The following is a 144,179-nucleotide window of genomic DNA, read 5'->3' on the forward strand; positions in this document are numbered from 1 at the left end:
GAAATAATTATTTTTAGATAAAAAATAAACATTTACTTGTAATGAGAAATCACAAAAGTCATAGCTTCAAAAAAAATTGACAAATATCATCAACAACACAAAATCCAGACAAATAATATAATATTATAATTATGTTGAAGGCAGAGGTCACTTCTTAAAATCTAAAACGAAGAAGCTGGATTTCTTGCTTTGTAGGCGGGTCAGAGCGGTACTTTTAAAGCACAGTGTCTCTCAGCTGTGCAGAGTGTTGTTCCTGTGGAGGGTCTTGGAACACAGAGTTCAGGGATTGGTGGCTTTTCAAAAGTGAGAATGTTTAGGGATCTTTTTAAACTTTTAACTGTGAAAGCCAGTGACATCACTGGTGACTGGCTGACTTTCGGGGGCTTGTTCATTGAAAGGAGGCTATTTCTAGTCAGCTGGTTTTCAGGAGTGTGATTACTGATGGGAGGCTGTCATGGCTTGATTAGGATGCATTTAAAACTGGTTATAGTAGTTATTTGTTGTTGTTGTCAGATAACAATGATTTTTTTCTGGAAGGACAGAAAATCTTTCTCTCAGTCCCCCTTTTTAATCCTCCATCAGGCAGAGTTGCAGGAAATACTCTAGGAATGATCCAGAGTTCTATCACTGTTCCTGATTCTTCTTGAAGGTGAGGTTTCATTTCCAGAGGTCTGGTTTTCGGTTGAATATCAATCAACATTTTTCATCTTGGTTTTTCTTTGATCGATGTGCTTTTGTGACTCTGGACAACAGACACTAAACAACTATGACACAAACAAGAATAATTAAGAATATTTTAAGATGGCACTAGAAAGTGCTTAGAAACCATGACCCAAGATTTCCCAGGCTTGAGGACAAGTCCCAACAACTTCCTGAGTCTACGCTGGGTGGCCAGGTTGCCTTTCCCTTCGTTTGGATATAGATTATTTCACCTCACCTGTGGAACAAAATCCAGGTAAATAGGAAGTATTATCAACAGCGTGAACTCCAGGTTATTCTGCTATCCATAACTAACTACGTTGAGGCCTCAGGGCTGGACTCAATTATTTATGATGTCAGCCAAAGTGAGGTTCAAATTTTTGATGATCACCTCAAATTGGCCAAATCTTATAGGCAGAATCACAATCCTCAGGAGTCTTTTCATAAGGTATTATTATTTATACCTCTAGGAAAAATAATAAAGTTGCTAGTTTGAGAGTGCTACAACAAATGATAGTAATATGAGAAGGCAAAAGTTACAATATTTCATAATTCATTTACTAACTAGCAGAAAAATGATAGGTGTTCTCAGTAATATGAACTGCATGTGGTACCATCAGATTTAAAAGTTCTAGTGTGAGATCTGAAGATACTGCCACTAATTTAGCTGAGGCTGCGTTTGCTCCAAAGCAAATAGGATGCACCGTAACTACAGCGTCACAAGACAGGTTGATAATAGGCAAGGGATCTTTGATATGTGCCGTGTTGAATTAAAGGCTTTGGATAGTGACCTAACCTTTCCTTTCATTGCATACAAAAAGAAGGTTTTTGATAATCTGGGAGATCCAGTAGGTGATTGTAGAAGGGATGTCATGAGATCGCAGAAAGCCTTTTCCATTTCTGCCTTCCATGGGAGAGGTTCTAAGATGTTTGATTTAGTCACGTTGCATAGAGTCCTGGCTATTTCAGAGAAGTTTGATACCCGTTGTACATAATACCCAGTTAATCCAAAAAATCTTTCTGTCTTTTAGTGGTTGGTCTTGGGTAATTTTAATTAATTTGTAATCTCTCCTTAGATACTGTCCTTCCTTCAGCTGATATGTCTTGGCCGTGTCAGTGAGTAGATGTTTACAGTCATTCTTAGAATCATGCAGATGAGGGGAACCGAAGACAAGACCATTTACATACGGGATCAGAATGATCACCTCTGGGAACAGGATATCCTTAGAATCTTGATTTAAGACTTGGAAAAGTGTGATGAGGTTTCAATGAATTCCTGGGTCCATGTGAACTATTAATTTTCTCAGGTGAAAGAAAGTCATGTCGACTATCTTTATGAAATGGGACACTAAAGAAAGACATCATAAATATAATACAGTGAAGAGAGGACGGCATTCAGGTTAGGCACTACTGGGAAGCGAGGTGTAACTATTTTGCTAATTGAGCGCAGATCCCAAGCAAATCTATGTTCTTGACCATCAGGTATTTTAACAGTGAAGCAGATGTATTACGTGAACTGGGACCAGGTAGAATTATTTGGTTACTGTAATGCCCACCAGCAGAGGGTTTAGGCCTAACTAAACAATCACACTTGATGACTATACTAGGCCACATTTAGCATTGGGTTTGCTAAGAAGGATAGAGGTCAGGATGCAGTGTTCTGACCTGGCAGTGACAGGTGTCTTCCTTCAGCAGGAGCCTCATGGCAGTGCACAGAGCATTCCAAGTGGAAGCTTAAATGTGAGAGAATGATATCACAAAAGTGGGCACCAAGCTCGTGTCCCAAACAGGAACTGATATCCTGTGTAGAGTTCCATAGGCAGAGCTTCTAGGGCCACAAGTCGCCATACTCAGGGAAGCCCAGAGCCATGTTTTCCACCAGGCATTTATACTCCATTCATGGTCTGTGCAATCCAGATGCATTTTACCAATCAGGGCTCATTTTTACCATTAGCAGTGTAGACATTCCACTTCTATCAGGCTTCTGGGGAAAAGGGGCTAGAAAATTAACCCAAGGTGAGTTTTTCCTCTAGAGAAGGATTTTTGTTAACCTTTTGCTCACAGGTCCAGTTGGCCTAAGATCTTCCTTTGCTTCAGCTTTAAGAAGATAATAACATTGAACAGAATAAATTCCAGAAATAGACTCACATAAATGTGGTCAATTGATTTTTGACAAAGATGTGAGGGCAGTTCAGTTGGTATAGGATAGTCTTTAACAAATGCTGGAATAATTGGATGTCCTTGAGCATATTGTGAACCTTGACCCTCCACTCACACTGTATATAAAAAATAATTAAAAATGGGTCATACATGGAGAAAAAGGAACCCTCATACACTGCTGGTTGGAATGCAAACTGGTGCAGCCACTATGGAAAACAGTATGGAGATTTCTCAAAAAACTAAAAATAGAAGTACCTTATGACCCAGCCATCCCACTACTGGGTATCTATCCAAAGAGCATGAAGTCAGCAATTCCAAAAGTCCCATGCACCCCTATGTTCATCGCAGCATTATTCACAATAGCCAAGATGTGGAAGCAACCTAAGTGCCCATCAACTGATGATTGGATAAAGAAGATATGGTATATATACACAATGGAATACTACTCAGCCATAAAAGGGATAAAATCATCCCATTCACAACAACATGGATGGACCTTGAGGGTATTATGTTAAGTGAAATAAGCCAGATAGAGAAAGACAATCTCTGTATGACTCCACTCATATGTGGAAGTTAAAAATGTAGACAAAGAAAACAGATTAGTGGCTACCAGGGGAGAGAGGGGGTGGGGGTGGGCACAAAGGGTGCAGGGGTGCACCTACAACACGACTGACAAACATTAATGTACAACTGAAATTTCACAAGGTTGTAAACCATCATAATCTCAATAAAAAGTTAGAAAATGGTCATAGATCTAAATGTAAAGCATAAAGCTATAAACTTTTAGAAGAAAACGTAAGAAAAAATCTTCATGAACTTGGGTTAGGCAAGGAATTCTTATTATGATAAAAAGTACAATCGATAAATTGAACTTTATCAAAATTATACACCTTTGTTCTGCAAAAGACACTGTTAAGAAAATAAAAAGTCAAAGACCAGGAAAAATATTTGCAGATCACCCGTACGACAAAAATTGTATGCAGAATACATAGAAACCTCTTAAAAATTCAACACTAGAAAACAAATAGCCTGATAAAAATGGGGAAAGATTGTCACACTTGATATACAGAGAAGATATACAGAAGCTAGGCACATGAAAAAAGTTCAGTGTCATTAGGCGTTAAGGACAAGCAAATTAAAACCACAATGAGATACCACTACACACCTATTAGAACAGCTAAAACATTTTTCGAATGACAATACCAAGTATGCTGGCAAGGATTCTGAGAGATTGGAACTCTCACACGTTGCTAGTGGGAATGCCAAATGGCACAGTCACTCTGAAAAGTTTGTCAGGCTCTTATAAAGTTAAACATGCACTGACCAATTGATTCATCAATTCCGTTCCTAGATATTTGCCCCAGAGAAGTGAAAAGTTATGTTTACTCAAAAATCTGTACAGGAATGTTTATAGCAGCTTTATCCATAATAGCCAAAACTTGGAAAAGGCCCAAATGTCCTTTAATGGGTAAATGGATGATTAAACTATGGTACATCCAGACAATGTAACAACAAGGAATGCTCTCTACGCATGCAGCAACAAGGATGAATGTCTAAAGCATTTTGCTAACATGGAAGAAATCAGATTCCAAACTATGTGATTCTATTTATAGGACATTCTGGAAAGGCAAAACTGTAGGTCGGAGAACATAGCAGTGGCTGCTGAGGGTTACGGAAGCGGAAGGATCTGATACAAAATGGTAGCACAAAGGAATCTTTTAGGCTGATGGAACCGTTCTGTATCCCAATCGTGGTGATGGTTGCACATATCTATATGTGTGTTAAAACTTACAGAATTGTAAATCTTTTAAAACTTAATTTTACATGTTCACTTAAAAATAAAAACTAAAATGTAAACCCAACTGATTTGAAACTATGCCTACATAAATTCTGCACGCAAATGTTTATAGCAGCTTTATTCTAACTGCCAAAACCTGAAAGCAGCCAAGGTCTCCTTCAATAGGTGAAGGATAAACAAGCGGTGCTATATCCATACAATGGAATATTATTCAGCAATAAAAACACATGGGCTGTCAAGTCACAAAAGACATGGGTTAACCTTAAATGCGTATTGCTGAGTGAAAGAAGCTACTCTGAAAGTCTCCATACTGCATGATTCCAATTACATAGCGTTATGGAAAGAGACAATAAAAAGTCAATGGTTACCATGGGTTTGAGGGGAGGGGGAGGATTGAACACATAGAGTGCAGTGGAATTTTTAGGGTGATGAAACTATTCTGTATGATACAGTAGTGGTGGATACATGACATTATGCATTTGTCAAAACCCATAGAATTTTACAGCACCAAGATTGAACCGTAATGTATGAAATTTTTTATTGTGGTAAAGTATACATAACATTAAGTTTACCATTTTAATCAGTTTTGGGTGGCGTTGAGTATATTCACAATGTTGTGCAGCCATCACAACTATTTCCAGACCTTTTTCACCATCCCAAACAGAAACTCCATTCCTACTAATAGCTCCCCTGACTCACTTCTCTCCACCCTCTGGTAACCTCTGTTATACTTTCTGTCTCTATGAATTTACCTATTCTAGGTACCTCATATAAGTGGAATCATATGATATTTGTCCTTTGGTGTCTGGCTTATCTCATTTAACATAATGTTTTCAGGGTTTATCCATATTGTAGCATATATCAGGATTGCATTGCTTTTTCTGACAATAATATTCCACGGTATATTTTGTTTATTCATTCATCTATTGATAGACACTTGGGTTGTTTCCATCTTTTGGCTATTGTGAATAGTGCTACTATGAACATTAGTATGTAAATATCTGTTTGCTTGCCTGTCTTCATTTCTTTTGGGTTTATACGTATAAGTGGAATTGCTAAATTATATGATAATTCTATGTTTAACTTTTGAGGAAACTCCACTATGTTTTCCATAGAGATTGGCCCATTTTACATTCTCACCAGCAATGTACCAGGGTTCCAATTTCTCCACATACTTACCAAGACTTGTTATTTTCCTTTTTTTTTTTTTTAAATAATACCCATCCTAATAGGTGAAAAGTGGTATTTAATTGTGGTTTTGATTTACATTTCCCTAATGATTAGTGATGTTGAGCATCTTTTCATGTGCTAATTGGCCAACTGTATCTCTTCTTTGGAGAAATGTCTATTCAAGTTCTTTGTCCACTTTTGTGTTGGATTGTTTGTTTTGTTGTTGTTGAGTTTGGTAGCTCTTTATATATTTTGGATATTAATCCCTTATCAGAGATATGCTTTGAAAATATCCTCTCCCTTTCTGTGCATTGTCTTTTCACTATCTTGATAATGTCTTTTGATGCACAAAAGTTTTACATTTGATCAAGTCCAATTTACCTGTTTTTGTTGTTGCCTTTGCTTTTGGTGTCATATATAAGAAATAATTGCAAATCCAATGTCATGAAGATATTCTCCTATGTTTTCTTCCAAGAATTTTATAGTTTTGGCTCTTATGTTTAGCTCTTTGATCCATTTTGACTTCATTTTTATATATGGTATAAAGTAAGGGTCCAACTTCTTTCCTTTGCATGTGGATATCCAATTGTCCCAGGATCATCTGTTGAAAAGATACTCCCTTCCCCATTGAAGAGTCTTGGCATTCTGGCTGAAAATCAATTGACCATATAGGTAAGCATTTATTTCTAAACTCTCTATTCTATTCCATTGATCTGTGTGTCTGCCCTCATGCTAGTACCACACTGTTTGATTACTGTAGCTTTGTAGTAAGTTTAGAAATCAGGAAGTGTGAGTCCTTCGACTTCGGTATTTTCTAGTTTTTCTTTTATTGCAGACATCCTCCTGGGCAGGAAGTGGTATATCATTATGATTTTGACTTGCATTTTCCTGATGACGAGGGATGTTGAATATCTTTTCATGTATATCCTCTTCGGAGAAATGTCTTTTCCCTATTTTTAAAAAATCGGGTTGTTTTGCGCCCCTGTTGTTGTTATTTAAATTCTGTGTATATATTTAAGCCCCACACAACCATTATTGTTTTACACAGCCAATATTCATTAAGATTCACCCACATGTTTAACCTTTTCCTTGCTCTTCATACCTCCTTGTATCTCCTATGCTTCCATCTGGAATCATTTTCCTTCTGTCTAAAAACTCCATTTAGTATTTTATTTGGTGCAAATCTACTGCAAAAGAAATCTCTCAACTGTAATTTGCCTAAAATATCTTTATTTCACTTTTACTTTGGAAGGATAATTTTCAGGGCATAGAATTGTAGGGTGGTAGTTATTTTCTTTCAGTGGTTTGAAGATATCATTACCTTTTCTTCAAGCTTCCATTGCTTCTCTTGAGAAATCAGCCATCAGTTCTACTTTCGCATCTTTCATGGTAACATGGCTTTTTCTTTTTCTTCTGACTACTTTTAGGATTTTCTCTTTTCCTTTAATTTTTAGTAATTTTATATGCTATACCTAGGTGAGTTTTTATTTGTATTGATCCATCTTGGGTTCATAGAGCTTCTTGAATCTGTGACTTGACATGTTTTTATCAGTTTTGGAAAACTTTTGGCTGTTGTAATTTTAAATATTACTTTTGCCTGTTATTTTTCTTCTCTGCTTTTGAGATCCCAATATGTTAAACATTTTTACTGTGCTGTATATGTACCTTATGCTCATTTCAGACTTTTTGTCTCTTCATGCTTCAGTGTGGATATTTTATTCCAATCTGTCTTCTTTCACTGATTCCTCTTCAACTGTGTCTACTCTGTTGTGGAACCCCCTTGTCGACTCTTAAATTCAGTTATTTTATTTTAAAATTCTAGAATTTCCATGTGATTCCTTTTTATGATTTCTGGTTCTCAATCAGGATACTCCATCTTGTCATTTAATTTATTGTACATATTACTCATAATTATCTTAAAGTTTCTATTTAATAACTCCAAGTGTCTGTATTTTCTGTGGGTCCATTTTTATTATGTATTTCTATTTTTGTTTTCCATCAACTTTTGTCTTTCTGTGTGCCTAGTTACTTTACATGAACTGCTTGGCGATAAAAAATTCTTGATAATTTGAATTGGGTGATAATACCTTAATTCAGAGAGGATTTATATTGCTTCTGGTGCAAAACTTATTATTCTATTTTCCCTCCCTATTAGTTTATTAACTAAACATTCTTTTACTTTTGATATTGTCCTTAGAGATTACAGCATTCATCTTTGACTTATTAAAGACTAACGTAAATTAGGGATTGAATGAAATAGGGATTGATCGACATAGAAGGTAGGCTTCAGTTCTTGTGAAGGTGGATCTATTTCTGCGTCATCCTTACTTATAGGGTCTCACCCATTAGAGTTCCTCCTGAAAGCCTGGAGGTGATTAATGGGGCTCTTTATCTTTGGCAGGTCCTGAACTCAAGCTCTTGTTCCCCCAGCCCCGACAAACTGCCAGATCTCTGTTCAGCTTCCTAGCATCTCACCTGCTGCTCCTTGCTCAGTCTCTCAGTCTCCACTTGGCAAATGCCTCGAAGGGAGAAGCCGTGCCAAGTTTGAGCTCACTCTGGGTTCCTTCTCTCCAGGATGTTGGCCCCCTGCAGCTCCTTGCTGCCTCAGATCTTTTAAAAAATACGTTGTCAGGATTTTCCAGTTATTCTCAACAAGAAGTTTGGCTGAAACAAGCCATTGCCAGAAGCAAAGTGACATATTAAAATTGGACATATTAAAATCTAATTGTTGCACCACTCTTTCAGAGGGATTCATTAGAATTCAAATACCACCCTCCATCCCACCATCCATTTAAAAAATACATAAACAAACCCTTCTTTAATACTATATTTCCAGAATTTTATCCTATTTCAATATGTATTTTTATGCTTATAAGTAATTTGTTCATATGTATCCCATGTGTAATGGGAAAAAATATATATGTATACGTATACATGTTCACATGTTTAAAATTTTTTCTGGATATGGTATATACATATATACATGTATATACACACACACACACACACACACACACACACACACACACACACAATGGAATACTACTCAGCCATAAAAAAGGATAAAATTGTCCCATTCACAACAACATGGATGGAGCTTGAGGGTATTATGTTAAGTGAAATAAGCCAGAAAGAGAAAGACAATCTCTATATGACTGCACTCATATGTGGAAGTTGAACATGTAGACAAAGAGAACAGATTAGTGACTACCAAGGGAAAGGGGTGGTGGGGGGTGGGCACAAAGGGTGAAGGGGTGCACCTACAACATGACTGACAAATAATAATGTACAACTGAAATTTCACAAAGTTGTAAACTATCATAATCTCAATAAAAAGTTAAAAAGAAAATTTCTGGCTCAGAGTCTTAAAGTGACTTCTGGATTAAGTTATTATTGCAAATATTAGTAGAATACAATTAATATAAACATAAATATTGCAATTTTGATAAATATTAGACATGAAAAACTGTTATTGGAAGTACACAACTCATTGATATGGACCAGGCTGGTTTTTTTCTTTTAGTTCATATATCTATGAATGAATATTGCTTATTGCTAGCGTTCAGCAATAATTTTATCCTTCTTATAAAATAAAGTAGTCACAGAAGCTATTTTGCATAGAATCATGGGATTCTAGGGGAGAATTGGCAAATTCAATTAGGCAGAATTCTTTGGAGTTTCTTTATTTTCTCAACTGAAACTACGTAGTGACTATTTCTCTACTGAACAGAGTAGAGTGGAAATTTCCAGCCTCTGTGCCAGTTGGTCTGGGTTCACAATCCCAGTGCCACCACTTTCAAGCTGTGTGACGTGGGGTGGGTTGATTCTCCTCTCTGAGCCTCTGCCTCCTTAGCTCTAAAGTGAGGATGGTCATCAGTACCTGTTATGGGCTGAATTGTGTCCCCCTTCCCCAGATTCATATGTTGAAGCCCTAACCCCCCAGTACCTCAGAAAGTGACCCTATGTGGAGTTAGGATCTTTACAAAGGTAATGAAGTTAAGATGAGTTCATTAGGGTGGGCTCTAATCCAATATGACTAGTGTCCCTATAAGAAGTGGAAATTTGGACCGAGACTTGCATAGAGGGAAGACTATGTGATATTACAGTGAGAAGACAGCCCTCTACAAGCCAAGGAGCGAGGCCTCAGAAGTAACCAGCCCTGCCGACACCTTCATCTTGGACTTCGAGCCTCCAGGACTGTGAGAAAGCACATGTCTCTTGTTCAAGTCATCCTGTCTGGTTACTTTGTCATGGCCGCCCTAACAAACTGACACAGTGCCCCCAAAGGGTTGTTAGGGGGTGTGTATGCTGGTAACTGGCATCTAAAGGCTGTGCTTTCTAAATCAGATTCATTCTCACCCTGCAGAGGTGTGATCCCCCCGCCAGCAGTGATGCTGCCAGGAACAGGCATTCTCAGGTGCAATTACCAGCCTTTATTTTTTCCATTACAGGAAATACTTTTTCATTAAATAGACAAAATTGCTATTTAAATTCCACCCCCACCTCCCAGTTGATTTTACCATACACAAACACATAGAAGTAATATAGAAATATAGTTAACAATGAAACCTTAGAGAAAAGTGTAAAATAAAGGGAGAAATTCTGTCTCCCTCCATGCATCTCCCCCCTGCTGTGTGCTCAAAGGAAAGCACTGATTACAGTTTACTCCCATTTAATACCCTGCAGATCTTTTTATCAGCCATACAGATCTGCCTCAGTCTGTCTCCCAAGCTGTATAACACAGCTCATATAATTCTGAGTGCAAAGGTCAGATGGGTCCAGAGACGGAGGTTGCTGGAGAGACCTGGCTGCTTTCTCCTGTCTGCTCTGCTGTCCCCAGCATCATCTTCCCCCGAGGCTGGAGGCTGGCTGCAAGAAGGTTACCAGTAGCCGTTAGAAATACGTCTTTTTTAAATTTACATTCATAGGAGAAGGGGAGGGAAGAGAGAGAAAGACACCTCCACCTCTCCTCCTAAGCCCATAGCTTTTTTTTAGTCAGGCTGAGCTAATTTAGGTCCCATACTTCCCTTAGACGGGTAACTGTTGCCAGGAAAATGCCTTGTATAGTTCCGCCTAAACCAAGCGGGACTGTCCTCTTGCGACAGGCAGAGTCGAGGCCTGGCCTGAGTCTGGGATCCTGGGAGGGAGGGGTGTGGATAGTAGGTCAGGGGTCAGCAGTGTCTGCAGTGTAGGATGTAATCTCATTTGCACAGAACCGCATACATGCATCTTTAACTGTGTGTAGGTGACGGGAGATGTAGAACTTGGTATGAGTGGTTATCTTTGATCTGTTGTTTCAACTCTTTACAATTTACATTTTACCAGAGAGAAGCCATTTTAAAAAGACCCCACCGTAAGACAACCATTCCATAAGTCACAACTTGGGATAGAAAAAGAATAATTAGCTTTTCTCAAGAGCAGAGAGTTTTACAGTCATCCATACGATAAACAGTTATAAGAAGTAATTATTTCAGACATGAAGGTTTCCTGTCCCCTCCTCTGCCAGGTGCTTGTGGCCTAGGCGGGTAGGACAACATATACAAATAGAAGAACTGATGCACCATGCGGTTGTTTTCATGAAGAGCGCGGGACCATAGATAGGAAGCAATCTACTGTCTGGGAGAAGTTGAAGAAGGGCTCACAGGGGATGTGATGTTAGAATCGAGTGGGCAAAACCAGAAGAGGTGGGTGGTGGCAAACGCAGGGCCTGGCATGTCCACTAAGGAATTGGGGCCACATGCCATTCTCATTGCAGGCCAGCCTCAAAACTAGAACTCGATTCTAGGATTGAAATGCAGGCCAGTGTCCTGTGTTCATTTTCTCTTACTGTTTGTCACAAATTGCCACAAGCAATTTCTGGGGCTTCAAACAACATCCATTTATTATCTCACAATCTGTTGGTCAGAAGTCCAGCAAGGCGTGGCTGGATTCTGTGCTCTGAGTTCACGCCACTGAAATAGACGTGTTGACAGAGCTGTTTCTGGAAGCTCTGGGGAAGAATTCTCTTCCAGGCTCATTTAAGTTGTTGGCAGAATCCAGTTCCTTGCAGGTGCCCTTGATCTTCACGGCAGTAGCATCCTGGCCAGGCACATTAGGTCCTTCCTGGCCTTCCAATCTTCCACCTGCCCTCCTGCCTTCCCCTTCTGCTTTTAAGGTTTCTTGTGATTCCGTTGGGCCAACCTAGATAATCCAGGATAATCTCACTGTTTTGAAGTCAACTGATCAGTAACCTGAATTACATCCGGCAAAGTCTCTTTTAAGGAGTTAAGTAACAGACTCACAGTCCCAGGGATTAGGATGTGGAATCTTTAGGAGGGCCATAATTCTGCCTCCCACAGTACTGGACTCGACCTAGGCATACCCTAGCACAGAGTCCTGATGAACCCACAGGGACACCATGCCTCCTGCCAGGTGATCCGGCCAGTCCCAGCCTCACCAGGCCCCTTCTTCCTCTGGGAGGTGTCAGTGAAGTTGGTTAGTACCAGAGCCCAGGACCACTTGCCTTGCCAGCCAGGGCCCATCTAAGAATTGGCTTGCAGGGGCCCTCCGGGTGGCATAGCAGTTAAATTCGCACACACCGCTCAGCGGCCTGGGGTTCATTGGTCGGGATCCAGGGTGTGGCCCTACGCATGGCTTATCAAGCCAGGCTGTGGCAGGCATCCCACGTATAGAATAGAGGAAGAGGGGCATAGATGTTAGCTCGGGAACAATCTTCCTCAGCAAAAAGAGGAGGATTGGCAGTGCATGTTAGCTCAGAGCTAATCTTGCTCGGGGCAAAAAAAGAATTGGCCTGCAAGTGTTTATTATCAGCAGTAGTATTTTAAATTCATGACGGACATTTGAACAAATCAGGAACAGTCTCATGAAATCTAGATTTCTACTTTCTCTTCAAAATTCAGTAGTTCTGGCAACCCTGAGTTCCTGGCCAGCTGGAACTGGGGGCTGGGGGTGGGGGGGAGGGAAGAAGGCTCAAGCCTCACTCCCCAGAGGGATCTGCCCCCAGGGGCCCCACTCTGAGTCCACGCCCAGTGGTCCCAGGAGCTCCAACTAAGACGGGGAGGGAACCAGCGTTTACTGGGCACTCGTCAGTGGCAGCCAGTGAATATAACTGATTTAATTCTCAAAAATCCCTGGGAGGAAGGTCTTATTCCCGTTTCACTGACACAGAGAGCGAGGTCGTCACATGCCCAGGGCGCACGGTTAGGGCCATTGCCAGGGTGGCCTCTCAGCCACGCCGCAGCCAGCCGGAGCTCTTCCCCCGCGGGGCCCCTAGCGCGGCCGCCCCCGCCCCCGCCCCTGCCCCGGCCGGATCCGCGTCCCCGCCCCTGGCTCCGGAGCTCGGCCCCGAGGCCAGCCCGGGAAGGGGCCCGAGCCTGGGAACCCGCCGCGCCCGCCGCCAGCCCTCCGCCCTCGGGGCCGCAGCGGGCCGTCCTCGCCGCGGTCACGTGAAGGGCCGCTTGGAGCGCGCGGAGCCCCGGCCTCCCGCCGGCCCGAGGGCAGAGTCCGCGGCGGCCCCGACGCTCCCGCATCCCGGCCCGGCCGAGATGCCCGGGGCCCGCCGAGCCGCGGGGGTGCGCCGCCCGCACCCGCAGCCCCCAGAGGAGCCGCCTGCTCGGGAGGTAAGGGGATGACCGTCCGCGCCCGCAGGGAGCCCCGAAGGCTTGTGGCCGTGCACCGACGGCAGCGTCTCCTGGCCCCCCAGATTTCCCTCCAGGAAACCCCCAGGGCTCCTCGGTAGAAGGCGAACCCACGAAAAACCCGCGTCGGGTGCTGGGAATGAGGGTCCCGCGTGGGGAAGCTGGCGAGGAGCCCCTCCACCCTGGGGCTTCTTGCGTCCCCTGAGTCCTCTGTGTGCGGGAAGCGCACAGCTGGCTGGAGCGCGTGGGCTCCCCTCCCCGGGCCGCAGCCCCGCAAGTTGGAGTCGTTAGGGGAGCCGTCAGACCTGCACCCCGAGGCCTATCTGGAGCCACCTCCCCCAAGCAGGGGCCGAGCTGGGATCCGCGACCGGGGTCGGTGTTGGGGGTACAGTCCCAATGTGGCGCGCCCCGGTGCGCCCCCCGGTCCGGCTGGCCCGTGCACGCCGCACTGCGATCCATGGCGGCAGGAAAACGACCGAGGGTCCCATGGCAGGGTAACGCCCGGGAAGGAGGCTGCAGGATGTGGGTCTGGGAGTGCTGATGCAGCGCTGGCTCTTCCGATGCCTCCGGGACGGAGCAGATGGGCTGCACAGCTGCTCAGCTCTGTTTTCGCTCCGACAGCCTGAGCTCCTTTGGACGACTTGGAGCTTCCAAGCAGCCCTTCCCGGGCTGTTTCCTTTCGCTGGACAAGAGCTCGGAGAGTGGAGGCAGGGCTCCAAGGGTAGGAGCTCCGGCTCTGAGTCAGAAAATCTTAGCTGGGGAATGAGGAGATGCTGGGGCTCGTCTCCTCCTCCAGCCTCTGGTTTCCCCTCTGTAAGGTGGGGATGGTAAATCACACACCCTACTCAGAGGAGTCATGAAGACCAAGTCAGTCAGGCCCAGGGCACAGCGCCTGACACAGGGTATTGACAGCCAGGCTTTGAGCCTCTCCCGGTCCATTCATGTGTGCTGCATGTCCTTTTGGTTGTGCAGGTGTGTGGGAGGTGAAAGGTGAGCTGGCCCCTTCAGCTTGGGGCTGCTGCTGTGTAGCCCCTGACTCTTCTCACTGGGCTCCTGTAGCCTGCTCAAGAGGGTCCACAGGACAGGTTTCTGTATGGCATTTAAAAGCTCTGCCTGGTGCATCCCAGCCCCCCACCCCCCACCCGCCTGGCAACGACGGTCTCCGGGTCTCCCAAAGGGGCCTGATCACTTCCAACAGGTGGATTCTACCAGGTCCCTTATCCCTTAACAGGGAGAGGAGCAGGTCAAGGAGAAAGAGGAGGGGAAGGATTCTTCATCTCCAGCTCTGACTCAAGCCGGGTCTTGCTCCCCTCAATCTGCAAAGCGATGGGCGTGTGATTGCTGGAATCTTCAGTGCAAAGAAAATATTGTTAGCTTGAGACTGTCAATGTCCTCATTCTGTGTCCTTAATCCTTCTTTGTCTAAATAAGAGCAGAAATGCAAGAAGGACTGACAGCCCAGAGTCCTGGCCGAGTTTGTGAGTCCTTTGGCTTAATGCATGCCTGCGGGGGACCAGATATTTATGTCTCTGTGTCTTTCAAAGACCTCCCCCAGGGGAGCAGGCATAAAAGGTGAGGGGCCTGGTACCAACAGCCTGAGATGACAGTGATGGCTGAGTCATCAAACCAGAGTTGCTCCTGGACCTCCTTCCCTCCCAGGCTCTGACCTCGTGCTTGGTGGCCACTATGACCTGATTGACCTATTTGAAAGTTAGTTTTGGGTCACTTAACAAGAAACTGTCTAGTCACCTGAAATGTATTTCCACCCTCTCCTTTGAGGTAGTATTTTTAGAGCCCTTTTCTGCCTGGAGTTTGTTTTGGCAGCTGCTCAGATGGCCGTGCACGCCTCTGGTGCGTTTACCAGCTTCGAAATAGAAACAGCCCAGCGCTCGTGATTCTCCACTTTACTGTTGGTTGCAGTTACCTGGGGAGCTTTTAGAAGTATGTCTGGGCTCAAGCCCTTCCCCTGAGATTCTGATTTAATTGGTCTGGGTAACAGAAACTTTAAAGCTACCAAATGATTGGAAAGGGCAGCCAGGACTGAGAGCCTGTGACCTATGCTGTTTCTTTGTGACTTAATGTGATCACCTCTTGATTCATTGTGCTTCTTTTTGAATGTTCGTATTCTTTTTTTGTTTTTTTGAGGAAGATTAGCCCTAAGCTAACATCTGCTGCCAATCCTTCTCTTTTTGCTGAGGAAGACTGGCCCTGAGCTAACATCCGTGCCCATCTTCTTCTATTTTATGTGAGACATCTGCCACAGCATGGCTTGACAAGCAGGGTGTAGATCTGCACCCAGGATCCAAATCAGCGAACTCCAGGCCACCAAAGAGGAACATATGAATTTAAGCCCCACGCCACCAGGCCAGCCCCTGAATGTTCGTATTCATAAACCTGTTCATCAGGTCTTAGATTACCCTGTCCTCGGCTCTTGGTCCCCTAGTGTTCTCTTATAGCAATTTGCAGAGAAGTTCTTTGCAGGAGGAAAATAGCCGTGACCAGGAGGGCTTGGGAGAGCTGCAAGCTGAAATTATGTGATCACAAGCTGAAATGCCCACAGGAGCCAGGCAGCAACATTGGCCTAGGTGGGAATGACTCAGTTGGGGAAGGGAGTGGAGTTTGTGGTGACCTGGAGGGCATGTCCCCTGTCCAAAGAAGACCACAGCTATCCACCTCCAACTGGTTGTGGCCATGCAGGCTATCATAGATTGCAAAAATGTCCACAAATTCTTCCCATCCCTGGATGCTTTCTCCCTTTGCAATGTGCTCTTGCAACTCCTTACATCAGGAGGTGGAGTCGATTTCTCCAGCCCTTGACACCAGTGACCTTGAGACTTCCTTGGGCCAATGGGACATTAGCAGATGTGATGCAAGCAGAGGTATGAAAAATACTTGAGCATCGCTGCTTGCTCTCCTGATGCTCTTGGGAACCCATGGACCACCACCGTGTGAAAGCCCCCTGGCTAGCCTGCTGCGTGATGCATATGGCCAAGACGTGTGAGTGTGGCTGTCCTGGACCGTCCAGCCCCAGATGACCATAGAGATCAGCTAAGTTGGCCCAGACCAGAAGGACTGCCTGCGAGACCCACAGAATTTTGGAAAATAATAAGTATTTGTTCAGGTGACTGAGCATCAGGGTGGGCAGCAAAAGGTTACTGAAATACAGCCCAGCGTTGCCAGATGTTATGATCTTTTAAGGAGAAACCAGAAGTTCACATTTTTGTGTAAGTTCCAGTTTTTAAAAAATTTGAATTAGTAGCCAGCATCCATAAAGCACTCTCCGAGCCAAACAAAACACATCTTTAGGCTGCACTTGGCCTGTAGGTTTCTGGTCTTTCTGCATAGAGGGACATGGGTGTTTATACTAACACTGAATTGCCACCTAATCTTTCCCCCTTCTTGCCCCGTCTGCTGTGCCCCAGCTTACCCTTAGCAGCTGTTTCTTTGTATGAAATGCCCACAATATATTTCCCAACCCCGGCTTCTCATGGCAGTCTCTCCATATGGAAATGGAAGCTGTTGGTGTTGCCAGTCTTCATGGAGAAAGTGACATTTGAGCTGGGCCCCCAGTGAAGGAAAGTGGAAAGGACATTCCTGGTTTTGAGTGAGTGTGAGCTCAGACATGGAGTGGGGCTGGTGGTGGGACAGTGGACAATGAGTCCACCAGTTTTAGCCAAAGAAGAAAGTTCCTGTAAGGAAAGTGAGGGAGACAAAGTTGGAGAGAGAGGGGAGATTGGAGCCCCAAATGCTAAGCCAGGGGTTTTACATTAGATTCTGTGGGCACTCAAAGAGAAGTCGCTTGAAGCTTTTGAGTGGGGGTTGCGTGGGAAAGCAATGGTCTATTCTAAGCTGTGCGTCACTGTGCCCGTAACCTGTGGGAGGAAGGAAGGGAAGCAGAGAGAGACAGACAGAAGAGATAGTGCTTGTAGTGACAGAAGCATTTAACTTAAAATTTATGGTAATTTCTCTTTACCTTAAGTTAGGGTTAGTTATGTTAATTTTCATGTATATCTAAACAAGACATATCAGCTTTTTTCAAACCAGTTCTATCAAGAACTCTGTGTTTTGTCAGAGTTCTTGTTGACTGACTCAGAGGTGTCTGGAGTTTACGGTTGTTTATTCCTGCCTCGGGGGCTTAGGGACGAAATTCCTTGCTCTCCACTGAAAGCTTCTGGAATCAATCTTGCTCTCCCTCATGAACACTCCCCTCCCTCTCTCCCCAAGGGGTTCTGAGTTATTCACCTTCCGCAGAATGAAGGCTTACAAAGTCGGAAGGGTAGGAAGAGAAAACACAAAAATCTTAAGTACAATTTTAAATCTTGGGGAGAGGAAAGGAAACATCACCGCTATGAAAAAAGCAGAAAAAGAAAATCAAGAGCAGTCGATCATTGTCACAGTGCAAAGAGAACACAAAACATACAAGAAGCAGAAATGAAATGGCCGTAGTTAGACCAGTAATTTTCAGTCTTGGCTGCACGTTGGAATCACCTGGGAAGTTCGAAAATTTTGTCCTGGGTCCCACCTCCAGCAATTCTGGTGCAGTTGGTCCGGGGAATGGGATCTTTAAAGGCAAAAGCTCTGAAGGTGATTGAAATGTGCCCTGGGAGTTGAACACTACCCCCCTGGCCATCACCAGTGCCGCCCACAGGCTGGGCTGCTACTTTGAGGCAGGAAGCCACATGTAAGCTGCAGCTGGGGGAACATCTGCTGTTTGGTCTTTGCCCTTTTCATGGTAAATATGGGCAGTGGTTCCCACGTAACCTTGAAAAGTATGTGCAGTTTTGGAGCAGCATGTCTCACCTAAGCCACATTCATGGGATGGGTGGAAACACTTTGTTTTATGGGAAGATACAAGTGGTCGTAATACAAGTGAGAATGCTCGTGACAATAGGTCTGCGTGTTGAGAGTACTTCCTCCCAAGCAGAAATGGGCAGGAGACAGACATTGCACACAAATGGGATGGAGGGAAGGAAGACAAGTAGGACCAGGAAGTATAGCCGACAAAACTTGAAAAGGTGACAGAAATTGGAAATGTGATAGTTGGTAAGAATGGGAAAGCTTTGAAATGTTAATGTAGAGGTGAACTAGCTATTATGCAAGTGTCAGCGTATTTAAATATAACGGGCATGAGTTCAGATGGCAAGGGGCTGGGCAGGGGTGCCCTGGCGCTTATTTCATTCAGTGTCGGGAGTCTGGGTGATGGCTGATGGAGATAACCCCCAGGGCCTGCCTGGCTGAGGAATTGCTGCTGAGCATTTTTTTCCATTCTCCATCTAGAGCGTGTATGAATGACCTCAAATCCACCACTGCCAAACCACTCATGTTTGTGGACAAACTGTTTCTCTGGGACTGGAAGCATGTCATCTTTTTGGGGGGACTAGTAGTGGCTTTAAGAGATTTTGCTTTAAATATATATTTTAAAAACCTTAGTATCAGAATTATTTGCTGTCCCAGTATGATCTTTTTGAGGCTTAATGCAATTTTCTTCAAATTAGTGTGCATTCATTAAGAAAAATCAACTCATTGATGCTAGGCATTTCCTACCTAAAACAGATTTCTAAGCATATCCTGGGGAACTCTTGTGTTCCTCAAGGTTCCAGATGTTTAATGGGAAAATATTTGGTAGTAATAGATTTTTCTACTAAAATATTTTTTAAACAAAAGAAAAATGTGTGAAAAATGTTTAACACATTTATGTGGTGCTCCTTGGTTTTTAATAACTTGCCTTTAAGAATTGCCGTATCAGCCCTGAGAATGCGTGCAACTCAAAAGGTGATGGGTTCTTGCCGCAGTTAATTCATCTGTGAGATTATTATTTCACAGTGATTTTTAATCCAAACATTTTTTTTAAAAAATGTATTACTTTTATCATAATTAGTTTTATACACTTTTTTTTAAAGATTGGCACCTGAGCTAACAACTGTTGCCAATCTTCTTTTTTTAAAAAAATATATTGCTTTTATCATAATTAGCTTTATACACATTGTTTTCTTTTGCTTTTTCTCCCCAAACCCCCCCAGTAGATAGTTATATTTTAGTTGTGGGTCCTTCTAGTTGTGGTAAGTGTGACCCTGCCCCAGCATGGCCTGATGAGCAGCGTCGTGTCCGTGCCCAGGATCCGAACCCGAGAAACCCTGGGCCGCCCGCCGAAGTAGAGCGCGCAAACTTAACCACTCGGCCACGGCGGCCCCCTGGGCAATTTTTAACAGCTTTATTGAGCTATGGTTGATACACACTAAACTACACGTTTAAAGTGTACAGTCTGACGAGTCTTGGCCTATGAATACACTGTGACATTAACGCCACATTCAAGGGAGTGCACATATCCGTCGTCCCCAAAAGTCTCCTTGTGCCTGTTTGTCATCCATCCCTCTCTCCATCCCCTCCTCCTCCTGTCCCCAGGCAACCGATCCAGTTTCTGGCACTATAGATTAGTTTGCATTTTCTACCTTTCTATAGATGGAATCCCATAGTAAGTACTCTTTTTTGGGGGAAGAGTTGGCTTCTTTCACTCAGCATAATTATTTTGAAATTCAGCCATTTTGTTATGTTTGTCAGTAATTCATTCCTTTTCATTGCTGAATAGTATTCCATGGTATGGATGGAATCCATATTTTGTTTATCCATTCACCTGTTTGTAGACATTTTGGTTGTTTCTAGTTTTTGGCTATGAAGCTGCTGTGAATGTTTGTATACACGTGCAACTTTGGAATGGTGTGTCTAACATAAGCCACATTCTCGGGTTGAATGTGCGAGTCTTTCTGTGGACGTATGCTTTCTTTCTCTTTGGTAAATACTTGGAAGTGGAATGGCCAAGAAACTACCAAACTGTTTGCCAACATAAATGCACCATTTTCCATTCCTACCAACAATGTGTGAGAGTTCCAGTTGCTCCACATCCTTGTCAACACTTGGTATAGTCAGTCTCTAGTTTCAACCATTGTGGTGGATGTGTGGTGATATCTCACTGTGGTTTAAGTTTGCATTTCCCTAATGACTAATGATATTGAGCATCTTTTCATGTGCTTATTTGCCATCCATATATCTTCTTTGGTGAAATGCCTATTAAAAGACTTATCTTGATAACTAATGTTTGTGTTTTTAAGGCAATGTAACTTATTTTTTTTAAAGTGTTGTAATATGAAATAAATTTAGGAAACACAGTTCTACTGTGTCTACAAATATCTAGTATAAATATTAGGTATGAAAATTAGATATAAAGTTCAGAATGTTTTGACCTCTCTGAATACATCACGCATTTTCAAAATTGACTTACTTGCGCAGTGCAAGGTTTCCATTTCAATCCTGGCAGGAAGATGTCCTCTGTTTTAAAGAGCTAACTCAGGTAATCAGTTGGATCATCAGGTTGTTTTTCCTTCTGAAGTACACAGGAAGGTCTCTGTAGCTAGTCTGTGTGTATTCTTTATCTCATTTATACAGAATGAGAAATGTGAGTCATCTCAGATGGGGACCAGCCTTACTGGTCATGGGGAAATGTCAACTAAAATTTCAACATGCCCCTTTGGCTGATTGGACATTATCAACCACTTTAAATCATATTAAAGTTGGTGAGAAGCAGGAAAACGTGTATGCTTCTGTGCTATTTTGAGGCGTATAAATTGTGTAACTTTCCGGGAGGCAATTTGGTAGTACCTATCAAAATAGGGAATGCACATACCTTTCATCCAGAAGTTATGCTCTATCCTACAAGAACACTCATATGGCACCAAGATATGGATGCGTATATGTGTGTGTAATATTTATTAAAAAATATTCAGTGTAATTCTGTTCAAAATAGAAAAAGAGAAAAAGGAAACTACCTAAAGGAAGAGGTATTTATTAAAAAGAATGAGGTAGATCTATAAATACTGTTAGAAAAAATTTTTTCCAGAATATATTGAGTGAAAAAAGTAAGCTTTGTGTCACATGAAAACAATTTTATAATTTTTTTTTGAGGAATATTAGCCCTGAGCTAACATCTGCCACCAATCCTCATCTTTTTGCTGAGGATGACTGGCCCTGAGCTAACATCCGTGCCCATCTTCCTCTACTTTATATGTGGGACGCCTACCACAGCATGGCTTGTCAAACATTGTGTAGGTCCACACCTGGGATCCGAACTGGTGAACTCTGGGCTGCAGAAGCAAAACGTGTGAACTTAACCACTGTGCCACCAGGCCAGCGCCCAACTTTATAATTTTTAAATTCTGTGTTTGTATAGGGTGGAGTCATACCTCAAAAAGGAGTTAAGTTCAAAAGTCATCAAGAAAAGAAATAATTTACTTGCCAAAATGACCCTTGAAAAACCTCTAACCACCCATCAAGTAGCGTAAATATAATTTCATGTTTATATATTTGTGCACATATATGTAAATACACATTTATGTATATTTGTGTCTGTAACCCTATATATGTGTGTATAAATATACCACTAAAGTACATGTACATATACTATTCACTGCTTTCTTGTTTTTGTTTCCTCCTCTGAGAGCCTATATTTGAATTCAAGAAAGTTAGGTGTGCCTGTGTCTCGGCCCCTCTGTAGGGTTGTCAGTGCCCAGGAAAACGTCTGGCAGTGTACAGACGGTACTGCTGATGTTGGTTGCTCCCGCGGAGAGTGGCGCTGAGGGAGGAGCTGATGGGGAACTTCCTTTTATACTGATACATAATTATCAACAAAAAAGCAAAGTGTTCTTTCCTACTCTGACTATTGTGCTCTGTTACTTTCTCCCACTGAGGAACAGGACCTTCTCCTGGCAGCTGCCTATGTTTCTGATGCCCAGTACAACAGGAATATTCCATTTGAGACATCTCCTCAGGCCATCAGGTAATGAAAGTGTTACACTGTCACGTATGGAACCAACCATCCTTTAGCACTTAATATTCTTGAACTGAACCCAAGCTGAAGACACTGTTTCCACAAATGTCTTGAGAAGTGTAGAGGGCATGGCACATAGATTTGGATAAAACCCAGTGCTTTTTAAATTTTAAGTTTTAAGAGCATGGTGCCTCAGACATAGGGAAGCATTCAATAAATGTATTAAGGCCAGTTACATGAGTGAGTGGCTAACATCCCGGACAGGAGATATGGCACCCAAGCCAAAAACATGTCATCGTCTTTTCCTCCTAGACATACTTGTCCTCTTAGAGCTGCCTAAGTGGAAAGAAGACTTTTTCTTTTTCCTTTCTGTGGCCTTTGGATGTGATCTGTACATTTGTTCTTTTCATGAGAATTCAGCTTTTTCTCCCTCACTCCCTAAGAGTTGAACTAAGACCAAAGATTTGGCTCAGAATAAGGGGAAAACATGTTTTACTATCAGGGCTGAGCATCAGTGCCCCCAAGAGCAGTGAATGCTTCATCCCTGGGTGCTGTCGAGCAGGTTGGGGGCACTGTGCCCCCAACAGGAGGAGAACCGCGTAACAGCGAAATCTCTCCGAGTCCACCATGTCGAGATGAGATGACGCACAGTATAAGTCAGTCAAGCTGCCATGCCACAAAATAATAGGTCACTATAACTGAGGGTTTCCTCGGCGTCAGTCGCTGTTCGAAGTCCTCTAAAAGCACTCTCTTCTTATCGTTCTGAAGAGGAGAGCACTATTCCTAGTTTGAGACTGCTAAGAGAATGTGCTTTGAGATACGAAAATACTCTTGATTTTTTTCTGTTAGCATTTTGTAGTGTGTGCTCACTTCCATGCTGCCCCTCGCTCCCTAGAATTTAAAGGAAATGTGGAAGAGCCATCACTTAGTATTTCACCTGCCGACAGGCTTCTGGTGGGACGTTTGAGTGCTGTTGACCTCCTGCTCCTTGTGTATAACCGCCTTTGTGTTTTCCTCTTCAGACTTTACTATTTCTATAACCACTGGACAATGCAAGCAGCCACCTACTTCTTTATTTGCATAGACCTTTCTCTCGCCCTCTTCGAGGAACCTGCGTTGTTTCCACTGCCTTTCTTGGTGAGCATTCGAAACAAAACGGCCAACTGGACTCTGCCATAGATGGGCTGGGCCCTATGCCTCTTCTCCTTTTTGTTCCCTCAAATTTCAATAAATATGAATTTGCTTTTATTTATTTATTTTATTTATTATTTTTGAAGAAGATTAGCCCTGAGCTAATATCCGCTGCCAATCCTCCTCTTTTTGCTGAGGAAGATTGGCCCTGAGCTAACATCTGTGCCCATCTTCCTCCACTTTATATATGGGACGCCTACCACAGCACGGCTTCATAAACAGTGGGTAGGTCCTCGCCCGGGACCCGAACCGGTGAACCCTGGGCCGCCAAAGCCGAGCATGCGAACTTAACCACTGCACCATCTGGCTGGCCCAAGTTTGGTTTTATTTTTATTGCTGGGGGTTGGAAGAATTCTGCCTACTCCCTGAGCTGATGCTTTAATCATAAGGCATTTTTAATGGAGTGGAAGTTTTTGGTCTTCTGTGCATACCAGGATAAATCAGAAAGACAAACGATGTTTTAAAACCGTATTTAACTAGTACGAAGTACATGATGTCATGTTATAGTGTAATATGTGACTTGTACTTGCCACATTTCTGGCTTTTTTTGTAGTCATAAACCATTAGAGTATTTATCGGGGCTTAGTAGCTGATCACGTGTGATTTTAAGCAACCCCTCTGCCGTCCCGTCCCTGACGTCCCCTTTTCTGGGGAAATGCCTCCGGGTCCTCTGGTGCTGATGCAGCCCCTCCCAGGAAGCCCTGCCAGTTGGGTCATGGAATTCCTGGTTCAAGGGCAGGTTTCCTTTTAAGAGGAAGAAGCCATTCCAACCAGCAAAGAATTTTGCTGCCACTTTCAGTGAAATTAAGGGACATTGCTGATTCTCTCAGCGGGTGGCATCAAGGTGGCATCAGGGGGTATCAGAGAGCTAAAGCTGAGCCTCCGCGTGGCAGGTGCTGTGCTCAGGCTCTGTTTTCTGCGTGCAGGCCACCTCCATAGTGGAAGTCCTCTGCCTGACCGCGTTCTTGGGGAGACTTGTACATTTTGCGAAAGTCACTCCTCAGATGGTTTTCTGGAAGGACACAAAAAACATCTGCATCATGCTAACGATAGTGGTGAGTGCTCATTACAGTGCCTTTAAGGGTTTATGGGCAAAGGCAGAAACTATGAAGAGAGAGGACTTGATGCATTTGACTCGGTTAAAGCAACAGTGACAGACTTGGGCACGGCCATCACCATTAGCGCCTGCAGACCACATCTGGAGATCCAGTAGGGCACAGTGGGAGTATTCTAAGCTATAAGGAGCCCTTCCAAATTAAAGGGAAAAAAGAGAGAAACTCCAGCAGTGCTGAAGATAGGTGACGACATCTCACAAAAGAAGAAATAAATAATGGCAGATATGGTAAAATGTTTAACTTCACTAGTTAAGGATATATATTAAAACAACAATAAACTCTCATGCGTGCCTATAAAACAATGTTAGCAAGATGGAGAGAAAAGAGAACTCCCTACTCCCTGCTGGAGGGACGAGTAAGCTGTCTTTCTGGACGGCTGTTTGGCAGTTCCCATCAGAAGCCTTCAGTGTACACACTCCTGCATCCTGGACTTGCATTCCTGGGAATCCATCTTTAGGAAAGAAGCATGTGTTCAAAGATTTAGCCACAACGCTGGTCATGGCTGAGCTGTTCAAAATATTGAAAAATTGGAAACAACTCGATTTCCTAGCAATATATGTGTGTTGAATAAAATTTCGCACATCCACACAGCCCTATAAAATAGTGTTAAAGGAGCATATGTATCTCTTATCAGGGAGGGGCTCTTATCATCCATTAAGTCAAAAGAGCAAGTTACAGTACAGTTGGATCACATCTTTCGTTAAAAACAAAAAAGGAAAGAATGTTATACGTTCATGGAAAAATCTGGAAAGATGTATGCTAAGCAGTTATGCCGAGTGAGGCAGGGTAATGCGTTCTGAAATGCTGCTGTAACGAGCAGAGAGGCCACCTCCATCATTAGATAAGGGTAATTTATACTTCATCTATCAGCCCAGCAGCCAACACCCCTGAACCATGGATCTTTCCAGTTAGCCCAAGGCCCAGTCTCCTTGCCCCCGAGCCATCCATTCTCAGAGCTTCCACAAACACTTGGTGAGAGAGGGCCCCATGCCGTAGCTGATACTGGTTTCCCCTCTCAGTTTCTTTTCTTGTGGCCAACTGCTTGCTAATCCTTTCCACATGAGTGTTTCAACTCAAATACAATGGGACCAAACCCACCCTCTTCTTCCCCTCAGCTCCCCTAGCTGTTTTCCGTCGTCTGTGGTGCTTTGTCTCCCATCACCCTCCTAGTCAAGATGCTCTCGCTTCCCTCTCGCACCCGGCCTCCCCAAGCCCCCCTCACGATGCCACTTGCACTGTTTCCCATTCTCCCTGCTGGGACCATTACAGAGGCTTCTGATACGGCTCCTCATCGTCCCTTTGCTGCGCGCCGTTCTGTTCCCACGATGTAGTCCAGGTCCCTGTCACCCCTTTCGAGAACTGCCATGGTCACCTCAACCTCGGATCCCTGACACATGCATTTCAGATGCCGCTGCTGATTAACTTTCTGGGAGCACACCTCAGATCACTTCCCTCTCTTGCCCAACAATCTCTCCGAGCTCAGCAGACTGTTGAGCTAGAAGCCCCACCAGCCCTGCAAACGTCTTTCACACGGCGCCCTGCGCTCCAGCCGGCCCAGCTGCCTGCTGTCCGACACAAGCCGCTCGCTCTTCCTCTGCTTGCTTTATCTCTTTTACCTAGAGTGTCTGCTGTCTTTTCTCCCCTTTTCTCTAACTATTTGTGTTGGGCATTTGTTTTGGGCAAACTGTACAGAAAAGGAAGGAGGGAGGTTATTTTTTGAAGAAAGAGAAATCCAAACAGTACAGAATGTATAAAATAGAGAAGTCAGCCGGGCTCTTCTCCTCCCAGAGGTGTGTCCTTCTTTCAAGACCCTTTCTGCCGCATGGCCCCTACCAGGCCAGGGTCTATGTACCTCTTTATCTCCTAAAAAGTCAGGTCGTGGTGCTCCCCCACATGAGATTACCCAATGGCTTTCCGTCTCACGGCAGAGAAAAGCCAAAGTCCTGGTCACGGTGGGGCTCTGGCTCCCTCCCCCATTACCGTCCACCCTCACCTCCTCCCACCCTCGCCCTCTTCTGCTCTCTCTGTGGTGCTGCTTTGGCCTTTGTACCTTCCCCTCCCGCTTCTGCACCGCCTCCCCTACTGGCCCACGTCCTCAGAGCAGCCCCCCTTCCCGCACGCCCTCAGCCCTTTGCCTTGCCTGGGTTTTCTCCAGAGCACGCCCCGCCACCTGCTGCAGAGCATATTTATCAACGTTACTCTTCTTTCCTGCTGGAATATGCGCTCTGTGAGGGCACTTTCCATGTAGCCCTCCTGGTCTCTCTCCGGAGCTAGAACCACACTACACAGATGAGGCACTCCGTAAACACGTGTGGAGTGAAGTGAACGAAGACACACTCTTGCCCCGTCCAAGTCTGTCCAGCATCTGTTACCAGGAGGGTCTCACTCCTTTTTCCCCATTGCCCTGATTTGAAAGACTTCCTGGCTTCCGCAGGTCCTGGGAATAAGACTTTACCTTTTTAGCCTGGCCCTCAAAGCCGCCTGCCATCAGACTTTGTCACTTCCTGACCCCCTGTCTCCACCCCCAGGACCCTCTGCTTCCCAAATGTACCCCATAGTTCTTCCCTGAGACCCCCTTTACTGTGCCTTCCTGCCCTGGCTCTTGACCTTTCTGAGTTTTGTCCTTTTTTTCAGAGGAAGATTCACCCTAAGCTAACATCTGTTGCCAATCTTTCTCCCTTTTTTCTCTTTTCTTCCTCCCCCCACAAAAGCCCCAGTACATAGTTGTGTATAGCTGTAAGTTCTTCTGGTTCTTCTGTGTGAACCACAGCATGGCCTCTGACAGACCAGTGGTGTGGTTCTCTGCCCAGGAACCAAACCCAGGTCACTGAAGCAGAGCGAGCCAAACTTTAACTGCTATGCCATCAGGGCCGGCTCAGTTTTATCCTTTGAAAGCTCTGTCTTTGCTTTAAGATTACGTCACGGGGTGCCTCCTCCATGGACCCTCCTCAGAAGTCATGACCTTGGCGGTCTGCTCATCCCTGCTCTGCTGGGGCAGCCACGCCAGTTCCCTCCAAGGGGTGCCCAGTGCAGCAGCCAGCACCACCTCTTTCTGTCTGTCCCATCTCTCCTGCCGTGCTAGATCTCACTGGATCTTCTGTGCCTTGGCACCAAGGGGACCGAATTAACATTTCTGATGATGGTAGATTATTCTGTTTTACTTATATTTGTCTAAAATGCACTGGGTTCTTCTTTTGCCCTGTCCTCAGGTGATCACAAAACCTGACATTAAGAAGGATCAATAAGGATTTTCTATATTCTAGATATTCTCACCTCTCTTACTAGACTAGACAACCTCTTTTATATATCAATTCAAGAAAAGTTCAAGTTAAGTAGGATGTAGTGTGAGAGCATGTAGCCGTGTGGGTAACTGCAAGGACTCTGGTGTCAGACTGCCTGGGCTTCAGTCTCAGTCCTGCTCCTTATTAGCTGTGTGACAGGGCCACATGCTCACCCTGTCTGTGCCTCAAGCACCTCCATCCAGGAATGGTGCCCACCTTAGAGGGGTGGTGAGGATAGCAGAATAATTATGGAAGATGCTTTTTATACTCCATGGCACGTAGCAAACACACAAATCACAGTTGCTGTTAATGTCATATTACAAAACTGGAATTATGCTCTTTATCAAACTTGCTTTTTGACATGACGTATTGTGCCCCTCCCTCTGGCCAGTGAACAGGCATCCACACCATCACTTCGTCTGTCCCCAGCAGCGTGGTCCTGACATCCCTGTCCCGTGTCTCTCACAGCTGACCCTGATCGATCTGATTGTCTATGGGTCCCTGGAAGCTGTTAACATCCACAGCGTTCGATGGTCAAGGGCTTTAAGGCCAGTGTTCCTAATTAACTTCCCCGAAAGTCGTCAGGTAAGAATATACTCTGGCATACACAAGGGCGTGGCTTTTGTTTTCGCAGAAAATTGGCTGATTTCTTGTAAATGAAATTAAATTTTGTCTCCGCAGATCCGCAGGGCTTTCCGAAGCATCCGGAACACACTGCCTGATATCCTCTATGTCTTTCTCCTGTTTCTCTTCAGTGTGCTCATGTTCTCCCTCATGGCCTTGAAGCTTTTTGGGGATAGGTGAGCACGCTGCTTTGGAAGTTCCTGCCTGCGAATTCTCCCAGGTTTGGGTTCAGCCTTTTGGTGGCAGAATCTGTCACCGGATGCCATCGTCCTCATTCAGACACTCCAGGAGTGCTCTTGAAAGGGAAAAGTGTATTTGTGTGTGTGGGTTTTCACTTTGTGCTTTTGGTTCCTCCTTAGGGGTCTTAAAACAGTGGAAGGGTCGCCCTACTTCACGAACATCCTGGACATAGCGTTTGAGCTCTACGTGCTGGTCACGACGGCAAACAGCCCCGATGTCATGTACGTGCATCCCCAGTGCAGGTGCATGGACAGCTGTTCCCAAAACAGAGTTCACTTTCTTAAAAGCAACTGTTGCCTGACACTAGCAGGGCCTGCCTCTGGCAAACGTCAGCAAGGTGAAGTTCCTGGCCCTCCTTGTGTTCTCTGGGGTCTCTCCTTCAGACCCTGGGCTACCTGCTGTGCCAGCAGCCCCAACGTCCCCTCCTGTACGAAATCTAGTTTCTGTTATAGGTGCACTGAACATGCATCCTGATTTAGGCCTCTTGTCTGGTGCAGTTATTAATGGTGCCCTTTCCATTCTCATTGTCCCAAAGTGGAAAGAAAATTATCTGGCTCACCAGCAAGGCAGTCTGGGGTCCCTGCAGAGTCTTGGGTGTAGACTCAAGCCGTCCTTCAGATTCCCTCTGTAATTCTGTGCAAGTTGCTCTCCTTTCTTGGCCTCAATTTTCTCACTGTGAAGGGAGGGGGTGGTAATGGGGGATCTCCAAGGTCCTGCCTGCTTAGAAGGTGGGCACCCTGATAAGGCTCTAAGAACTTCTGAAGGCAAGTTTGGAGCGAGCCGTTGAGCATTAGGGATGGTGATGGCTTTGAGGCCCCATCACACCGTATGGGGGAGAGTTAGAGTGACAGAACGTTTTTCTGTGCCTGGTGCACATGGGTGGTCCACATGGGATGTCACCCAAGGTCAACTTTTTTGCACTGTGGACCTAGGGTATGAGAAACCATGAGAGAGAAATGATTTCCTTCTAGGATGCCTGCCTATGACTTCAACGGGTGGTATTCTCTGTACTTTATAACCTACATCATCATCAACACCTACGTCTTCCTGTCCGTCTTTCTGGCCGTGGTCTACAACAATTACAGGAAACACTTAAAGGTAACGTTCGTGAGCGGGGGTCTGGGGTGAAGGACAGGCTCCCGGACTGGGAGCAGTGGCAGGGAGGCTGGCAGATGCATGTGCTAAATATTCGGAAGCATCCTTTTTCTTTTCACTTTGGTGAATCTGAAGACTTCTTTCGCGTCTTACTGTCTTCTGCTGAGTGAGTGAGTTCTTTACCAGTCTCTGCGATGGTCTGACAGTGTGTCTGAACATCGTGGGCAATGGCAGGTCCTCGCGTCGCTCCTTGCTCTTAATGCATCAGGTTGCTTATGGCTCCTTGAAACGTTTTCTGTATGATTGGGGATCGGGCTTATTCTCCAAGCTTCCACCTCCTTTTCTCCCTCCAGCAAAAGCAGAAACTTCTTAAAGCCAACAGTGTCTGCCCTGGTACCTGCCTGTTTGATTTATGTCTGAGAATTCCTGGAGGTGTTGGGTGGGCAAAGGCTTCTGAGGACGTAGGGCGGAGGATGTTTTATTTACAGCCCCGAATCCACTGGGATACCTCCGCGAGCTCACCTGCCCGCCCTGCACTGCCACCCAGCGGCACGCATCTGCTTGGCTGTTTTCTTCTATTGTAAAACTAGTGCACAGAGAAGCCTTTCATCAAAGGATCATTTTCCTTTAAGGGAAGACATGGCCTTTTGTTTTTTGATCCTCTTGGTTCTGTTTTGAATTTTTCATTGCCCACCAGGGGGCAAGTAGAAAGTAGAGAAGAACTTAAATGTTTGCTGCTGAGGAGAAGCGGGTGGCGGGGCTGAGTGTGAGATTTGGCCAAACTGGCCTTTGAAGGTGGCTGACCTGTCCAGGTCCTGAGGAGTCTATGCACCACGGGCACCTCAGCTGCCCTGACCCCAAGGCCGGGCCTCCCAGAGACCCTCCTCCTTCTGACCTGCTCCCTCTGGGCGGAAAGAGGCTGTCTCAGAGAGACTGCTGTGCCTCTCTTCTCCTTCACTGCAGGACAGAGCTGTTGTCATGCCTCTCCTCCCCCAAGGAAGTGTTTCTTTTAGTAACACTCCTCAGAAATTAATCTTCTGGAACATGGATCAGTCAGCAAACACATCTGACGCATGCCTTATGTGCCCAGCGCCATACAGAGTTCTGAGGCGTCAAAGATGATTAAGACACAGCCCACGCCCTTTGAGAATTTATAGTCTAGCCATGGTGGCGATGATATCGGGTAACAGGCTTACAGGGAGCAGTAGAGGTGGGCGCTGGGTGGCAGATTATAACCTGAGAGGGCTCCCCTCTTCTGGAAGATTCCCTGTGGTCAGGCCAGATGGCAGCTCCTGGCAGGCCCCAGCTGTCCTTTCTGCCCCAGACCTCTTTCCGGACCTTTTCCAGCCAAGTTTCACTTCCCCAACACTCCTCCTCGTCCTCTTCTCTTTCTTGGTTGACTTAATGGTGGACCTCTCCTCTCCTTCTCCTGGTCTCCCTCTCTCTCAGGAGCATACCTGATTTCCTTCCTTTCTGGAATCTTCTCTCCTCCTGGGCAGAGTGGGGTTGGCACCTGTTTGCCTCCTGCTGCTGTGTTGCTCACCACACAGATTATCCCTCACGGGCTCTTGGTAAGATGCGTTCTTTTATGCAGACGGGTTAGCTACGCGTACCTGGAGCCTGGAGGGGTTATACCTTGCTTGGTACTGGAATCATCAGTGCCTTCTCTTGGGCTCTCTGATGACCTTGAAATGTGTAGAGTCAAGAAATGAGGGTTTCTTGAATCTTTCTCTTAAAAAACACAATTCTGTTTTTTAAAGAATGAGATTCGCAAACTGGCGTACCTGAAACGTCACAAAATGATAGAGGCTTTCAACCTTCTGAAAGTCCAGGTGGGCACAGAGTTTGTGGTGAAGGAGGCCCAGTGGAGGCGGCTGGCCAAGGTCGTGGCGCCGGACATCAGCAGTTCCCACCTGGAGCTCCTCTTGAGGGTCTCCGACGAGGGACAGAAGGGGCACGTGGGTAAGAAGCCTTGGCCTCGACTGTTCTTCCCTGGGTGTTCAGTAGCAGGGGTCTTCTAAAGGGATGGGTGAAGCGGCACTATTGTTCTTTATTTTTTTTAATTTGCAAATAAAAATGCATATGGACACTCCCTGCTGGCCAGAATACAGTGGAATTAGGGTCCTCACGCTGTGCTCTGACAGGGCTGTCCCTGTGTGTGTTTGTCAGCGTGTAATGAGCCATCCAAAAGCCCTTACCTTGTAACACGGTCATTCACTCCGGGACTCTGTTGAGCTAACATCTGTTGCCAATCTTCCTCTTTTTTTGCTTGAGGAAGATTGGCCCTGAGCTAACATCTGTGCCAGTCATCCTCCACTTTATATATGGGTCACCGCCACAGTGTGGCTGATGAGTGGTGTAAGTCTGCACCCAGGATCCAAACCCATGAACCCAGGCCACCAAAGTGGAGTGTGCCAAACTTAACCACTGTGCCACAGGGCTGGCCTCTGGGATTTTGTTTCATGGAGGTCATCTAAAGTATGGAAAAGAGCTATATAAATAAATGTCTAAATTGCATTCAGCATTTGAAAGTAAAAAGTTAAAAGTAACTTAAAATGTATGTGTTAGTGGTTGATAGTTGTTATTAACAACGCTTAATACGTGTGGCAGGCTCTTCACGTGTGAGGCCTTGCTGTGATTGCTTTCCATGCACTGTGTCTATGTGGTCCTTCCCCAGACTCACTGAAGTGGGGGGGGGATTTGTTAGCCACATTTGTCACTATGGAAACTGAGACTCAGAGAGGTTGAGTAGTTTGTGAAGGCCTCTCAGCTGCAAAGTATTGGTACAAGCCATCTGACTCCAGGGCTCGTGCTTTCTATCATTGTGTTAAACTGCCCCAAATTCTGATAGTCACTTAATGGGAAATTTTGGTGACATTAAAAATGACTGTAGGGGCTGGTCCAGTGGTGTAGTGGTTAAGTTCACATGCACTGCTTCAGCGGCCTGGGTTTTGTGAGCTCAGATCCTGGGTATGGACCTACATACCACTCATCAAGCCATGCTGTGGTGGCATCCCACATACAAAATAGAGGAAGATTGGCACAGGTGCTAGTTCAGGGACAATCTTCCTCAAGCAAAAAGAGGCAGATTGGTAACAGATGTTAGCTCAGGGCCAATCGTCCTCAAGCAAAAAGAGGAAGATTGGCAATAGGTGTTAGCTCAGGGCCAATCGTCCTCAAGCAAAAAGAGGAAGATTGGCAATAGGTGTTAGCTCAGGCCCAATCTTCCTCACCAAAAAAAAAAGAAAGAAAGAAAAAGAAAAAGAAAGAAAATGACTGTGAAGATGAGGTAGCAATGTAGAAAGATGTGAGGTGACTGAAATATGTCCCAAACACCCTCATTTTACCAGTTGCAAGAAAAGTCTAGATGGAGACACACCAAAGTGGAATGGTAGGTGTGATAGGATGTAAACTTACATGAGGCAAAGACTCTCAAACTCATCCAGCAGAGCCAGAGGTTTTGTTAGGACTCCATGCACGTGTGAGAAGAAAGGAACGACAGTGATTCATCCTCCGGAACTTACGTGAGAAGTCAATCCAGTGTCCAGGGGGAAAAGAGAAATGTATAGCAAGACCCTGTGAGTGGGTGGTACCCGCGTCTTCCAAGGAGAGTTTTGGATCCAGGTGGGCGAAGGCTTTGCCTGCCTAAGTCAGCAGGATTTGACAGGTGCCCTCCAGGGGGCCCTGAGCGCATCCCTTCAGCCACAGGCTTGATGTCATGGCTCCCGGTGTCTGATCGGGAGCCAGGCTTCTCAGGCCCTGGACAGGTTGCTTTGGTGCCCTGTGGCGGATGCACAGGGAGTCGCTGTGCCAGCCAGCATGTCAGGGGGAGGGCTCTGCTCATGGTGGGGGCAGGGCGCCTGGCGGCTGGCAGGTAGCCCTTGAGCACGGTGCTTCACCAGCTGTGACAGTGAAGCCATTTAGTACCCAGCCTGTTATGGACCGATACTTTGGTAAAATACAGCAACAGTGAATAAGCAGAAAAAGGAAATAAAAAGATGCATAAACTCCAAGTCCCGATTTTTCATTATGAGAGTCAGTGGACATGAAATGATCCTGTCAATTGTCCTGCAAGTTTCTAAATTTTCAGACTTATCTCATGGAGGGAGGGGAACACAGGACAGGCCACAGTGGCCCGGGAACTGCCCTTTGAGGAGCCCTGCGCTAGTACTTAGAGGGGGCCGGGGGGCCTGGCCCCCGGATCTCCCACTCCAAGAACTGGCCCAACTTCAGGCCCTCTGTCTTTGAGAATGCCCCTTTGATGAGTCAGCTCGCACCTCTGCTGCTTCCGGGTGGTTGGGACTCCGAAGATACTGATGAAGCTTTAGGGCTTTATGAACTTTCTTTGCAAGTCCTTCTGTAAAGTGAATTCCTGGATGGCTATTGAAAGGTGAGGTTTTCCAAACCCAGGGATAGGAGCTCTTAGGAGTCCTGGTCTGTGAGGCGTGGTGAGGCAGGCCTTCACACGGGTCTCTCCTGGTCCTCCAGAGAAGATGCACTTGGTCACCAGGACATACTCACATGAACAGCGTTTCTCCGTTTGTAAGGTCAGTCTAACTGTTGACACTTGTTTCCCAAGTGGGAGGATGAACTGCTTTCGTTGTCTCAACAGCCTCTCCCATGTTCTGGGCTGACAAACAGGGCGGCTCTCACCACATTGGTCAGCTGTGTAGGATAATTATGAAGCACACCGAACGCAGCTGAGTTCTTCCGGCCCCCTGTGTACCATTCGGGTGTACCATTCCGTGGTCCCTCTGGAGAGTGCCCACAAAGATCTGGGTACAAAAGACACCTGCCTGTCTGCACAGGTTCTTCTCTGAGTGTGGGCTGCGGCCCTGGACAGGGTGACATCTGCACGAGTTACCAGAGGAGGCTGGTCAGTGACAAACGGAGCCTAGACTGCGGCCTGGCTGAAGCCCTGGCTGTGCCATAGAACGTGGTCATGCTGGTCAGAATGGCCACAGCTCAGGGGAAGCGTGGAGCGGTCGACATTTTACTTCCTGCAGTTGGGGGAGACCTCATGTCTTTACAGTGGTCCACGATCATCCAAGAGAGAATGAAAATCGGTGTAAGTGTTGCACACTTATGAGAAATGTGGGCATCTTCTTGGGTGAGGCTGCAATTGCAGCTCCCTGGGCAGAATGCAGAGATGCCAAAGACCAACCTTCCGTCCCTCCCGTGAAGCCCACGATGGGCCTGTTCTGAGCTTTTCTCTATTAACGTTAGTGTACTTCGTTATAGACACATACGAGTTTAGTCATGCCAATCGGTATGCTGCAATGGCAATATGGTTTATAGCTTGAAAACTCTACTTTTTAACATAATTGATTTTATAGTGTGATATAAGACAATTGTTATATAATATTTTAATTTTGGTATCATGAAGGACAAAAATATTTATACATGGGGCATAGCATTTTAATTTCTTGGCAAGTCTTTAGGTAAACGCAGATTATTGACTATTTATCTCAATATTCATTTGTGCAGTGCCCCGATCTCAATTAGTACTTCGAGAAAATACATTTGAGGAACCATAGGTAGTTGACTCATTCTTGGCACTAAGGACTTGTGAGAGAAGTATAAAACTCTAAACGCTGTATCCACATAATTTAAGGGGGTAAGTCTGTAAGGCCTTGTAATTTACAATATCATTTGGGATTTACAAAAGCCAATTGATAAATACACAAGCTTTTAAATCACAGCACCGTTTAAATCACGTCACATGGTTCTAATCCATGTTTAGTTTGTGGACACCTAAATGTTCGCTGAGATCATGATGCCGAATGACCCGTCAGATAAGGGGGAGGAATATGAGGAGTTCCAGCCATTTTAGCCTCTTTGGAGAAAAAAAAATTTGCATGCACTAACATGCCGTATTTGCACTTGTATTTACACTGGATAAAGTCAGGAAAAAGACATGAAGCCATGTTTTAAACCTTAAATCACAAAACAATTTATTGCTTTTCCTAAATAAATTCGGATTAAAATTTTAAATTATTTTAATTTGATTTATCAAGTCATTTTACCACATTTTAATTTTTTTGTCAAAAGTCTTCAGATTGTAAATTTGTAACCAAATCTTTAAAATGTATGTTTTTACTGAAAAAAATAATGAAGGCTTGTTTTTTCCCCTAATAGCCTTTTTGCAACTAATAATTGCTGGCCTGTTAATTTGCATATCTTTTCTTTATTTTTTTTAACTCGGTAGAGACACTAAGAACATTAACCAAAGTTAGAATTCCCTGGTTTCCATTTGATTTTAAGAAATTATAGAAATACTATTTAAATTAGTATTTCGTTGTTTTACATATTTTATACTTGTGGGGGCCAAGTGTATAAACCAACTTGTTAATTCAAGGTTTTATCTGGAGAAAATCATTCTAAGACCTAGTTCACATAATACTTAATTTGTTTAGCATTTTTTTTTAAAAGATTTTATTATTTCCTTTTTCTCCCCAAAGCCCCCCGGTACATAGTTGTATATTCTTCGTTGTGCGTTCTTCTAGTTGTGGCATGTGGGACGCTGCCTCAGCGTGGTCTGATGAGCAGTGCCATGTCCGCGCCCAGGATTCGAACCAACGAAACACTGGGCCGCCTGCAGCGGAGCGCGCGAACTTAACCACTCGGCCACAGGGCCAGCCCCTTGTTTAGCATTTTTAATACATTTGTGCAAGCTAAGAGTTTGTTACAGATTTTTTTTAAAGAAAAAATGGTGATCACTGAGCTTGACCTTCCTTATTTTCTTCACCCTGGTGAGTGTTTTTGGTTGTCTGGTTTATTTTTTGAGGGGCAGCACATTTGAAGCGTAAAGAATTTTTCCTTGATTTCTTACTTTGGGGAGAATCTGCAAGTCACTACTCGGAATGTAAGGTAATGGATAGTATTCACCTTAAAATGATTAAATTAACAATTCCTTAAGAAATTGTTCCCTGTTATATTAGTGCTCCAGGGCAGCCACGGCAGGGTACCACACACTAGGGTCTTCAACAGCAGAAGTGTATTCTGCCTCCGTTCTGCAGGCTAGAAGTCTGGGATCAAGGTGTTGGCAGGGTCGGCCTCTCTCCTTGGCTTGTAGATGCTTGTCTTCTCTTGTGTCGTCATCACGTCTTCCCTCTGTATGTGGCTGTGCCCTCACCTCCTCCTCTTATAAAGACACCAGGCACATTGGATTGGAGCCCGCCCTCATGGCCTCACTGTAACTTGATCTCTTCTTTAGAGGCCCCGTCTCCAAATACAGTCACACTCGGAGGTCCTGGGGGTTGGGACTTCAACATGTGAATTTTGAGGGGCCCCAGTTGAGCCCTCAACTCCTGTTTTGCTGGTTCTGCCCATAGGTTGTTGCCCTTCTCAAGAGCTCTCTTCTGTGCCAAGTTGACCTTCCCCCATCTGCCACACAACTAACCTGTGAAACGCGAGTCGTGTTAATCTTCTCAGTTTATCAAAATCTCAAACTTATGCATTGACTCTGGGAAGATAGAGCTGCCGTGGTTCTAGTTCATCGGCTGCAGACTTTCCCACTCATACAGATGTGAGTCCAGCAGGCCTAAGGCTCCAAAGCCGCAAGATGACAACACTGACAAAACTCACACGTGTGTACAGTCAGCCACCGCATAACGATGTTTCAGTCAACGATGAACCGCATGCACGATGGCGGTCCCATAACATCAGGACCATAGAGCCTAGCCGTGTAGTAAGCCATACCATCTAGGGTTGTGTAAGTGCACTCTATGATGTTCACACAATGATGAAATCGCCTAACGGCACATTTCTCAGAACGTATCCCCCTCCTTAAGCAATGCATGACTCTTATTCTCTTACTTTCTAACGGCTCTGTAGCCATTCAGCAAAAGGGGCTCAGGACCTTCTGGGCAGGTTAGAGGGGGTGAAAGAGGTGGGCAGATGCCCCTGAGACGCACCCACAGGACCCTGACCTCTATTTCCTGGCTCATGACTGGAGTCAGGAGGGAGTCCAGCTCTTTGGCCTGTGTCCTGCTCTGTTTTGTCACCTGAGTTGTAATCCTATTTGTAAATTAAATGAGACCAAGTCTCATCTAGTTTGAAGAAAGGAATCCGTGAGAGTGTTAGACTTTTTTTTTTTTAAAGATTGGCACCTGAGCTAACATCTGTTGCAATCTTTTTTTTTTTCTTCTTCTTCTTCTTCTCCCCAAAGCCCCCCAGTACATAGTTGTGTATTCTAGTTGTGAGTCCTTCTGGCTCTGCTAGGTGGGACGCCACCTCAGCATGGCTTGATGAGTGGTGCCATGTCCGCGCCCAGGATCCGAACCAGTGAAACCCTGGGCCGGCGAGGTGGAGCGCTTGAACTTAACCACTCGGCCAGGGGGTCAGCCCCGAGAGTCGTAGATTTTATTAGAGCTCCGTAGATGTGGCAAGAAGAAAGTGCCAGTGAGCTTATGACCTCACAGACTTCTCAGTATTTTACCTTTTACCAGACAGCGGTGTCGATTTAAATATTGTTACCAGGGCAAGCACACCTTTAGGGAAGGCAGCCAATCAGATTTGTTGGTTTTTAGGGACCATTGATTCTATTTTACAGGACACAGCAGTGATTTCTGATGCCTGGGTCTCCAGAAGACTCCTTTGTTCAGCTGACACTTTCAAAGACAGTTTTAATAACAGGAAGTCAAACAGAATTACATGTTTCCCAATGGTCTCCACGCTGCACAGGCAAGAGATGGCAATACTTCTGTGAACATCGGCACTTTTCCCCTTGATCAGCAGTTATCAGCATTTGGGGTTTCCAAGGCTGAACACTGGCATTCTGTTAGTGCCAAAAGTGTTAAAACTGAAATCTACCGTAAAACTGAGAAACATAAAACTTACAAATATGGAAAGAAAGGGGCTGAATAGAATTAATCACAAAGAGAATATGGAACAAGTAAAGTATCTACAAAGAGGTTTGGGAGACTGGTCCACAGGCTAAATGGGGCCCACGGCCTGTTTTCCTAAATGAAGTTTGCCTGGAACACAGCTGTCTTCCTTCATTTATGTGTCGGTTATGGCTGCTTTCATGCTGTAACAGCTGCAGTGGGTAGTTGAAGTGGAGACCATGTGGCCTAGCAAACCTAATGTGCTCATTCTCTGGCCCTTTACAGAAAAAGGTGGTGGACCCTGATCTCCAACATAAAATATCAGACGGGTACAAATCCCTTCTTAACACAAAATTCCTATGGTTTTGATTCTCTTTGTCCTTTCTTGTTCTGTCGACTCTTCTGGAGTAAGAGATTGACATCTCAACCCAGTGAGACTGATGGGTTCTCTGTTGGCCGAGGTTATTTAATGACCAAGGTTTTGGCTGGATTCCTGTCAGTAGATCACTCTGAACACTATTTATGGTTGTCACATCAGTGTCTCCCTAACCTCCAATGGTGGGGCTTGCGTAACCCGGGTCCCTGGGTCCAAGTTATCATGTCACCTAATTCTCCGTGGCTGCACTTCCGCCTGAGTGGTTTTACATGTCTTTAGCTATTGAGCCATGTCTGTGTATTTTCCTTCTAACTCCAAAGCCCAGGAACTTAGATATCCTAAGATAGCTAAGTGTCTTTTTCATACAACTTGATGGACTCATGTTCTTTCATGCTCTAGAACCATACAACTCTTAGGGAAAATAGCAACATGGATGTTTAATATCACTAAGGCTCTGTCTGGTTCAGGCTCCTCACTCGGATGAGGCCACACTTCTGACAGGGCTGAGGCCTCTTCTCTGCCTGGGTGTCAGTGGATGGCAGTTCCATGACATCCTTCTTGCATAAAACACACTGTGGTGGCACCTGTAGAACCGTTGTTCTTCGTCATTTACTTCTGAAAACTGCAGTGGAGACCTGGGCATCCGCCAGGTCCACTAAATGGGAAGCTTCTAGGACTTAACTCCCTGCCCCAGTCTTTGACAGCTGTCTCAAGTGTACCTGATGTGCACCTGCCATTTATTGCAGCAACTTTCTTTAGGTTTTCCAAAGCACCCAACTTAGTTTTCAAAGAAGCAGCAACACTTTGCATCTTCTGATTTCATCCATTGATGTGATATTTTTTGTGACCAGTTGACTCGTGGTCAGCTTCCAACCAGCCTGGTTGGGGAGAGGTGTGTGAGGTGATGGAGAATAGCCTGCTGGCCCTGGGCATTCAGTGGGTCTGGAGAGCACTGACTTAGCTGTTGAGTGGGTCCAAGCTGGTCAAGAAAGCCTCCACTGTATTTGGCCTGGGGAGCTGGGCCAACTTGTGGAAGCTGTGGGTTTGAGTGAGTCTTGTGAAGAGGCAGAGGGGGAGGGTGGGCAGAAGAGAGGCAGGGGCTCAAGGGGAAGGGTATGGGTTACACCTACCTTGTGGAGAGGAAGGGGAAGTGGGAAAAGTAGGTCAGGCAGACACTGAAAGCAGGGATGGCCCGATGAGGAGGACAGCAGCGTAGAAGGCTGGGAATGAGATAGTGGCAGTTGTGAACTAGCAAAATCACGCACTTAGCTTGGCTGCCTTGGGTTGGCTGCCTTGGGTTGGCTGCCTTGGGTTGGGGGCCTTGGGTTGGCTGAGGGTCTGAGTGAGGACAGGTGGGAAGCTTTGCCGCTCTCTGGCTCTTTGGCCTTGGGCCTCCATCCTTTGAGGCTTCCGATCTTCACCATGAAATGCAGATCCAAAAGTCTGTGCGGACTTGCCTTCATCCTTTGGACCTTAGTTTCACCAGTGGCCATGTGTTTTGGGGTCGTTTTTTCATTGCAGACAAAATGAACTTTCTACGCTTGGCCGACCTCCTCAACATCCAGGTAGTCACCATCAACATCAAGAGACACCCATTGGAAGCTTGGATGCCTCGGGTATACCAGTCGTCTGCAAGCCTCTTGGTCCAGAGGATGGTTCGGCACAGGCAAGTGAGATGGGGCCAGTTTTCTCTGAAGTTGCTTTAAAAATTGAGGGATCTGTTCATGCTGTCTGGACTGAAGATGTTTCATCAGTGAAGCTGTAAATCATCCCTCTGCTTGGTGCTTTGGGTTCCGGGGGAGGCAGGGAGAGGATTCTGTACATGCGGTGTTTGGCCTTAGCCAAAGGGACAGGCTTCTAGGTATGCTTCCTTCTGCACTGTTTCCTAAGATGCTCAAGGGCCACGGAACAGATGTGCTGAGCCAGAAGCTGATCAGTCTCTGAATTCGGAAGGTTCCAGTCCCATCGGAGTCATTAGGAAGTTGATATCAAATATGGCACTTGGGCTCTGTGAAGTATATGTCAGAACTCACAAGTTAGAGTCACTGGAATGATTGTTAAGAAGGCCAATTACTCCTTTTAGTCTCAAGGCGATGGACTCCAGAAAGAGTCATTTATCCTGGTTGGAGATCTTTTTTTTTCTTTTTAAAGATTGGCACCTGAGCTAACATCTGTTGCCAATCTGTTTTTTCTCCTTCTCCCCAAAGCCCCCCAAAATGTAGTTGTATATACTAGTTGTAGGTCATGGAGATCTTATTTTTAATATGGATTTCCTGGAATACCCAATCATCAGAGGCTCATCCTCTTGCTTTCTTTGAACTTGATGTTTCATAAAAGTGAATGGTTCAGAAGTCCTTGAAAGTAGCTCGGCCTGTGATGTAGGTGAATGTCCTTTCTAGCTGCCCGTACTTTATATTTATCAGAGATCTTTATGCAGAGGCTCCTTTCTTAATCCCAACATTGAACTACTGGTGAGTGTCATGTGGTGGATGTTTGCGTGTCCATATGTGACTTCCAGGGCTGGACCCTAGAGTCTGTGCTTCGCGGAGAACCGTGAAGGAGGAGCGCCTCCTCTGTCTTCCCCTGGCCACGCCCAGGGTTTACCCAGGATTCCCTGCAGCACAGGGACGAGTGCCTGAGCAGGGCAGCCTGCTCTGTAATTGAAAAGTTGAGTCAGAGCCCAGCTACCATACATTTTCACGCATTTTTATCCCAAACTTGGTGAGGAAGATGGACATGCCAGCCCCCTGGAAGGCTTGTGTGCATTAGGGGTAAAGAGGTTTTCAGAAGCCTTCTTGGTTAAGGATGTTAATTTCCTAAGGAGTAGAGGTGTAATGATCTCATTACACCCTAAACCTCTCCTTAACCTGCGATTCTGCCTAAGCTTTCATCTGATCCAGGTAATATGCCCCCAGAGGGGAACCTGGGAAAACCACGCCTCTATCCGCCCCCTCTTCAATTTCTTTGAAATGTCTTCATTTTCTCCTTGGCGGGAAGGGCTGCGCCAATATCAGTGGGAAGCAGGTGAATTTTAGGGCCTGGTCGTGCTGGAACCTTACCTTAGATGAGGACTGTGTGTGTGTGTGTGTTTGGGGTGGGGGTGGGGGGGGTCTCATATTCGGTCCCCTTGCTGGGCAATGAAGCAGGCCTGGTAGAGCTCTGAACATGATCCTTTCACCGAAACGCATGACAACAGGATTTCTTCTTTTTTCCCTGATGCCAGGGTTTTTGTCTGGGTTTATGATGTCATCATTCTAGTCAATGCCATATTCATTGCCCTGGATGAGAGAAACCCCTTCATCTCCTATGCAGAATGGCTTTTCCTTTCTCTCTATATCATTGAGATTCTCCTGAAACTGTACACGTATGAGCCCAGATCCTACTTCGGAAGGAGGCAGTTCTGGAACTGGTAAGCATTCATGTTCTGGGGAGGGGGGATGAGGCCATGGGCAGAGAGAAGGGGGCTTCCTGTCACAATGTGGCTAATATGATTGTAATTTTCCAAGCTCCATCTGCCTTGTTTTGAGGCCTCTTGTAATGAAATCTCGGGGGCGGGGAACATCTGGTCCAGTGAAGGCTGTTATTCATGGTGTCAGTTTGAATGGACTCGCTAAAATTAGAATCGCAGATCGCGGCATCTCGGATTTGAAAGAGATCTTAGAACATGGTACCCAATGAGGCAATTCCTTCCAAAGCTGCCCCAGTCGCTCCCTGGTCTTGTTATCGGAACCCTTGGTTTGCTTGGCTGGACAATGAGGACTGTGAGCAAGCCTTTTCTGGGCTGGATGTATCTCCCTGTGGCCTTTTCTACTCCATGCTACGTACCCCCTAGTCTCAAATGTCGCTCTCATGCTGCAAACCAGCCCATCCATCTTGAGTGCCACTGTGTGCCAGGCCTTGTGGGACACAAAGATACAAGGCACAGGCCTGATTTAGGTAGTGCACAGCTTGGCAGGGTTGCATCTCTGTGATCACTGCTCTCAGTGCCAGGGGACTCGCTAGGATGTGTGTGTGGCCAAAAGGGGACTGGTGAGTGTTGTCCAATGTTTGTTTGTCCTTTTGCACCATTATCAGGAAGAAAAGTAACAGTGTGATGAATTTCCTCTTTAATTACAAAGTGACAATGCTTTTAGTAAAATTAATACCAAAAAAGATGAATACCAAGAAAGATGGTGTATTCTGAAAATGTGTCAAGGTATTCTTACAAGTATAGAGTTACTTTGGAAGACAGAGTGACATGAACGAGCTGATTCCTGCAAATTCCACTGGATGCTTTGTTGGGTCAGTCACTGAGGTATCATTGGATTGTTCAAACGTAGTGTTTCTTGCTTCATATCCACTACCCTAAAAATTATGGAAGTCAGTTTTATGGCTGGATCATTGCTTCGCATCAGATACTGGACACAGTTTTTTGTGTCCGGACCGTGACAGGCGTTTCCCTTGAGTCTTGACCCACTTTGCCTCTGTGTTGTTAGGTTTGATGTGCTGATCATCATCGCAGCCCTGGTGGCCACGGTGGCCAACACCACCATTCAGTCAGGTCAGTGTTGCCGGCTCTCAGCATCTCCACCTCCCGGGGTCGTGTATCCAGTCAGTAGTCTTTGCTCAACGTCCACTGTGCACCATTAAGGTGTTTGGGGTGAGGCAATGGGGGCACCAGAGAATTAGTAAAAGTGTTGCGTGCTTTGGAGAGGGATGGTAGCTTCGCTTGTGTTCAGCTGTCTACTAGAGATTTCATTTGTAGGCGTTCGTCACACTGACTACTCACCTGGTCACCCCTCTCCCAAACTGCCCTCGGCCTCAGGGCTAACCTCCACACCTTTGGCCCTCTGCCCGTCTTGGCCCCCACGGGGTCCAGCCACAGCAGAAAGTCTGCGTCGTCCCCCACCCAGCACCCTTTTCTCTTTTACCGTCCTCCAGCTCCACCGCATACACCACCCAACCACGCACACCCCTTCCTATAGACAGCAGGTGGATTATTTAGTCTACACCTCCACGCACACTCACGATGCCTTGCTCCAGGGGCGGGAGGACACGCTCAGGTCCACACTCGCCCGGCTTTGATGTGCTGGGGGAGTTAGCGACTCGAGGCAGCACTCGCTCCTTCATTGCTCAGAGCCATCGTTCTGTTCCTGACGTGAAGCTGCATCCTTCCCCACGACCCACAGGGTCCCCGGCCTCATGGAATAAAGGGGACAAGCCAGAGGCGCTCAGAAAGTGGAATGTTAGCTGAGTGTGTTCTTTTTGCAGCAAGAAAATACAGCAGTCAGCAGATACTGGATATCGTCTTGATATTGCGAATCCTCCGGCTCTTAAGGGTCATTGTCAGCATTGAGAGGTAAAGATGGAGCGACACTGGGGCCTGGTGGAAACCAGCCTGCCTGCGAACTAGAAACACGCCCCACTGTGAACCCAGAACGTAGCTCGTCTAGAGGACCTGGGTTCTCTGGGGGCAGTAGGGGAGGGAGGGAAGGCCGTGAAGATGGTGAAGAGCCTTGCGTGGCAGCTCCCTGAGGGCAGGAATTCTGTCCTCATTTTCATCCCTGTGACCTGGCCCCTTAACTACACGTGGGGCCTGGTGACTGAATACGGTGGTCATACTGGCAGCTAACACTTACTGAGAGTGCTAACCGCTGCCTTGTTAAATCCTCTACAACCCTTGATAGAGAGACTTTTATTATCCCTAGTTCACAGGTGATGATGGTGAAGCTCAGAGAGGTTAAGTGACTCTTCCAATGCTGCACAGCTAGAAAGCAGCAGAACCAGCGCGCAAACTCAGGAGTCTGACCCCAAAGCTCAGATAAACCCCACCCTGTTTTCTGTAGGCCGGGACTGAGCTATGCCCCCAGAAAGTGTTCCGTTGTCACCCTCAGCCTCCAGGGCAGACTTCAAACAGGATGGATCTGGGTAGAGGAAAAGGTGGGGGCTGGGCGGGCTAAGCAGATGAGGCTACATGGCTTTCTGGCCTCACCGCCCCACTGTATCTACCAGGGAGGTTCTCTGGGAGCACCTTGCTTGTGTTTGCAAACCTGCCTTGCTTTGCTCTGGGACAACTCCTCCTGCCTCAGCTGGGTAGGTGGACTGATTCCCACAAACTGTACAGGCAGATTCCTGAGAGCATTGAAAGCAGAGCCAGGCCGAGGGAAGGGTCTTAAAGGAAACAGGCTCGTGTGGTGTCAGCTTCACGTCTTCCCTTTGCCTAGTGTCGGAAACTGTTCCATCCTAGATTCCGGGTTATTGTGACCACCTTAATTAACATCGGCCCAGCGATGCTGACGTTTGGTGGACTTGTCTTGGTGAGTGGCTGTTCTCATTGCTGTTTAACCTGAAATTAGCAGTAAGAGGTTCATTCCTGGCAACTCTCAGGAAGCCTTATTTTACGTGAGGGAAAGAGAGGGAGGTAAGTGAAGGAGATGCATTGGTTTCTAGTAGCCATTTGTAGAAATGTCAAGCGTGTGGAAACATCGGGCGTGTATCCTTGAAGGTACACTGTCTGCTGTAACCAACACCAAAACTTCAGTGGGTTAACACCGTCATAGCTTCTTTCTCACCCACGGTCCAGGTGGGCATTTCTAGCTAGCAGAAGGTTCTGGGGAATGTAGGCTCCTTCCAGCTCGAGGCTCTGCCCCCCGCGGTTCAGATCCTTCTTTGTTCTGCTCACAGAGAAAGCCCTCCAGCTCCTTGAGGTCCCCAATGGTATGCATGTAGCCACACAAGGCTGCAAGGCGCTGGGGCCTCCCGCTCACAAGTGATTCTGCACTATGGATGAGGGAGCTCGAATCTTGGTGAACACTCGGCTATAGGGATCTTATTTATCTTTTCTGTTAGAACGGTAAAAAATTCAATTAGTACTGAAGAATGAAAGGTAGATTGCAGGTCACCCCACATGCCTGTTTCCCAGAGGCAAATGTTGTTAAGAGTTTCTTGTTACTCTTCCTGAATATTGCTATGCATACAACAAGTACATTATATCCAGGTGTGTACATATCCATTTTATTGTGGTGTCAAATGGGATAATCCGCACAAAATGCTGCACAACTTTCTTCTATCTAATATCTTTGTTCTGTGTCCTGGAGGACACGTGCATCCATGTAAGCTCTGCTATGATAAAGTGTCCTACCGAGGGAAGACTCCAAGACGCGTCTGCCCAGCCCCTCTACTGACGGACCACTGGGTGCTTCCACCTTTTCGTGTCACAAATGATGTGGTGACGACCATTCTTGCATATGTATCTTTGTGTGCTTCTGTGAGTGTATCTATGGGGTGTGTTCCTAGAAGTGGAACTGCCGGGTCCAAAGGTAAATGTGTTCAAAATTTGGATCGATGGCGGCAAGTTGCCTTCCAAAGATGTGCTCCCCATATATTCCAACGACACTGTGTGACAGCATCTGTTCCTCTTCACCCCTCACAACTGGGGTTTATTAAACATTTCCGTATTTTCCAATCTGATGAGTGAGAAAATGGCACTGTGTTGTTTTGACATGGATTTCCTTAGATATTCACGAGGCTGAGTGTCTTTTCTGTGTGTTTTGATTACTTGTGCTTATTTTTCCATGAACAGCCTGTTCATATTTGCGGTCCATCCTTCCATTCGTTTTATTTTTATATGACTCTCAGGAATGTTTTGTCTATTAAAGAAATAGGTCCTTGGTAAGTTGCATGCAGAGTAATTGCTTTTCCTTGTCTGTCACTTGTTTTGTTATACATGAAGGCCTTTTGCTGTATTTTTTTGGCTGTATGAAAGTTTAAATTAGTTATACAGTCATATTTGTCAATATTTTATTTTATTTTATAGTGTCTAGGTTTTATGTCATGCTTAGGAAGGCCTTTTTCTACTCATTTTTTTTCTAGTTCTTTTATGGTTTATTTTTTACATTTAACTCTTTGGTACCTTTGGAATTTATTTTAATATAAAAAACAAAGTAAGGATCCAATTTGATTATTTTTTGTCCCTAGAGGACTAACTATTATTTATTGAGTATTTAACACACTAACTTGTGAGCAGCTTCGTTTTTGCCTTTGTCCGTGGAGCCCAGGAGAGGTCAAGGTGTGGTCCCGCTGGCCATGGCCTCCATCCCTCCCCAGACAGCTCAGGCTTCTCCAGCAGACTGGCCAATCGGCCAACCCCTCCCGACCCTTTTCCTGATGCTGTGGAACTCTTGGTTGGGGAGGGCAGCCATCCTTCTTGGAGTAAGAGTAGCTGCCCTTTCTCCTGGGCCCTTGGCACAGGGCCGACCAGTGTGCCCAGTGCCCCCCTCTCCTGCGTGCTCCTTGCCCCTTGACTGCAGCTCCAAGTGCCCACTGATGACCAGTGCCATCCTAGGTGGTCTACTATGTGTTTGCTATCATCGGGATGGAAGCCTTCCACAGCAAAGTCCAGTTCTTTGACCCGAATTTCACTGCTCCCGATGCCCTGGTGTGTGGGAACCCAGCCTTGAAGGACTCGGCCTTTGCCCGGAACAGGTACTGTAAGAACAACTTCAACGACCTCGCCTCTGCCTTCATCTTGCTGATGGAGCTCACGGTGGTTAACCAGTGGCACGATATCCTTTCTGGGGAGGCATCTGACTCACGGAGGGGCTGCCTGCTTCCTGGGGCGGGTGGGGGGATGCCGAGAGCAACTGCTGGGAGAGGATTACGTCTTGGCGTCCCTGAGCTCAGGGCACCCACCCAGTTTCTTGAAGGTTTCATTCCTTAGCTTCGTACTCCTTGCAGGCGGCTTTGCCCTCGTGACTCACCAGGCGGCAAAGTTGTACTTCGTCGGGTTCCACATCGTGGTCGTCATCCTCATTGTCAAGTGAGTTCACTCCTGCATTGGCAGGTCCGGATCTCCTCTCTCAGACGTGTAACCACTCGCACCTTCCTTCTCCCTTGTTCCATCCCATGTGGGTGGATTGCGTCTCCCTGCTGGATGCTAAGGCCCTGGAAGGGAGGGCTCTTACTGTCATTCACATTTGTGTTCGTCACAGTGTCTGCCAGCGCTGTGCACATCTGTGTGTAATACACATCTCATAGCCTCACTATGATGTCATTAGCGCCAGAAGGACTCTGGGGCCCTGGCCAGTCTCCCTACCCTTCCCCACTGGCATGAGTCACCTTCAGAGCATCCCTGTGCACTGCTGTCCACCCTCTGCTTAAATCCTCCCAACGGCTAGGACTCATTCGAACCTGCGAGTCAGTGCCCTTGTTGTCCAGCTCTGGTGCTTCCCCGACCTTACGGGCAGAAGGGAAATGCGCTGCTGGGAAATTCTCCTCACTGGTTCTGGTTCCAGCCTGACCTGCGTCCAGGGGAGAACTCGGTCACTGTTTGAAAGCTGCTTTGACACCTCACCACTCAAAAAGCCTCTCCTTCCAGCTTCAGAATCTCTGATTCTAGCTCCCTGGGTCCTCATGGGACATGAATTTGAGTCCCTTTGACCCCTGGGGTTCTCTACCGGAGACATTTTCTGGATGTCATACTGCTCTTGCAGCCTGGGCCCACCATTCTTGGGGTGACATCTGTACCAGTGCCTTCCTTGTCACATCAGGGCGGCTTTGGCCACCCTACCATGCTGCTGCCTGTATGAAGAATGCCTCAAGAATGTCCCCGGAGAGGGATGGAGGGGGAGGAGCCCCTGCAGGTGGCTCTGATCAGGCCTGCTTGTCCCACACAGCCTGAACGGAACATGTAGGGAACAAGAGAGAAACGCCACCCCAGTGGCTCTTCTGGAGGTGGCCGGAGTGCTGGGAGAGGCTGAGGCAGCAACGTGACAGGCTGCAGGGCTTCCTCGGCCCCTCTCCTCTCGGAAGCCTCTGGCTGCTCTGCCAGCCCTGGGGGACCGTCCTCGGTTCGCTCTCATTGCCTTTCTCAGAGGACCCAGACTGTGCAGAAACCTGAGATGTGCATGGAGAATTGTCTACAACAACTATGTGGTCTAAGCTTCCCCTCCGACTGTATTTCCTTCTTCGTGTCCACTGTTGGCGTAGGCTGTCGGGAAGAATGATTTTCCACGGGAATGGAAGTCGCATCCAGTCCTCGAGAGGCGTTCTGTCTGTCGTCTCTCTCCTCTGGGCTGCATTTGCTTTGCTGCCTTTTTGTTTGGCTGGAACTCTCTTGGAGCCGGGATTCCCTGTCACCGAGACCACGGCTGACGTGACCTAACCCCCTCTACCCCTTCCTCTCTCAGTATTTTCATAGCGTTCATCTTGGAGGCGTTTTTTGTGGCGTATTCATTGGAAAAGAGTGAAGTAGAAACTGCTATTGAAAAGAAGATTCAAGAGCTCGGAGTGGGAATCCAAGAGTGAGTTGGGTGCTTCCCCTGAGGCCTCACAGGTGTTTGGAAGTGGAATATACGTGGAAGGTCTGGTCGTATTCGATCTCTGAGTGCCCCAGTCACCAGCCTGGTCCGGAGTGCCAGTCCTCGGGATCCTTGCTGGCTGGAGAGCCCTGGATGTGGCTGGACAGTGACACGGGGCCATGGCTGGGAGGACACGGGAGGGACTCTGCTGAGGGACCTGACCCTGTTCGTGTTGTCTCTTCCTCCTTGCAGGGAAGCAGTGCAGGATGGGAAACTCGTTGACAACATGGACACCAGGGACAGTGGCTTTAGTGAGGACGATGGAGACAACAAAAGGAAGGCCTTGAAAGGATTGTACTTCAGAATTGCATCAAAAAGTAAGTTTTAACCCAGTGCAAAACTTCCTCCAATCTAAGCGTCTCACTGGACCCAGTTGCCAGTGAGATGTTTCCACAGTGCAAACTGACCTTCAGTGGCTTCCCATTGCTTAAGGATAAAGACAAGGCCCCTGCCATGGCCTCCAAGGTCCACATGCCTGGTTTCTCTCAATATCTCAGCTTGTCTTGCTTCCCACCATGACCTGCCATGCCTGTTGCACATGAGGTGCACATTTATTGTTGAGCGACTATTGGATCACCATCTGTCTTTCTTGCAGATTCAGAGCTCCACATGTGCAGGGCCATGTTGTTTTTGTTTCCCATTGAATCCCCAGGGCCTCACAATGTGCCTACAAGATGGGGACCCTCAGCAACTATTTGTTTAATTACTTTATTAATTCTCAATGAATGGTTGGCTAAGTTAACCCAAACCAGCCTGGATGTCAGTTTGGGCTTCGGCTAGGACACATACAGTAAACTTTGAGGGCTACAACATAGATTGCAGGAACAGTGTATGAGCGTGCAGCCTCTGGAAGGCGGCTTTCCTCTTCCATCCTTCAAGAAGGACCTTCTCCTTGGTCTCCAGAGCCTTCAGTGGCTGAGGAGCTCACTGGGACCAGCACTGGGAGAGATGCGTGCTTCCTTCCTGACTTTTCCCTCCTTCCTTTCAAAGGGTGCTGGGCTGCCATGCTCAGAGCATTGTCTTTGACTTGCAGCCATCCTTCAGGAAAGCCTAACTCTGCCCAAGCTGGATGCTCCCCTCCAACGCCAACACAGGCAGGTGCCATGTGCCTCTTTCTCCTTCCTCCTAGAGTACAGGACCGTGGACGCCTTGCTGCAGCAGATGTTCGAGTCTGAAATTGCTCCAGAGGATGAAGGCCCTCCCTTGGATGAGATTCTGAACTTCTCACCCAGCGACATATGTCCCAAGAATCCCAGTTTTGAAAACAGTGCATGATGCTGGGCTTGCACGGACCCCACTGCTGGAAACCAAGACAAGCTGCCGTCACTTTTGCCTATGCTCTCTCGAGATTCTTTTTCTAGCCCAGGTTCCCTGCTGTGTCCCTGCTGTGTCCTGATAAGCCTGTGCCTCGGCCTCACCTGTCCTGAGTGGTCAGCTGGAGGTGTGGAAAGGCTGCCTCTGTGTGCCCACCTGGGCTCGTTCTGAGGCCTGATCGTGGAGATAAAGAGAGGTAAATTTAGGAAGACTGTGAGGAGCACTTCTCCTACACATGTATGACACGTGTAAAGTCCTTTCAGGGGAATTAAAGGTTTTCATTTATTTTTATATATTTTGCTATTCTGTTAAACGAATACTGTACTACAATGTTATATGAATGAATTTTGAATATTTAAATACGATAAAGGAATACGTTCTAGTACAGTAGCTTTTAGAGGCAATGTTTATTCGAAATGAAGAAAAATATGAATGTGAAAATAAAATTCTCTTACTACTGCTTCTTTTTTGAGGGGAAGCTCTCAAAGCTTAATTAAATTACAATTATAGCAAGATTTTGAGTAAGTCACCCCCTGAGGTCACTTTCCCCAGCTGGAAATCTCCCAGTTCAGTGACTGCAGATTTTATTTGATTTAAGGATTTTTAATTTGGGGTAAAATACACAACATAAGACTTACCATTGTAACCATTTCTAAGTGTGCAGTTCAGTAGTTTTCAGCACATTCACGTTGTGCAGCTGATCTCCAGGACTTTATGGTCATCCCAAATGCATCTCTGTCCCCATTCAACAGTAAGCCCCTCTTCCCCCTCCCCGAGCCCCTGGCAACCACGTTCTACTTCCTGTCTCTGTGAATTTGACTACTCTAGAGGCCAACTGCATTTTGAGTAAGTATAATCCTTTCTGGAGTCATCAGGGTTGTGACTTCTCATCCTGCACCTTGTTACAGGCTCACCATATGGCAGGGAAATTGGTGGGACACGCCTCCCTGACCTGAGGTCTCTGCGTGCGGTGAGGCCAGAGTCCGGTGTCATGTCCGTGTCAAGTGTCAGGGTGGCAAGTGAAGCCAGCTTGGGAGGGACTTCTTTTCCTCGGTTCTCAGGGTGGCCTCTGCTGTAGGAGCAAAGCTAAGGCTTCGGGCACAGACAGTGGGTGGACTGTCTGGCTTCATACCCTGCTCCCTGCCCACCAGGCCACTAACCTCTCTGCGCTCCGTTTCCTCCCCTGCAGACTCAGGATGAATGGTCCCTCCCTCCCAAGACTTGGGGGCTGGAGGAGGCTGAGGGCTGGCGGATGCCTACTCCACGGGATTTCAGCGTTTGCTCTCACGCAGATTGCTGTTCCTGGTTTCAACCACCCCTGGCGTTTGGCACTGGTGGGCGCTGGAGAATTCCATTACCACGACACTCCCGGGGGGCGGGGCCGTGCTGACCCAGCGGGTGGGATTTGTGGCTCCTGCTAGCCTCCCAGACCTCTCTTATTTCTTTGCATATCAAACGTTTATTATTATGTGAAGTATTAAACCAAATGTACTGAGACAACTTAATTTTTTAAGTTTGAAAATATGGGGGGGGCACTTACTTTTTAATTAGAAACTATACAGTCATTGTGAAAGATTCAATACAGAAATGTAGTAAAAAGTCAAAAGTTGCTCTTTATTCTTCCTTCTCCTCGCCGCCTCCCCCTTTCATTCTTCCACGTACGGGCCGGCATGCCATTTCCAGTGGGAAATGCTGAGTTTGTTGTTTATTCTTCTGGAACTAAATCTGCCCATTCACAGTCATGTATATTATGTGTATTAATACATGGTATAATTGCGTCTTTTATCCTAAGTGGGATGTCATGACATTTTTCATATATATTCGTGTATATTGTTCAAGAACCTTCTTTTTTCCCCGACCAGCAATTGTTTCATGGTGAGAGATATATACACACACACACAGAGAAAATGCTGCCTGGTGTTCCTTGCCATCAGTGTTTCATGCTTTATTGAAGGATTCATCTATTTGTGGATTGTTCCACGAGTTCAACATTAAACGATAATGGAGTAAATGTTGTTCTGTAATTTTTCCTGCCTGTGAGCCCTTCAGTAGGAAAGTCTCAGTCAGCCTTACTGGATCCAATGACTACTGACTTGCAGCAGCCCTGTGGCCACCAGGGGGCCCCACCGTCCCAGCCGCTACACTCAAGTCTGCGAGGAAGGGGGACAAGGCGGAGTTGTAGCAGCGATTGCCGCCTTTCACCAGGGCTTTCTTCTGCCTTTCAGTGAGCTAGTCCGCCCCCTGTTTTGGCACACGGGTTCCCAGCTGGGCACTTCATTCCTCAGTCCCCCTGCACGGGGAGGGGGCGGCATGATTGTGTCTGGCCTGTGGGCTGTGAGCCCAACTGGGGTGTGCACCTTGCAGGTCTTGCCCTTGGGAACAGTCACCCCTTCTGCCTTCCCTTCTTGCGGCTGGGAAATGGCAATAAGCAGAACACCTTGGAAGCCTTCTGCGGAGGATGGCAGAGTTGGTGCCAGCACGGGATCGCTCACCCTGACTGTAACTGGAGATCGAAATCACTCTGCTGCTCTAAGCTACGTGTGTGGGTTCTCCATGACAGCTCCTTAGCGTGCCTAGAGCCTGACCAATCCAGAAACATTCCGGAATGGCACCAGCGCGGCAGATGGATTGACCTGAGGGATGAAGGAATAGGAAGACCAAGCACGATGACTCTGAGGATCAGTGGCAGAGAAAGATGTAGAGTAAAACTTCTGCGGGTGTACTTATATATTGTGCCAAATGCCCAACTCTTGAGGAGCTCTTATTTCTGATAGGCACAGGCCACATTGTGGTTTCTTGGGTATGTCTTAGGGAACAATAAGTTTTAGAATCATTGCCTTAGACCGCAGATACGATCCAGGGGCAAAAGACACTGGTAACAGGAGTCTCTGAATCTCCTGAGTAACGAGTTTTCTTTTTAGGCTTTTTGGTAAGGAAGATTGGCAACAGATGTTAGCGCAGGGCCAATCTTCCTCCTTTTTTTTTCTTCCCCAAAGCCCAGTACATAGTTGTATATCCTAGTTGTAGCTCATTCTAGTTCTTCTACATGGGGTGCTGCCACAGCATGGCTTGGCAAGTGGTGTGGAGGTCCACACCCAGGATCTGAACCAGCGAACGGGGGTCCCGGAAGCAGAGCGTGCGAGCTTAACCACTCAGCCACGGGGTCAGCTCCCATGGGCCTTATTCTTAGCTAAAACTTAGAATGTGGAGCAGGAGTCCAAGAACAAGTGGGACATGCCTTGACCCGAGAAAGATACTAGATCTGAACCTGGGCTGGGTCTAGCCCATGTTTGAGCACTTAGGATGAGCTGGGCCCTGTTCATCTCAAGAGACAGGGGATGAATGAGACCCGGCTCTGTCCTCGGGGAAGCTTCAGCCTCATCAGTGGATGAGCTGGGAGGTTCGCTGCCCTCCGGATGCTGACTTCTGTTGTATCCACTTCAGTTGCCTTTTAGATGCAGAGCTTTTTTCCTTGTGCAGTAAATTCCGTGTGTGTGTGTGTGTGTGTGTGTGTGTGTAATCCAGACAACTAATTTATGATTAAATGAAGATCACTAAAGTTTGTACCAAGCAATGGACAAAAAAAAAAAAAAACGGATGATTTGGCCGAAGTGCTTAAAGTAACTTACTTTGTTCGGATGGAGCCTTCCTCCCTGGGGACAGGGTGTTGCTAGGGAATCAGACTGAGAAGTTTTATGTAAGTGGAGCCCTTGGCACAGATCGGACGCCAGATGGCGACAGCAGTGCTGAGAGGACACTGTGGCCAGGTTGAGGTTGTTGGTGTGAATAACGTGGAGGGCACTTTGGAGGGTGATATATAAGTTGAAGATCCTGTAACAGCAAATGGTGGGGACACAGCACACATCAACAGGAGCTGGAACCCAAAGCCAACTGTCTTTCCTGCCAAAACTGAAGGCACTCACAGCTGCCTTTCACAGATGGACACCCTTAGCTCTGTTTAGAGAAACAGCACCCTTATCTTTAGTCTTGGTTTCCTTTGAAAACATTTTCAAAAGGAAAAATACCCCACAAATCTGGCTTTATTAGTGTTTGGTTGTTTCCATACTTTAAGAGTAAATTTAATGTTGGTTTGTCTGATGAGGTCTGACCTTGGCTCATTTCCAGCTTCCTTCCAAGTTCAGCATGTGTGTAATCAATCTTGTAGATTACATTCTTTATTTTCAAAATAAGGACACATTTTGGAATCCCATTCTACTGATTTATCCCGCAGACACATTTGCACATACACTTTTTTGTAGCAATAAAGTTGTGAAACCAATTAAGTGTTTCTAAATAGAGGATTGCTTAAGTAAATTATATAGTTCATGCGTGTGGGGGAACGGCATAGAGCTGGACCAATATGGACGGAGAAATGGGCAAGAAAACTCTAAAATAGTGTTATAATTCACATTTGTAAAAAGAAATGGCTGGAGACTTCAACATGATTGAAAATGCCTCCGTCAGACTGGCCTCACCGAGCTTACGGGATAACCATCAGAAGAGCCCCCGCTAAAGCAGAGACAGGAGGCCCAGCACCGCCATGGCGCAGCCCTCTTCTCATGCTCCTGGGCGAGGGCAAGGCAAGAGGACTCCCCAGCAAAACACCGGGAAAGAAAAAAGAAGCACTATTTTCATGAGAAACTTCAAAAGAATCAAAAAAGCTTTTCATAGAAATCAACAGGCTTCATATATTCAAACTACCAGCTAGGAACAAGAGGAAAAAACTAGATCTGATTTAAAATAGTAACCAAAAGTTTAGTCCTAAGTATTTAAATTAGTACTAATCTAAAAAAATTAGAGGACTTTTTTATTTCTCAATTGAGGATGGCATTTTAAGATACAAAAGCCAAAAAGCCATTTAAAATTTTATGATGAGTACAAAACAAACTTTAAAAAGTTTCTTCATGGCAACAGAAATCTTAAGAATTCAAGAGACAGGGGCCAGCCCGGTGGCACAGCGGTTAAGTGAGCACGTTCCACTTTGGCGCCCCGGGGTTCGCTGGTTTGGATCCCGGGTGCGGACATGGCACCACATGGCAAGCCATGCTGTGGTAGGCGTCCCACATATAAAGTAGAGGAAGATGGGCACGGATCTTAGCTCAGGGCCAGTCTTCCTCAGCAAAAAGAGGAGGATTGGCAACAGTTAGCTCAGGGCTAATCTTCCTAAAAAAAAAAAAAAAGAATCCCAAGAGACAGATGACAAATTGGGACAAATATTTGTGCCTCATAAACAAAGGGCTCCTACAAGTTAACCTGAAAAGGAACAATCAAAATGAAAAGTGGACAAAAGATAGAGTTCACATAAAAGGCGAAAACACATAGCTCTTGAATATATTTGGCCTAATCCAGAAGAGGCTGCAAATAAAGACTGCAAGGAGCTGCCATTTTTCACCTGCAGAGTGGCAGGGGGCAGGCCTGACCTGTCCGGTGGGTGGAGCTGTGGGCAGCAGAGACGGTGGAGACGGTGGTACAGGCTGGCACAGCCCCGATGCGGGCTCTGTGCAAATATTGATACAGAATTTTAAGTGCACTCACCTTTGACTCAGCATTTCCACTTCTGGGAATTTACGCTACAGATACATCATCTAACCAAATATTACAGCCAGATACAAGAATGAGACCACTCTATGTGTAGTTACATTCTCCGCTATACGTTAAGTGAAAAAAAGCAGAATTATGCTAGTTGTATGAAAAATATAAAATATAGAAATATGCATGGAATCATTTTTGGAAAGATTTAGAAGGGTTTGGGTCATGGTTGCCTCTGGAATGGGGAACCTGGGGGCTGGGAATGAAGGTAGGAAGCAATTCACTCTGTATTCCTGAATCTCACATTTGTTTCCATCATAATGGAAGGAAAGGGGGGAGGCGCAGAGGCAGGAAGTTCAGTTCAGTTTATAGTTTTGAAGCTACAGGACACTTCTAGCTTTATAAGTCAATAAATGCTAAGTTGCTGCTATAATTTTAGAGATAATTAATGATTTATACAGTTTATAAGACTATTTGCAAAATCTGAGATATTCCTCTGAATGGTACTTTTAAAATAAAAGCAGCTTCAGATTTCTACCTGTAATATTTCCCATGGGTGGCAATGAAGGACAGGTGTAATAACGGGCCGGCAAATTTTATTCATAAAAACTTGCAGTCAGTCCCTTGGATATATTTGGGAAATTTTTATTTATTTCACACAAATGTAAACCCTCAAGCTCGGGAAAAAACCTGTCGTGAACTTTTTCGGCTTAAAGTGAACTGGTCAGTGTTTAAAAAGGGATTTTGGAGAATGTCCACATGCAAGTTCTTCTCACGAATGCCGCTGTCCCTGCAACAGCCCAGGTGCCCAGCCATGGCGGGGCCTCACCGAGTTGCATATTCCGTTGAAATATTTTTAACAACTAAGTCACATGGATATGTTTTGCAGATTTTATTTATATCAAACATTTACACAAACAATGAATGTGGAACCGTCAAGGTTCAAGGTCAGCAGGCCAACATTTGTAAAGTGATCTTTAGGGAGTGTCCATATTTTATTTTCGAGAACGCTTGCATTCCAAGAGCAGGACAATTAGCCTATTACGTAGAGTCTTAATCTTGTTCGTATAGTGTTCCTGAAATACATTCTTCAGCTTTTGCCTTAACAAATCCAAAGACGGAAGATGATGACAGTCTGGTATATTCAACATGATGTGAAAAAATTCATTCCACACATCCAAATGAGGGAGCCTGGAGAGACAAAGCGTAAACGGGAGAGAAAATGCAGCAGCCAGCATGCGGGCACCCACCCCGCGGCCGGCTTCCACAGGCCTGGGCAGCCGGATATGACAACTTTCACCTAAAGGCAGCTTAAGGCAGCAAGAATCGAAATGTGGAATCTATTATAAATAAGGGAAATTAAAGATCCAATTAAATGTCTATACAGACCTTGTTCTAAAAAAGTGATTTAGGTAGTCTTAATTTAATAACAGCTCTTCAGTGTAAAAACTTTCTCAATTTTTTTTAAAGATTTTATTTTTCCTTCTTCTCCCCAAAGGCCCCCAGTACATAGTTGTATATTTTAGTTGTGGGTCCTTCTAGTTGTGGCATGTGGGATGCTGCCTCAGCATGGCTTGATGAGCGGTGCCATGTCCGCGCCCAGGATTCGAACCGGTAAAACCATGGGCCGCTGAAGCAGAGCGCGTGAACTTAACCACTCGGCCACGGGGCCGGCCCCTTAATTTTTTTTTTTTTTTATAAAGAAAATTGATCTGCTTTTGGCTAGCGGTATATACCATACTCTGATAATCTGGCCTCATGGTTCTGACGAGCCCAAGTGTGTAAGTGCCAGGACCAGGTGGACAGGCTGGACGACCCAGAATAGAGCTGAGGTTCAGAGTTCCGACTATGGTAATTGTTAAAGTTAACTGCAAAAACTCCAGAACATGGAGATGAGGTGTTGGGAAAAAAGGCAGAACATAACTAAATTTGCGTTCCAGACAGAAAATGCAGCCTATTGCGATGAGGCTGCTGAGGGTCAGCGTGACACTCTTGTTCTACACCGGCGGCCAGAGATGGAGGCCCGAAGAACTCTCGTCCTTTGATGATGACAAGAGAAGGAACAAAGTATTGGCTAAATTTGATGACTCATTACGCAGAACAAACCACAGCTGGTGTAGGTTTTCTGCTAGGATCCGAATCTAACCTTATGCACAGACACTACATTTTATAAATTACTGCCAACTGTTCTTTTTTGTTGTGGGAGTGCATGGGTGTGTATGTGAGGGTGAGGGGAGTCCCAGCTTAAATGTTTTCAAGAAGGTAGAAACACGTAAAAACCCATTAAGCTGTACACTTAAGATGAGTGCTTTTCTGCATGTCTGTATACCTCAAGAAAAGAAAAGAAAGTCTAAGTGATAGCAGGGACATGCGCATACCACATGCTCAGCTTAAACATTCCCAATTGTTTATTCACACGACATTGTATCAAGAAAGCCATCTGTGTTGACAGCAAGAGTTCTAATCTCGTCATTAATTTTCACTATGATTTTATAGATGAGAAGACAGTCTTAGAAAATCCAAGGTTACACAGCGATGGGACTTCAAACCCTATCCTGCGATGGAGAGCTGCCGCCTCAAATCACTTCATCATTACCAAGCCCCTCACACACGTTGTTTCCTTTGCTTTTTATAAGAAGCATCTGAGGAAAGGAGAATCAGTATTACGGCCATTTACACAGGCAGGAGAACAAACCTGAGGCTCAAGGACGCCAGGTCCTTTGTCTAGAGGGTAAAGAGAAACCTCTGAGTGTGTACAGGCCGCCAGCCGCTCGGCCAGGAGCTGTCGCTGGTTCTAGGAGGGTGTGGCCGCCCCACTGTCCCATACGGGGACACACAGGTCGTGCAGCTCTGTGACTTGCTCTCTGCGCCCCGCGTCCAGGACTGTGCTATTCCACCATCCTTCCCAAGGCACGGCCTTCCACACAGCGGCACAGATCCATTTTCCACCAGACGGAACCAACATTTCACTATATTCTCTCTTCACCGTAGCACTAATGCTAATACTCACCTTCTAAAAAGACCTTCGGGCTTCCAGACTCCTCCTTCATTTTTCACTTTCATGTAAGTGCCGAAAAGCATGCAGTACACTGTTGCAGCAACTCCAAAGTAATCAATCTATAAAGAAAATATAGGTGTGCATAACTCAAATAGTAAGTTACACACGAGTGTATCGAAATGTCTAACTTACGCAGCAGGCTACATAATCGCAGGATTTTACTTTTTAAGAATTTTGGAAGCCGTCTGTTCAACGTCCCACTGATCTGCCACACTGAGTGCCCGTCTAGGCTTTGCTGGAGGCTTCCACGGACCGCAGGTCACCCCCGCCTCCTTGTCCTGAGACAGCCCCTTGGAAAGCTCTGTTCTCCTTGAGCTCCTGTGTCCTTCTCAAGTCCTTCGCTGTCACACAGGGGCAGACAGGACACTCTAATCCCTCCTGCACGTGGAGAGCCTGGAAGTCCCCCGACTCCTCCCCTGGGACCCTGCCTGCTGTTCCCTAACCGTACGCTGAAGCCCCTTGCTGTGCGACGTGCTCGTCACTGAAGACGACACGCGAGCAGGGTCTGAATCCACAGACAGAAGCCCAGACCACTCAAACGAACTAGGTCCCCAAATTCACTCTGAAGATGCAGTAAGTGTAAGAGAGGAAAATATTTCCAAATTCTCCCTCTAGTTCCATACCTGGTAGTTCCACGGTCTGTTGCTCAGCATCTCAGTACACTGAAAACCAGATGTTTCGCACTTTCCTGTAAATACAGTTCCTTTTGGAAAAAGTTTCATATCTATACTCTGACCCAGGTCAATCAGTGTCAAGCCAGCGAATAAATCATCATCTTCGCTGTCCTGTTCCAGAAATCTAAACACAAACAAGGGCCAGGCTGCATGAGCACAGATAAGACAAGGCGGCTGGGGAAATGGGAAGAAAAGAGCCCCACTGAAAGCGCAACACTTGCCTGCTTCCAAGTATGAAGTTGTCTGGTTTGATGTCTCCGTGAACGATTTCACAGCTGTGGACTTGCTCGATCATGTGGAGCATGGTGATGGCAAAAGAGAGGACGAGCGCTGGAGGCATCACTTTCTCAGGGGTATTTTTATAGAGATTAATGGCATTCTAGAAACAACAGAAAACGGACTCCTGAGGTGGCTGCACAGGATGAATGAAATTTCAAGTCAAGAGCTTTGCCCCCGCCGACCACTCCAATAAAAGCTCCGACTATAAAAGGCCTGTGCGAGGCACAAGCCAAAACAAACTTCAGACTCATGTTCACAACGTCAAAGTGAATACACTTACTAATAATGTTCCATAGCTGTAGAGATCTCCCACCAATACACTGCCATTCTGGAAAAAGTGGGCAGAATAGAATTTGATGAACATATGTTGAACACTCGGCTCTAGTCTCTCCATCAGCTGGGTCCCGATGTAGAACTCCCAGGGGTTGGCGGGCTTCTGGACCTGGAATCATATGTGACATTCATATCCAGTCTCACAGTCTGGAAAATGACAGCAAGAGAGAAGCTTCCATCCCAATAAAGGACGTGGGGCAGAAAGCGATGACAAGCCGTGAGCTGTTGCTGAAGTATGGGATTGGCAAGGTAATTTCAGTGGCAAGGCAATCCTGAACCCTTGCAGGATAGTTTTGTTTCTCAAATGCTGACTATAATAATAAATGAAACCACCACTGTCTTGAAAAAGAAAAAAAGAGGCCGACAAATTCAAGTTCTTAACATTCATTTCCATATTATACAAAAACTTGCTTAGATCATTTACCTTTAAAACAAATTTCTGTTTCTTTTTGGTATCATTCACATCTCCGTGAGTAACTTCATAGACTTGGGCAAAAGCCCCTTCTCCAAGAAGGTGATCAACGTAGACCAGCAAAGAACCTTAGAAGAGAGAGACGTCAAAGTGAAAAAAAGGCTCAAAACATTATACACTTTATCAAAATGAAATGAAGGATCTGTCAAATTGTCTTGGTGCTTGAATTGCTTTAATAAATAAAAATGGACATAGCTCCCTTAGGAAATGGTTTCCAGTCTTAGACATAAAAGTTAAACACCTGGGGCTGGCCCCGTGGCCGAGTGGTTAAGTTTGCGCGCTCCGCTGCAGGCGGCCCAGTGTTTCGTTGGTTCGAATCCTGGGCGCGGACATGGCACTGCTCATCGGACCACGCTGAGGCGGCGTTCCACATGCCACAGCTAGAAGAACCCACAACGAAGAATACACAACTATGTACCGGGGGGGCTTTGGGGAGAAAAAGGAAAAAATAAAATCTTTAAAAAAAAAAAAAAATAAAAGTTAAACACCTGCCATAAAATAGCTTCCTTTTAAATGATGTGATGGAGGAGCAAAAGCCACCCTGCTGGGCGCCACCTGGTGGCAGGACCTTGGGCAGTGGTCCCCTTCTCACCAGTGTCCTCATATTTGAAGGGGTAATACCTGTGCTGCCTACTTGGCGAGACTGTTCTGATGTTAGAAAGAACACGTAAAACTCCTCTGTACAGGGCTACACAAAGCTCAAACATGCATTTGAAAAATACAAGTGTTGGAGGCTGGCCAGTGGCATGGTGGTTAAGTTCACACACTCTGCTTTGGTGGCCTGCGGTTCACAGGTTCGGATCCTGGGCGTGGACCTAGCACCACTCACCAAGCCACACTGTGGTGGGACCCCACATAAAATAGAGGAAGACTGGCACAGATGTTAGCTCAGGGCCAATCTTCCTCACCAAAAAGAAAGAAAGAAAGAAAGAAAAATGCAAGTGTTTTACACCAGAATAAAAAGGGCAAGTATAATTGTACCAATATTTCTGATAAAAAATTTTTATTGAAGTAAATCTTTTATTTTAGAGTTTTCAATTTACAGAAAAGTTGCAAAGATAGTACAGTTTCTGTATGCTCTAAACCCAGTTTCCCCTATTGTTAACTTTTACATGACCTTGGTGCCCTTATCACAAGTACAGATCCAACATTGGCACGTTACTATTAACGCCACTTTTTCCCCCCCTTTTTCTCCCCAAAGCCCCCTGGTACATAGTTGTGTATTTTTAGTTGTAGGTCCTTCTAGCTGTGGCATGTGGGACGCCGCCTCAGCATGGTTTGATGAGCAGTGCCATGTCTGTGCCCAGGATCTGAACCAGAGAAACCCTGAGCCACTGCAGCAGAGCGCATGAACTTAACCACTCAGCCACGGGGCCGGGCCCTCAACCCCACATTTTATTCAGATTTCACTAGTTTCCCCCTACTGTTCCAGGACACACTCATCAAGTCTCATTAGCCTCCACTAGGCTGTGACAGTCTCTAACTTTTTGTTTTGGATGACCATGACAGTTCCAAGGAGAACTCGTCAGGTAAGTTTGAGAATGGCCCTCAAACAGAATTTGTTTTGATAGTTTTCAATAACACTGGGGTTATTGGTTTTGGGAGAAAGACCACGGAGGGGAAGTTGTAATAAATTTTTAAATTAATTTTTTAAAAAAGACTTCACATGTTCAAAATCAAATATAAAAAAGTAGACTTCTGGTTTCTAGTCTGGCATCTAAGGAGCTCCGAAGTCATCACTCTACCCTCTCAATAAGAAAAAGCTGAACAAACTGAAAACCAACAACTCTTCTTAGATCCATTAGAGAACTGAGGTCACAGGGCAAACTGCTGCCCCCAAAATTGCGGAGACAGACAGGTGGCTACAGAGATTAAGAGCCTGCCAGAGCAGAGGCCCAGGAGCAGAAACCACTGCTGGAGACAGTACTGGGCAGACTGCAACAGAATGAACTGACGTCTCAGACTTATTTAAGAACAAGTCTCTAGGGAAACCCAAAGACAACAGGGGAGACAGAAATAAGGACACAAAGGGAAATTTTAGCCTCTGATAACCACAGTGACAGTAAACAGTAAGCCTAATTTCCAGCCAGATAAGCATAAATCTTACACTAAAAGCCTATTCATCTCAGTTCCTTTTACCTGGTATATCGGGTCTGGCTTCTAACAAAAATTAGACAAAAACACAGTTAGAAGAGACAGAGCAAGCATCAGAACCAGACACAGATAGGGCAAAGACTTTGGGATTATGAAACCAGGAATTTTAAAAAAGTATAATTAATATGCTAAGGGCTCTAATGGAAAAAACAGACAACATGCAAGAATAGAGCAGTGATGTAAGCAGACAAATGGAAACTCTGAGAAACAATCAGAAGGAAATGCTAGGAATAAAAGGTGCTATGACAGAAACGAGGAGCGTCTCTGATGGCCTCATCAACAGGTCGCATGTGGCCAGGAAAGCAGTCAGTGAGTTTGAAGACAAGCCAATAGAAACTTCCAAAACTGAAATGCAAAGAGAAAAAGAAAATGAAAAAGGACAGAATATTCAAGAACTTGGGACAATTACAAATGGTGTAACATATGTGTAATGGGAATAATAGAAGGAATAAGAAAGAGAAAGGACCAGAAAAAATATTTGGAGTAATAATGGCTGAGAATTTTCCAAAATTAATTACAGACACTAAATCATAGATCCAGCTCAGAGAGCACCAAGCAAGATAAATACCAAAACATCTACACCTACGTATGCATATTCAAACTGCAGAAAATCAGACAAGAAGAAAATATTGAAAGAAGCCAGAGGAATAAAACCACCACACTTATAGAGAAGCAAGGACAAGAATTACATTGACTTCTTTTCAGAAATGGTACAAGAAGAGAGTAGAGTATAACAAAGTGTTGAAAGAAAAAACTACCAGCCAAAAATTCTCTATCTGGCAAAATTACCCCTTCAAAAGTGAAGGAGAAAGAAACTATCTTAGACAAACAAGAATTAAGGGACTCTGTCAACAGAAGACCTGCCTTGCAAGAAATGCTAAAAGTTCTTCAGAGAGAAGGAAGATGATATAGGTCAGAACTCAGATCAGAAGAATGTAGGAAAAGGAATAAATGAAGATAATAAAATCTCTTACTTTTCTTATTCATAATTGATCTAACAGATAGTAGTTTGTTCAAAATTAATAATAGCAACAATGTATTCAGTGAGTATAGCTTATGGAGAAGTGAAATGAGTGATGGTGATGTTAGGAGGCAGAAGGGAGAAACTCATAATACTCTGCTCTAAGGTCCGTGTGCTACCTGTGAAGTGGTGCCGTGTTGTCTGAAGGTGGACTTGGATTAGTTGTCAACGTATAGTGCAAACTCTAGAGCAACCACTAAAGAAAGAAGTATAACTAATATGCTGAGAGAAGAGAGAAAAGGGAAATCATATAAATACTCAATTAAAACAAGAGAAGACAAGATGTGGTATATATATACAATGGAATACTACTCAGCCGTAAAAAAGAACAAAATCGTCCCATTTGCAACAACGTGGATGGACCTTGAGGGAATTATATTAAGTGAAATAAGCCAGATAGAAAAGGTCAATCTCTGTATGACTCCACTCATATGAGGAATTTAAACATGTGGACAAAGAGAACAGATTAATGGCTACCAGGGGAAGGGGGGGGGGGTTGGGGGTGGGTACAAAGGGTGAAGGGTTGCACCTACAACACGACTGACAGACAATACTATACAACTGAAATTTCACAAGATTGTAACCTATCATTAACTCAATAAAAAATTAAAAAAAAAACAAGAGAAGACAGAACAAAAAAGGAAAGAACTAGGGCGATGAACAGAAAACAGCAATAAATATAGTAAACATTAATCCAACTACATCAGCAATCCTTTTAAATATCAATAGACTAAATATACAAATGAAAACAGAGACTGTCACAGTAGATAAAAATACAAAAGCCAATTATATGTTGCCTACAAGAAATACCCCTTAGATATAAAGACATAGATTAAAAGTAAAGGGATGGAGGCAGACATGCCATGCTAACATTAATCAATAGAAAGCCGGAGTACTCCTATCAATTTTAGACAGAGCAGGCTTCAGAGCAAGAGCGAGGAAAACGGGGATAAAAATGGGCGTTATATGATGATGATAAAGGGGTCAGTTCTCCAAGAAGACATAACAATCCTTAATGTGCATGTGCCTAACAGCAGAGCATCAAAACAGTGAGGCAAAAATTGACAGAACTGCAAGGAAGGAAAATAGAAGAATTCACTGTCATAGTTGGAGATTTCTACATCCCTCTATCAGTGATTGAGATCCAAAAGGCAGAGAATTGGTAAGGGCACGGTTGACACGAACAGCACCATCAATCAACTGGATCTAATTGACATTTATAGCATACTTCATCTAACACTAGCAGAATATACATTCTTTTCAAGCTGAAACAGAACACTCACCAAGACAGACCACATTCTGGGCCATAAAACAAACCTTCACCAAAAAAAAAAGAAAAAAAAAAACTTCATACAAAGCATGCTCTCAGATCACAATGGAATTAAACTAGTAATCAATAACAGAAAGATAACTGTTAAGTCCCAAAACACTTGGAGATTAAACACACTTCTAAATAACCCAAGTCAAAGAAGAAATCTTAAGAGAAACTGAAAATATTTTGAACTAAATGAAAATGAAAACACAATTTATCGAAATTGTGGGACGTAGCGAAGAAGTGCTTGGAGGGAAACAGAGCATATTCCAGCATACTAAATGCATGTGTTAGAAAAGAAAGCTCCAAAGTCAATCTTAGTTTCCATGTTAGGAAACCAGAAAAAGAAGAGCAAATTAAGTGGAAAGTAAGCAGAAGAAAAGAAATAGTAACAATCAAAGCACAAATCAATGAAATTGAAAACAGGAAATCAATAGAGAAAAATCAACAAAACCAAAAGATGGTTCTTTGAAAAAATCAATAAAATTGATAACCCTGGGCCAGGCTAACTAAGAAGAGAGAGCGGATACAAATTACTAATATCAGAAATGAAAGAGGGAACATCACTACAGAACCCAAGGAAATTAAAAGGATAATAAAGGAATACTATGAACAACACTATGCCCACAAATTTGATAAATTAGATGAAATGAACCAATTCCTTGAAAGCCACAATCTGCCAAAACTCACACAGGAAGAAACAAACAATTTGAACAGGCTCATATCTAATAAAGAAAATTGTATCAATAATTAATAGCCTTCCCAAACGGAAAGCATCAGGCCCAGATGGGCTCACTGGTGAATTTTACCAAACATTTAAGGAAGAAATTATACCAGTTCTCTATAATCTTTTTCAGAGAATAGAAGCAGAAGGAATACTTCCTAACCCATTTTATGGGGCCAGCAGTACCCTAACACCAAAACCAGATGGAGAAATTACAAGAAAACTACAGAGCAACATCTCTCATGAACATAGATGCAAAAATCCTCAAAATATTAGCAATTCAAATCCATAAAGGTACAAAAGAAGTATATACCACAACCTAGTAGGATTAATCCAGGCATGCAAGGCTGGTTCAACATTTAAAAATCAATTAGGGTTTACACATGACATAAATCACATCTTACACCCATAACAAAATTTACTAGCTTGATTATCCTCTAATTACTGTTGTAGCAAAAAAAGGGAATAACGGAGGGAAGGACTTAACACTACTAAGTGCTTTTCTACATGGCAGGGACTATGCTAGGCTCTTCCATGTACATTAGCTGATTACTACGTTCACTGTAGAACTGAGGAATCTGAGGTTCAGAGAGGTAATAAATCACTTGCCTGTGGATGGCTAATAAACGGAGGAACTGAGATTTTAATACAATGTTATATGTCAATTATATCTCAAATAAAAAAAAATATTTTAACCCGAACCTTGCTGACACTCCAATCTGAGAAAACCAATACTGTAAAAGAATCTCTATTTTGGCCACCAGTCTCAATATCTAATCAGTGAGAGTCAATAATCACACCATGTACTGGATGCCAAAGGCTAGTGGGGTATATGGACAGATCAAAGGAAAAGACAAGAAACACAGGGAACCTAATGAACATCTCAGAATTAACATGTCCAAAACAAACTTCTAGATGTGCAAAGGCAAGTCCACTGCTTGGTTTAGAATATAAGATAGAGGCTAATCTGCTATAAGGAAAAAGTCTAGACAAAGAGGAGAAAAGCCAGGCTCAGGGAAATGATCTAGAGAAATTCCCCATGATGATGAATGGCTGATAGATTTTGAGCACAGTGGTGTCTAATCATAAGTCTTATGTTGGTGTTCACCTGTGCTGGGCTAGCCTGGAATCTCTTTCCCTCAGTCTCCAAACCTTTAGTAACAATCTCCTACAAAAAAAAAAAAAAAAAATGAAAAAGATAAAGAAATCAATTAATGTAATCCATCACATCAACACACTAAAAAGAAAAATCACATGATCATATCAATAAATGCAGAAAAAGTATTTGACAAAATCCAACACCCATTCATGATGACAACTCTCCAAACGAGGAATAGAGGGAAACTTGCACAACTTGATAAAGAACAGCTATAAAAAACCTACAGCTAACATCATACTTAATGGTGAGAAACTAGCTAACTGTTTTCCTGCTGCCAGCGGGAACAAGGTGAGGCTCTCCCCTCTCACCCCGCCTATTCAACATCATACTGGAAGTCCTAGCTAATGCAATAAGACAGGAAAAGGAAATAAAAGGTATACAGATGGGGAAGGAAGAAATAAAAGTCTTTGTACAGAGGACTGTCTACATAGGAAAACCAAAAAAAATTAAAACAATCTCCTGTAACTAATAAGCGATTATAGCAAGGTTGCAGGATACAAGGTTAATATACAAAAGTCATTTGCTTTCCTCTGTACCATAAATGAACAAGTGGAATTTGAAATTAGGAATATAATACCATTTACATTAGCACCCCCCAAAATGAAATACTTAGGTATAAATCTAACAAAATATGTATAAGATCTAAATGAGGAAAACTTCAAAACTCTGATGAAAGAAATAAAAAAAGACCTAAATAAATGGAGAGGTATTCCACGTACGTGGACAGGAAGACACAATATTGTCAAGATGTCAGTTCTTCCAAACTTGATCTACAGATTTCAATGCAATCCCGGTCAAAATCTCAGCTAGTAACTTTGTGGATATTGCCAACTTATCCTGGAGTTTGGAAATGCAAAGGCAAAAGACCCAGACAGCCAACACAATGCTGAAGAAGAACAAAGTTGCAGAAATGACACTGCCTGACATCAAGACTTATTATAAAAGTTACCACAATTAGGACAGTGTGATAGTGACGAAAGAATACAGCAATACATCATTGGAACAGGACAGAGAGCCCAGAAATAGACCCAAACAAACAGAGTCAACTGATCACTGACAAAGAAGCCAAGGCAATTCAATGGAGAAAGGAAAGTCTTTTCAACAAATGGTGATACAACTGGACGTCAACAAGCAAAAAGTGAATCCAGACACACACCTTATACCTTTCACAAATGTTAACTCAAAATGGATCAGAGATCTAAATGTAAAATACAAAATGGTAAGATTCCTAGAAGATAACATAGGAGATATCTAGGCGACCTTGGGTTTGCCAATGACCTCTTAGGTACAACACCAAAAGCTGATCCACGAAAGAAAAATACTTGATAAACTGGACTTCATTAAAATAAAAAACTTCTGCTCTGTAAAAGACACAGTTAGCAGAATGAAAAGTCACGCCAGAGACTGGGAGAAAAATCTTTGAGAAATACTTATCTGATAAAGGACTGTTATCTAAAATATACAATGAACTTTTCTTTGAGGAAGATTAGCCCTGAGCTAACATCTGCCACCAATCCTCCTCTTTTTGCTGAGGAAGACTGGCCCTGAGCTAACATCTGTGCCCATCTTCCTCTACTTTATATGTGGGACGCCTAACACAGCATGGCTTGACTAGTGGTGCCATGTCCGCACCCGGGATCCGAACCAGAGAACCCCGGGCCGCTGAAGCAGAATGTGCAAGCTTCCATGGGGCCAGCCCCTACAATGAACTTTTAAAACTCAACAATAAGAAAACAAGAAACCTGATTAAAAATTGGGCAAAAGATCTGAACATATACCTCCCCAAAGAAGATATAAGTGGGCAAATAAACACATGAAAAGTTGTTCAACATCATAAGTAATTAGGGAATTGAAAATTAAAAACAATAATGAAATACCACTACTAGAAGGGATAAAACCTAAAATACTGACCATACCAAATGCCGGTAAGGATGTGGAACAATAGAACTCTTATTATTGCTGGTGGGAATGCAAAACGGTACAAACCCCTTTGGAAAACAGCTTGGCAGTTTCTTACAGAAGTAAACATACTCTTACCATACAATCCAGCAATTACACTCCTTGCTATTTACCCCAATGAACTGAAAACTTATGTCTACACAAAAACTGCACAGGAATGTTTACAGCAGCTTTATTCATAATTGCCAAAACTTGGAAGCAACCAAGATGTCCTTCAATAGGCAAATGGATAAATAAACCATGGTACATTCATACAATGCAATATTACTCACGGATTAAAAAGAAAGAGCTATCAAGTCACAAAAAGACACTGAGGAACCTTAAATGCACACTGCTAAGCAAAAGAAGCCAATCTGAAAAGTCTACATACTATATGATTACAAATATATGACACTCTGGAAAAGGCAAAACTACGGAGACAGTAGGAAAAAGATTAGTGCTTGCCAGGGTTTCAGGGAGACGGAGCGAGGGAAGAATAGATGGAGCGCAGGGTATTTTTAGGGCTGTGAAACTGTTCTGTATGATACCATAATGATGGATACACGTTATTATACCTTTGTCAAACCCCATAGAATTGACAGCACAAAGAATGAATTCTAATGTCAACTACTGACTTTAATTAACAATAATGTATCAATATTGGCTTATCAACTTCAACAAATGCACCACACTAATGCAGGATGTTAGTAAGAGGGGAATCTGTGTGTGGAGGGGGGTGCGGGCGGAGGCGTGTATATGGGAACTGTCTGTAACATTTCCCCTCAATTTCTCTGTAAGCCTAAAGCTGCTCTACAAAATACAGTTGATTAATTAAACAAAAAAGTGTATTGTGAGAAGTCTTGCTCCCATTGTTAGCCACATCACCCCCATTTCCCACTACCACTAACAGTTAACCATTTTTATTGGTTTTGGGAATCCTTCAAGAGTTCTCTGGAAATACTATCAAATATGACTATATATTTGATATATATATATATCAAATATATATATTATCTTCTTCCTTCCAGATATATATATTATCTTCTTCCTTTTTAGGAAACAGAAAGCAGCACATGATGCGAGCCTGCCTTTCCACTTACAGCATGTTTTGGAGCTTGCTCCCTCTCGGCACGGAGTGAGCTGGATCTGCTGTGGAGGTGTCCCGTAATTTATGGAAGCGGTCCCCACAGACACCTATATTGTTCCAATCTGCTGCGTTTAGACACACACATCATTTTGAATTTACGCAAGTATATCTGCAGGAAACTCTTAAAAGTGGATGTCTGGGTCTAAGAGCATACGCAGTTTTTATTGTGATAGATATTGCCAAATAGCCCTCTATGAGTTATAGTCCCAATAGCAATCAAAATCCTGCAGTCAGGGCTTAATAAAACGTTCTCAGCTTAATACTACAGAGAAAACTATCGGAGGTGAGGGGGTCGGGGGGGGGGGGGGGGGGGGAGGGGGGGGAATAACACACACACACACACATGAGTTACCATCATTTTCCTATAGAGAAACAAGAGCTTCAAGTCATAGTACTCACACGGTCCTTACCCAATCGAAACTCAGTCTTGGGCTTGATGGCTGGAAGTTTACACTGCCATTCAAAAGTATTTGGATAGGAACTCACTGGTTTAGAAAGCCCAGATAAGAGCTTGAAAATCAGCTTATCATCCCACGGGTTCTCAACAGTGACGTCTTCAAGGAATGGGAACAAAAGAGGAAAATGAATTCAGTACCCAAGAATTTTACCAAAGAACTGATAGATAAAGCAAGTGAAGACATCCATTAAATAAGCCTTCAAAAGCTTTATCTTTAAAGAGCACTGATTCCATAAGAACCATTTTCAAAAGTCAAAATGAGTACTTCTGCGCAGTTCATTATTTGTCATTTTAGATCTACAAATTTAGATCAAAATTCAGTTGTGACAAAGGAAATCAACACCAAGGGCATCGGTTCCACTCACCTGGAACTGCCAGATTCTGCCTCGAACACAGTTACGAGTGCATGTCTTAAAGGCAGGCTTGGATACCAGTTACTTCTAATGTGCTCAGGTATTTATTCTTTAAGTTGCTTTTCCACTTACACCCACAAAACACATCGCCTTTTAACACCTACACTACCTATGGGTGATTTGTATGCATGAGATGTACTTTGGGTCCACAAAATGGAAATCACTTCTAAAGGTAATAAAAAAAACTTCTAATTTAGAATGCTATAAAAAATTCTATTAATAGCAGCTATCAAAGACAAATTCAGCATGAGTAATACTTACGTAATGCTCAGTACTTGTAGGACACTGCTCTGAGTACTTTCCATTTAGTAACTCACTTGGTCCTTATAATAAGACTCTCAAGCAGGCACTACTACCACCTCCACTTTACAGAAAAGGAGAGGGCCACCAAGAATTGAAAGGATCTTGGTGAAGATCACATGACTGCCTAAGAGGGGGAGCCAGGATTAGAACCCGGGCAGCCCATATCCAGAGTCTGTGCTCTTAGCCACTGTGCAAGAACATTTCTGTGTAACCTGGTGGTGAAGGATATTTCTTTAACCGAGCCTCAGTTTACTTTTCTGTAAAATGGAGATAACAGTATTAGATTAAATGCCTGGCACATAGTAGGCCCTCAAATTCCAACTCCGTCTTCCAGCAGTAGTTACTCTGATACTTTCTAAAATTAACATGGATGATGTGCCCTTCAGGCCGCTACTGCCCTCACTGCGATGCAGTCACGCAAGTTTTGTCTGAACCTGTGTCTACACATCAAGTCTGTGCTCTTTGAGCTGCTTTCACGGAACAGCTTTTACTGGGCCATTGTCCTTATTCAGGGGCACAATTAACATTTAGCGTCTGTTCATACTTGGAGCACTGACATCCCCAAGTGAACCAGTCTGCATCCGTTCTGCTTGGAGCCCGGCGCTGGCGTCTGGCGGATCCTCTGCAACGGCAAGGTCAGTGTCGGTGAGTTTACAGGCCTGCAGGCCCTGCTCCGCCTCGCTGGTCAGCACACTGCTTGCAGCAGCCTGGCCCAAATGGAGCAAGGATGCCGAAGATACGGCTGTGGGGAACGCTGGTTCTCGGCTTTTCTCCTGAATTGGGCTGGATCTCCTAAAGGGAAAGAGGAGAAGAAACAAAACACTACATGATTACAAGCGTATTGGACTTGATCACACCAAAGTCCCACAGAACAGTTTCCTTTTCATTCTAGGAATGACATTGCAAAATTGTCTCACCAAGAGTTGATCAAGGTATTTTTGTCAGACCAATAAACATATGCAAACACATGGCTAGTACAATAGGAATAGAAATAAAGTCAAAGACGTGGTACTATCTTAGACAGGTGAGGGGTGCACTGGGCATTCTTTAGTAGGAAATGTTGGGAGGAACGGCTTTATCCTCAAGCTGCCATCCAAGCATCACTACCGAAATCAAGACAATATTTACTTTATTCCGAAAATGGCTTCTTTTATAACATCAAGACAAACAGAAAACGTCAACCGCAATCCAACAAGCTAACACCAGTCAGCACATCTCCACACACACGTACCGACAGCTGATCCTCACTATTCACAGACTCTCTATTTGTAACTTCACCTACATGCTGAAATTTATTTGTACCCCAATCAATACTCAGGGTGCTTTTGCAGTCATCTGCAGACACGCAGAAAGGTGATAAATTTGAGTCACCCAGCGTACACGTTCCCAGGTGAGGTCGAGAAGGCGATACTCTCCCTTGTGGTTTCAGCTCTCATACTGTAAACGTGTCCCTTCGCAGTCTACTTAGCAACACTTTGCATTTAAAATGGTCTTCAAGTGCAGCACTGAAGTGCTGTGTGTGTTCCTACACTCAAGAAGGCATGAGTTATAGTGCTGTCAGCCGTGAGTTCAATGTTAATAAATTAACAATATATATCAATTAAGGTGTCTTTAAACAGAATGTTGTGAGCAGAAGCTCACAGGAACCTGCCTGTGTGTCTCCCCCAGGAGCAACGGTTCAGTGTTTGCTGTCTGAGTGTTTGAAGTGACTTTACAGAAGAGAACCACTGCAAACAATGACTTGACTGTACATGCATCTCCAGCTTTATAGCCACATACACACAAACACAAGTATAAATAGAAACTTTCATACAAATGAATTTATACATGCAACTTCATGTTGCGTTTCCACTTCCTGACACAACAGTGACACTACAGTGAATTTTTTAAAAATAAACTAATTTTGGAATAATTTTAGATTTAAAGAAATGTTGCAAAGGTAAGAGAGAACTTCCACACCCTCCTCACCCAATTCCCTCTAAGGTTATCATCTCATGTTCTAGTGGTACCTCTGTCAAAACTAATAAACCAACACTCGTTACATTACTGCTAACCATCCTCCAGACTTCATTTGGATTCCAGTTTTTCCACAATGCCCTTTACGCGCTCCAGGGTCCACTCCTGGAGACCATGCTGCATTTCCTCATCAGTCTCCGTCCCCCTCCTCATGTGTGACAGTTTCTCAGTGTCTCCTACTTCCCCAACACCGTGTCCATTTTGAGGAGCACCGGCCGAGTGTTCTGCAGTAGGTCCCTCAGTAGAGGTTTCTCTCATGTTTTCCTCATGACTAGACTGTGATTATTGGTTTTGGGGAAGAACATCAGAGAGGTGAAGTGTCCTTCTCCTCGCGTGCGATCACCACGAATTACCCCTGGTGATGTCGCCTTGATCAGTGGGTGAAGGCACTGTCTGCCAGGTTCCCCTAAGGTCCTACCCTGGATTTTCATAACTGTATACCATTCGACCCAGCGCACGTATGCCAGCATACAATTCCTTGGTTCTTAGATATTGAAAATATTTCCAATGTTTTATATTACGACTAAACAGGCATTAAGGATATCCATACACACTGACAAGGTTGTTTCCAAACCCATGTACAATGCTATTAGCAACCTGGGCGCCCAAATTACTGTGAGTGCATAAATGATTAACAAAACCCTTTTCCCTTCTCCATGAGAATTTGAGTTTTGGTGAACCTTCTAGCTCCTCTCCCCTGAAAACTGAAAAGACTATCACTGTCACCATTGCTTACAATAAAAAATAACCCTCACTAGTAACCGTATCTAGGCAGGGAGAATTACACATATGTGCTGGGAATCTGTGGCTTCAGGCGCAATGACTCTCGTAACGGGCCCGTCCCTCGTGGGGACCCTGGAAGCTAAATCTGTGAGTGTTGCCAGAGCCGCTGGCTTTTGGGGAAATAAGTCTTCTAAGCCGGGAAGCTTCTGCGCCTTGTCCCAAGTGAGTCTCGTTCCCCTGCACTGAACTGTCACGGGGCGCTCGGGGGCGGGAGGCCTCAAAGACGACAGTTTCTCGCAGTTATGCAACCTGCTGGCACCTGTGATTTTTGCCTTATTACTTCTAAGTGAATCTTATGCCAAGTGTGTCTCATGGTAGTCTTGTGAGCCAAAAGTTTAGCTGCCTGAAGGAAGATTCCTCGTGGGCGGTACAGACTATGCCCATTGGGTAGAATTTTATTTATTTATTTTTTCTGCTTTGTCTCCCCAAACCCCCCCGTACACAGTTGTATATCTTAGTTGCAGGTCCTTCTAGTTGTGGGATGCGGGACACCGCCTCAACGTGGCCTGACAAGCGCCCAGGATCCGAACCCTGGGCCACCGCAGCGGAGCGCGCAAACTTAACCACTTGGCCACGGAGCCAGCCCCTAGAATTTTAAATTAAAAGACAAAATCTGTTTAATCTGCATTCATTTTACTATTAGTGAGTTAACCATGTTCTAAACGGTTATTCATTATTTTCTTCTTCTATAAATTCTGCTCATGTCCTTTATCCAATCATTTATTTACTAGGGTCTTTGTTCAAGAAGAGGTTTTTGATAACAAGAGGCAGTACAGCATAGAGGCGAGAGCGAGGGTTCTGAAATCAGAGATACGAGTTCAAATTCCAGTGCTGTAAATTAGAAGCCACACGCCTTTAGATCAATTATTTAGCCCGGTAGACCCGGTTTCCTCATCTACATGGTGGAAAAGAATAGTTCCTACAACTAAAGTTATTGTAAGAATTAAAGGATACAGGACATGAAAAGCATAGCACTGTGCTGAAATATAATAAATATTCAAAAGATAGTAGCGACTTTTAGCATCCATTACATTCACCAGCCTATTCCAGTATGCTGGAATTTTATCTCTGCAAAGCATTAATGTAGGCCAGGTCTGCATTTTGGACCAATCCCTAAGAGGCTTAAACATTCGATCTTCCTCCTCCTAACAGAGAGTTATTGATTTCCTCAATTATAATGGGTATAAAGAAGCAATCATGTGTTTGCTCAGTTCTGCAATAGTCTTTTATATGTCAGGGTCTTTGGTAAGAGTATGTGCAGTTTTGCTCCCAAAAATGAGTCGAAATTAGCCACAGACACCTTCCCCACCGGGACTCTCTGCCACCCCAGTGCTTCTCTCCCTGCCCTGACGGATCCAGTGTTTAGGTTAATCGTCATATTTATATCTAGAGTACCTTCTGACTCACAGCTGCGAGTCAATACAAAGTCTATTAGCCCTTAAGGGTTGGAATTAGAGATTCCATTACAGTGTAAAACGCAAAGCAAGAATGAAAATGATGAGTGGCAGAACCACGTACGCCCTCACAGTACCTGAACTTTCTGTCTTTTAAGGGTTCCACCATGTTTTCTTCACAAGCGTCCAAAGTCACACGGGTGCACTGTTTTGCTACCACATTTTCTGAAATATACAGAAAATTAAAGACATAATCTATGTGCATAGGTGCACACATACAATTTTATATGGTTATAAAGTCCAGGATTCCTTTTCACGCTGACTTTTGTTATAATTTCAAAATAGTGTTCCATAGTAAAATGTGCCACATTTTAAAAACGAAAAAAGACATCTCTTAAAAACTTCCACTACTAATACATGTGAGCATTTCAACTTTACACATCTAATCCAAACAATCCGTCAGGAGAAAAGGATGCAGAGAGGAGCAGGTCTGCTGGCGTGGGTGGCGGGCACACCCTGCTACAGGGGGCCCGTCCACAAGGGTGTGAGACTGAGAGGCTGCCGTGCGCCCAGCGGGCGGAGATCTCGGTGTCTTTCAGTCTCACCTGCTTTATTCAGCGGGCTGGCAATCAGTTAAGCGAACTGATTTAGTGTGTTTGTACCAGGAAGCTACCTGTCAATACTTAGCTTCACACTCTTCAACTTACAAAAAGAAAAAACCCTCTCTAAGAACAGACGACCTGGCTGGGGCAGAAGCAGCCTTCCCTTCCACCAGGCGAGGCTCATACCGTGCAGCCCAGTGCGGCCCCAGACTACATCTTACCAGAGACTGCCTCACCCAACAGGTGCTAACACTTTTCAGTACCAGAGCACCGGCTTCTGTTTATACAACCAAAGTGGCAAATTCTCGAACAACAGCCAATACTGACTTTTTGAAAGACTCCTAACTGATTAAACTAGTTTTCTGAATGGAAAAAGCTTTACATTTTTTTTTTTATTATGATGGCACTTGGCAATTGTTTGTTTCAACTGAACTCTCCTTTAAAATTCAGAAAAAAGTATAACATATTGGGTTAGTCCTCTAAGAAAAAATTTTTACTCCTCAGTAAAAAACGTTTAGGCCCACAGGCTCGGGCTCCAGACGACAACATGCCCCCGTCCCGGGGAAGTGAAATCTTCAGCAGCTCCTTCATTGGTGCTCTGAACAACTGCTATTTAGAAAACAGTGCCAGCAGTGGGAGTTTGGCTAATCAATTAGTAGTCATCAAAACGGTCAAGTGGTCCCAGACCTCATACATTTTATACTTTGGTACTTAATAGGTAATAATTATCTGTATGCAATAACTATGTCATTTATTAAGGTTCAGTTCAGACGTAAAGATCTTTGATATGGGAGTGTTACGTTTGGGAAAATAAGGACTATTTGTGAGTTTTATCATTACTCTCTTGAAGTCAGATCACTGAAAAAAAAATAAGAAAAAATGATTTTGAGTATAGTTCTTGGCTACAACTCTAACATCATAAAATTTGTAGATACATATCAAGTACTAAAAATTTGCTATTTGATACTCAACAAAGTAGAAAATATAAATGTTCATTATTTTTAGCATTCAAATAACTTAATCTGTCCATAGCGGCCATCTGGTTTGTTGTAAAACATGAAATAAACCTAAACCCTATACAAACGAGTTGTCCTTTGTCTATTTGCCTTTAAATGCCTCTGTAGGTTTTTCTCCTGTTCTTCCTATAATCTAAGTTACTAAATTTGAAAATGCACAGACTTTATGAAGACGGTTCGCCAAAAGAAAAATCCATAGAGATAATAAAGCGATGAACGCATTTTTAAGTTTCCTCTTTAGGATTTTCAAACTTCCCGCTTAGAATTTTCAAGACGAAAACTAATACTGAAAGAACTGAAGGTGGCAGAAGACGAGACTCAAAGTGTAGCGCACACCTTTATCTTCTAGAGCGTGCACTGAGTCCCCCGCAAGCTTGTGGAAGGGGGTGGACGCCAGCTGTGCCGCAGACGTGAAGTCCCCGGGGCTCTTCGGACTGGGCGCCAGGGCTCTGCTGCAGCTGATGCCCCAGACGGTCGAGTCGTCCAAGAACTCCTCGGTGTGCGGTGCTTCCTGCAACAAAAGGTGAACTGGAAAAAGCAGCAACCTCCTCGTCTCGTCCATGAAATCAACACATTAATACTTTAAGATTCGGAGAAATGAGGAATTAAAGGAGAAACAGATGTAACCCCTGGCTAACACACGAGGACATCGTGGTTCTGTTCTTTTCCCAGAACTGGGACTGTTCCTCTTTAACGCGCCCCAGTGGGGTCGTACGGCACACAGGGGCCACGTTTTTGTTTTTCAATTTTTACAGTTTTTTTAAATTTGTAAAGTCTAGGTTTACAGAGGAATTAGAAACATAGGACAGAGTTCCCATATATCCTTCATCAAACTTCTAATGTTAACATTTTATAGAACCTGGTACATTTGTAAAAATTAAACCATACTATTAACTAGAGATGTTACTTGGATTTCATCCTTTTCCTGCTAAAGTCCCTTTATCTGCTCCGGGATCCAAGCCAGGATACCACGTTGTATTTAGCCATCATGTCTCCTTCGTCTCCACCAATCTACGCCCTAACCCTACACACAGCCTGGCACATAATAGATACTCAGATAATTACAGAATAATGTTTCCCAAAAACCCTCTCTTCCTATAACATTGTATTTTTCAGCACAGTTTTATATACACCATCTCATTTAATTGGCTCAATGATTTCGTAAAATGAAGAGGAAAGGGTTGTACGACCCATTTCATGGATGAAGCAGAGATTTACCGACCTTCGCTTTTGAAGGAAATCCGCTTACAGAGCGTTCCCCAAAGGTCCTGGCTCCCGTGGGTTTACTCTTAGGCTGTGGTAATCTAAGGGAAGATTTACAAAATTATAAGTAGTAAAATGTGCTAAGGACATAAATGCTACCATTAAGTGAGAGTGTTAGAAACATTCTGCACTTATCCTATTTAACTAGTTAATATTTATACACAGATTCCTTCCTTTCACAGCAGTTGTAGCAAAACTGAGCACAAACTGAATTAACATAACTGCGTATATAAAAGTAGTTCCACAGTTACTTAAGTGAGGGTAGAAAATACAGAAATTTGTATCACACTGAGTTGTAAGTTTTAGGAACAAAAAAGAAGTCAGGGCCACGGCCCACAGAAGGTCATGGATGCCATCCATCTTATTTATTTCCAGCGCTTGGTCTAGCTGTGGAATTTCTCTCTGAGAGCTGGTCAGGCCCTTTCTCCTTTCTACCTCAGTATGAATCTCTTCTACACCGTGACACCTTTAATTCACACTGACACCTCTCTTCCCACGGTTTACACCATTCATTGTGAAAATTCCTGGAGCTACCCACTCCACCCCCAGATAGGGCTCGCTAACGTACCCTCCCTCTGCAGCATGACCCAATATAAGCCACTCCCTTCCTATTTTATCAACCCTGCAGATATAAACAGAGCAAGCATGGATATCTGTACTGGTGAATTCATTCACATCTAATACAACTTCAAACCTAGAGAACCCCTCAATTCTCTGTTTATAACCATGCTGTTTTCCTTTTTAACACATGCTTTTGCTACGGGAGGTCTGCTTTCTCGTAACTCCTGCATAGCACTGAGGATCTGGAGAACTTTAGCCACAACCTCCTGGTCATGTGGTCAAAGGCTCATCAGTGGCGGCACTGGCACTGGGACCCAGAGCATCTGACGCGCAGGCCACGTTCTCCCACCACCTCGAGTCCCAGAGGAACCTGTGCAGCCTCCTGTGTCCCTGTGACAACATGCATCTCCCTCAATGCTATTTTAACTAGATTTTTTTTACCCGTAATTTTCTTTGTTTCCATCATCAAACACAGGAAAAGCAGATGACAAAGAAGAGATAATCTTGTTGACTCCCCAAGCCCCAGAAGACCTTGCATTTTCTGCAACAGAGAAAAAACAGCATTTAATATTGCATTAGGGAAAATACACTATCCTTTATGCTAAACTTCAATTATAAATAAGAAAACGGAATAACAGCTTACAGAAAAGAACTGTTACCAGTTTTTCAAATACTAGATAACAAGATAAGTCACTTTGTATTAAAAGGAAGTGACTTAACCATGGTCACAGGGGTTACTACTCAAACTTCCAGGTCCCAAGTTCCCACCACATACAAAGCCTGTGTCCATCATTCGCCTAAAACACTGCTGCTGTCGCCTGACTCACTGAGTAAAGCTCCCAGGGGCTTTGTTTTCCGTTTCCTGTAAGGAAGAATTAATCTCCTGGCTTTACATTTCAGGTCCTCCTGAGTCTAAGTGGATCCTACTTATCTTGATCATGATCTCTCTCCGGCATCCAGCACGAATCCCCTGACTTTAGACCCCGCCTCAGCCCTTCCTCCACCAGGCAAGCTCTGGTCGCGCCTCAAGTACGCAGTCTTTCCTGACCATTCCCACCCACGGGGATTGTGTTCTCCTTTTACTTACTATTATTGTTTAAGGAGCAAAACAAATCTGTGACACACATTGAGCACCTTGTCAAACAGTCCCATGGTTCTCATTTCATGTATTCCCTACCCTTATGTGACAAGCTAACCAAGGGCAGGGCCACTTCTTGTAGAACCGTTGACATTTCCAGTGGCAACCACCCACAAGGCCGTGCACTTAGTAGCTTTTAAACAAATTGTTGTTACTTTGAAACTGGGCTTCAAACGCATCTTCATTTTGATCAAGAGATGGCCATTCATCTTTGTTATCGGAAATATCAGGAAGTGTGGGAGCTTGAAACATATTCATGATGAAACCTTAAAATAGAAAGAGCAACTGTAAAGAGGGTTGCAACAGAGCTTTCATCAATTTGTTGTCAGATGCCACACATTCCAACAAAAGGCCTTACCTAACGCCTCCTTCGTGTGCACGGTGGGTGACGGCTGCACTCTGGAAGGTGTTGCCTGAACCGTTCCCAGTGATGTGTTGGGAGTTGTGTGAAACGAACTTGTGTTAACAGCCTTATGTGTTTCACACCCTATTAAAGGAAGGGGGACAAAACGCAGTATCAGCAGGAGAATCAGAACAATTTAGAAGGCACACAATTTAACAAACTTATCACAATGAAAACATTGTATTATTGTTGATAATTATCACTGAAGGCTTCCATTATTATACGCTTTCATATCTTTTGTTTTTATGTTTATAATAGTCCTAGGAAGTAGATAAGGCAAGAATGATCCTTTTGTAGAAAGGTAAATGAAAGCTCACAGAGATTAAGTGACATGTTGTAAGATCATATCCCCAAGAAACACACGTTAATGGTCACATTGTAAATGTGAAGATGGGCTTTCCATCTCATCCGCTGGGGTGCAGGCAGTGCCGTACACAGCGGCATACAGGCCCTGCACAACCTCGGCCCTGGTCACCCTGACCTCACCTTTCTCCTTCTTGCCCTGCTCACTCCAGCCACTTCGGCCTCTCTGCTGTGCCTAGAACACACCAGGGGCATTCCCACCTGAGGGCTTGGCACCTGCTGTTCCCTCTGCCTGAAACAGGTTCTCCAAGCTGGCCGCATGGCAGCTCCCTCCTTCAGGCCTTTATTTTAATGTTACTTTCCTTGTGGGTGTCTTTCCCGGTCACCTTGGAAGTGTCAAGTGCCCTCCCTAACAGCAACACTGGTGATTTTTGTCCTTTTTGTTCGTGACTACATCCCTAACTACCTAGAATGGGGTCTGGCACTTAGCGAGTGCTCAGTAAGCCTTGCTTATATGTAGGTGTCTCCAGCTGTTTCGAGTAGCTCTGCTCCCCACTGAAGTGTCACTGGAAAGGATGTGACAGTAACATCGGGGGAAGAGTGACTGCCCAATCGGTGTCTTATTTACAAAATTCACCTTTTATGCAAATGCCTCTAACAAAGTACTACTACATAGAAGTATAACTCTCCCAGTTAAACTTTCAATCACCTTGCCTACATCACAACATATGAAAGATAACTCTTGCTGTGGATTAATCTGCTGAGAAATTTAATAGGAAAGTTTTCACAAATTAAGTTTCGAAGGATTCCAACTAATAAGATGTGACTGACAAATGGATTTCTCCCTTCCTCGGAAACGATCTGGGGCTTATCCAACCGCTACATCTAAGAATAGGAAAGCTAAACTCGGGCTCAGGTCCGAAGCCTTCATGAACCACAGCCACCACACAGACCTCTGAGCGACCGGAGGGGCCTGCAACAAATTCGTTATAACTAAACATTACCTTCTTTGATCTCTGCTCCACTCTGTGGCTTAAGTTCGTGAGTACTTTTATTCACACATCTGGAAGAGAAAACTCGAGACACTCACTCAAGAAAGAACAGTAAAAAACGTCAGCAATTACAAGCCTGTTGTTAAAATACAGATGGAACTGCTGAGGTCTATAGTGTAAGTAAATAAAACGTTTGTTTCATTTTCTCTCACTTCCTTTTGAGGAAAAGAATTCTTACAGATAAAGGCCAGGTACTAAACATTTGCTTGACACAGTGATCCTGTATCTTGACACCATGATGATCATTCCTACATGTGGTCGGGCAGCATAACACCTCCCCTAATTCAAATGATCCCATTTATTACACTGGCTAGGGGCGAACCCCCGGCTCGAGGCCTGGTGCCCAGAACGGCCATGCAGAGCCACGGAATGGAAAGCCCCGTGTGCCCCAGCTGCATAGGCTGCCTCTCTTGTGACGAGCCAGGAGCCACAGTGCATTGTTCTCCAGACTTTCACAGTTACCAAGAAAGAAAAAATGGCACCTAAGACATATCACAGCTTATTTTAAGTACAGTCTGGACCGTGGACAGTCCTGAGTGCAGCGGACTTCACCTGTCTACTGAGCACTGCTAGAATTCCCTTAGCGGACCCCGTTAAGATATAAAGTAAAAAGCGCAAAACACTTAATTTTACAAATCGCCACTAAAGTGTCATGAAAACATGAGTTTTCACATAAGATTCCAGAGAAAGGCACCCTTACTCTGCCATGGTCAGCTGTTTAGGCTACTGAGAGCGCAGCGGGGCGGGGGTGTCCATTCAGTCCCTCACCTGGGCCAGGCCAATCGGAAGTGCTTCTGACTGAGATCTAAATGCTCACTAGGTTAAAGACTCTCACAATTTTATAAGGGACAGCGGTCTCGGGCGCCCACAACCTCAGACTCCATCTCCGCAGGGGTGCTGGACGTGCATCGCCCCTACGGGGCCTGTCACCACTGCTGTTTTTACCACTGTATAATTGATAAATTAACTATGAACTAATGGAGTCGCAGCCCCCACACAACAGTCCTCGTCTTACATCCATGGTAAGATACAGGACACGGGTCTGAACTATTATCCTAATGTGAGTGAAAAAGCATGACGATCTTAAATCTTATTTCCAGGAGAAATCACTGACAAAAGTTAATCTTGGGCCTTGAGGAGAAGCAGTAACAAGAACTGCAATCTGTGCTAAGGGGTTTAGCCCAAGGGGAGAATGTGAATTATACTGTAGCTTTTATTTTTTTTAATCAATAAAATTGCATGCTTAAAAAAGAGAGAGAGCGTGCCAAAGTGAATGAAGATAAAAATTTAAACAAGCCACGTGACATCAACTGTAATCTCTGAAATCTAGGAGAATCCCTCAAAATTGGGGAAGAACCTGCACGGCAGTGTGTAGATAGACTTGGGAATATTGTGCAACGGATATTAACCCCAAACTGCTTCCGGTGGGAAGACAGAGGGAACATGAGAAGAACACATGTCAAGAAGTGTGTGGATAATAATAACCCCTACAAGCCAGTAAGCAAAGGCAATTTCAGTTTAACAGCTGTATATTCTTCAGTTACAAAAAAACTACTGAGTTTCAGGGTATTAAAAATTTTTAGTTCAAGAGAGAAGTATGAAGTAGAATAAACACTCTAAAAGAAGCATGGAATAAGTAACTGAAAGATTTGGGGCTAATGTTTTGGCAACTTGCTTTTTCAACAGGGTGCCCATCTAAAAATTGTTTTAGAAAACAGGAATCATCCATGGCTCACAGACTGCTCTTGATGCTGCAGTCTGGAAGGAAGCCGACAAACGGCGCTCCATCACTCCCATCTCTGGGACTACCTTCAGCTTACCTGGCATCTTTTCCTGCTGCTGCAAACGCGGCGTCTGTCACTGGCTGGGCCGTCAGAGGCCCAGGAGGAGCCGCGCTCTGGCTGACGGCTGGGGACACCAAAGGAACAACAGGAGGTGCCTGTCTGGGTGTCTCTTCCACGTTCTCTGAGGTCTGCTGGCTGCTGGCTAGAAGAGCTGGAGCTCTCAGCTCCTTCTGGGAGCCTACGCTTGGCCCCACAGGCGCCAGACGAACCTTCATGTTAAGCAAACAAACAAAAAAGCCATGAAGTCCAGAATATTACTAATTAGGTATTGCAACTTTCCAACTGGCATCTATCTTCGGTAGATGCCTTTCCCCTTGAGGTAGCCCCTTGCCCCGTCAGGAGTCCTGAAATGAACAGTCAACAACAGAGGCCAGGCCACACAATGGATGCGTTTGTAGCATCTTAACCACAGACACAATCGGCAGCTCACTCTCCTAGCACTGAAATAACCAGCCCCTATTGTTCTATCATTATTTAAGAACTGTCTTATTCCTCTTTACTTAATTTTGGGAAAAGACCAACAAATCAATGCTATCAAATGCTCATAATGGTGTTCCTTCCATTAAAATAATAATTGCCACAAAAGCATGGCTCACAATGGGAAGGATAACAAGCTCTTGACCGAAAACCTTTGCTTTTCTAACCACATGTACTTGGACTGAACTTGGCCACTCTATGTTACCAAGTTAAAAGACAGAAGAGTTAATTCCCCACCATTTCAAAGCATTCTCACACATTGTTAAGAAAAGCACCAAATGTCTAGGGCAAGAATAGTTACTTCATAGACAAATGGGAAAAATATAAAAAGTCCATTCTCACTAATCACCAAAAAAGAAATTTAAAAATGACCTATACCATTTTCTCACCTACCAAACTAGTAAAGATTAAAAATAATCGTAATATTCAATTCTGAAGAAGTATTTTTCAAAAATAATCAGACTTTCTTTACCAAATATCAAAACACACAACTAAGCTGTGGTAAATACACAATATAGAATGATCAAGAAGAAACCAATTGACCAAAACAAAGGTACAGATATTTCAGAAATGGATCTTGTATATAAAAATTTAATACGTGATAAAGACTTTTTTTTTTTTGAGGAAGATTAGCCCTGAGCTAACTACTGCCAGTCCTCCTCTTTTTTGCTGAGGAAGCGTAGCCATGAGGTAACATCCATGCCCATCTTCCTCTGCTTTATATGTGGGATGCCTACCACAGCATAGCATGCCAAGTGGTGCCATGTCGCACCCAGGATTCGAACCGGCGGACACCGGGCTGCCGGTGCAGAAGGTGCAAACTTAACTGCTGCGCCACCAGGCCGGCCCCTGATAAAGACATTCTAAATCAATGAGGAAAGGCTGAGCTGGTCAATAAACGATTTAGGGACAATTGGCACTCTACCTTGAAAATATGTCCTTATGTCATCCAAACACAAAAGTAAGTCCGTAAAAGGAGGATTCCAGTTAAAGACAATGGCTTGAACATGCGCTTTATCATTTGTTCCCTCCCAAAACCTCACCAAAATGACATAGAAGAATTCTTACACCTAAAACAGCAATTGGAGGAGGCTGATCTCTGGAGAAGTTCAGAAATTTATTTATTTATTTTTTTGCTGAGGAAGACTGGCCCTGAGCTAACATCCATGCCTATCTTCCACTTTATATGTGGGACGCCTGCCACAGTGTGGCTTGACAAGTGGTGTGTAGGTCTGCATCTGGGATCTGAACCAGTGAACCCCAGGCCACCGAGGCAGAATGTGCAAACTTAACTGCTGCGCCACCAGGCCTGCCCCCAGAAATTTAGATTTCAGAATGGAAGTGAAGGTGGAGCTGAAAACAGGAACACGGTAATAGTAAGTCTGTCTCAAAAGCAGAGCCTGAGTCCCATTCTTGCAGGTGCATGCAGGGGCTTAGTCCCCTTGCCCCACCTGGCAGCAGACTGGAGCTTTCCTTCCTGGAGAAACTGAATCAAATGGCCTCTGGACTAGGGCAGAAAGGTGGTGGTAACAGAGACCACACTAGAAACAAAAGGACCAAGTCAGTTTACTTCCACAACAGTGGGACCTCTAGCCCCTGCCCTTGGCTCCCCAAATGCTAGCAGCTGAGTTTATACTCTCAAATCAAAATTAAAGATGGCTCTTCGGAATACGTCTGCGGAAGAAAAGAGACACCTCCCAGTGAGGCTGACCAGTCAACTAACCCCTCACCACCCAGGGCTTCCGATCAGCCTTCTCAGGCCTGCTTTTGGATGAGCTGACAGTAAAGATCATCAGAGATATGATAAGCTTTCAATACGAAGCACAAAGACCAAAACAAATAAATGACATTTACAATAAAGGAATTTATAAATAAAATAAATAAAAGGAAATAAAGGACTCTGAGATAGGAGAAAAAAAAGTTAACGTCTTTAGCCTGACAGATAAGCTACTACATTCACAGAAGAATAAGCAGCTATGAAAACGAACATTCAAAATAAAAAAGCTGTTTGATCCTTAAAATGTGATCAGAAATACAAGAATTTAATAAGATGGCCATAAAAAGTTAAGGAAATCTCCCAGAAAGTTAGGAGGAAAAGGCACAAAGACAGAAAACTGGAGAACAAGGTTAAGAAAATCAGAGGATCAGTCTGGGATAGTCTACTTTTAAATATGAGTTACAGAAAACAAGAACGTGCGTGGGCAAGAATCACTAAACAAGAAAAATCAATAAAACTCCCCAGAACTGCAGGACTACAGTGCTCAAGTACTGAGTGTAACGGAGGGAAAGATCAACAACTGGCACATCACCATCATGTCACAGCACGGAAAGGGGCAATCTGAGGCACATCTGGAGAACAGCAGAGGTCACATTTGAAGAAGCAAGTTTCAGAATGACGGTGGGCTTCTCAGCACCAACATGGAAGCAAAAGCCTAGAGCACTGCCTTCAAAACTTCTGAGGGAACATTTCCCCCCGAGAATGTCATGCCCAGCCAACCGATCACCCCAGGGAAAGGGTAGAATGAAGACGCTTTTAGATGTGCGAGAGACCTCATATATACTTTTTAAAAAAAGCTCTTAGAGATTGTGCGCCACCAAAACAGGGATCCACCCCAGGAGAGGAGAGAGGGAAGGACGGCTGCTCCAAAGCCCGTGTGGAGGAGGAGGACAGAAGGCTCGGGGAGGCATGCGACCAAGAAAAGTGAAATTGAGAGCATCTCTGATGCATTTGAACAAAATGAAAGGATATTTCTAGTTTTTTCAGAGAGTTTGCGGATAAATGTCTGCTGCACCAAAAAAAATATAGCAAAAGCAAAAATGAGACAATCATTTTAACAATTTCTTGGAACTCTCCAGGGAAAACATAAATTATACAAGAATGGAAATCCAAATAAATAAGAACAAACAATCCAATAGAAAAATGGACAAAGTCTATCAAAGTCAATTTAAAGGAAAAAAGGACAAACAGCCACTAGCTGTATTTTAAACAGTCTAAATTCACCGGTAATTAAAAAAACACACATCAAGTGGTTGAAAATATTTAGGACAGCTAACGTTAGCCAAGTGTATAGAAGAAACAGGGCTTTTATTCACTATTATTGGAGTGTTAACACAGTAAATTTTTGGAGGGCAGACGGACAGCATTTTAGGTGCCCAAACTTCAAAGGCAGCAATTCCACTTCTCTGCATCTTTTCTAGAGAAATAATCTCATTTGTACAAGAACGCTCACTGTAGCATGACTGGCAACAGTTGCCACACAGCACGTGCCCTCCTTCAGGGTATGACAGAGACTGTGCTGCAAGCAGAATGAGTTAACTCTCCATGTCATAACAGTGAAAGATCTGTAAAAAGCGACAGCAGGAAAAGCAGAAAATATTTACATAGAAACTTCAACTGTATTCATATTTATGTGTGTTCACACACAGTAAAGGTCTGGAAAAATACAAACTACAGTAGCTAGCAATGAAGGAGAGCATCATTTATATATACTATACACACATGCACATATACATATATACAACACATATTAAGTTTTTTAAAATCATCATAGTCATGTATTTTTATAATTTTTAAAATATGTAAGAAAATAAGGTGTTTTATCTTCATTGTATCCTATATCACAGACATACACTATGTGAAAACTTAAGCAACCCATTATATAGCTAAAATTCATTTATTCTCAATCTACTCCATTCATTTAATAATTTTAAGAAAATATATGTGGCTCTAAAGCTTTCGCCACCTCTCCCCTCTTTCAACGTGAAACAGTGGCAAACAGGAAAGAGATGACAATTAATTTGTCTAGAGGACAAAATAATGAAATTATATTCAAATCTCATTATATAATAGTTATTGTACCAAAAAAATCAGAAAAAGGACTATATAAATTAATACATAAATATATAAAAATGTACACATATACAAAAACATACTATAAATTCTGTTCAGTAACTTCCTTTTCTCATTCTACATTTTGAACGTCTTTCTGTGTCAAATTATTTTAAAACTCAGAAAGCTAGTGGCTAAATTATCATCAAAATTAACTCTAAAAATAGGGCATAGAAAGGAGGAAATAAACATGGAAATGAGTTTTACTGGGCGTGGGCAACATCAGCGAAGAGCATACATACCTCAGGCCTCTCCTGGACAGCGGCCGGGTTCTCTACCATTTGATCCAGCTTCTTATGCAGTTCATCTATCTTCTGTTTTAATAGCTGTTCTTCAAAAGCGTTTGCTTCTTTCCTTTTCATATAATGTCTGTCTTCATTTACTTTAGGAAAGATCAAAACTGGTTTGCATCAAAGTTTAAATTCAGGCCATCAGAGGAATATACACAAAATGAGTGAAAGGTTATTTTTAGGATGTTTCTTGTTTTTACTAGACTTTTCCATGTGTCTTGGGTTATTAGAACTGAAAAGTGTATTACGTTTTAATTATAATTTTTACCTGCCCTCAGCATGGTTACTGAAGTTCAGGGCATGTAAGTTACAAAAATTTCCATGCTGATCAACAATAATATTTGGTAATAATACAGTACAATACTACACACTTTTGTAAAACAATCATGACCGTGGAAATTATCCGAAAATGGAACAGCTTTTAAAAGATATAAATCTCTAGGTGCTTTCTAAGAAGAAATAAAAGTAAAGTGCACTGAAATTATATTGTGGGTCATCCCACTTCCATGACGGGTTAACACAACCATCTCATGTACAAATCAAATCGCCCAGCTAAGTCTTTAGGTCACGGTATGTGAAAGAAAAAGGTACCTGTGCCCGGCACAGAATGGGCTCCTCCATGAGCGTGAACAGCATTAACTGTTCTCTCAGTCACCGACTGAATGAGAAAGTGAACAAACAAGGCGGCCAGCAGAGTGGCCGCAGTACAAACAACTAGATGGTGTGAAAGCCCCGAGTGGAACAGGGTTAACTTTCCTCTCTAAGGTCCACGTTGTTACAGCAACGGCGAGTGCAGACATTGGTATCAGCACTACGGTTTTCCCCGTGAGGAACAAATCTGATGCAGCCCGTGGTGTAAATAACATGGCCCTCAACAGAGGACTCCTTCTGAATGTCTCATTGGAGCAGCTGCACATCTCAGAAAAGCTCTTCAACTCCAGTTCCTAACTTAATCTTTTCACAGTGCAGACAACTGATTAGCGATCTAGAATTGCTATCCACAGAAGTTCAAATCCAGACAATATAAATATCTAGTTCACCAAGAGCTAAGGCAACACTGTATGGATATCTACGTTAGTGCTGCTTTAACTCTGGGATTTGCTGTCAGGACAACTTAGTTGTCAAGTTAGTTCTTGAACAAACATAGCTGCTACTCTAGTATCTAACAAAGATTTCCAGGCCTCTGATAGGATGAGCTGGAGACCTTCTCACAGATTCTTTCAGCATAGTCAATTATCTGTTAAAAAATGTAATTACTCCAGAAATGAGGATTATTTTAAGTGACATAAGAATATCCCAAATAATAGGAGTGCAAGTACCCCACTGTTCATGCTTTCTCCGTTGATTATATTTCTGGGCTCTCAGTTCTTCAAAGGAAAATTCTGAATCTCCACGAATAAGCTTCTCTTTGCAATACATAACAACCTGCTGAACATCAGCGTTGGCTGCCAAAGACGGCGGTACAGAATAGCCTGATTTAGAAATCATGATCACCCTTTGTTCCCTATAATGGGGAAAAATATATTATTTACAACGTATACTGAGGCAGCTCTTGAAGGAAACTATGTAAAAGATTAACGCACTGACTGTACTTACGTATTTGAGTCTTTATCACAAGCTGAAGATTTCACTCCAGAAAGTTCTGAACCCTAAAAAGACAAAAAAGAAACACTCACTTATCTGAAAAGAAACCATGACTCAAATTATTTCACAAAACAATATGAAATGCTTAAGGGTCCTCTTAATCATCAAGTAGACTTACGTGTGTGCTTCAAAATGATGATTAATATCTGAAGCTTTAGTTTGCAATCTTAATATTATGAGAACTTTTGAAACTAGAGTCCAGTAAGAAAGCAACTTAAAAAAATTTCTACTTGGTAGTAGAGAAGGGCACTTATTTTCTTTTGAGCCATAGTCTAGGAGCTGGGCCACTGTCCCTAACTCTTACGGGATTAACATTCCAAATAGATACATTTAAAAAAACCATTAAGATTTTCTTCTGGTACTATTCTACCTTCAGGAGTTCCCAGTGCTAGCATTCATCTGCTAAACAAATATTTAATGAACACCTCAGGGGCCGGCCCTGTGGCCAAGTGGTTAAGTTCGCGTGCTCTGCTTCGGAGGCCCAGGGGTTCACCACTTCGGATCCTGGGTGCGGACATGGCATTGCTCATCAGGCCATGCTGAGGCAGCCTCCCACATAGCACAACCAGAAGGACCTACAACTAGAATATACAACTATGTACAGGGGTCGGGGGGGAGGCTTTGGGGAGAAGAAAGAAGGAGACTGGCAACAGATGTTAACTCAGGTGCCAACCTTAAAAAAAGAAGAACACCTCACACATTTCATGTGCTGAGCCAGGTGCTCAGGTGCTGGGACTATGACAGTAAACAAAGACCCCTCTCTGCTGTCTGGACACTCACAGATGGGGCAACAGGAAGTAATGAGGCTGGCAAGCATGTGTAGGACGTAAATTGGGATAGTTTGACTATCTATCACAGTTAGAAATGAACATCCTACTTCTAGGAAAACGTTATATTAATACAACTTGCACATGTGCACTAAGAACAGAGGCATTTCCATTGGATTTAGCTTAAAGCAGCTCCCGGCAAACTCTGAAAGAGCAACTGTACTGTGAAGAAGAAAGATGCTGAGAAACAAGGCTGAGGGAAGAGGGACCTGAGCATTTTTACACGTTGATAGGTCATCAGGGCAGAAGAGATTCCCACAGGGCAAAAATCCCAAGGGAGATGGAAGACAAGCACGGTGGAAGGCCGCCTCCCACACTGCAAGAGCAGGGCAGGGCAGTCACATTTACTGGTTTGTGCCGGAAAACTGACAAACGTTGTTTGATTCTGCTGTCTCACTGAAATAGTATTTTGTCTGCTCATAAGGAAGAGGTTAGAGGTAGCCAGGTCCCACATCTGAGGAGAGGGAAGAGAAGTTTAAAATCGCTCTAATTTGGCATTAAAGGGCGAAATGGGAAACATAAGAGATACATAAAACATAAATGAGCTGGGAAAATGGAAACGTAATTGCTGGAAGGAAGGAAAGCCCTGGCTGTGGTTACAGGCACCATGTGTGAAGCTCTGCGATTCTCAGCCAGGGCTCAGGAGCTCCGGGTGGGTGTGATCCACAGGAGGGATCCTGGCCCCATGCGAGGGAGGCCAGCAGAACAAAGGAGAGAAGCTGTGGGGAGGAAGTGAACACAGGAGGGTGTGTAGTGGGGGTCCCCAGGTCAGATCAACGCAGGAAGTTATGGTCAGATAATAAGTTCTTTAAGTCTAATATTTGAGATCAACAGTGGTAGATGACAACAGGCCAGCAAGCTGCCACAGGTGCAGGTGGCTGACATGGAGGATGGAGGTTAGAGTCACGCGAGACAAGTCAAAGAAATGAGATGCCGAAGTGGACACGCAAGGCAGCAGGCTGACTGTTCAATACCCTGTCCAGCTTCCACACAACCCGCAAATGTTATTATTACCTGATTCTTAGAAACGCAGGCTGAGTTATTTCCGGGATTTGATTTTGATGTCATCATTTGGTTTAAAACCTGATCATTATGTAGAGGTTCTGAGGTTCTAGCTATGGGGGGGGAAAGGATGAAAGGTAAAGGGGAAAGGTAAAACCATATTAAATAAAATCACAAATACATCCCCCTAATCTTTCAATAAGCAGCATAAGAAATAAATCAACTCATTCACACCATCTCAGAAAATGTAACTAAAACAGTTTTTAGATGAGAAATATTATAGAGACAATTTTCTGATCAATTCAAAATGCACAAAGAACCTGAAAGAAATGTAAACTCTAACTAGTTATTTTAAACAACAGGAGAGGATAGTAAATGATTATTGCTGAAACGTAATCTTCATTTCTAGGGGAAAAAAATGACTATATTTCTTTGAAAGTTGAACTAAACACATTTGCTTCAATTCAGAACAGATGGACTCCAGAGTAAGCAATGTCCTCTATTTTGAGCAATCTTGATTTTTTTTTAACCCTAAAAACACAATTAAATCACCAAGTTATTCTGTGGGTGCGCTCTTTCAATGTGCTGAGACAGAACTCCTGCTCTCCAGAGCTGGGTAACGGGCATTATTATTACCAGAGTACCTTCCCTGTTACCTAAGACAATACAGTCAATCAATGCTGAATGGATTTGTTTTTTAAGGAAAAAAAAAAAGCAGTGCAAATCAGAGACTAAATTATCAACAATTGAGACATTTTAGAAAGCATTGCTTTACCTTGAGCCGGCAAATGGGTTTTGGTGAGGCGTGTTTGAAACAACCTAAATGACAGAAGAAAGGCGTTGATATAGATTATAGACTTCAGTTTAATACATATTTGTATTAAAGCAAAAAGTATATATAATAGCTTATTATAAACTAGTAAAGACTGATGTCAAGAGAGAATGTAAAGCTGAATTTTAGAGTTGCTTCAAAATTTAAAAAAAAATTTTGGGATTATTTTCACATCCAATACACTTATATTAGAGAAATTCCTCCTTTGGCCTGAGCAAGGGGTACGGTCAGATAAGCTGGTTCACAGGCTGCTCGAGAAGGGGAGGGCAAAATCTAGTTGACTCTTTGAGTACATAATTTGGTTACATGTATCACAAGCCTTAAAACTCTTCCTCCAGCCTCGGACTCAACAGTTTCAATTCTGAGAACCTATCAGAAGGAATTTGAGAAAAATAGGAAATAGATTAGGAAATACTCTTATGAAGAAGGAAAGAGACCTGACACAAAGCTGGATACGTATGTAGAGCATGCTTGCAATTCTATGACAAGGAGAGAAACAAACGTCTGCTAAAATAAATGCCAGGTTTCCTCTGCTTCTTTAGTTTTCTGTATTTTCTGAATACCCTAAATGATAAATGAGTATTTAATCACAGCAAAAGTAAAAAATTGTGAAAAACAAAGTTATTCATTAAGATATTCATTATGTTGTTCTTTGTAAAGACCAAAATGTTGGAAACAAATGTTCAGTTGGAGAACAGTTAAATTCTGACAACTCTGGGACAGATTTCCTAACTACTTTTTAAGTACAGAAAGTTCCTAATTTCTTAAGAGCAGTATGAAGCTCAGTATATATAACCACACATACAGTATGACTTACTGTTAAAACACACAAACACAAAGGCACACACACAGGCCTAGGAAGAGATATTGGAAGGAAATGCACGAAAATGTTAACAGTAATATTTGTGAGCAGTTGGTTTTCCTTTACGCTACTCTGTATTATCCACATTTTCCACAATGAAAAGGATTTTCCTGTATAAACAGGTAATAAAACGTTTTAAGCGCAAACCGTACATCTCAGAGCAGGAAATGCCATGTGGAGTCTTATTTTCAAACTACCTGTACTGCTGTTGCAGCAGCTCGCTAGGTTCAGCCTGGTTTTGAATTCCTCTCCGAAAAACAGCGCTGGCGTGCTGTAGATTTCCTTGGCCTTCCAGATGCCCAGCCCAGGCTACGTACAGCGGAGAGGACAGGGTCCCGATCCCATGGTTGTACAGAAACTCAAAAAACTGATGAGGGTCACTGTTGCATTCAGCCTAGAAAACCCCAAAGCAGACAGACATCAGGACACAGGACTGCGAGTCCAGATGGGCGGAGCGCAGGCTGGCCCCAGTGTCCAGTCTTCACGGCGGCTTCAGGATGCACCGCGGAGGGCAAGCCCTGGGTGGCTCTCTGATGGCGAACCTAAAAGTTAAGCTCACTCCTTTCCTTGACATTCAATGCCCCCATAATTACCCACGCTATTTCCCAAGACAGCAGGCTCTATAATGACTATACAAGTATTCTTTCTGTCTTAACCTGAGCTTGCCCAAGTTCCACTGGGTGCCTCTAACCTTAGTATCTAGTAATTCAGTGAACAAGCCCATGCTTACTCTAGCCATGCCATTCATGATTTTATTACTCGTGTCCCCAGGCCTTTATTCCAAGATGAAAGAGACCCAACCTTTAAGGTCTAACCTGAGGCAGCCTTCTCTTTTTAGTACTAAATTAGTTTCTAAGAGCTCATATTTTCTTAATTATTCATGATGAATTTATTCCCAGGAACTCTTAGTACCTGGGAGTGCCCGCCTACCTCCCTTCCCCTAAGCACACTTCTCATCCAACAATCCTTCTTATAATTTAATAGTTTCTATCTTGTGTTGTAACATTTAATGACTTGATACACAGAGAAAGAGGGTTTTAAAATTAAATCCCTAAGTCCATAATATAGAAGCTAAAAAGTTCTAAAATACACATCTCTGGCCACATAACTTTTAAAAATTTATGACTGGAAACATAAGGAATTAAAGAAAAGACAGTCATTTTGGAAAAAAGCAAAAGTACAATATGATTATAGATTTTACTATACATCTGAAAGCATACTTACAAATTTCAAACAATAATTGATGAATCTTGAGTCATTGTGGTATCTCTTCTTATCTAAAAATTCCTTCATTAAATCTTCTAATAAAGTTGTCAAGTAGTCCTTATTTTCAGGAAAGTTATTTTCTACCCACCGAATGTAACTAGAAAGATAGAGGTAACGTTAATTTTCAGGACAGCATATAGCTTGTTATAGGAAAAAAAAATAAACTCAATGCTCACCTTTCCCATTCACCAAGTGGATCATGGCCCTTGTAGCTCTGCATATGGGCTTCAAACATTCTAGAACCAGAAAAATATGCACATAGGATATTAGCGATAATTCTTAAAAGCAAAAGATTTTATATTTATCATTCATACACCTTAAAATGGAAATCTTAAATATCAATTTGTATGCTATATTAAAATCAAAAGAGCATTCACTCAGAGGTGGTCAGAAAACTCAGACGCAGTCAGTGTTTTTCCAGAAGAAGATAAGACTCAAGGCCCCTGAGCTGAGCCCTAGAGAGAGGCAGCTGGAGGAGTCCCCAGCTCTGGCCCCAGGGTCTCCTCCTCTCACTGAGTCCCAGCGTCACTCCCACCATGAGAGGCAGCACCCAAAAGTCTGCTGCTTCTCATCCCAACGGCAGGACCCAGGCGTGGCACCGCCTCGGACCCCTCTGTGCTGCTCAGGAGTGTGGCTGAGACATTGCTGGAACGAGATTTGAAGAGCGCTTGTGAATGGCTGCCAGCAGCCCTGGGTACCACTAATCGGGGTTTCCAGATAGTCTGCTTTCCGGGCCTCAGTGGAACACAGCGTCCCTAAGGAAGAACACGCGGTGGCAACGCTCGCAGATCAGCCACCACAGTTCCCAGAGAACCCAGCTAGCCCCTATTCCACACACCCAACCACGGCTTAAAAACCAACCGGGCCGGGTATAGCTCTCCACCGCAGCTCAGGGGCTAGTGGGGTAAACGAACACAAAGAAACAGGTAAAAGAATGCCAGGTGACACTAAGCACTTAGGGAAGAAACGAAATAACTGGAGAAGGGTAAAAATGGGATATGCTTTATAATTTTTAGATAGAGTGGTCAAGGAAGGCCTGCCTTTCTGAGGGGGTGACATCTGATCAGAGGCAGAGAGCCACGCCACTATGTAAGAGTGCTGAGCTAGGAGACGGTGGGGTTGACAGGAGCTAATTTGCATTTTCAAACAACCATTCTGTCTCTCCAAGTGAGGAAGGGGGTGGGGGAGGAGAACAGAAGAGGGAAACCAGCTGGAAAGCTACAGCGCAGTCATGGTCCCAGCTCCCAGCGACAGGGCAGTGAGATGGACCAGTGTGGGAACAGTTACAAGGGTGGAATCTGGGGTGTTTTGGAGAAAAAGACAATGGGACTTGCTGATGGCACTGCATACTGGGTGTGAGAGAGTCAAGCTAAAGAAGACCTCCAGGTTTTCTATCAGAGAAATCACATGAATTTTGGAAAAAAAGATTTAAAAGTAGTACTTTCTTCTAGCTATCATATCAGAATACAAACGAAATCAATGTTTCTTACAACTCAAAATCCAGAAGCCACAAAAGAAAAGCTAGATAAAGTCAACTATAAATAAATAAAAGGCTTCTACATGTCAAATAAACAAAACAAACGCCAAGCAGAGTCAAAAGAGAAATGATAAACTGGGATAACAAACAGAACTTCCAGAAATTGGGGGGGAAAAAACCCAAATTTAAAAAGTGAACAAAAGGCATTCCACAGAAAAATACTCAATCTCTCTAAGAGAAATTCACCTCACTGAGATACAATTTCTCAATCATCAGACGGGCAAAACTGTGACAACAGTGTCCAAGAGAGGCAGTAGAAACAGGCACTCTTCTCCTGCTTGCAGGTGGGAGTGCCCTCAATCTCTGCCACAGGAATGGGTAACAGCTATCAAAATTATGAGGGATTTACTTTTGATCTAGCAAACCCACTTCTGGGAATCTAGAAGACAGATAATCGGTGTACGTGCAAAATGCCACGTGAACAAGCTTTTTCACTGTGGCACTATTTGTAATAGCAAAAGATTGTCAACAACCCAGGTGTTCATCAATGAGGGACTTTTAAGATCAATTATTGTATATGAAATATTATGCCAGCGTAAAAAAGAATAAGAAAGAGCTCTGTGTACGGACAGAAATCTCCAAGGATAGTGTTAAGCAAAAAAAACAAAAAAAAACAACAAAAAAGCAGTGTATACAGTCTGCTATGTTTTATGTGAGATAAAGACAGGAATTGTACACACACACGTACACATAAATATATAGCTATATTAATATATTATTATAATATAATCATTTACATTTACAAAAAGAAACTCTTGAGAAATAAACTAGAAAAATGGTTAAATATGAGGGGATGTGAGAGTAGACAGGTGCCAGTCTTCCTCTGTTTTGTATGTGGGTCCCTGCCACAGCATGGCCACTGACAGTGGTGTGGGTCTGTGCTGAGGAACCAATCAAACCTGGGCCACTGAAGTGGAGTGCACCTAACAACCACTAGGCCACCGGGGCGGGCGCCTCTAAATCTTTTTTTAACCACATAAATGCATTACTTATTTTTAAAAAATAAAATTATTTTTACATTTTGAATCACCCTCTCATGCCTCATAACGGATAAATTGCTACAACGTCAGAACCTTTCTCCCAAAATATAAGCAATAATAGGCTGCCCGACAAAAACATTTCACCTTCTGATACCAAGCACATTTTCCTAGTAAAATGGCCTAAATCCACGGTAAGTTACCACTAAAACACCCAGTCCATTAAAGCAAATTAGTCTTTAGTAAGTCAAAACAAGGTCAGAAATTCCCAATTTCTCTTTTAAAATGAGGGAAAACAAATTTCTAAAAGTGAAATCCTTTGCTGGCTAGATTGAAGGCTAAAGAAAAAGTCTTAAAGCAAATGGACTTTTGTTTTTTGACTGTACTTAACGACCTCAGCCTTCTATCCCAAAGAGAGATTACCCGGGTGCTGATAAAAGTAACCAGTTTTACTTGCTATCACATAGGATTTAACTGCTTTTGAAACAGTCTGGATAAATCGCCTAAGTCATCAAGCAAAGGCATGGAAATTTAAAAAATTGTTAGTACGCTGACATAAATGACAATAAGTATAGTTGTTCTTAAAGCGCACGTATTCAAACACTTTTTAAAACTGACTGTGGGATTATGGGTAAGAGCAGTTTTAAGTTCTTTCCCTGTAGGAGGCTTTGAAAGTTTCTCATGAAACCTACACATGAAGTTTAGGTTCTTTCGTTGGGTTCCATTTTTGTCTCCACGGCGGCGATCTGCCCAGAGGGGGTTCCTTACAAAGAATAAATGTGAGCTCCGAGGGTCTCACGAATTGCACGAATCCCCCCAAACTGGTCTCAACAGAGAGCATCTGCTACGTGGCCCAGAGTCCCATCAACGACTCACAAGTGGCCCACAGCCTAGCTGGGGTGGGGTGGGGATGCAGTGGGGTGGGGACAAACTGCAGAGCCAGGGAGGGGCCGGGAGGGGCTCCAGGGAGGCAGGTCTGGGGCGGGCCGGGCCGAGGACCTGCAGACCGCCAGGCCCGAATCCGCGGTCGCCAGGCCCCTCGGCGCCCGCAGCCGGGGGTCGCGCCCCCGTCCCCCCGCCCCTACCCCCACCCCCGAGACCGACACTTACCGAATGGCATTCTCCAGGTTATCACCCATGGCGAGAGGACGCCGGCCAGCAGCAGCCCCGCCGGCACCGCGAGCGAGCAGCCGCTGATTTGAATCTCCCGCGCAGCCGCAGTCGCCGCGACGGGCGTTTGCAGGGCGCCTGCTCTCGGCCTCGGCCGCCGACCGGCTGGCCAATCGCCGGCGCCGTTGCCAGGAGACCAAGTCCCGCCTCCGTCCCCCGCGCCGGCGGCTCCTTCCGCTTCCCCGCCGCCGCCCGCCCGCTAGCCCGAGAGCTCGCCGCCGGCGGGGAGAGAGCTGGGGTCGCTGGTGCGGCGCGTGGAGGGCACGGAGCCTTCAGATCCGTGCAGTCAAGCCTGGAGGTCTCCAAGGGTCCCAGCCTGTCACTTTCATCTGCTATCGCGGTGTAGTCACTCGGCCAACCCCGCCTAGGGTTTCTCCTGGGTCTTTGATGAATTCAAGCTGGATTGACTCACGTGTAGACAATGGGTTTTTTCCTCAGCCATCCAAGTTGCCACTGGCTTACATAATTACACGATTAAGCTCTCGTCACAGGGAAGGCATCATAGAAGAAAAATATCTAACTTGAGGTCCCCGAGGCGGAAAAAATGGTGCCTCGGCCCTTGGGTCCTGAGAGTCGCGCTTCTTCGACCCCTTTGCTTAAACAGATAAACCAGAATCATGATGCCTGGTTTATGGAAAGAAGAAAAATAATACCATTTGTAGAGTCGAGACTTGTTTAAGGCTTCACAGCCCAGGGGGATATTCCGACTGGACGCCCCTCCCCATTTCCCGCAGGTCTCTGCTCAGCCTCCTCGCTGTGAGAAAAGGAGTCAGATGCTGGAGCCCAGGAAATTTTAGTCCCAGACCCTAAAACGCTGTGGCAAAGAACTAGGGAGTGGTTCATCAAAAACCCAGGGAAAAACCTAAGTGGTGGCATATGAAAGTGGTGGGCTGGTACCCTTGGAGACCTCTAGGCTTGATTTAGCTGATGTGAAAGGCTCCGTGGTTGCCCTGGAGCAAATGAGGGCTCAAGGACTGGGGGCTTCCTACTTCCAACTGGTAATTAAGATAAGAACAGAAGAGTTTGGGGAGATTATAGAATGCCAGCTAGAAGGCTTTTGACATCTGTGGGACTAGGAGCTCTGGAGACCAAATTCTCAGGAATTATGAAACGTAAAGAGAGCTCTTTGTAAAGGAGTCCAGATGTTTAAGAAGAAATATGTAATATGCTGGTACTTCCTACTTAAGAGTGAGTTGGAAAAGAGTCAGCGTAACCTTCTCTGCCCCTTGGTCTTTAATAACTTCCCATTCTACCTCTCAAGGTTGTTTCAAGAGCCACTTGACAATGCAAGTAAAATATAAAGAGCTATTCATGTGTTCCTTTTAGAGAGGCTGTGTGGATGTTTCGCTCTCTTAGGACCCTTAAGTTTTGTTGCTAATGCTGACCAGTCAATTCCTACTCCTAGCGACCCTTGTGCAGCAGAGCGGAACCCTACCCAGTCTTTCTGCGCCATCTTCTCACCTTCTGGCGCTATATCACACAATGCTCCACTGCTTTTCATAGGGTTTTCATGGAAATTTTTTTCAGAAGTGGGTGGCCAGGACTTTCTTCCTAGTCTGTCTTAGTCTGGAAGCTCCATTGAAACCAGTCCACCATGGGTGACCCTGCTGGTATTTGAAATATGATGGCATAGCTATCAGCATCAAAGCAACACGCAGCTGCCAGAGTATGACAACCAGCAGATGGATAGTGAGGTTCTGTGGCTGGAAATGACCCTGGTTGTGGCAGTAAGAATGCCAAATCTTGACCACTAGACCACCAGGGCTGGCTGCCCTTAAGTTAAACACCTAAAAACAAAAATTAGCAGCTTCTGGAAATCCTGATGCTCTCAGAGTCTAGACTTTCTTTCAGGATGTTGTTCAATTTGAATCTAGACAAGTATCCAATTTGTAGGGCTTATTATTCAGAGGATGCTCACTCTGGGGTCATTACGCAGGTGTTAAGTTATGCTAACCATCACAGGAATTAACATTTTTGGTCTCACTAATTCAAGTTTTCAAATTGTGTCTGATAGCAGCTCAATCAGTCATCAGTCAGGAAGTGTTGACTGATCATCCATCGTGTACTAGGTGCTAATGGATTTATACTTAACTACGACATCGTCTACCTCAAGCAGATCCTGTCCTTAAGAAACTAGTGGTTTTGTCTGGGAGATGAAGATACATTCATAGAAAACTGTTTCAAGGTGGTATATAGGTGTATTAAGTGCTAAAGTGTTCAGACTATCTGCTCAGGGAGTCCAGAGAAGGGAGGGGGAATGGGGCCTGTCTGTGAGATGAAGCTCCCTGGGGAAGGTGAGGCTTGAATGGGGCCTTGAAGTGGGGGCAGGTCTGGGTGGGGGAGGTCATTTCTGGCATAAATCAGGATTACTGAAGGAGATCACTCTTGAGGACTCCTATTAATGAGTAGTGGAGATTCTTTTTGAAAGGCTGGTTCCATAATTTGATGTCAAATCTTGAATGGTAGACCAAGGAGTTTGTACTTGATCATGAGAGTAACTGGGGCTTTTGGGAACAAACACTATTGTGGTCATAGGACCTCATGGTGGTTATGCTTAGCCCTACTCTGTTTTCTAAAAGCCACAGAGATTGTCTGCCCTGCTTCACTTCTGCCACCAGGAGTTTCTCTCCCAGAGACTTGTTTATGGAGGAAGGTAAAGTATTCTGGATGCCTCTGCCACACTGCCCCTTAAAAAAGGCACAGTGACCCCTTATAAAGCCCTGTCACTGTGGGCATTTCTAGGAGCAATAGAAATAAGTACTAGGGCTGTCACCAGTTATTAGAAATTGACGTGTTTCTAGGAATAATTTCCTGCCTTACTCAATGACTTCCCTTTGTCCTTACTTATGGAGTCCCTCTCTGCCATTATTCTTATTCTGAGGGAGAATTACATGGACCCTCCCACATAATGTGTTCATCTTAATGTCCCTATTAGGTTAATTGACTTGGTGGTATTTGAGATTTATTGGGAACAGTGGGAGGGGTGGGCAGTAGAGGCACTGAACAGTAATTTGGAGACTTGAAACTGGCGTTGGAGGCAGAGGGAATGGAAGGTAAAGCTGGGAATCAGAACTCATGGAGGGAGAGTTCTCAGAACCCAATGATGTTTTCAACATGTAAGGAAAGGAAAAGAGGGATAATTTGGGGGCCTAGGAAAGCTGACAGAAGCAGGCCTTTGAAGCTGAGGAAGGCTGCTCCTTTCTATTTAGATATGTTAAGTTGGAGGGATTACCAGGCATTTGTCCTTCTACAGAACACGACTAGGCACAGTGGAAGGAAAACAGAGGCAGACCTTGTTCAAAGGCTCCAGCAGCTTATTGAAGGATGTTTCATGGGCTGTTTCCTAAGCTTAGAATGATTTTTTTTTTATCTCTACATGTCAGGGATCAATGAAGAACTTCTAAATAGTTTGATGAAAAAATAGTTTGATACTTTGATGAAGAAAATCTGTAAACCCCAAGGTGCTGTCAATTTATGTAAGTCAATATAAGCAGAAAATATCAAAGGGCTGGCAAATATGTTATTCATTTTTTAAAAAAATTTGCTAATTGGGAGCTTGTACCATTGACAACATTCCAAATTCTGTTTCCCTCGGGAGAATGGTACTCTCTCAAATTTCGCAGATGGGATTGAGAATTATTATAGCTGTTTTGGAAAGTAATATCAATATCTGTTGACAAAAAACAAACAAAACCAAGCCAAGCCGTTACTCCCAGGAAGAGAATGCATGGAGTGGAGCACGCCAGGAGGGTGAGGGGGTGAGTCCAGGGTGTGTGCCACTCCCAGGGCAGTGGCCCAACGCTGAACACAAAGTGTGTGCTCAGACATCAGGGACGGGTGTGCCAGTTGTGGATCACTCTCATCATGGAATATTTTACACCCATTAAAAAAACTGAGTCAGGTCTATAGCAATGACTTGGAGGCATTTGCCTTATGTTCAATCACATATGAAGAGCAAGAGGCAGAGGTGAAAATTTAATCCCAGTATTGTGAAACAAAGGTGAAAAATTCATGTTGCTATATGATTACATAAACAAGGAGAAATAATGTGAAAGGGCTATTTATATATTTATTTTCAATATGAATAAATAAATATTTATTTATTTGCAGGTTTGATTGCTGGGTTGCTTCAGAGAGAGCAGAGATGGGTAAAGGAGGAAGTAGAAAGAAGAGGGGAAGTGAAAAATTTCAATAGTTATTAAACTTTTTGAGCAAATGCAGCATTAAAAAGAAGGAAGAGGAGGGAGTGACATCAGCATAGTGACAGAGTGAGCTCTTCCCTTAGACTCTCCTCAGTAAGATACAATGAAAAGGACACTCATAAGCGAACAGAGGATATTCACACAATATAATAGACATCTGAGAGAGACACGCAGCCATATGTCTGAAGGTGGAGGTGCTGGACCCTCTGAGAGGCAGTGGAAGGAGGCAAGGGGGTCTTCTCTCCCTCCCCAAACAGCAGCAACCTAGGGCATGAGACTGGACACAGCTCTGAGAGGAGAGGAGGGAGGAGGCATTCCTCTGCTGGAATGCCTTTGTTCTTGAGTTGCCTCCCAGCCCATGGGAAATCTCCACACCACGGAGGCAAAGCAATCATGGGGGCGTCTTCACCAAACTGAGCAGCCCAGGAGGACAGACAGCAAGTGCACCTGGGATCATGCACATGAAAGAAAGTGCCCCTCCCCCTGCCTGGTGCACCAGCTTGGCCATTCAGCCAGAGCAAGGGAAGCCTGCCATAGTGCCTGTGCATAGCGTTTGTAAAGCAGCGGCAGTGAACAGGCAAATGCAGATGGGCTCTGTAAGCATAGCTTCCAAATGACAGGCACAGCTGCCAGGAATCACATGGGGCTCAGAATACGCAGCTCCTGCTCCCCCTGCCAATGGCAGCAGCAGGAATCTGCAACCAGATACTACCACTATGCAAAGGCACAAATTCACCCCATCAAATAATATGAAGAGGTGTTTTAATACTCTAGGCCAGAAGGAAAATTACATGCACCCAGAAATCAATCCTGAAAGAAAAGGAATTTACAATCTAAATGACGGAGAATTCAAAATAGCTATTATAAGAAAACTCAATGAGTTACAAGAGAACTCAGAAAGACAGTTCAATGAAATCAGGAATAAAATTAAGGAGCAGAGAGAATGCTTCACAAAAGAGATTGAAACTATAAAGAAAAACCAGTCAGAAATATTGGAGATGAAAAACACAATGAATGAGATAAAGAAAAATCTGAAGTCCTTAAAAAACAGAGCTGATATTGTGGAAGACAGAATGAGCAATTTAGAGGACAGAAATATAGACATGCTTCAGATGGAGGAGGAGAGAAAACTAAGACTAAAAAGTAATAAAGAGATTCTCCAAGAAATATCCAACTCAATTAGGAAATGCAACATAAGGATTATAGGTAGTCCAGAGGGAGTATGGACGCAGAAAGGAGCAGAGAGCTTGTGCAAAGAAATAATGGCTGAGAACTTCCCAAACCTGGGGAAGGGGCCAGAATTACAAGTAAAAGAAGCTAGTAGAACGCCTAACTACATCAATGTAAAAAGACCTCCAAGGCATATATTAGTAAAACTGGCAAAAGTCAATGACAAAGAAAAAATATTAAGAGCAGCAAGGCAGAGAGACTAACCTACAAAGGAACCCCTATCAGGCTTGCAGTGAATTTCTCAGCAAAAACCTCACAGGCCAGGAGAGAGTGAAATGATATATTCAAAATTCTGAAACACAAAACTTTCAGAATACTCTATAGCCAAGAATACTCTATCCGGTGAAAATATCCTTCAGATATGATGGGGAAATAAAAACTTTCCCAAATAAAAGAAAGCTGAGGGAGTTCACCGCCATAAGACCTCCCCTACAAGAAACGATAAAGAAGGCCCTCATACCTGTAAAAAAGGAGAAAGGGTTTACAAAGCCTTGAGCAAGGAGATAAATAGGAGACAAAATCAGAAAATTGCAGCTATCAGAACAGCTTAGCAAACACTTATTCATAACGTTGAAGATAAAGGGAAGGAAAACATCAAAAATAACTATAATCACTTCATTTTAACCACAGACTCACAACACAAAGTGGAATAAGTTTTGACAGCAATAACTTAGATGGGGAAGAGGAAAGGGATGGAATCTGATTAGACTAAGGAAATAAGAGGCTATCAGAAAATGGACTGTCTCCTCTATTAGATCTTTTACACAAATCTCACAGTAACCACTAAACAAAAAATCAGAAGAGAGACACAAATGATAAATAAAGAGAAAACTGAGAAAACTGTCATAGAGAACTACCAAACTGAATTGGCAGTTGGAAATACACGGGACAAGAAACAAGGGAAGTACAAAACAACCATTAAGCCCTCATATATCAATAATCACTCTAAATTTAAGTGGATTGAGTTCTCCAATCAAAAGACACATGAGACTCTAAGCTAACAGCAAACAAAAGAAAGCAGTTGTTGCTATACTTATGTCAGACAAAGCAGACTTCAAGATAAAAAGGCAATGAGAGACAAAGAGGGGCAGTGTACAGTTGATAAAAGGGACATCCCACCAAGAGGACATAACACTTATAAATACATATGCACCTAACACAGGAACACCGTAGTACATAAAGCAACTATTAACAGACCTAAAAGGAGAAATTAACAGCAACACAATAATAGTAGGAGACCTCAAACCCCACTTACATCAATGGATATATCCTCCAGGCAGAAAGTCAACAAAGAAATAGTGGAATTACATGAAAAACTAGACCAGATGGTCTTAATAGATATATATAGAACACTCAATCCAAAATCAGAAGAATACACATTCTTCTCAAGTTCACATGGAAGATTCTCAAGGATAGACCATATGTTTGGAACCAGGCAAGCCTCAATAAATTTAAGAAGATTGAATTCATGTCAAGCATCTTTTCCAACCATAGTGCTATGAAACTAGAAATTAACTACAAGAAAAATGCTAGGAGAGGGAGAAAGATGTGGAGACAAAACAACATGCTGCTGAACAAACAATGGATCACTGGAGAAATTAAAGGAGCAATCAAAAAATTTCTGGAGACAAATGAAAATGAAAATAACCATACCAACTCATATGGGGTGCAGTAAAAGCAGTCCTAAGAGGGAAATTCATAGCAATACAGACCCACCTTAACAAACAAGAAAAATCTCAAATAAGTGATCTTAAACTACACCTAACAGAACTAGAAAAAGAAGAACAAACAAAACCCAAAGTCAGTAGAAGGAGGGAAATGATAAAAATTAGAGCAGAAATAAATGAAATAGAAGCCAAAAAAAAAAAAAAAAACCAGTAGAAAGGATCAATGAAACTAAGAGCTGGTTCTTCGAGAAGGTAAACAAAATTTACAAACCCTTAGCCAGACTCACTAAGTAAAAAAGAGAGAAGGCTCAAATAAATAAAATTAAAAATGAAAGAGGAGAAATTACAACAGATACCACAGAAAGACAAAGGATTATAAGAGAATACTATGAAAAACTGTATGCCAACAAATTGGACAATCTAGAAGAAATGGATAAATTCTTAGACTCACACAACCTCCCAAAACTGAATCAAGAAGAAATTGACAATCTGAGTATACCAAAAGCAAGTAAAGAGATTGAAAGAGTAATCAAAAACCTCCCCAAAAATAAAAGTCCAAGATGAGTTCACTTCTCTGGAGAATTCTACCGAACATTCAAAGAAGATTTAATACCTATCCTTCTCAAACTATTCCAAAAAATTGAAGAAGATGGGAAGCTTCCTAACATATTAACAAGGCCAACATCACCCTGATCCCAAAGCCAGAGAAGGACATCATAAAGAAAGAAAATTATGGATCAATATCACTGATGAACTTAGATGCAAAAATCCTCAACACGATATTGGCAAACTGAATATAGCAATACGTTAAAAGTATTGTACACCATGATCAAGTGGGATTTATACCAGGTACACAGGGATGGTTCAACATCTACAAATCAATGAATGTGATACACCACATTAACAAAATGAGGAATAAAAACCACGTGATCATGTCAATAAATGCAGAGAAAGCATTTGACAAGATCTAACGTCTATTTATGATAAAAACTCTCAATAAAATGAGTGTAGAAGGAAAGTACCTCAATATAATAAAGTCCATATATGACAAACCTACAGCCAACATCATACTCAATGGGGTAAAACTAAAAGCCATCCGTCTGAGAACAGGAACAAGACAAGGGTGTCCACTGTCAACACTCTTACTCAACATAGTACTGGAAGTTTTGGCCAGAGCAATTAGGCGAGAAAAAGAAATAAAAGGTATCCAAATTGGCAATGAAGAAGGGTTGGGGAGCATCCTACTCCTTTATCAGCTTCAATTCCACTCCCTGATCCCCTCCCCAACTCTCACACTTCTTTTTCTTTTTTCTTTTCTTTTTTTTTTGAAGATTGGCCCTGAGCTAACATCTGTTGGCAATCTTTTTCTTTTTCTTCTTCTTCTCCCCAAAGCCCACCATAGTTGTATTTTCTAGTTGCAGGTCCTTCTAGTTCTGCTATGTGGGACACTGCCTCAGCATGGCTTGAGGACTGGCACTAGGTCTGTGCCCCGGACCTGAACCAACAAAACCCTGGACCACTGAAGCGGAGTGCGTGAACTTAACCAGTCGGCCACTGGGCAGCCTCACTCCCACGTTTCTGATGAGATGTTTGGAGATTGATGTCAGCTTTGGACAAACGTATGTTACCTGTTAGTCCGAGGTTCTGACATCAGCCCCAGAGTGGGGTTACTTTCTGGGAGTAGACTTGATGCTAGGGCCCAGCTGTGCCTTCCTGTTTCAGCATCCTGCTGGGCTCCCAGTGTGCTTTCAGCCAACCCTCTACAAGCCATAACATGGTACAGCAGGTGTGTGACTGGTTCTGGGAGCAGTAAAGAGGGAGAGGAGGTCTCTCTGGATGGGTGAGTTGAGGCAAGTCACTAGACCTGACCCCTTAAAGCAGGACTTCTTTAGAAGATTACAATTTCTACAAGTGGTGGTTGTATTTTAAAGGGCCCTTTTTCTTTCATTCTCTATCAATTTTGTTTTAAAGCAAAAATAGAGCATTTGTTGACTCATATAGCTAGACTTTCCAAAGGAACAGTTGGCTTTCAACCCAGTTGGATCCCAGAACTCAAACACCACCACCAGGATTGTGTCTCACCCCAGCCCCCAGCTCTTTGTGGCTTCAATGAGATCACAGCAACTCACCGTTCACATGGGCCTTTGAGCACAGGAGTCCAGAGAGAGGGAAAGAGAAGCTCTTTCTAATGTTTATTTTGAAAAGACATGCTGATTAGACAGCCTGCCAGGGGCAGAGACACTGAGAGACAGACTGGGAGAAAATATCTGCAGAAGATGTATCTGATAAAGGACTATTATCCAAAACATACAATAATGAACTCTTAAAACTCAGCAATAAGAAAACAACCCGATGAAAAAATGGGCCAAAGACTTTAACAGACACGTCACCAAAGAAGAGAGACAGATGGCAAAAAAGCATATGAAAAGATACTCCACATCCTACGTCATCAGGGAAATGCAAGTTACAACAAGGAGATGGCACTGCGCATGTTTTAGAGTGGCTGAAATCCAGAACAATAACAACACCAAATGCTGGAAGGAGGTGGAGTAACAGGAACTTTCATTCCTTCATTGCTGATGGAAATGGAAAATGCTATAGCTACTTTGGAAGACACTTGGCCCATTTTTTAATAGGGTTGTTTGTCTTTTCATTGTTGAATTGCATGAGTATTTTATACATTTTGGATACTAGACCTTTATCAGATGTATTATTTGCAAATATTTTCTGCCATTCTGTGGATCGTCTTTCACTTTCTTGATAGTCCTTTGATGCATAAAAGGTTTACATTTTGATGAAGGATACCTTATGTATTTTTTTCTTTTGTTGCTCATGCTTTTGGTGTCATATCTAAGAATCCATTCAAGGTATAAATCCAAGTTCATGAAGATTTAGAACTATGTTTTCTTCTAGGAGTTTTATAACTTTAGTGATTTTTTTTGTGTGCTGAGGAAGACTTGCCCTGGGCTAACATCTGTTGCCAGTCTTCCTCTTTTTTGTACATGAGCTGCCGTGACAGCATGGCCATTGGCAGATAAGTGGTATAGGTCCACATCCGGGAACTGAACCCGGGCCCCTGAAATGGAGCATGCCAAAATTAACCACTGGGCTGCTGGGTATGGTCCTAATTTTAGCTCTCAATATTTGGGTCTTTGATTCCTCTAAGTTAATTTTTGTATATGGTTGAGTTAAGCTTCCAAGTTCCTTCTTTATTATGTGGTTATTCAGTTTTTCCAGTATCATTTGTTGAAAGACTATTGTTTCCCCAATCAATGGTCTTTCCCTTGTTGAAAATCAATTTGCTAGAAATTTCTGGGTTTATTTTGGACTCTTGAGTCTACTCCGTTGATACATATGTCTATCCTTATGCCAGTATCACACTATTTTGATTGCTGTATCTTTACAGTAACTTTTGAAATTGGGAAGTTTGAGTCTTTCTACTTTGTCTTTTTCAAGATTGTTTTAGCTCTTCTGGTTCCTTTGCAATTCCATATGAAATTTGGATCAGTTTGTCCACTTCTGAAAAAAACTTGCTGTTGTAATTTTGATAGTGATTGCATTGTCTGTACATCAATTTAAAGAGTGTGGCCATCTTGACAATATTAAGTCTTCCGACCAACAACATGGGCTATCTTTTCATTTATTAGGTTTTCTTTAATTTCTTTCAACAATGTTTTGTAGTTTTCAGTGTGCAAGTCTTGCGCCTCCCTTATTAACTTTATTTCTAAGTGTTTTATTGTTTTTGCTGCTACTGTAAATGGAATTTTTCCCTTAATTTTCTTTTTTGATTGGTCATCGCTAGTATGTAAAAATATGACTGATATGTGTACACTGATCTTCTATCTTGCAACTGTGCTAAATTTGTTTATCAGCTCTAATGGTTTTATGGTGGATTCTTTTCTATTTCCTTTATATAAAATCATGTCATCTGCAAAAGTGATAATTTTATTTCTTCTTTCCAATTTGGATGCCTTTTATTTCTTTTATTGTGTAGTTTCCCTGGCTAGAACTTCCAACCCAGTGTTGAATAGAAGTATTGAAAGCAGATGTCTTTGTCTTGCTCCTAATCTTAGTGGGAAAGCTTTCAGCGCTTCACATTAAGTCTGATGTTAGCTGTGGATTTTTCACAGCCACCCTGTATCAGGTTGAGAAAGTTCCCTTCTATTCCTAGTTTGTCGAGTGTTTTTTTCTTTTTTTTACCATGAAAAGGTGTTGGATTTTGTCAGATGCTTTTTCCACATCCAATGAGATGATTGTGTGGTTTTTCATTTTATTAAAATGGTGTATCACATTGATTTATTTTCATATGTTGAATCACTCGTACGTTCTTGGGATAAATTCCACTTGATCTTGGTATATAATCCTTTTAACATGCAGCTGGATTCAGTTTTGCTGGCATTTTTTTTAGTATCTTTGCATCTATATTCATAAGGGATGTTGGTTGGTAGTTTTCATTTTTGTGATGTCTTGTTTGGCTTTTGTATCAGGATAATACTCGTCTCAGAATGAATTGGGAAGTGTTCTGTCCTATTTTTTGAAAGAGTTTGAGAAGAATTGTTAATTCCTCTTTAAACATTTGGTAGAATTGTACTGTGAAGCCATCTGGTCCTGGGCTTTTCTTTTTTGGGAGGTTTTCGATTACTAGTTTCAATCACTTCACTTGTTAGAGGTCTATTCAGATGGCCTATTTTTTCTAGAGTCAATTTTGGAGTTTTTTGTGTCCATAGGAATGTTTTCACTTCTTTTATGTTGTCTGATTTGTTATACAATTGCTCATTTGTATGAATATGCAATATAATTCTTTTTATCTCTGTAAGGATGGGACTAATGTCTCCACTTTATTTCTGATCATAGTAATTTGAGTCTCTTCTCTCTTTTTCATCAGTCTAGCTAAAATTTGTCAATTTTATTGATCTTTTAAAAGAACCAACTTTCGCTTTGATGATGCTCTATTATTTCTCTATCCTGTATTTCATTTATCTCCACTTAGATCTTTATTATTTATTTCCTTCTGTTTTCTTTGGGTTTAGTGCTTTTCTTTTTCTGGTTCCGTAAGGTAGAAGGTTAGGTTATTGATTTGAGATCTTTCTTCTTTTTAATGTAGGCACTCACAACTATACATTTCCCTTTGCACACTGCTTTTGCTGCATCTCATAGGTTTTGGTATGCTGTGTTTTTCTTAAAGTATTTTCTAATTTTCCTGGTTATTTCTTTTTGACTCATTAGTTGTTTGAGTATATTATTTAATTTCCACAAGTTTGTAAGTTTTCCAGATTTCCATCTATTATTGATTCTAATTTCATTCTATTGTGTTGGAGAAGATACTTCGTATGGTTTCATTTGTTTTTTATTGATAGAGTCTTCTTTAGTGGAGTAAACTACGGCCTATCATGGATAATGTTCCATCTTCTGTATATGTCTATTAGGTCTATTTGGTTTCCAGTGCTGTTCAAGTCTTTTATTTCCTAGTTTATCCTTTGTTTACCTGTTCTAGCCATTACTGAAAGTGGGATGTTGAATTTTCCAACTATTATTGTGGAACTGTCTATTTCTCCCTTTAATTTTGCCAGTTTTTGCTTTATGTATTTTGGGCCTCTGTTGCTAGGTGCGTATATGTTTATAATTGTTTGATATTCTTGATGGATCAAATCTTTTATCATTATATAATGTCCTCATCTCATCTAACAATTTTTCTCTTAAAGTCTGTTTTGTCTGATATTAGTATAGCCACTTTAGCTTTCTTTGGGTTACTGTTTTCATGGAATATCTTTTTCCATCCTTTCACTCTCAATCTATTGATGGCTTTGAATCTAAAATGAGTCTGTTGTAGACAGTGCATACTTGAGTCATATTTATCCATTCTGCCAATCTCTACCTTTTAATTGGAGAGTTTAATCAGTTTACATTTCATGCAACTGGAGATAAGGAAGGACTTCTGTATTTTATTTTTGTTTTCTATATGTCATATCTTTTTGTTTCTCAATTCTTTCATTACTCCTTTCTTTTGTGTTACATAGATATTTTCTAGGGTACCACTTTGATCCCCTTCTCATTTGTTTTACTATACATTTTTAGTCATTTTCTTTAACATTTGCCCTAGGGATTACAATGAACATAATTTAAGACAATCTAGTTAAAATTAATACCAATTTATTCTCAATAGTATATAAACACTTTGTACCTATATATCTCTGCCCCACTCCCCTTTATTTTGTTATTATGGAGGGATGGGTGGATTGGATTGGTTTTAATTTGTGAATGCCTTTAAATAATTGGTGATAACTATCACTACATATGTGATTGTGATTAAGAGCCATGGAGGTGGTAAAGGAAAATAATGGACTCTGGGGTTTAAAAGTTTTTGTGATTACTTACTGTAAAAGTGGCAAAGCTGTGATGATATATTTGAGGTTGCTGTTCAATGACTTATATCTAGGATAGAGCTTAATTCCAAGTAATTAAAATTTTAAAAAATTAAGTGTGTTCTGGGGGTCCCATGACTACCCACTAGTTCAGTAATTCAAAAACTCACAGGACTCAGCATCAAATTATACTCACAGCAAAGGTTTATTACAGCAAAGAACAGTGCCAGGACAGCAGACAAAGGTATGTATAGGTGAAGGCTAGAGAGCTCAGCTGAAGGCTTTTAAGTTCTCCCTCTGTATAGGTTACATGGATACACTTTTCTCTCCACCTTCAAACTGCAGAGACACACGCAAGATGTCTCTATCCAGAGAAGCCTGCTTGAGTCTTGGAGTTTAGAGTCCTTAAAGAGAGCTGATCGCTTAGGCACATCCCTTGTACCTGCTGTGTGGGTATCTGCTATGTGACCAGTCATGGTGTGAACCTCAAACCGGACTCCAGGTCTCACCATAAAGGTTCATGTTTACTTTAAATAATGCTGATGGTCTAGTACATCCTACCCCAGTGCTCTGAGTGCACAGAGTGACATCATTTGTGAGCATTCCAAGGCTTAGTTCTTAGACCTTGTCTCCAGATATCTTCAGAGATAATCTAGAATTGAGTAAAACAGACCTACTGCATTAACTTTCCTTGCAAAGTTTGACCATAAAAATGGAATGCTGAATGCCTGTTCATGGTTGTACAGTGTTCTACGTGTGTATTAAAGGACAAGTGAACAAATATAACTATAAAAAACATCTTCTGAAACTAAGAAAACTAAAAACTGAAGTTAATCGTGTACATATATCCGTTTATAAAATGAATTTTCCAAGCATCAGACAACTGACTTCAGCTGTCCATGACCAGAGAAATTGCAAAATCCCTATTTCCCCTTGTCACAGTGAAGCTGGGCTTTCAACCAACTTCCGGCCCTGTGGGCGGACATCCCTGAATGAGTGGGAAGGGAGGGAAGAGCCTGAGCTCTAAAGGCCTCTCCTGCGATTGTCTGAGTGGAGTCCTGCCTGAGCTTGCCAGAGATGGCTCAGGGCCAGAGTGGGCGGCCAGGACAGTGATGGTGGGAAGCCAACAGTCTTAGATCCATTCTGAAGCTCTCTTTGGCCCTTCCATGGACTCTCCAGGTTGGACTTGGTGCAGCTGTCCTCATACTCAGGGAGCTGGGCAGTGTCCTTAGAGACATGCACACCTGAGGCCAGAGAGGCACAGTTTCACGCTCCAGGCAGACGTCACCTCTGCCTCCCTGTCAGTAATGCTGCTCCTAGTGCCCTGGGCCAGTTGCCTCACCCCAGGGGAGAGCTAACTCTCTCTGTTCTGCAGGAGCAGCATTGCTGTGACCGTTCTCCCATTTGTGCTAGAGGCTGGACTGGACATATCTGTCACAGGGTTCCTGCCTCTGGCCTCTGTTGGAACACAAGGGCAAAGTCAAAGCTCTCCATATTTCACGTATGGTTCTGTCACCATCACTTTCCTCCTTTCTCTCCAAGAGGCAGGCAGGATCCAGGGCAGGTTTATGTTCCCTCTTCTCCTGCCCAGGGAGCACTGTGCTTGTGGGGTCCCCTCACTGGTTCTCCTCCTCCCTTAGACCCCTGTGCTGGTAGCCAGCTTCCAAGATGGTCTCAATGATCCTGCCTCCTGGTGTTCATGCCCATATGTCGTCCCCTCCCACACTAAATCATGGCTGGCCAGTGTGACCAACAGAATCCCGCAAAAGTGACAATGGGTGACTTCTCAGGTTGGATTGTACAAGATGTTGGGGCTTCTGTCTTGCTCCCTTGGACCACTGACTCTAGGGGAAGCCAGCTGCCATGTCATGAGGTCATTCAAATGTCAACAAAGGTACATTCAAATGTAAATAAAAAAGATATGTATATCTCCCCTAGTCAGGGAATACTGTGACACAAAGAGACCTATGGCATTGTCTAGTTGATCATGATGTTCCTAGATGTGAAATAGATGGGAAGCCTACTAAATCCTCACTTCATGTGAATAAGTGGAAGAGTTCTACGTCAAGTGAACAAAAGCCTAACTTGAATCAGAAAAACAGGGAGTCAGGCCCCTCAGTCAATTCCTAGACTCTTTGAAAGCCCCAGAACAGGGGGTAATGGAGGTGTGGGGTGATGTGGGTATGATGAACCATTTTGTGGCTTTGCTGGTCCACTTTTTACTGAACCTGGTTGTTTTTGCCCATCACCCAGAAAGCCAATCACCGAGATGACAAGATCGCAGCAGAGAAACGATTTTAATCACATGGTAGCCAAATGAGGAAGTGGGAGAACAAGTCTCAAATCCACCTCCTTGAAAATGGGAGCTCAGGGATATTTATGGGGTGGGGGGCAAGGTGGTCTGAAATGTGGAGATAGATGATTGGAGGTGAGGAGAGGTGAGGTAGCTGATGATCTGCGCAAGCATAGTCAGACTTCATGCCTCTTCATAGGATGTATGTTCACAAAATGGCGGCATTAGCATGATCCGAGGGTGGAGTTTTTAGCCTCTTAATGTCAAAAAGGTCACTTGTTGAGCATTTGCATAGGCCCACTTGATGGGTTGGTAGTCTCAACCAGCCTGAACTGGACAAGGGGTCTTAATTCTTGAAAAACAGTTCAAACACCCAATAGCTTGGTGACCCAGGTGCCAGGAAGATGTTATCTATAGGAACCTAGTGGGAGTTGGATAGCATAGTGCCTAAACAGCACAGTTAACAATGGGCAGGTGAACAACTGAAAGCTATAATTAGTAAATGCAGAAAAAAATTTAGTTACTAGCTGCCTAATTATCAATGGGTTACTGTTTACCGGTTTCACACTCTGCTTCAGTCCTCAAAAAAATGTCACCTGCCAAAGAAAGAAGAGAGAATCTGTATTTGGGATAGAACAAAAACCAATGTTACAGTGTATTTTAAAACAAATGAAAATTTCAATAGTAAAAGAAAATTACATTAGATAGTTCTAATCACTGGTGCCTAAGTATCTTAAAGTTTGAAAATTGCACCAGAAATTTTAAAGTATTTTCACCACAAAAACTATTTGTTCATGCTTTAAGAAAATGGTCTGTAACAAGAACTTTCTGTGAATAAGTTAAAATGCAATTACAGATAAAAAAAAATGTCAACCTTTAGGGCTGAGCTAGACCCTAATTCCTCTTCCCTTAGGTTTTCCGAAACTTTCTTTCCTTTTTGAGCACATTGCTATATTCAGGGTTCCTACACATGTGGGGGAAATGTGTCTGGCAAGGGATAGTTGGGAAAGGGATCATGTTGGCCTAAAACATCTTCTCAATGCAGAGCGGCTGTGCAACGTGGGTCCTGTGTGCCAGTATAACTTCTGGAGATTTTGTTTTCACTTTAGTCTCCCTGTGAGTTTCCTTCTTCCCATTCCAAGAAAGTAGCTAACTGGCCTGCAGGGCTCAAAGAAGAAGTTGCTTTGCAGGATTTAGTTTTCAGGAGTGAAGCCTGTGTTCCTTGAAGGTATTAGGCATGGAGGAGGTTAGGGAAAAGTAGCAGGAGCCTGTGGAGATGTCAGGGAAGCCTGGAGAGTGGAAGGGAGCCCAGTGGGTCCTGAGAACATGGAAAAACATGGACTGATACCTGTTAAGACTACTCCTAGAGGCGGCGATACCTTGAGGGGTGTGCTGCAGCCAGGCATTCCACTCACAGACACTCGGGCCTCTGTGTGCCTGGATACAACACAGCCACGGTCCTTTCTGAGGCCACAACGATCCCAGCAGTAAACTATATGACTATGACCGAAAGTTTGGATGAAGCCTCCCTGGTGGTTTGCTCCATATAATATCTTACCCCTTGGGGTAGACCTAGGTACCAGGGTACCAGGATACCTAGAGAGGGTAGAGGAGGGAACTCCTATGATGCCCAAGATTGAATTTCCCACCCATCCCAGGGGCCTGGGGGCTGTGAGCTGTAACCTGCCGTCTATTGCACACAGGAGTTTGTGAATGCACATTCACACCTGCTCTATTTGTCTTGAAGAGCAGTGTAGTATTTGGTCTGAAAGTGTTCATGGACCCACAAGATGAGGGTTTTTGTCTTTTCCCTTCTTGTTAGCTATATAGCTTTGGTTTGGGGGTGCAAGTCCATCCTTTGTGTGTTTACTTTTGGAATCCTATGCATTATCTAGCCTGAAGATAGCCCTGAGGTCAAAATATGGGGATTTTTGCCGTGGCTTCAGGTCTTACTGGCTGTCTGGCTTTGGTTCAATCAGTTTCAGTGAAACAGCCTCCTCATCTATGGCCAAGACAATGAAAAAGGCTAAACTTGTAGACTTGTTGCAACAGAAAAATTGAGCAGTCAACTGTAAAATATGAACACACAACAATATAACTGTTGCTAACTTATAATATTAAAGTAACTTGGGATATTTTGCATTAGAGTGCTCATTAGAGGCATGTAGGTACTAACACTTTTGCGTGCTAAAGACGTTTGTAAAATGCGGAAGATAAAGATATAAGCTGAAGGCAGGACTTCTGGAATGGCAGTGTGAGGAGTTCGCTCGACCCTCCCCTCAGAAAAACAACCACTAATTGGAGAAAATTAAATATAAAAAACCAACCTTTTAAAGCTTCCAGAAATTGCTGTAAGGGCATACAGAAAGTGGAGAAACATTTATTTAAGAAAATCTGCTAAATCTCTGTAAGAACTGTGATTCTGGGGCTTCTGATCCATGGCCTGTTCCCACCCCCAGGCACTGAGTTCTGGAGGTTCTATTCCAGGCAGGGGTGGCAAGGAGATGGGAGCCCCCTCTCTCTCCAGTTCCTCATCTAGGCTTACGGTTTCACTCTGGGAGAGGCACACTGCCCACATCTCTCATCCTCCCCAGCCTCATGCTGCACAAGTGCTATTCTGGGTGGGTGCAGCTGAAAGAACTGGGGCTCCCTTCCCTCAGCCAGATCCTACTCATAGGGTGAGGGCTCTGCTCCAGGCATGACAGGCAGAGAATGCTGGGGCCTGATTGCCTCTGTCCCAGCTCACTCTGAAGGCAGAGATTCCATGCTGGGAGAGCAAGCCGGAAGACTAGGGGCTGCCATCTCCCCTGCCAGTGCCTGCTTGTAGAACAGAGGTGTCACTCCTGGAGAAGCAGCCAGTGTTCCTGCCTCCAGCTCCAGTGCAGTGGCATTGAGGTTCTAACCAGAGGGAGAGGAAGGCTATAAGGACACGGAGCTCTGAGGCTTTGCCTGAGTCTTTGACTTTATTTGGAACAGAGCATGGAGAAGTTTATACCCAAGGGCATTGTTGAAAACCATGAAGATCTTGGTGGCGAGCAATTAAGAGAGCAGATCAGCCAAAACTTGAGAGAGAACCAGAGGAGAGAGTAAAGAAAATTCCTGAGATTACACTTATTCCTGGAAGGCTGTGTACGTGCACCAGGCTGCATCTGCTCTGGAGCAGGACATGGGGCAGACTGGAAAGCATTCCCCAAGCCATAGACAGATCTACCAACAAAAGGCAGATGCCTTACTGGCTCGAGGGGATTAAGCATGGCCTCTGACCAAACACGGGCTGAATAATAATATACTCTGATTCACAGCTAAATCCCAGGAAGCCACACTTTAAAATAAAATCACACTCATCTACAGTGGTCTAGAAGATTCTGCACATGCTTAAGGTCGTGTCCTCTAAGGAGCCACTAGAGAGGGAATTTTGTAGCTACTCGTTCCCAGATAAACATGGGATAATTCTATGGACTTTCTGAACCGGGAAAGCAGTCTCAAAGTCACACGCACATCCCAAGGTCAAAGGTGAAAATCTAACTGGTTGAGGAAGCTTAAGCACAGCCTTTGACCAACAAGTGGTTTATGTGGATCCAGGGGGTGATCCTTAGCTAAGAAGCTAAGATAAAAGGTAAAAACAAGGGACTCAAGAGGCAGCACACTTCAGGGGAAATAGACCTCATAGAGTTAGTCCATTCAAGATACTAAACCAACGGCTAAACAACCATGAAAAGACTCAGAAGGGAGGATTAGCATCCAGAATTGCTACAATATATTATGTGAAGTGTCCAAATTTTAATGCAAAAATTATGAGACATCAATGAAACAGGAATATGTTACCCATCTACTGGGAAAAAAACCATAACAAGGAAGAGAAACTGGCTTTCAGGGGGTCCAGATGTCGGACTTAGTAAAGACTTCAAAGCAGGGATTATAAAAATGTTTAGAGAATTAAAGGAAACTATTAAAGGATGGCATGATAATGATGACTCATCAAATAGAGAATATCAATCAAGAGGGAGAAATTGGGAAGAAGGACAAAATAGAAATTCTGAAGTTGAAAAGTCTAGTAACTAAAATGAAGGATTCATTGGAGGGGCTCAAAAGTTAAGTTGGCAGGTGAAGGGATCAGTGAACTTAAAGACAGAGCAATAGAGAGATTGCTGTGGAAGCCGAAGGACAGAAATGACGAAGAAGGAGGAAAATGAATAGAGCCTCAGAGAAATGTGGACCATCACTGATGCACCAACACACACATAGTGGGAGTGTCAGAAGGACAGGAGGAAGAGGAAGGGACAGAAAAAATATTCCAAGAAGTAATGGCAAAGAAAGCCCGCAGGAGACTGCCTCAGCAGGAACTCCACAGTAGCCGAAGGGCAGCCTCCCAGTATTGTCCAATCCATGGCAGTAACTGAGGGAAGGAGGGGGCGACCAAGCGTCCTTGCTTGCTCAGGGCTGAGGAATTTCCTGGGATGGGGGACATTCAGTGCTAAAACTGGGACAGTCCCAGGCAACCTGGGATGTTTAGTCACCCTAGGGAGCTGGCAGGCCTAAGGGAGGAGACAATCCACAGCTGTGGCCGTGGAAAAAGATTCACTGTGGCAAGGACCCAACCCACAACGGGGCCTGTGACTGTGGCCCTTGGTCTGGGGAAGGTGCTGGTAGCATTGTGCTGGGCAATGCCGACGGCCACTTGGTTGAGTGTGCGCCATGCACTGGGCACTGTGCCAGCCCTTTACATGACACAGAGGACACCTGCTGTGTGCCCTTCTAGTTTCCACTCTCCTATTTTCTGGAAACAATGTTCAAGGCCTTTAGCAGAGCGCCCCCTCTCCAATTCTCAGTCCCTAAGTTCTATGCAAACACACCCATGTGTACACACACACACACACCCCCTCTCTTACCACACTTCACCTGTCCACCACCCACTCTCAGAGGAGATGACTGTGTCAGGGTTAGCGTATAACAGGGAGTGGAAATTGATCTCTAATCATGGCAAATGAGGGAGAAAAATGAACTCAGGACAGCCCCAGCTCAGTCAGCACAGGATGCAGCTGAGTGCCCATGTGTCTCATTGAGCATGTGTGTGCTCTCCTACTGTGTGCATGCCATGGTTGACAGTATGGGTTTATATGGGGGGGGGGGAGGTCCAGGATCTCATAACCCACCTGTGCTTTTCCTTATAAATGACTGCAGTATGTCCTGGATGTGGTGCCCTTGTGTAGGGTATAATCTAAACAATGGTATGTGGTGGCCCTGCCCTCTCTCCTCCTGGCCTTTGATTCTGCTAATCCTACTGCTGGGAACACTCTCCTGCCCACGTTTTTAGTTCTCAGCCTTCATGTCTGTGTCCCCAAGTTGGGATTAGGGGGCCCAACTCTCATGCATTCATATTCAGACTGGTTTCCACTCCATATAGGAAAGACACCCCAGAAACAGAAGTTAAACGAACCATGAAGTCATACTATTTCCAATTCACACTTAAGACAAGTTAAGAATTTAAGTTAAAGATTTTGCCCTGATTTCCTTGATTTTGTTTTTGTTACTTCTTTATACTCACAATCCTGGATTCTAATGCCATTTATCTAGTATTATTTGCTGTCGATTTCAGCATACACAAAATAGTTTCAAAATAGCACCACTATTCTTCCTACTCATAAGATTACTGAATATACTAGGAAATTTCTTTGTGGTTCTTTTTGCCTTTCCCGGGCTATACTCCTGGTGAGCTCTACAAAGTAATGAATTTCAAGTCCATTGAAGTAATTTTTCTCTTGTAGTTATAGAATTGAGTAACTTTGTTTCAGTTTGTTTTGATTTTTAGGAATTGCTTTCTTGCCTGTTGGATTTAATTTTTTTAAATTATATAAAACAGGTACCTAGTTCCCAAAGTAAAAATTATAAGACCGGGTGTATTCAGAGGTTTACCCTCCATCCTCATTCCCTCCCTCCTCTTATAGGTAACGGTTTTTATTAGCTTTTGGTTTATCCTGGGTTTTTTTTGAAAATCTAAGTGAATGCGCACATACACATCTTCCTCCTGTTACACGAGAGGTGGCAGAGTTTACACACTGTTCTTCGCTTGCTCTTTCGACAAGAGTCCCTCCCGGAGGTCTCTGCATGGCAGCAAATGGAGATGATCCTCTGTGTGCCATTAGTCCACAGACTTCGCAGTGGCGAGCCCCGCCTTGGACCAGGAATTTGTCTCTTGGAGGAGGGATATGAAAACAGAGCTGGCCTCAAAACTGGCTGCCCTTGCTGTGGGGAGCCAGGGAAAGGCACCATCACGGTTCACAGTCTGATTGGCTCTAAGAATGGGAGTCTGTGGAGTGCCCCTGGAAGCCCCCGATGGCAGACCGCCCGCTTTGGGCGCTCCCAGCATGGGCTGCTTATGCCTGCTGGGCCTGGAGTGCGCCCATTGGAGTCCATTTGCAAAAGACTTGATCCCAGGGAGAAAAGGGGGCAGGCGCATCAGGGGTGACCCTGTAATGAAGCCCTGGTGGTTTGGAGGGGAGGGCATTCCTGAGGACCGTGTGGTGGTTGTTTCTGGAACCTGTCCCTTCCTTATCCCTGGACACGTGTCTCTCTCCTGGGCTAAGAGAGGCAGTAAGCAAAAACTGCTGGAGCTTTCCCATTGCAAACCATGCCTGAGGGCCCTGTTCATAAAGTGACAACATAAAGGGTAGCCATGTCTCTGGCTTCCTTCTCCACACACTATCTTTTGGTCCCAGGGCTCCACGTGGGGTCAGACAGTGCCCAGTGCGGGAGACAGTGCAGCTGCTCATGACCACGTGGGAGAGACCTCTCAGAGCTGCTGGAAACGTTGGCATGATAGGAAGGAGGAGCTTATCAGAGGCAAGGGCCAGGATCTGAGCTGTTACCTTCACTGAGACTGCCGGAGTATGCAGACTGGGGAGTGCTGGGAAGCACGAGGGACACTGTAAATCAGTTTCCCAAATTCCCTCATTTCCCTCCTCAAACCCCAGCACAGTGGCTAGACTACTCCAGCGGAGGCCAGGCCTTGCAGCAGCCTTATCTGATAAGAAGGGCCTGACTGGACAAGCTCCAGGGGGCTCCCGGCTCTGCCATTTTATGGTTCCAGGATTTCTGAAAACGCGCTGAAGTCCCCTGAGAACACTCTGTGCCTCTCCACAGAGCCCTGAGCTCTGGATTGTCACGTTCTGCCCCAGGCCTCCATAAAAGCACATCCGTAAAGCTCGCCGAGGCCCCTGGGTCAGTCCTGTCTGGGCAGTGTGATGGACGGTGGGACCGAGAGTGAGCCCTGGGTCCTCTGCTTGGAGAGCCGTGCGCCCTCGGGCAAGTCAGTTAATACCGCTGCTCACTCAGCTGCAGAAGCAGCTTACAGGAAACTTGCCCTCCTGATGCCCATGGCTGCGTGAAGATGCACAGAGCCCCCGCATGCAGGAATGCTCTCCAAATGTTCTAGCTGAGGGCCACATCTCGAACAAGGGCCAAGGGCAGCACGGAGTGAAGCCAGCTGCAGTTAATGGCCTCCCTCTTGTACGGAGGGCCTAGGACTACAGGATGGCCCCTGGGCACAAGTCTAGATGCCATCCCCAGTGCACTGTGATCAGCACATCCTTCTCAGAGGCCGTGACCGCCGGGTTCCTTCATCTCCCTTCTGAGGCCCAGCTTCGGGGACCCTGGTTCTTACCCCAGCCTTTCTCTCCGTGTCTTCCTTCTGGTATCTCCTTGGGGAGGGATTTCTGAGCCTGGCCCAGAGGACGCTGGCATATCTCCCCTGGGTCCTTTGACCTCTCATATCCTATTGACGGCCTTGAGAGGAATATCCCAGCAGAATGCCTTCTTGGGTATTCCTGTGTAGGGCAGCCTAGAGGTCCCTCATGGGTTCTGGAGGGCATGGAGGTCCTGGTTCTTTTATGCTGCCTGTCTGGGGTGAAGCCTTTAGGGCAAAGGGCTGGGGAAGGATTTCAGGAAGCGGGAGAGGAGTGTGTCAAAAACAAGCCCAGGAGGCAGCTAGATGGGGTGGTGTAGTGGGCGCCACGTCCTGCCAGATCTGCTTGGCCTCAGAGGCGTTGCTGTGTTCTCATAATTTCCTGTGCCCCCCAACCCCTGGCTGATTGGTCAGATGTGGGCACCTGACCCACACTAAGCCAATCAAAGTCCTTTCCTACAACTATTGGAACGGGAAAGGAGGGAAAAAGTAAGGCCCATTTGGTGGCTGAAGCTGAGGAACATGAGGCCTGGGAACTGTCAGCCTCTGTATTTTCTGCCTGGTAGAGGAGCCGGGTCTGCCCTGAGAGCCAGATGCTGTGGAGAGAGGAGGAGGGGAGGAGGATGGGGAGGAGGGGAAGGAGAGACCACGGGTGGACCTGGGGCAGCTGGTCCTAGGTGTGCTTTGGCCAATGGCTTGTGAATGGAAGTCACATGTGTCCCTTCCAGCTGGAAGCTTTAAGAGCCTGTGTGGTCACACAATGATGGCTGCTCTGTTTGCCAGGACCTGCAGTGAGGGGACATGGAGAGAATCCCCATGTGGCAGGGATGAGAAATAAACTCTTGTCTTTATAAACCCTAAGGTTTGGATTTGTGACCTCAGCACCCCTGGAGTTGTTTTGGGGTTGTCTCTTACTACCATCCTAACTTGACTGATATAGAAACACCTTCTGTCTGCTTGGCACCATGCGATGCTTGGAGCTGCAGCATCCATTTTATGACTGAGAGGAGACAAGCAGAAAAACAAAAAAGATAAAGATAAGTCACTGAGAGAGGATGGTGGAGCAGAAGGATGGAAGGAAAAGCTGGGTCCCTGGGGTAGAGCCACTGAACTAGCCCTTGGGACTCTCCCATTTCCAGGCTTCCCATTTTGGGAGAACACAAAGCTGTTACTAATCGCGTTCGGTTCAATATTGTTACTTGGCAGCTGCACGGATAGCGCGGTAGACAGAATAATGTCCAGCCAAAGATGTTCATGTCCCCATCCTCAGAATCTGTGTGTTATCTCACATGGCAAAAGGGATGTTGCTGGTCTGATTAAGTTCCGGATTTTGAGCCGATGAGATTCTCCTGGGTTATCTGGGTGGGCCCAACGTAACCACCAGGGTCTTTATAAGAGGGAGGTGGGAAGGTCAAAGTCAGAAGGAGACGGGACAATGAAGACAGAGGAAGGGGCCAGGACCCAACCTTCTAGAGGTGGCTTCTAGAAGCTGGAAAAGATGAGGAAAAGGATTTTTCCCCGGAGCCTCCAGAAGGAATCCTGCTCTGCCAACACCTTCATTTGAGTCCTGCAAGATCCATTTTGGACTTCTGACCTCCAGAACTGTAAGAGGAGAAATTTGTGCTGACTTCAGCCACTCTGTGGTAATTTGTTACACAGCCACAGGAAACTGATACGGGTGACGTCCATGAACCTAATGACAGCAGACAGCATCTCAAATGCTCCCCCACACCCCCACAGGCATGTCCCCAGCAGAGTGGTCTTTGGAAGGGAACAGCTAACACTTCTGTGTGTTTAAAAGGAGAATCAATAAAGTATATGAGAGAGGAAGGAAGAACATTTCCACTTAGGCTGTAACTCACCACCACAACAAAAGGGGCTCCTGGGAGACCAGTCTAGCGGTCATTGCCTTGTTCTGCCTGCTTCTCCCAGCTACCCTTGACTGTGGTGGCTGCAGGCCTGGGCCACCCGCAGATCCCAGTGATATTAAAGTTCACTGTCATGCCCAGCCAGAGGTGGCAGGGATTTGAGCAGAGCTGCAGCCGAGCTGGGGCCAGAGCATGGCCCAGGAGTCTTGGATCCTGGGCGCCAGGCAAAGGGCTGGCACGTGAGGTCGCTGAGCAGGATGTCTCAGCTCCTGGCCGCCAGGACTCCCGTGCCCACGTCCTCCTGACCAGCTCCCCTCTAGGGTTCTAATACTTGCTTCCTGTGGGCCCACAGACTGGAGGGACAACTGAGGAGAGGGGCACGGGTGGCAGAAACTGAAGTCCCAGGCAAGGCGGTGGAGTTTGAGGTTTCCCGGGAGGGGAAGAGGAGACTCCTACAGGAGCCCAGGGAGCGGGGTCGGGGCAGGGCGGGCGCCAGGAGGGAGGGGACAAAGGAGAGGAGGGAGGACACCGGGCGGAGGGCGGGGGATAAAGAGGGCGTGCGCTCCTGGCCCGCGGGCGGGCAGCTTGGAGGAGACGCGGAGGGAAGCGGCCCCGAGGACCAGCCAGAGGCCGGGCCGCGCGATGGAGCCGGGATCCGACCTGGGGCTCGGGGACTCGCCCCTGCACCGCTACCTGGACGGCGAGTTCTGGCGCCTCAAGAACGAGCTGCGCAGGGTCCTGGGCGGCTGCCCGCTCTTCCGGCACAGGTACCGCGGCCGCCCCTCCCCGAGCCCCCGGCCGGCTCGCCGTGTCCCCTCGGTCTCCGCGCGTCCCTGAGGGCACCGCCCATCTGCGCTGCGCCCGAGGCAGGGCTCTCCTAACCTGTGCAGATGCTGGACTCTCCGCCCTACATATGCGGGCACAGCAAACCGCTGCCGACTTCATCGGCGCCCCGGGAGCGCGTCCCCCGCCAGCCCGGCCCTCCGACGCCAAGAGCCGTGAATGGGTGGCTGCGTGGGCCCCGCAGCGGCAGGCGTGGTGCTCGGCTCCGAGCCGTGGTTGGAAGGTTCGGCTTTGCTTCTAAACCTCAGTTGCTTGAGTCCCCGTCCCTCGATGTCCCAACCCTGGTGGGAAGATGGGGCAGAAAAACCGGGCTGGGGTGGGGCTGGACGGCGCTCGGGGCCCCTGCGCAAAGGTGTCTGCAACAGGTGCGCGTAAACAGGGCAGGAAAGCGGCAGCCCCGGTCGTGCCGGGGGGAAGAGAGGGCATTTTCCTGGCACAGGGATGGACTGGCCCTGCACGGGGACTATCCGGGCTTCGGGGATGGGCAGACTCCCAGGGCCCCTCGGAGTGCAGTGGTGGAGAGCGGGCTTTGGTTGTCCTCCGATTTGGGCTCAGGTCCACGAGGTCATTTGATGCCACGACAGCCCCGAGAAGTGGGCAGAGGGGTTCGTGCAGCCCAAGTTTACAGATGGAGAAAATGACAGTGACCGGCCGGTCAGGTCCAGAACTCAGAGCTTGTGTCTCACTGTGGGCGGCTCCTATGCTCTGCTGGGCAGCTGACCCCTCTCAGACGGTCTGAAAAGCCCACTCTTAGAACCATGCTTTGGAGTTGTAGCTTAAGAAAGCCCCCCTTAAAAACACCAGAATGTTCTGAAGGAGAGTTAACTAGTTTAGCCCATGCCCAGTTAACTCTCCTTTAGTTTCTCTCTCAAGAATGAGCTGCGCGGAGAAGGAAGGAGATGCCTTGAGTAAAGGTAGGGAGTTTTTGGAAAATCTGGGGTTCCTGCACTGGAGGTACCTGGTGTGCGGGGAGGTTTGGGGGGCGCTTAGGGAAGGTGAAAGGTGGGAAGGTGGGATGTGTAAGATGGTGGGTGTCTCCCCCCTCCTCTTTCTCACACACTGTTCTTTATGTCACAGTTCTCAAACTGTGGTCCAGGGCCTCCTGGGGGCACCTAAAAGACAGTTTCAGGAGATTCAAAGTTAAAAACTAGTCTTAATTCCTTTCATTAAAGAGATTTGTAAAAATGCGGAACAATGTCATTCTTATTATTAATCTTTTTGTTTTGGAAATACAGTTATTTTCATTTAAAAATTTAATGAGTTTATTACTATTATTTTCAAATAATTTAATATATATTTAAACAATTTTTCTGTTGTAATTTCTAATATGGTAAATATAAATCAACACTTAGGGACGTCAATAATTTTATTCAGAGTTTATTTTCTTAAGAGCAGTTTTAGGTATACAACAAAATCGAGAGGGAGGTACAGAGATTTCCCATATGCCCTCTGCCCCTGCCCGTGCTCAGCCCCCCCCCCAATTATGAACGTCAGAATGGTATTCTGATTACCAGAATGATATGTTTTTTTACCAAGGATAAACCTACATTGACACAGCATCATCACCCAAAGTCCATAGGTTACATTAGTGTTCACCCCTGGTGGTGTGCGTTCTATGGGTTTGGACAAGTGTGTAAATCATTACGGTCTCATACAGAGTGTTTGCACTGCCATAAAAATCCTCTGTGCCCTGCCTATTCATCTCTCTCCCTCTATACAGCCCTGGCAAACACTGATCTTTTTATTGCCCCCATAGTTTTGCCTTTTCCGGAATGTCATATAGTTGGAATCATACAGTATGTGGCCTTTTCAGATTGGCTTCTGTCACTTCGTAACATGCATTTAAGCTTCCTCCATGTCTCTTCATGGCTTCATAGTTCATTTATTTTCAGTGCTGAATAATATTCCATGGTCTGGATGTATCATGGTTTATTTTTCCATTCACCTACTAAAGGGCATCTTGGTTATTTCCAAGTTTTGGCAATTATGAATAAAGCTGCTGTAAGCATTCGTGTGCAGGTTTTCGTGGAGGCCTCAACAATTTTTCAGAGTGCAAAGACGTCTTGAGACGTTAAGTCATAATTTGTTCCTTCACATCCCTTTATACACATCTCAGTTCCTATATTCCTCAGTCTTTTCAGTTTAGTTCCCAGGCTGTTGTCTCTTGGCCTTTTCAATTTAGATAAGTGCAGTTTAAAATATGGAACAGAATTCTAATATCCAAACTACTGATGTGGGCCTGGTAGAAGGTACTTCCTTGTGAATTACACATCCTACCTGGGTACAGAGAGAGAGGCTTGGAAAGCCAACAGGCAGCTGAATTCCTGTGTGATGGTCACCAAGTGATTTTAGCTTCCTGAGCTTGCTTTTGTTCGTCCACAGAATGGGGATAGTCTCTGTGCTGCTGGGTTGTTGTGACGCTTAAATGAGGAACCGTTGAGTAGGTATTCAGTAATGCTGGCTGTGCTGTGACACCAGAAAACACCAAACAAACAAACCAACAAAAGATAAAAATCCTATTGCCCTAAAAAACACTCTTCCGTTCTTTCCAGTTCTTGTTTATTGGCTTCATAATTTCAAAGTTGTAATATGAGCATAGACAAAATTTCATATTTTTTCTCCCAAGTGATTAAGGATTCTATCTATTTGAAAGTTCACGTTGTACTATCAGATTTGATCTGATCACATCTTGGAAGACAGTGATCCTCATTTCTTGATGTTTTGACATTCTGCCAAAGTTAAGTGCGCCATAGGAGACCGGAAATAAAGTTTCTCCATCCACCGATTCACTGAGGCAATGTTGACCTCCTGTGGCAGGTCCCCCCTCCCCAGGCCTTTGAAGTTCAGGTAGGTGTTGGGGGGCAGGGGGCGCGGCAGACAGTTCTGCGAGTGCTGTGTGTGTCTAGTGGGAAGTCTGCATAGGGTTGGGCACTCCCAGGAAGTGAGAGCCCAGGAGACAGTTTTCCTCTAAAAGAAAAGAGGCTGTACGATTTCCTGTGCACGTAGTAGCTGCCGTCCGCAGAGTTGGGGTTCACCCTCCAGACCCCTGCTCCAGGTGTGGTGTGGGCACAGCCAGGTTCCCCTCCTAGGGGATGGCTCGCCCTCTCTCCCAGAGACTAGCTTGCCTGGCTGAGTCCTCCCGGCCCCACTCTGTTAGAGTCCCCCAGACTCTGGGAATGCTGAGGGTGCATATGACAGCATGCCGTTTATGGTGACAGCAGGAGGATTCTGGGAGACTTGAGGCTCCTCACAGGGGTTTGCCAGGAATATTTAAAAGCAACATCTGAAATCAGATAAGTTAAAAAAATTTTTTTTGAGTCTGTTTCTTGGCAAACTGAAGGTCTCTCCTGAGGGCCTGACTCGTGAGTCGATGTGACATGCATGGGCATGGAACACATCCCTCAGCAAAACGACTTTGAAGCCCACTGGATTCTTCTGTCGCCCAAGACCTTCTCACATCCTACCACAAGGCGCCCCTCCCTAGCCTCGCTGGGCTGCGCCGGGCTGGTTCCCCTCTCCTCCTTCTTTCTCTTCCCTCCCTAGAGCAATGCACACTTCTCGTCCTCACTTTTTCGTAGGTTTAGTTTTTCTCCTCAGTCTTATTTATACGTGTAAGTATTTCCTGAAGGCATTCTCATTGTCAAGAGTCAACTAATATGGAAAATTTGAAAGTTTCCTATGCTGTCTTATCCCCAACCACTGTTTTTTATTGTAAAACTCACATAAAATAAAATTTACCATTTAACCATTTTTGAGTGTACAGTTCAGGGGCATTAAGTACATTCCCATTGCTGTGCAACCATCACCACCCTCCATCTGTCTTCATTATCCCAAATTGAAACTCTATACACATTAAACATAACTCCTCATTCCCCTCTCCCCCAGCCCCTGGCAACCACCATGCTCTTTTCTGTCTCTTGACTATTCTAGGAACCTCATATAAGTGGAATTATACAATATTTGTCCTTTTGTGTCTGGCTTATTTCACTTAACGTAACGTCCTCAGGCTTCCCCCTTGTGGTGGCATGTGTCAGAATCTCCTTCCTTTTCAAGGCTGAATAATACTCCATTGCATGGACAGACTGCATTTGTTTATTCAGTCATCTGTTGATGGACATTTGGTCTCCCAAACACTTTTAATACTTTAGTGTGTTCTGGGGTTTTTTCTACTTATTTTTCTAAGAGTTCATATACACACGTGAACATTATGTTTGTATATAAACAGGATCATATTATGTGTTTTCTTCTACAGCTTGCTCTTTTATAATTTAATTCTTATTTTCATTGATATAATGTATGAATGTTCTCAATACAAATAGTACAGCGAGATTTGTCATGAGAAACTGCCATCCGTGCCCCCACTCCCCCAACCCTCATTCCCTTTCCTGGTTGACGACCACTTCCAATTCTTTCACTGGATTCTTATGTTGTTTACCTCAAAATTCCTAAATAACATGCTTAAATGGCCACTTCTTGATTATACAATGACTTACTACTATACAAAATGAAGATTCCACGATGGCACCACTTTCTTTCTTTAGTCTCTGAAAATCAATGTGTCACCATTTTTACTTAACTCAGTATCCAGTGTTCATGTCGTTATGATTATATAAATGTTACTCCCAGCCATCCTCCATGGTCTGCCAGATTTCCTTTCTTTCACAACTTTTTGTTTTCTCTGGAGGTAGCAATCACCCCCTGTATTCATTTGCTTAGTTTTCTATAAACCCGCCCCTCACTGACCTCCACACTTTGGGGTAGAACAATTACACTTCTCTCCATTGGGTCAAACCTGTCGGGGCATTGGCAGTTCCACTCCTCCTGGCCCCCCACAGACACACCGGTCCTGGAGGCCCCCTTCCAGGCTTCAGTCTGGCCTGGCTCTCTACATGTCTCTTCACCATTGTCCTGGGACTTTCCTTTGCCTCTCTTCTGTAGTCAAGTCATGTTCTCTCAGGCTTTCTCTTTCTTGGTTACCCTTTGTGGAGGAGTAGAGATGCCTCTTTTATCCCACTCCTGTTGAGAGATGTGGTTTGTGTCCCCTCCCCCTAAATCTGGGTGGCTTTATGACAGCTTTGACCAACAGGGTATGGCACAAGTGACAGTGCGCCAGTTTCCAGGCTCAGGTCTGAAGAGACTGGTACCTTCTACTTCCTGTCTCTTGAGGCCCTGAGCTGCTATGTAAAAAGTTCTACTATCTGGTGGCTGCCATGCTGTGAGGAAGCCCAAGCTGGTCCATGTAGAGAGCCTGCGGAGAGAGAGGTAAAAATTTGCTAACCATTCCCAACTGCTTGAGCTCCCGGCAGTTCAAGTCATCTGAGCTGGGACCCCAGACACTGAAGCAGAGACAAGCCATCCCTACTTCTTCCTGTGTGTCCAAATTCCTGACAGAAAGAGTAGTGAGATAGAATATTAATGCATTGCTGTTTTAAGCCACTACATTTTGGGGTACATTGTTACACAGCTATAGATAACCAGAACGTTTCTCACCTACTAGCTTCCTGAGAAAGGATACCAGGGAATTAACTTTTTGAGATTTTCACGTCTGAAAATGTTTACCATTCAAGTGAATGGGTATAGAATTCTAGGCTGGAAATAAAATTTCCCCCAGAATTTTGAAGGCATCATGCCATTGCTTTCAATTATCCAACATTGTCGTTAACAAATCTGACCCCTTGTGCACCCTGACCCTTTATCAATGACTTGTTTTTCTCCCTCCTGGAAGTCACACCATCATGAACTTTCTTTTCACTGTGGTGTTCTGGAATTTCTTGATGGTGTGGCTTGATGTGGGTCTCTTTTTCTTCCAGTGTGTTGGGCATGTAGTGAGTGGCCCCTTTAATCTGGGAACTCGTGTTTTTCGGTTATTTGCACTGTTCTTTCATCTGGAAATCCTTTTGCTCAGATGTTGGACCTCCTGGCCTTGTCCTCTAATTTTCTTATCCTTTCTTCCTTATATTCCATCTCTTTTAAGATTGTTCTACTCCCTGGGAGATTTTTTCTCTGCTTTATCTTCCAACTCTTCTTGAGTCCTTTGTGAATATCTGCCATCATTTTTTTTAATTTTCAAAATTTCCTTAAGTTCTTTGTTCCTTTTTAATAGCACTTGTTTTCTGGTTGCAGAATCTCTTATTTTTGAGTATAGTTGATGCTAATTTTTGAGATGTTCCTTTCCATTCTCTGCTTTGTCTCTTTTTTTTAAATTATTTTTTTGTTTCTACTTTTTTTTTTGAAGATTGGCTCTGTTTCCTGATCTGTTGCCAATCTTCCTCTATTTTTTTTTCCTCCCCAAAGCCCCAGTACATAGCTGTATACCCTAGTCGTAAGTCATTCTAGTTCTGTGTGACCACAGCATGTCTTGACGAGTAGTGTGTAGGTCTGTGCCTAGGATCCAAGCTGGCGAGCCCCAGGCCACCAGAGTGGAGCACGTGAACCAAACCACTCGGCCTCTGTTTGTATTTTTGACCTTTGTCTTTTGTGTTTGAGGGTTTCATTAAATGTCTAGTCAACCTCGGGTATTTACTCACAATAGGAGCAAATGAGTAATAGGAGTAAAATACTGATTGTCAACAGGCGGGGTTGTTGGCCACAGACTTTCCTGATCATGGAGTAACCTTTTAACTGGCAGATCAGTATTAGTATTTTCTTTTGGACAGAGTTAATTTCTCTGGAGATGAATCTTTAGTCTCTTGAGAGATGGGTGAGTGGAGAATGAAGGACAGTCATAATCCCAGCTGCCTGAGTGATTGTGAGCAGGGCTCCTCCCTCTGTGACTTTGGGCTAATTAGAAAACCATGCTCCTTTCTCCAGACATTTGACTCCCACTTGCTGGAAAATCCTTGTCAACTCTGATTTTGTTAGAACAAGTCACTTTGTGACCGTCTGCTGGGAAGTCATTGAAGCTGTCCATGACACGGAGGCCATCCCTCGTGGTGGGTTGTGCCTTGGATGTTGGTAAGTGGGGGCCCTGGCTGTGGGGTCCCCCACTGGCCCCAGTGTTTTCAGTTTGGGGGCTCCCTGCTGCCCTCTCACGTCTCCCTGTCCTGACAGTGACCCCCAGGCTTTGATGGGCTTGGGGAGGGGATGTGGGGATCCAGCTGCTGTCAGAGGTGCCTGGCGCCTCCAATTCCCAAGCCTTGGTGGGGTTCAGTGGCACAGCTGGTTGGCCCTCCCAGCCCTATAGATTTAGCATTCTCTGTTCTGCTACATCAGCTGCCACTGCCCGTTTACCTCCTAGCTGCCAATATGTTGCTGCCAGCCCTTGTTGCTGTCAGTTTCTCCAGTTCTTGGTGGATCCATATGGGCTTGTTTCTTATTCATTTCATTACTGTCATTTTTATGGGTTATGAATGCCTGTGTTTAAATCTGTTCTGATATCCAGAAATCTGCCAATCTATATTTATGTGTCAGTATGGATAGAACTGTCTCATTCTTTTTTTTTATTTTTATTTTTTTAAAGATTGGCACCTGAGCTAACATCTGTTGCCAATCTTTCTTCTTCTTCTTCTTCTTCTTCTTCTTCTTCTTCTTCTTCTTCCCCTTCCCCTCCTCCTCCTCCTCCTCCTTGTTGTTCTTCTTCTTCTCCCCAGAGCCCCCCAGTACCTAGCTGTATATTCTGGTGGCAGGCCCTTCTGGTTGTGCTCTGTGGGACGCCGCCTCAGCATGGCTTGATGAGTGGTGCTAGGTCGGCGCCCAGGATCCTAACCAGTGAAACCCAGGGCTGCCAAAGCAGAGCGCGTGAACTTAACCACTTGGCCGTGGGGCTGGCCCCTGTCTCGTTCTTTTTAAAAGCTGCATGAATTATGGTTGCACCATAGTTTATTTATCCCATGCCTTACTGATGGACACTCAGTTTGTGTCCAGTCTTTGTTGTCCTAAACAATGCCACAGTGAGCATCCTGGTGTCTGGCAGAGGAGATTTCTCTGCATGAGGTCCTAGAGGTGACACCAATGGGGCAAAGGGTATCCACACTGAAAGCACTGACGAATATTGCCAGATTATCTTGAAAAGGCTCCAGTCTTATCGCCACCAAGAGTATATGAAGCAATTTCAAGTCCAGTTTGATTGTGGATGTGTAGGATCTAAATTCTAGTGTTTCTCTATTCATTCTCTGAGATACTATATTGAGCTCCTGGAGACAAACTGATGAGTGTGCTTATTGGGTTCTGACTTCCAGGGGCTTTCTGCAACACATGTGACACGGCTATCCTGTGGAATCAGCAGCCTGCGATCTTACAGTCAACTTTGTCATTCTGTTTTTTCTCATTAAAATATATAAGTATCCCAAACATTCTATTTTCTACAGTTCCCAGAGTTTTAAGTCCCTAAAGCAACACAAATGTATTTTGCCAAACCACGACTCCTGACTTGTGACACATAAGATGTGGCTTTTGTATTTGCAAAGTATAATGTCATGTTTTATGAATGTTTCTTGGGTCTAGGGTTCAGGCCTCCAGACAAGCAGTTCAGAGGGTTAAGGATGCTCCACGTTGAAGCCCAGGTCTGGGCCTCTGTCAGCCAGTGTTTAGTGACTTGATAGTGGGGGCATCCACTGGCCCCATCCTTAAGGAAGTTATAGCCTAATGTGGCTAAGTCTGGAGGGACATTGGGATTGTCAATGTGTTTGGATGCCGAACTTGGAAATTTTCCACAGTGAGAAGATCATCAGGTTGTGGCTGACATGAGCAGTTGTCCTTGGTCCAGTCCAGGAGCCATAGAGGGGTGAGCCATTCATGCTGGAGAGGACATTGGGGACCAACTTTCTCCTTTACAAAGGAGGAAACCAGGGCTCAGGAAGGAGAAGCGACTTGCTCAGGGTCACTCAGCTGGGAGTGGCAAAGCAAAGAATAAGATCTCTGGTCTGCTGATTCCTAAAGCATTTATTTCCAGTGTATTTCTTTGGAGTATTATGGTGGTATACTGGTTTGCTAGGACTGCTGTAACGCAGTGCCCCTGACCGAGTGGCTTAAATAACAGAAACGTGTTGTCTCACAGTTCTGGAGGCTAGAAGATCAAATCAAGTTGTTGGCAGGGTTGATTCCTCTGAGGTGTCTGGGGGAAGGACCTGTTCTGGGCCTCTCTCCTTGGCTTGCAGGTGGCTGTCTTCTCCTTCTATCTTCACAAGGTCTTCCTCTGTAATCGCCTTTCTCCAAATATCCTCTTTTTATTTGTTTATTTATTTATTTGTATTTTTTTGGTGAGGAAGATTGGCCCTGAGCTACCATCTGTTGCCAATCTTCCTCTTTTTGCTTGAGGAAGATTGTCACTGAGTTAACATCTGAGCCAGTCTTTCTTCATTTTGCATATGGGATGCCACCACAGCATGGCTTGATGAGTGGTGCATAGGTCCGTGCCCAGGATCCAAACCCGTGAACCCAGAGCTGCCAAAGTGGAGTGCACAAACTTAACCACTATGCCACCAGGCCAGCCCCCAAATATCCCCTTCTTATAAAGACACCAGTCATATTGAATTAGAGCCCACCCTAATGACCTCATTTTAGTTTGATTATCTCTATAAAGACCCTATCTCCAAATAACGTCACCTTGTGAGGTAGTAGGGTTTGAGACTTCAACATATAACTTTATGGAGTACACAATTCAAACCATATTTGGTGGTGAGTGATACAGAGTAGGAACAAAAATTTGAATGTGTGTGTTTCAACAAAACAGAGATTTATAAATTTAAACAGAAATGCCCTACCCCTACCTTCAACTGGAAAGTCATTTCTTGAGAAACGCTGGACCCCCAAGCCTAGCCCAGGGCTGTCGTGGAGTAGCATCTCAGACTGTGTCTACTGAATAAAGGGGCAGGAATGAAGAGACAGGAAGTCAAGACCCTTTGGGGCTGGAGGGGATGCCTAAGGAACTGAGTCTAACTGACCTCTTGTGTGTGGCTTCCTTCTGTGCTGCTGCATCAAGGGCTCAAAAAAACTCAAAGGCAAGAATGGTGAGGGAGCGGTGGGGCTGGGCCCAGCATTTTTCAAGTGTCTACCACCAGCGGTGCGAGAGGAGAGAGACAGAGAAATTCTTCCACGTTTTCTTGCTTATCAGTCTCGTAAACCTGCAAGGGAGGACGCTTTTTCGGGTCCTTGTCAGACTCTGTGCCTCCTGCCTGTGTAAAAGGGAGACAGTGAGCAGGGCTTTTAGGCCTGGGAGGGAGCACAGTGTGTGTGGGGGGGCTCTCCCAGGGTGGGGACAGCTGTTGCTGTCTTTTCTTTTGCGTATCCATTAGCCAAAATGATGGCAGTATGTGGACTTTTACAAAGATCGCACAAGAACAAAGTATGTTTTTGATATGGGCAATTCCATAGGGCAACTCTTCCCAGGTCCCGTCGTGGAGATAATTAGAGTGCTGCTTTGTGCTCTGCTCGTTACATGAGTTTATAACAGGGCATGTCAACCTCTTAGATAACTTTCCTCAACCTTCAAAAAATAATTACACACTCGAAAAAGTATTGTTGACTGTGCATAACGTTACTTTCTTTTCCCTCTTCCCTTGGCAAGAAGTTCTGGGGTGATGCGCTGTGACAACTTGGTTTGTTGGGTGGGGGAAAAGGTTTTGGTGTCCCTTGATGCCTTGGGCCCCGATTCCCCTGAGTTGCAGAGCTCTTGGAGGCCCTTCCTCACTCACCCCACTCACCTGTGCGCCCCAACAACCACTGCTAGAACAGGAGTGGTGAAAAGCATGGAACAGAGGTGGGTGAGTTTTGAGAATGCTCCCAGTTTTCCTTTGTAGCATGCTGAGGGGCTTTCCCTCGCTCTCAATAATAATGACACTGTTATATATATTGAGCAGGTGCTCTGTGCCAGACTTTTTTTTCAGTGTGTTGACTACTTTGTTCTTACAACACCCATAACAAGGTGGCACTATTATTTCCCCAGGTCTCCAGATGAAGAAATGGAGGCATACAGATGTTTACTAACTTACCCAAAGTCACCAGTGGGTAGAGAGGAGAGACTGGATCCAAAGAGGGTGCTCGGGACCCAGAACTTGTGGTGATCACTGGGCTGGCTGCCCCCAGGGGCAGTGCTGCTGCTAGGTCAGTGCTGGCTTCCAGGGACAATAGGAAACTGAGTAGGGCATGTTTGGGTTGTCACTGTGAATCAGGGTGCTGCCAGCATTTACTGCTACTTATGGGTGTGAGGTGGTCTCTCAGAGAAGACGATCCTGCCCCCACTGCCAGCAGGCTCACTGAGGACACCGGTGTGTCTCAGCCTGTTCAGATGGCCCGTGGGTGGGGGAGACCTCCATAATGACGTCCCTGCGATGAACATTCAAGCTGATAGTTCCTTCCTTTCTCTCTTTCTCTGTCTCTCTCTTTCTCTCATTGAGGTAACATTCATGTAACTGTTTTAAAGTGCACAGTGCAGTGGCATTGAGTATATTCACCATGGTGTGCAATCACCACTTATATCTAGTTCTAAAAATTTTTCATCACCCCAGAAAAACAAATTGTACTCACTGAGTAATCTTTCCCTACGGCCCCCTCACCTCGGCCTCTGGCAGCTGCCAGTCTGCTCTCCGTCTCTAGGGATTTCCCTGTTCCGGACGCTTCATATAAATGGAATCATACAATATGTGACCTTTCGTGTCTGGCCTCTTCCACTTACCATAGTGTTTCTAAGGTTCATCCAAGTTGTAGCATTCATCAGAACTTCATTCCTTTGTTCCTTTTTGTGGTTGAATAATATTGCCATGTATGGACATATCAGGCAAACAGTTTCCTGTTTTAAAAAGACGGGTATTTTCCCACCAGTCATACAGTGCTATCCAGTTTGTTTTGTCCCAGGCCATGTGGGGAAGTAGCAGTGGGGCTGGGCCTCTGGCTTCCAGACCTCTACTTTTTATTCTGGAACATACTGCTTTTTCTTAAACAGAAAGTCACAATGATTATTCTGATTTGTTTTCCAAAATTTTATTAATTTTCCATCGACATACATTATCAACTAAGAGTGCAAGGGGTTGACAAACCCCTGAATTCAGACTTAGAGAGGAGGCTGGAGGGTGGTCAGTGGGGTGCTGCCAGGCCTCTGGTCCAACACCGGAGTCCTCAGTTGACCAGGAGGGAGGCGGGGCTGAAGGACAAATGCCAGCCACTCAGAGCGCTTTGCACTTTTCTTTTTAGATCACCTGTGACTTCTGTGTCTCCACCCAGGCTTAAGGATTTTTCCTAGCCCTTCACTCCTCAGACGCAGCCTGTAGCACTTCCCCCACCCCCTCCCGGATGTGGCTCTGCCGCCTGCCATCCTGAGGCTGCTGTGTCACACTGGGGGTGCGTGGTATTCACCGAGTATTCAGTGGCCTGTGCAATGAGTCCGTGACATGCGCTAACACCTATGACTTCTGGTGTTCTGGATGTCCAATTAATTGAGAACAAGTAATGCCCAGACTTTGGATTTATTATTTTTTTCCTCCTGGCACTGTAACAGCAAAGTATGAGTGAGCAGGTACGACACCTCCCCTGAAAACTTGGGATAATTTGGCAACTGAGAATGACTTTTGGTCACATTAGCTGAAAAGGAAAAGAAATACCTGTTATTCTCTCAGTTGAGAGATATAAGGTCATTGTGTTTGGGATGCATATGGTCCTTTTGAACAAACATATGGAATAAATGTTAAAGCTGGAACGTTATAAAGCTTTGAAACACCGGGCTGGTGAGGGAGGCTGACGGTGAGATTGCAAGTAATACTGGGAGAATGTGCGACTGTCGTGTGGAAAAGAGGTCCTTGCAGTCAAGTTCTTCTGCTTTACTCTGAAAATCTAGAAGCTTCTGAGATGAGAAGAAAGTGTGAGTGTGCCATATTAATGGCAAGGAAAGCCCCTTCCCACCATTCCGCCGCCTCTGCTCATATCAGCGAGACCGCAGAGCTGAGTAGGGGCAGCAGGCAGATGTTTCCTGGCTTCCTCCCATAGCGTCCTCTTGGGGCTAGTAATGGCACAGTCCTTTTAGGGGACTCTCCATCCACTGGCTGCAGTTCCTGCGGGGCTGTGGGTTGGGGTGCTGTCTCTGGGGTCCCCTTAGGCTGCGTGCTGACCCTGCAGTGACCCTGCCACCCCCAGGCTCCTGGCCCTCCTGCCCCTGCCCAGGCTGCAGCCAAAGAACCTTGCCCAGTGCTGATGGGAGACATGGACATCTTCAAATTATCAGTTGAAATCTTAAAAATAATCACGTAGCTCAAAATTTTAGAAAATATAGAAAATGTGGTGAAGATCTCCCTTGTACCTATACTGGTCTCCCACCCTTCTGGAGACTTTTTTTAATGCTTCTATTAGTGAATATGAATATATGATCTTATTTTCCTCTCTTTTATACTCTAAAGGTAGCATACTATGTATGCACTCTGTTCTACATCTTGCTTTTTTTCACCTACCAATGTACCTTGCATAATGACTTTGCTCATTTTGCCTTTTCTCTTTTTGTGAGGAAGATTGCCCTGAGCTAACATCTGTGCCAATGTTCCTCTGTTTTGTATGTGGGATGCTGCCACAGCATGGCTTGATGAGTGATGTGTAGGTCCATGCCTGGGAACTGAACCAGTGAACCCCAGGCCACCAAAGCAGAGCATGTAAACTTAACCACTACCCCACAGGGCTGGCCCCTCATTTTGCCTTTTAAGCCATTATAACTCGCTCTGTTGTAAGGGTGTACCATCATTTAACCATTTCCTGACTGCTGAATTTTACTGCTCTGTCAATGCTGCAATGACTAAGCTGGTGCCTGACTCATTTTGCATGTGTGTAAGCACTATAGGTGGTAGACATTCATTTTACTGGGGAGAGATATGTTTAATCATTCTGAAATAGAGGTGCTATCATAGACTATCTCACTTTTTGTTGCACATTTCTCATCTTCTCTCAATTTCTTATTGTTGAACTTTTCAATTGGGTAATGATTACTGATAACAACTTAAAAACAACAAGAATTATTTGAACAGATTGAAAAACAAATGAATGAAGGATATGTTTTTTGAAAGACAAATTTTTAGGAAGAGCAGGCTGAAGATTGGGGGTATTAAAATGATTCTCGGACGTTGGGTGGCCTGGGTCACTCTGGTTAGGGTTAGAAGTGTTAAGCCTGTGTGTCTAGTTAATGCCTCTACTTTAAACAAGTGAACAAACAGTTGTCAGATCTGTTTTGACTTGTTGTAGGAAATGAATAATTATCACTTAAAAATCTCATTCAGACTTCTGGTTTCCATTTCCGCCTGTAAGGAGCTTGAAAGGCACCACTCCATCCTAGCATGTAAGAAACTGAACAGACTGAAAAATCAACAACTCTTCTAGGATCTGTAGGAGAGGGGAGGACACACGGCAAACTGCTGCTCCCAAGTTGGAGAGACAGACAGGCGAATACGAGAGCTACCAGAGCAGAGACTTGGGAGTGGAGACACGGTGGGAACCAGTGCTTGAGTGGGAAGTGCTGTGAGATTCACCTCCAAGAGCTTGACCAGGTTCCCACAGTAAATATCTGAGAAAAATCCTCTCATGCTTCCTGCAGGGAGTGGGGAAGAGGAACCATTTTGAAATACCCACGAGTGTTTTGTTCTTCTTAGCAAGGCCTGCCCTCAGGGAAAACTGGTAACCAGAGCCTAACCTGCTGGGTATTATCAGAGCCTAAATGACCTGTGGGAAGGGAAATACCCAACTCCAGCCCACTCTAGCCATCCTCTCCCACCTAAGGGGGCAGAAAAAACTGAGAAACACTTGTGAAGTTCAAGTCCAGAGGCACGCTATAAAACTGAAACCTAGGGGCTGGCCCCGTGGCCGAGTGGTTAAGTTCGCGCGCTCCGCTGCAGGCGGCCCAGTGTTTCGTTGGTTCGAATCCTGGGCGCGGACATGGCACTGCTCATCAAACCACGCTGAGGCAGCGTCCCACATGCCACAACTAGAAGAACCCACAACGAAGAATATACAACTATGTACTGGGGGGCTTTGGGGAGAAAAAGGAAAAAATAAAAAAAATCTTTAAAAAAAATCTTTAAAAAAAAAAAAAAACTGAAACCTAATCCTGAGACTATAGAATGCTCCCCCTCCCTCCACACTTCACCACCACATTTCTAAAGGCCTATTTACAGTGGTTCCTTTTACCTAGTACCTCATGTCTGGCTATCAAGAGAAAATGACAATGCATACCAAAAGGCAAAAACCCCCACAATTTGAAGAGACAGAGCAAGAGTCGGAACCAGACATGGCAGAGATGTTAGAATCATAAGACCAGGAATTTAAAACAACTCTGATTAAAATGCTAAGTTCTCTAATGGATAAAGTGCTCAGCATGCAAGAACAGATGGGTAATGTAACCAGAGAGATGGAAATTCTAAGAAAGAACCAAAAGAAAAAAATGCTAGAGATCAAAAACCCTGTAACAGAAATGAAGGGTGACTTTGATGGGCTTATCAGTAAAGTAGATGTGGCTGAGGAAAGAATCTCTGAGCTGGAGGATATGTCAATAGAATCCCCAACAACTGAAAAGCAAAGAGAACACAGACTGAAAAAAAAACAGCGCAGAATATCCAAGGACTGTGAGACAACTACAAAAGGCATAACATACACCTTTTACATTCATAATGTAACGGGAATATCTGGAGAAGAAAAAGAGAAAGGAACAGAAGAAATATATGAAATGATAATGATTGAGAATTTCCCCAAATTAATGTCAGACACCAAACTACAGATCTAGGAAACTCAGAGAACATCAAGCAGGATAAATGCCAGAAAAATTACATCTAAGCATATTATTTTCAAACTACAGAAAGTCAAAGATAAAAAATCTTGAAAGAAGCTAAAACACCTTAACCTATGGAGGAACAAAGGTAAGAATTACATCTGACGCCTCCTTAGAAACCATGCACGTAAGAATAGAATGGAATGAAATATTCCAAGTGTTGAGAGAAAAAACCCACCAATCTAGAATTTTATATCCTGTGAAATTATCCTTAGAAAGTAAAGGAGAAAAAAAGACTTTCTCAGGCACACAAAAATTGGAATTTGTTGCCAGTAGACTTGTCTTGCAAGAAATATTAAAAGAAATTTTTTAGAGACAAGAAAAATAACATAGGTCAGAAACTTGAATCTACATAAAGTAAAGAAGAGCATTAGAGTAGAAATAAATGAAGGTAAAATAAAAGCTTCTATTTTTTTTATTCTTAATTGATTTAAGAGATAACAGTCTGTTCAAAATAATAATACCAACAATATATTCAATTGTATATACTTACGTACATATCATATGTGCATATATATGGGAGAAGTTTAGACTTACTTTATTATTATAATGTACTCACACTACCTGTGAAGTGGTGTAGTGTTATTTAAAAGTGGGCTTGGATTAGCTGTAAATATATATTGCAACGGGGCAAGCACTAAAAAAGTAAAAAAAAGTATAACTGATAGGTTAAGAAAGAAGAGAAAATGGAATCAGATAAAATGTTCAGTTAAAACCACAAAAAACAGAAAAAGAGTGGAAGACAAAAATAGGAACAAAAAACAAGGGCCACAAATAGAAAACAGTAGCAAATATGGTAGATATTGATCTGTTTGTATCAGTAATCATTTTAAACATCAGTGGGCTGAATGCACCAATTAAAAGACAGAGATTGTTAGAATGGATCAAAAAACAAGACCCAACTATATATTGTCTATAAGAAATGCACTTTAAATATAAAGATACATGCAGATTAAAAGTAAATGGGTGGAGGAAAATGTACTACACTAATGCTAATCAGAAGAAAGCAGGAGTATCTATATTAATTTCAGAAAGAGCAGACTTGAAAGTAAGGAAGAGTATCAGGGATAAATAAGGGCATTACATAATAATAAAGGGATAATTCTCAAAAAAGATGTACTAGTCCTTAACATGTATATGCCTAACAGCAGAGCATCAAACTTTGTGAGGCAAATACTAACAGAATTGAAGAGAGAAATAGATGAGTTCACTATCACAGCTGAAGACTTCAACACCCCTCTATCAGAAATGGACAGATCCAGTAGGTAGAATCAGTAAGAACATAGTTGAACTCAACAACAATCAATCAACTGGGTATATTAACATTATAAATTACTTCATCCAACAACAGAAGAAGAATGGATGCACAGTCTTCTCAAGCTCACATGGAGCATTCACCAAGATAGATCATAAAACACACTTTAACAGGGGTTTATTTATTTATTTAACAAGAGAATAGAAATCATACAATGTCTGCTCTCAGATCACATTGGAATTAAACTAGAAATCATTAACAGAAAGATAACTGGAAAATCCCCAAATATGTGGGGATTAAACAACACACTTCTAAATAACACATGTATCAGAGAAGAAATCTCAAGAGAAATTTAAAAATATTTTGAACTAAATGAAAATGAAAACACAACTTGTCAAAATTTGTGAGATGCAGTGAAAACATTGTTTAGAAGAAAATTTATACCGTTAAATGCATTTGCTGGAACAGAAGAAAGATCTCAAATCAATAATCTTAGTTTCTACCTAAGGAAACTAGTAAAAGGAGATAAAATTAGATACAAAGTAAGCAGAAGAAAAATAATAAGAATCAGAGCAGAAATCAGTGGAATCGTAAACAGGAAACCAATGGAAACAAAAGCTTTTTCTTTGAAAAGATCAATAATATTGATAAGCGCCTAGCAAGGCTAACTAAGAAAAAAATAGAACACATATTACTAATATCAGAAATGAAAGAGGGGGCATCACTATAGATCTTATGAACATTAAAAGCATAGTAAAAGAATACTATGAATGACTCTGTGCCCACACATTTGATGAAATGAAATGAAATTTCAACCTAGATGAAATGGACTAATTCCTTGAAAGATATGATCTGCCAGAACTCACACAAGAAGGAACAGATGATCTGAATAGGCCTATATCTAGTAAATAAATTGAATCAATTATTAATAACCTTCCAGAATAGAAAGCACCAGCCCAGAGAGGTTTACTAGCGAATTCACAGTGAAGGAAGAAATTATACCAATTTTCTACAATCTCCCTCAGAGGATGGAAACACCTATTAAATCATTCTGTGAGGCCAGCATTACGTTAATACTGAAACCAAAGACATTACAAGAAAAGAAATCTGTAGACCAGTATCTTTCCTAAACAAAGATATAAAAATCTTTAACAGAATATTAGCAAATTGAATCCAACAATGTGTAAAAAATTATACACCACAATAAAGTGGGATTTATCCCAGCTATGTAAGGCTGGTTCAACATTTGATAATCAATTAATGTAATCCATCACATCAACAGAGTAAAAAAGAAAAGTCACATGATCATATCAATAGATACAGAAAAAACATTTGGCAAAATCCAGCACCCATTCATAACAACTCTCAGCAAACTAGGCATAGAGGGATACCTCCTCAACTTGATAAAGAACATTTACAAAAAACCTACAACTAACATCATATGTAATGGTAAGAAACTCAAGGCTTTCCTGCTAAGATCAGGACCAAGGCAAGACTGTCTCCTCTCACCAATGCTTTTTGACATTGTACTGGAAGTTGTAGTAAATGCAATAAGAAAAGAAAAGGAAATTAAAGGTATACAGATTGGGAAGGAAGAAATAATACTGTCTTTGTTCACAGATGCCATGATTGTCTATGTAGAAAGTCTGAGAGAATCAACCACAAAATCTCCTGGAACTCATAAACAATTATAGGAAGGTTGCAGGATGCAAGGTTAACATACAAAAGTCAATTGTTTTCCTATATTTCAGCAATGAGTAAGTGGAATTTGAAATTAAAAACACATTACCATTTACATTAGCACCTTCCAAAAATGAAATACTTAAATTTAAATCTAACAAAATATGTACAAGATCTAGATGAGGAAAATGACAAACTTTGATGAACAAAATAAAGAACTAAATAAACAGATGTTCTGTGTTCATGGTGAGAAGACTCAATATTGTCAAGAGGTCAGTTCTTCCCAACTTGATCTACAGATTCAATGCAATACTGATCAGAATCTCAGCAAGTTATTTTGTGGCTATTGACAAAGTGGTTCTAAAGTTTATGTGGTGAGGCAAAAGACCCAGAGTAGTCAACACAATATGGAAGGAGAAGAACAAGGTTGTAGGACTGATGCTACCCGACTTCAAGACTTAGTATAAAGCTGTAGTAATTCAGAGAGTATGGTATTGGTGAAAGAACAGACAGATCAATGCAACAGAATAGAGACCCCAAAGCAGACTCACAGAAACACAGTCAACAG

At 44.1% G+C, this 144,179-nt stretch overlaps 2 protein-coding genes across 4 annotated transcripts; one reads left to right on the forward strand and one right to left on the reverse strand.

Moving 5' to 3' along the window:
* The first annotated feature begins 13,199 nt into the window (after positions 1-13,199).
* On the forward strand, positions 13,200-52,870 carry LOC124238875 (two pore calcium channel protein 1-like). Of its 3 annotated transcripts, none has more exons than XM_046660067.1 (19): positions 13,200-13,446; positions 22,202-22,290; positions 23,304-23,418; positions 24,399-24,527; positions 28,337-28,453; positions 28,550-28,668; positions 28,852-28,953; positions 29,704-29,830; positions 31,588-31,789; positions 40,553-40,697; positions 42,255-42,440; positions 43,507-43,571; positions 44,282-44,369; positions 45,258-45,327; positions 47,355-47,574; positions 47,738-47,828; positions 49,198-49,311; positions 49,561-49,685; positions 50,498-52,870. In XM_046660067.1, exons 1-19 carry the CDS (start codon positions 13,372-13,374, stop codon positions 50,641-50,643), a joined length of 2,325 nt encoding a protein of 774 aa, XP_046516023.1. In that variant the 5' UTR covers positions 13,200-13,371; the 3' UTR covers positions 50,644-52,870. The 3 variants fall into 3 exon arrangements, with proteins under 3 accessions (XP_046516023.1, XP_046516024.1, XP_046516025.1); XM_046660068.1 differs by having other exon boundaries at positions 22,208-22,290; XM_046660069.1 differs by lacking the exon at positions 13,200-13,446 and adding an exon at positions 16,333-16,687.
* A 4,218-nt stretch (positions 52,871-57,088) lies between these two features.
* Positions 57,089-98,830, reverse strand: BUB1 (BUB1 mitotic checkpoint serine/threonine kinase). Its single transcript, XM_046661956.1, has 25 exons — positions 98,744-98,830; positions 95,296-95,355; positions 95,078-95,216; positions 94,051-94,247; positions 92,935-92,978; positions 92,172-92,272; positions 90,283-90,335; positions 90,006-90,190; positions 88,639-88,778; positions 84,007-84,239; positions 82,139-82,197; positions 80,787-80,915; positions 80,584-80,694; positions 79,732-79,831; positions 78,689-78,770; positions 77,803-77,977; positions 75,986-76,073; positions 72,200-72,447; positions 70,893-71,036; positions 60,980-61,095; positions 60,503-60,664; positions 60,165-60,322; positions 59,893-60,067; positions 59,222-59,328; positions 57,089-57,402 (listed from the first exon to the last, which is right to left on the reverse strand). Exons 1-25 carry the CDS (start codon positions 98,770-98,772, stop codon positions 57,207-57,209), a joined length of 3,231 nt encoding a protein of 1,076 aa, XP_046517912.1. The 5' UTR covers positions 98,773-98,830; the 3' UTR covers positions 57,089-57,206.
* Positions 98,831-144,179: the final 45,349 nt, after the last annotated feature.

The sequence above is a fragment of the Equus quagga genome, chromosome 5 (genome assembly GCF_021613505.1).
Source record: "Equus quagga isolate Etosha38 chromosome 5, UCLA_HA_Equagga_1.0, whole genome shotgun sequence".
Classification (NCBI taxonomy): Eukaryota; Metazoa; Chordata; class Mammalia; order Perissodactyla; family Equidae; genus Equus; species Equus quagga.

Excerpts from the sequence above, each read along its gene's own strand:
- LOC124238875 (XM_046660067.1), top strand. The coding sequence starts at position 13,372 with ATGCCCGGGGCCCGCCGAGCCGCGGGGGTGCGCCGCCCGCACCCGCAG. Across the intron at positions 29,831-31,587 it reads ATTACAGGAAACACTTAAAG|AATGAGATTCGCAAACTGGC; the intron begins GTAACGTTCGTG and ends TGTTTTTTAAAG. Across the intron at positions 40,698-42,254 it reads CAGAGGATGGTTCGGCACAG|GGTTTTTGTCTGGGTTTATG; the intron begins GCAAGTGAGATG and ends CCCTGATGCCAG.
- BUB1 (XM_046661956.1), bottom strand. The coding sequence starts at position 98,772 with ATGGGTGATAACCTGGAGAATGCCATTCG. Across the intron at positions 95,356-98,743 it reads AACCTGGAGAATGCCATTCG|AATGTTTGAAGCCCATATGC; the intron begins GTAAGTGTCGGT and ends TTCTGGTTCTAG. Across the intron at positions 90,336-92,171 it reads CCTGCGTTTCTAAGAATCAG|GGTTCAGAACTTTCTGGAGT; the intron begins GTAATAATAACA and ends TTGTCTTTTTAG.